Source organism: Lutra lutra, chromosome 9, assembly GCF_902655055.1.
Source record: "Lutra lutra chromosome 9, mLutLut1.2, whole genome shotgun sequence".
Classification (NCBI taxonomy): domain Eukaryota; kingdom Metazoa; phylum Chordata; class Mammalia; order Carnivora; family Mustelidae; genus Lutra; species Lutra lutra.
This window is the reverse complement of record NC_062286.1, coordinates 143,973,419-144,083,248: the sequence shown is the minus strand read 5'-3', so window position 1 is coordinate 144,083,248 and position 109,830 is coordinate 143,973,419. Positions and strand designations below refer to the sequence as shown.

Below are 109,830 nucleotides of genomic sequence, written 5' to 3'. Positions count from 1 at the left end.
AGCCGGAGCGGCGGCGGGAAGGGGGCGGCTCGGCGCCCGACAGACCCGCGGTGGAGACGCGCCCGCTCCCGCCCGGGGAGCCCGGTTCATCCCCCGCGGGAAGTCGCCGCCCCCGCCGCCCCCGCCTCTCTCCACGGACGCGCCCTCCCGGCAGCCCTCCCGGCTTCCCCCGCCTTGTCCAGACCCGCCGAGCCGGGGACAGGCCGGTCCTGCGACGCCGCGCGCCGCTGACGACGGACACGGAGGGGGACGCGCGGGTACAGGAGACGCTCGGGCTCCGGGACGAACCGCGCCTGGAAACACCCGCCGTCCCCGCCGCCCGCAGAGCCCGTGCTGTCGCTCCCGGACGCCCGGACTCGGGCCGGCCCCGCGGCGGGTGTGGACGCAGGAAGGACCTGCGGGGCCGGGGTGCGGCGGGGGAGCGCGAGCCCCGAGGGGGCGGCCGCGCCGGGACCGTCTGAGGAGCCGCAGGAGCCCCGTCCGCGGCGCACGGACACAGCCGCGACCCGGGGCACATCCGAGCCCGGACAGGGGGACCCGGCAGCCCCGAGCACAGCACCGCGGGACCCCCGCGCCGCACACAAAGCCGAGAAAGCCGCACCATCTACACAGCGCGCACTTCCTCCGCGGGGCCCTGCGAGGCCCGCACCCACTTCGGCAGTGCCCGCTCCGGCGGCTTCTGCTCACCTTCTCCCACGACGGGGCCTGAGGGGGCTCCTGTCGGCGTGGACGCAGCCCCACGTCCTCCACAGCGGGTCCTGTCAGCGTGGACGCGTCCCCCGCACCCTCCACAGCTGGCCCTGAAGAGGCAGGTGCAGGCGGAAAGGAGGGGGCTGACGGAGCCCGCCTCCCTTGGGTCGGGAAACCCCTGCGGGCGGTGGAGGAAAGTGTAAAACTCACGCGGCTTCTCCAGTCAGACTGAATCCATTCACTTTGGGAAATTCAAACCGAAATGGAGCCCAATATCCCCCGACTTCTCCAGAAATACTTAAGAACAACTCGTGGGAAACAGCATGCCACACAATGCAATGCAATGAAATCGAAGCCCGAATGTTACAGCTGACTCCCAAAATTCACTAAAAATTGCAGATAAATTTAAAGTGCAAAACTACTGAAATATCAAAAAGAAAACATAAAATCTACATGACCTTGCATGTGGTGAATAGTTTTGACACACAACACCAAAACCGATTCCCAAAAGAAAAATACTGGTAGCACGACCTTTATCAAATGTAAAGTGCTCTGTGAAGCACCGTGCTCAGAGAATCAGAAGACAAACCCGCAGCCTGAAGAAAATATGTGCAAAACATGCATCTGGTAATGGATCTGGATCCAAAGTATACAAAGAACTCTCAGAAAACTCTCAGAACTCAATGATCCGAAAACATACAATCTCAATGAAAACGGGTAGAAATCTAGACAGACACCTGGCCAGAGAAGAGGGTGCAGGATGGCAGCAGCTCTCCTTCGCTGGGGGTACGCAGGTACAGGCACTTGGGAAGTGAGGCTCGGTCGTGGGAAATCTCCCGAAAACGGAGTCTGGGAGGGTTCCATCGGGGAGATTCTCACGTACCAAGTCTACCCCAATCGCAGGCCCAACAGGAAGACGTAGACCTTGCCCAGTCTGTGCCGTGTTCTTACCCCAGAAGGAAGAAGAACGGCTCCCTCCTCCCAGGCAACAGCTCAGCCAGTGAGAAGCCACTACACCTGAGCCCCCCCCCCCCCCCCCCCCCCGTTACTCCAGTGGACTTCCAGTTAGGACAGCCCCTCCTAACGTCTGCTTTCCTCTGTAAAAGAGCACGATCTTCTGCTTTGCTCCGTGTACTTGTCTATGGTTTCACCTAAGCTTGCTTGTCCTGGATTGAAATTCTCAACTATTCCCAAATAAGTCCATTCTTGCTGGTAAAATATCAGGCAATTCCATTTTTAAGGGTTAGCGAAGGCAGTTTGGCATTTTTTTTCCCCAAAGCTAAACAAGTCTCACTTAGGATCCAACCATCATCACACTTCAGCTATTTAGGTAACTGCTTTGGAAAACTGTTTCCAAACAAAAACTCACATTCAGCTATGCACAGCAGCTCTATTCCTAATGGCTGAAATTTTAAAGAAATCAGGATGTCCTTCAGCAGATGAGTCCGTAATCAAACTGTGGCACATCCACGAGACAAAAGCAGAACACTCCCCCTCACGATATGCCTCTTTAGCACAAGGGTTAGGTGGGTCTGGTTAATTTTACGCAGCAGCAGACAGGAGCGCCCAAGGGACTCAGTCGGTGGAGCGGCTGCCTTCTGCTCAGGTCATGATTCCGGGGTTCTGGGATGGAGCCCCGCAACACATAGAGCTCCTTGCTCAGCGGGCAGCCTGCTTCTCTCTCTGCCTGCCCGCCCTGTGCTTGTGCTCTCGCACTCTCCACTCTCTCTGACAAAGAAGTAAATCACCTTTAAAAAAAAAAAAAAAGAGGGGCACCTGGGTGGCTCAGATGGTTAGGCATCTGCCTTCTGCTCAGGTCTTGATCTCCAGGTCCTGGGATCAAGCCCCATGTCAGGCTCCCAGGTCAGCAAGGAGCCTGCTTCTCTTTCTCCCTCTGCCTGCTGCTCCCCCTGCTTGTGCTCTGTCTCTCTCTCAAATGAATAAATTTAAAAATCTTTAAAAAAAAAAAAAAATGGCAGGACGCCTGGGTGGCTCAGTTGGTTGGACGACTGCCTTCGGCTCAGGTCATGATCCCGGAGTTCCGGGATCGAGTCCCGCATCGGGCTCCCAGCTCCATGGGGAGTCTGCTTCTCCCTCTGACCTTCTCCTCACTCATGCTCTCTCTCACTGCCTCTCTCTCAAATAAATAAATAAAATCTTTAAAAAAAAAAAATGGCAAAAGAGACTCTCTAAAAACCAAGGAGAAGCTTTCTATAGCGAGCAGAATTTAGTTATAAAGGAAATCCCCACCTGTAAGGATACTCCCTCTCTGCACCAGAAATGGAAGGGTGACCCAATCTCAAGAAACTCGTATCAGTGGAGAAGGCCTGAACGTAGCCCTGCACAGCATGCAACCTTACTCTTATGTGCTGTCCTCGGTCTGATAACCTCCCTTGACTGGCCTTCTCACCACCCAAAACCTTTGTCTTTAGCTGAAGATGGTATTTAAAGTGATTACTTGGGCCATTTCGGGGAGCTAGTCAGTTTTCCTGAGTAACTCCCATGTACACAAGATGTGTACACGTTATTAAACTTCTGTTTTCTCCTGTTCATCTTTTACTGCTAGAAGTGGTCTCAGCCAAGAACCTAGAAGAATAAAGGAAAAATTATTTTTAGTCACCTATACATGCACTACTATTCAGCAGTAGAAAGGAATGAACCATCGACCCCTAAAAGACATGGATGAACCTTGCACGCATTTTGCCAAGTGAAAGAATCAGTCTGAAAAGACTACACACTGCATGGCCCCATTTATAGGACATTCTAGAAAAGGCAAAACTACAGAGGTGACAAATGGATCATGGTTAGGGTTTGAGGTTCTCCATGCGATACTCCAGTGATGAACACCCACCACCATGCATTTGTCACAACTCACAGGTTCTTTATAGCCTAAGAGCACATCATAATTATTCAAACTGAATTATTTAGGGTGTGGAATGTCACAGGATAGAATACAGAATATGACTGATAATCTAACCATATTAGAAATGTATGGAGAAACTCACTGTAGTTGATGGGGCACAAGGTGCTGACCTAAGCAGCTCCGGAAACGGAAGGTGTAGACTGAAGTCACATAAACAGTGGGCCCTGTTTTATAAAGTCCCTTCCCATGATGGCGGTAGCCAACGATGCTGAAGCGCTTACATCTGTGCTACGGAATGGCGCAAGTGACAAATGATAAGAGCCCACTCCATCACTGCAAGAGTGCTAGCCACGTCACCGCTGAGCAAAGGGAGATTACAGTATTTGGGTTAGAGACACCTGTATAAACTCTTCAGCTTAATATGCATACAGACAGTTCCACATAAAAACTTTTAAGATTTTATTCATTCATTTGACAGAGAGACCACAAGTAGGCAGAGAGACAGGCAGAGAGAGAGGGGAAGCAGGTTCCCTGCTGAGCAGAGAGCCCGATGTGGGACTCGATCCCAGAACCCTGAGATCATGACCTGAGCCCAAGGCAGAGGCCCAACCCACTGAGCCACCCAGGCGCCCATAAAAACCCTTAATGTAAAGGTAAAATACCAGCTATGTTAGCAGTAAAATGAGTTTATTTGAGAATAGCAGAATTGCAGTCTGGGACGAGTGAGCTATGGTGAACCACAGGAACATTCGAAGAGACTAAGTGAAAGTCAGCTTTTACTAGGTTTTAGGAGGACGCTGGGGAGGGCTGTTCTAAGCTAAAGTTCATTGGGGATATCAACGGAAGCCATCTCCTAGCTTTGTCCTCAGTGCCCCCAAGCTGCAGCCCAGAAGCTGCAGGTGTATCTTCAAGCCCACTCACGTCCTCATCGAGGTGTGGGGCTGACTCCAAGACCAGGATACGCATGCTCTCCCTCAGGTTGGAGAGCCAGGGTAGGGGGCACCCTGCTGCCCACTGGGCTGCAGCACAGAACACATCCCACTCACAGTTTAGACCCTCGGGGAACATCCAATGAATCCCTGGAATTCAGGGTTCTGATTCTTCAGTGCCATAATTAGAAAGTTCCAATTGAAATAGAGCCCATCATTCCGGTACTTTGGGAAAATATAGGGATTTATTAAAAAGTAAAGGTTAATACAAAAAAGGTCCAGTGCTATGGTCTGAATGTCTGTTTCCCCCCCAAGTTCACATGTTCGAATCCCAATGCCAGACGTGATGATGCTGGAACAGGGTGCCTTTGGGAGCTGATTAGGTGGTAAGGGTGGAGTCCTCACAAAGGGGATTACTTCCCCCATAGACACCCTAAGCTATTCCCTACCTATGAACACATGAGGAGCACGCCACGACGAAGAGGGCCCTCGGCCAATCACGTCAGCACCCTCAGCTCAGACTTCCAGCCTCAGCAATTATGAGAAATGAATTTCTGCTCACAAGTCACCCAAAACGCAGCAGTTTTGCCTTAGCAGTCCGGATGGGCTGCAACCATCAGCAACCAGTCTGACCCCAAACACTAGCCCTAACTTTGTCCCTCAATCCTGGGCCCTTACTTCTGATCTCTGGCCCTCACCCTGACCCTGGGCCTAGGCCCCAATCCTAAAGCGTGGTCCTGGCGCCTGGTCCCTGACTGCCTGAACCCAACCTGAAACCTCTCATCCCTTGCTGCCACGAAAGACGTTACCGTTGCCCAATTATCTTCTAGTATTTTCACGAAACGGAAAAATTGTGCCCAAAAACTAACGACAGACACGTATTCTTTCCTGGAGCCTGAGCTACCACTTCTCTGTTTTGCCAAACCAGGTGTGTTTAGCTAAAAATAATGCCAACTGGGTGACGCCATCGGTTAAGCACCCAACTCTGGGTTTTGGCTGGGGTTGTGATCTTGTGGTTGTGGAATCGAGCCCCGCATCAGGCTCCGTGCTCAGCACACAGTCTGAGGGACTCTCTCCCTCTCCGTCTGCCTTTCCCCCGACCTGTGCACATGCCCGAGCTCTAACACATAAATCTTTAAAAAAAATAACGATGTCTTCCTGAAGTGTATTAGCATGGTACAGAATGAGGTAATAACACAGTGAGAGAAAACACTTGCTTGTAATAAAGAAAAAGTTTATTTTTGAAGATTTTTGGAAAATATGTACTCAAGAATTTCAATCCCACATAGGAAACACAAGCCATGCCAAGAGGCCCAAGTGCCGTAACTATATTTACTGACATCCTCTGTGTTCACCCAATGTACATCCACTCACTAAAATTGCTGTTAGAAGTTTCTGGCATCGATTCCCTGAAAGGTCCAGACTTGCGGAAGCGCCGTTACACACACAGTTGGTGTCTACATTACGTACTCGGTATTAGTACATTTGCGATTTCCTGTGCACATGTCTATGGCTTTCCTACTTTCAAGACGAAAATCACATACAGAAATACACATTCCTCAAAACACACAAGTCAAGTTGTCTAGAATGCGGGTTACAGTACAGAGGCTACAGGTAACGCACAATCCATCTGTCGGGAAGCAGACAGTAGGAGTGCGTCGTCGTGGGCTCTGGTGAGGAACACTTTAGCCCAGGAAAACCCATTTACAATTCTTCTCTAGGTGTGTAAGATAAACACCAAACTATCTCACATATATTATATCTACATATACTTTTAACCAAATTCTGGTTTAAACATCACAAACTGACAACATGTAAACACAAACACAAATGTTAAGAAAGGTTTGACATATGTAGGGAAAAACATGTCTTAGGCATTATGAAGTTTTTATAGTCTAGCATAAAGGAAAACGTGGTTTAAAAAGAAATAAAATCACATACAATTAAAAACCTTAGTCAAGCCACCTAGTGTAACAGATTTCACAAATACTGTGTATTTGACATTATGCTTCAAATGTCCATGCTTGCAGAGACTGCTACGTATCAATTAGAATGATGTCAGCAGAGATGTGCACGCTAGGAAGTGACCGCAAGTGAACGTAAACCACGCACCTCTGAGACGAGGATGCTTGACCTTCAGTTAAATGCCAGGTTAAAAACGACTATGAAGTAACTGTCTTTACAAAGGGTTACATTTTCAAATCTAGGGCAACAGACATGTATCCCCAGCTACGCATGCACACAGTATCCTGTGAAAAAAATGATACAGTTACCTAGAAAAGTTTAAAAAAAAAGAAGAAGAAGAAGAAGAAATTAAATAAAGAAACAAACTACCAGAACTCAGTTCAGCTGGTGAAACCACAAAGAGGTTTCTGACACCCAAGAAGCTCAGGGATAAAACTAGTCATTAACTCCAGACGACACATCCAACATCAGCACTCTTGAGTTCGGGTTTCTTGCTAACATTTTAGGCCATTCTTTTCTTTCAGAACAAAAATAAGTTTGAAAAGAACCGATGCTTTGGAATGACCAATAACTTGAAAGCCTTCTACCATCTGACAGGATGGCTTCTCTTCTAGACGCAGAGCCTGGTAACGACAGAAAGCGCTCAACCCAAAGGGCCCAGAGAAGGTAGACTTCACAAGTCACTGGTGCTCAGACCATTCCTTTAATGCAATGGAGCTACTAAAATACACGTATTTGTTATTAAGAAAAATTAGAAAACACGTCTTTTCCCCCAGAGTTATAAAAGACAAAACCTATATGATTACAGAAAAATAGCCAACTAATGTTAAAAAAAAAAAAAAAAAAAAAAGCAGAGGCTGTCGGTAACACTGTCCCCACTGTACTTCCTGCAGCTTAAACACGTCCCCCCGTTTTGAGGACTGAGCACATCCATGCCTTAGACACCCACTAGCGTACTCAAGGTTGGGTCAACGGTCATCCCTACCCTTGGGGTAAAAGTAATGGAGCTCATTATACACAATACTTGCTTCATTCTTGAGTATTCCCTAAGGGATTATCTGACACTCATTCTTCTGAAGGTAAGAAAAGGTGTCAGGAAAACATTCCAAATCACTTTGGGATTCCAGACAGACATCTAGCAGTTTGATACTTTTATTCTTCCTCCCCCATGACAATTTCCCTCCTTTAAAATTACAATCGACAACTCACATAAGATTTAATCACATTTACTTAAAATAAGGGAGAGTTTTTCAATAATGGTCCCCCTCCAGGAAACTAAAAGGGTCAGTGGAGATCAGCGCCAGTGCTCAAGAGGCTGGTACCATAAAGTTCTAAGTTGGACACAGGTGCCTCACATCTGGGAAAGAGGTTACACACTTACAAACTTGTGCTTTCTTTCACACCTTTAGGAGCAACGCGGGTTAATTTCAACTTCCCTGCTTCCCGGGCAATGCCGACGTGCGTCTCGGGTGGGTCTGTGCGCGCAGATGTCAGAGTCTCACCGGAGCAGAAAGCAAACACCCGTCTCCAGGAGATTCTCTCCCTTTGGAGAAAACATCCCCCTATGCACTTTGCTTGTCAAAAGACCACGTTTACGGAAATGATAGCGACGAATGGAATTCTAGAGGAAACCCAAGAACAGACTGAACACAGAAAGGTGGAGAGGACCGCACTCGCCTTCCCCACGGCTGTGCCGGCGACCCCGCGAGGGCCCGGGTGGGGTGGGAGGGCGGCCTCGGGCTGCACCTCGTCCGGTGCGCACAGACTTACTTCTCCCGGTAATAGAGCAGGTAGTACTTCAGGGGGTCTGGCAGAGGGAGGCTCAGGACCTTCTCGCGCAGGAAGTTCACCGGCGGGGCCGGCTTCGCCTCCGGGGCTCTGTCCTCCTCCCGACGCGGCTCCTCTTCCAAGTCCTCACAGCTGTTGTCGTCGGAGGGGCTGGAGATCCGACTGGCAAACACCTCCTTGTCCAAAAAGACGATCGTCTCCATGCGACGGCGCCGCACTCTGCGTCGCTTGGCCCGGGGAGTGCCCTTCAGTCCGAGGCCGCTGCCGCTCGCGGTCTCCTGACGGATGACCTTTTTAATGGCGCCGCGGATGGCGATTCGAGCCAGGTCCTGGAGGCTCCGCACGGCCAGCGGCGCTGCGGGCAAAGAAGGAGACGCGTCAGCCGGGGCTGCGAGGGACCCAGACGGCACAGAGCCCCACCTCTGGAAAACCGTCCCCTCGCGGTCATCCACGCCCGCTGCCGCCCGCGCCGGCCCTGACGCGCGCGCACGTGGCCCTTCTCAACGGTATTTCCTGGCGCGCCGCCCCGAACTCCTGTACGCGAAGGAAGCAAGGCCGTCGGTGTCACCGGTCAGAGGCAGGAGAAAACCCTGGGTGCGTGACTGTTTGCTGTACTCATTCCTGGGTTCTTTCTCATCCAGTGGAACACAGTGAACGTGGGGCTCCAGAATTCCTTTATCTATCTTTACATTTTCACGGTACTTTACAAATTGAGTGTCTGTTCCTTTTTTAATAGAGAAAAGCAAATCTAAGTAGGTACAGAAACGCCAGCGCACCCCGAGGTGACACAGAATGAGGTAACCGAAGTCCAGCTCCGGGTAATGCAGGCGGCACGCATATGGCTAGAGCTTTTCTCTCAAAGGGGGAGGGATTAAGGGTTGTGCGTTTAAATACAGTACACTGAAAGCCACCACCACTTCCTTCCCTCCAGGACCTAACTCTTCTTTTTCACGATTTTATTTATTTATTTGACAGAGAAAGAGATCACAGCAGGGGAGCAAGCGAGGAAGATGCGGGGTTCCAGCACCTAAATTCTTCCCCAAAAGGTGACGATCTACAATACAGGGAAGGTTCTTAGGTTGTCTGTAGTATTTATTACCCAAATCAGAGCGGCCTGCGCAGAATCCCGTGAATGCCCGTTCCACGGGACCCGGGGAAGCCCCTAGCCCCAGGCTCTCAGCACCTTCTTCCCTGTGTCCACACCAGGCCTCCTCTCCCACTCAACAGTCTCCTCCCTGTTGTCCAGGATGGGCTCCAGCATGCGCCCTGCTGCACAACATGTTTGCCGGGAGTGCTCCCCACACACGTAATCATGACTTTCTGCACAATACACCCACCTTGCCTTGCCTTTCCCTTCAGTCCGCTGAACGGACTCCTTCTCTGGCTCACCCCCAGGTCCCGCTTGAAGGGAACCAACTTAGCCCAAGTCTCTCCTGCCAGCCCCTTCTCCACCACAGCCAGCAGTGTTCCCTCAGGGGCTGATTTCTACCATTTCCCCCACTCTATGTGCCTATCAATCCCTGCTATGCTAACATCCATGCATGCTATGGTTCAAGGAACAAAGACTGGGCAGTGGCTCCCAGGGCTCTGCTCCACTCCTGACCGGGGTCCCGAGCACCCCCCAGACCCACATCCACAAGAGATGCTGGACACCTCAAGGCCCACGTCTTTCCTCAGAAACACCCTATGTACCTGCCCCCAAATCCCTTCAGCTTCAGAGGCCACCGTCTCCATGGAAACACCTTCGCTACTTTAGAAAACTCTGGCCCAGGAAGACAAAGTTGCAAATAACTGTTCATTCCGGAGCCCGAAACATCACCGGGCTATTTATCAGCCAGCGTTCGCTCCAAAGCTCTGGTCTCAAAACCAGCCTCTTGGGGTGCGCTCCATGCTGTCACAGTTCTTCCCCAGACCCGGTCAAGGCCTCACGCTACAAAATTTGTCTTCCACCAAACCTCTGAGAAGCCTTGCAGACGCATCGACAACACCTCACCTTCCGACACTCGGGCAGCGCTGCGGAAGGTCGTGCCCTAGCTGCCTGTGAGTAACGCCAGCATCTCCGGGGGAGATTCCCAGGGCGCACACACATGACAAACTCAGCCTTCACCGGGCCACCAGGGTCATTGAGAAGACAGAAGCACCCCATCTTTTAGTTCACACACACGGTGGCTCCCACGGCCTCCAGGACAAGTCTAACTCACGCAGTAGACTAGTTTCTCCCACTCGGACCATGCCGAGGGGCCTGTATGTAGAAAGTCCCCATCAGCCTCTGCTCATGCTTTTTCTCCCTTTCTCCTCTCCTCAGAAAATTCACTTTCACCCAAAATGTCCCATCCTCTGTCAAACCCTCCCCGGCCCCTCTCAGCCCCTTTCTGTATTGTACTGCTGCTCATTACCACATTTCAAGGACCATGTCTATGGCAGGTGACCTCCACTTAGCAGAGACCAAGGCAGTGCATGACTATCTGATAAATGATTCCTCACAAATTTAAGAAAAAAAAATTTCTGGAAGGAATTTGCTAACATGTATCATCTTTGGATTTGAGATTACGGTTATTTCTTCCCCTTTTTTTGTGCATTTTCCAAATTTTCTAAATGATCAGAATGCAGAATCCATGCTGAATGGTTTTATTTTAAATGAAATCACTAGGATTCTCATTGCTGTGTAAATTTGTTTAAATTATAAAACAGTATATGGATAATGCTGGCCCTAATGTCAGCACTTTCTGATTCCACATCCTGAAGGAGTTGAAGACAGAGGGCTAGCCAAATCAATCTCCATGGCAAGCCTCCCACCACCAGGCAGCAGACCGCCTGAAGCGTGTGCCCACGAGGCAGCCCCGAGGAGGGAGGGGTCCCGTGACTCTGCAAGAGCCCCTGGCCCAGCGGTGCTGGCAACACGCTGTCTCTGTGAGACTTCGCCACAGAGCAGAACTAACTCCTTCTCAAGAGAGCCTCCTGCCTTCAATGGCGTGGCCAGCAAGAATTCCCGGAGGTTTAAAAGAAGGCAAAAACAACCTAAAATGGGCTGAAAACAGATTATTACTTTTCTTAATGTCTAAAAATCATTTGTAACGTTTTAAGGTTTCAGTGGGTAGAAAAATGTTCCTAAATATTAAAAGGCTCCTTACAATTCGTCTCTCTCTTCAAATTCTAATGAGGTTTTTTTAAAGATCCAAAAGATAAGCAAGGGTTTTTGTACTTACGTAACTGGACAAGTCTTGATTTTCCAGACTCCGAATGACAGGGCTGAACCAGAGGAGCAAAAGAAACTGCCAGAATCTTTTTGGTCTCCCAAGCAGAAGGGCCAGTTCGCGTTATCTTAGTCAACTGCCCCAAAGAGAAAACGAGAATATTCACAAGATGTGGCTACTGTCAGTTTATATTTAATCATTCCTCCACATAAACTAAAAAAAAAAACCCGCAGAGATACTAATAAATAACCTGAGCACAGAGGTCCCTAACATGATGTGACATGAAGTACCCAGGAGGTATTAATATTGTCGCAAGGGTGTTTTGCCTGGGTATGTTCAAAGCCTCTAGACCTAATTCCTGTTTACGAGAAATACGTGTGTTAGAGAAAAGAAGTCAAAGAATACCAAGAAGAATCCATCAGACGAGACCACTTCCCTGGGCTCCCCACAAGAGCCAGGGCTGAGGGTGACGCTTAGTAAGGGGCAGGCAGGAGGCATGGACATTCTCAAGTCTGAGTCATTAAAGACATTCACGACCACCTGCAATGATGCTTCAGTCTAGCCAGGACCCCAGGCTGTTTTTTCCGGAGGACAGAAACCATGAAGAACTTGTGACCGTGACCTTCTTGTGTGACCGTGACCACACGCCAAAGAGCAGCTAGTGCTGCAGGCTGCTCAGGGCCACCTCTGTCCGAGCTTCTCCTCGCTCCAGCACTGAGTTTCTGAGTGACGTCACTGCCACGACACACAGACCTGCAGAAGAGCCTGATTAGACAACACAGCCCTCCTGTGTGTTCTGTGTGATGGTGCCCATTTCTGAAAGGCCTATTCAGGTCACAGTGCTATTTTCTGCTCAGCTCTGACATGCTGAGATTATATACTCTCTTCTCTAAAAATATCCAAGCCAGCAAATCCTCTTAAAAACTAAGATTCTATATCATGAACCTTGGAAGTGAAAGCATTAAGTAGCCACGTACTAGGTAAACATCAATAAGTCACTCACACTCTTATGTACGAGCAAAAACTTCTTTTTAAAAACATTTTCTTAAAGGAGAAGTTCTAGTTATAATGAACATCAAATATCTAAATACAATCGATAAATAATGTGTGAACCATTCAGGAAAACTATAAATCCATATTCCATGGTCCAGACACGGAGACGGATACTGAAAATCCGCTACAATCCTCAAATCAGTATACAGATAACACAATTCCAATAAAAGGACTGACGTATTTTTCTGATACAACAAAGATTACTAAAGTAATTTTAAATAAAGGGGAGCCTGGGGGGCTCAGCCGGTTAAGCAGCCGACTCTTGATTTCAGCTCAGGTTGTGGGATCGAGAGCCTGGGTCGGGTGTGCTCAGCAGAGTCTGCTCCAGCAGCCTCCCCCTCTCAGTCCCTCCTCCCACACCCCCCATTACCTGCACAAGCACTCTCTCTCTCTCAAATATTTTTAAGAAATAACAGCAATTTAAATAAAGATGTATATTTTGGGGCACCTGGGTGGCTCAGTGGGTTAAAGCCTCTGCCTTTGGCTCAGGTCATGTTCCCCGGGTCCTGGGATCGAGCCCCGCATCGGGCTCTCTGCTCAGCAGGGAGCCTCCTTCCCCCTCTCTCTCTGCCTGCTGCTCTGCCTACTTGGGATCTCTGTCTGTCAAATAAATAAATAAAATCTTTATAAATAAAAAATATTTAAAACAATATTCTGAGAAAGAAGAGCACAACTGGGGACACACCACCCCGCTATCCGCAACGATGACAGCAATAAGCCGGTGGGAGTCCGCAAGGGCCTGGGAGGCTCCTCTCCTGAAAGGCAGCTGGCAGAAGTTAAAATACGGAGTCTCGGATCCAACACTTCTGCTTTTGAGGCTACACCCGCAAGTATAATCGTGTAGACGAAGATCAAGGCAGAGACTACGCACAGATGCACCCGCACACCCTCTGCACAGCAGCAGCGCTTGCAGACAGCAAAAGGGTGGAAAGAACCCAAGTGCCCATCAGAAAAACACATTTTCATACACCAGGAAAGGATATTTTTAAATAAACGACATAGGGACAGAAAAGAATTTCCACTTACACCAAATACCAAACCCATAAAATGAACAATAAGTCACGTATAAAACCTAAAACCATCCGCTCCTACTTCTTATGTCTGGATGAATATACGGAATGGAAAAAATGTGCCTATCTTCACTGAAGTCAAGTCATGGAAAAAGTACGTTCGCTTGTATATTTTTTGAGTACACAGATAAACTAAGAACAAACAAAGTGGTTACCTACAGGTGAAGTGGAGAGGACATACATGGAAAAAAAATTCTGTGAGTATTCATTATTTAGATCTTAAAACCCCATAAATATTTTATAAAGTTATAAACCATAAAATGCAATCCCTAAAAACAAACAAATGAGCTCTAAGTCGGGCTAGCAGCACAACCACACAGGGAAGTGTTATCTCCAGGGACTTTGAAACACGTTTGTTTGTACATCCGCAGGAGAAGGGCAAACTCAGCCATCAGAGAGCCTCCAGCATGGGACACAGCACCGCGCAGAAGTCAGGAAAACCCTCTGGTCCTGACTTTGAGCAGGAAGCACCAGTATAAACCCATGGTGTGTTCTGGTGTCCAAAAGCCAAACCAACAGAAACATAAGTACGTATGGAGGGAAGGGGACTTCTTGGCTCCAGAATACCACTCAAGAAAACCAACCCGGTATCAAAGATTCCAACAAAGGCCCCACCTGTGTTCTCTAAACACCAATTCCCAATGAACTTAAAATTAACAGAGATCCTCAGAAACAGTTAAATCCAACTTTGTGGTAAAAAATACACAAAATGAGTGTGGAGTATCTTTTCTTACCAGAAAGTAACAAAACCATCAAAGACTACTGAGGGTGTATCAGAGCCCAAGAGCCAACCTGGAGAGGTGCCTATTGGCCAAGACGGGACATTTTAAGTTTCAATAAGAATCATACGATGATTAAAATTTTAAGTACATCTATATTCATGAATTCACAATGCCGTTAGAAACCAAATAAAATCTTACCAGTCACCACTTTCAACAAATGCTAGAGAACCAGATTACTGAGGAAACTGATAGACATAGCTTAAGAATCAGAATTTATCCAGCTTCTCCTTATAACGTGTACCTAGGGTAACCAAGTAACTGGTAGGAGTGTTTCTCTTCATGTAAGTATTCCAGGTACTATAAAGTCGCAAGATACGAAATCAATGTGCCAAAATCCACTGCATTTCTATACGCTAATGATGCAGCAGAAAGAGAAATTAAGAAAACAATCCCATTTATAACTGCTCCAAAAATAATGAAATATCTAGAAATAAACTTTAAAAAGAGGTGAAACATCTCTACTCTGAAATTTATAAAACACTGATTAAAGAAACTGAAGATGACACAAAGACACAAAATGGACTAAGGACCTGAATGTGACACCTAAATGCATAAAAGTCCGAAAAGAGTGCATAGGCAGTAATGTCTCCGACATTGGTCGTAGTGACATTTTTCTAGATGGGTCCCTTCAGGCAAGGGAGACAAAAGCAAAAATAAACTGCTGGGATTACATCAAAACAGAAAGCTTCTGCACAGCAAAGGAGACAACCGGCAAACTAAAAGAATGGGAGAAAATACTTGCAGTGACTCATCCCACAGAAGGTTAGTATCTAAATTACATAAAGAACTTACACAACTCAACACCCAAAACCCAAATAATCCAATTTAAAAGTGGGCAGAAGACATGAACAGATACTTCTCCGAAGAAGACATGCAAATGGCTACAGACACGGGAAGACGCTCCACGTCACTCATCATCAGGGAAAGCAGCTCACAAGCAGGATGAGGGGCGCCTGGGGGGCTCAGCTGGTTGGGCACCCAACTCTTGGTCTCCGCTCAGGTCACAGTCTCGGGATCGTGAGATCGAGCCCCACATCAGGCTCCACACCCAGCACAGAGTCTGCGTGAGATTCTCTCTTCCTCTCCTCTGTCCCTCCTACTCATGCTCTCTCTCTAAAATAAATAAATAAATAAATCTTTAAAAAAAAAAAAAAAAAACCATACCACAGTGAGACACCACCTCACCCCTGTCAGAAAGGTGAGAATCAACACAGGAAACAAGCGTGGGTGAGGACACGAGAAAAAAGAACCCTCCTTCTCCACTGGTGGGATGCAAACTGGTGCAGCCGCTCTGGAGAACAGTACGGCGGCTCCTCAGAAAGTTCAAAACAGAGCCGCCCTACAACCCAGCACTGCACTACTATTTCCCCAAAGAATATGAAAACCCTAATTCAAAGGGACATCGCACCCTCATGTTTACTGCAGCACAATCCGCAACGGCCAAGGTATGGAAGCAGCCCAGGTGTCCGCGGACAGGCGAACAGACAAAGATATGGCATAGACACACACAATGGACTATTACTTGGCATAAAGAAGAATGAAATCTGGCCATTTCCCATGACACGACTGGAACCAGAGCACATTATGCTAAGCAGAATAAGCCAGAGAAAGACCAATACCACAGAACTTCATTCATACGTGGGATTTAGGGAACACAGTAACTGACCAAAGGGAAAAAAGAGACAAACCAAAAAACACTCCTAAGGAACAAACAGGATCACCAGAGAGGATAGGGGACACAAGAGAAGGGGACAAAGAGTGTACATCCGGCGCTGAGCACTGGGCAGTGCACCGCACATCGGCCGCTAGCGGAACACCACACGCTAACTACACTGGAATCAAAGAGAAGACAAGGGTTAAAGGTACCAGCTGAAGAGATGTGACGGGATCAGCGTGCACTGTCCCGCAGCCCCTACGGAGATAATAGGTCCAGGCCATAGCCTCACTGCCCACCTTGGAGAACGAGACAGCAGGCGTGCCGGGCCTGCCCACGGGCGTGCTCTGTAACGCCGGTAAGGTCTCTCGCACCCTCAACTGGAAACTAAGCAAGTCTTTCGGTCCAACTAACAACTTATAATGAAATGAGGAGCAGAAAGAGATAGGTAGTCTCCAAATCTAGACTACAGGAAACTCTGTAAGACAAATCACTTGATTTCTTTTCTTCAACAAGTATATTACAAGGAAAAAGGAGCGGGGGGCGGGGAAGAAAAGAAAAAAAGAGGAGCTCTAGATAAAAACACTTGGGAGATGTATCAGCCGGGGGTGCCAGGCTGGCTCGATAGGTGAGGGGAGCAACTCTTGCTTTTGGGTCACGAGTTTAAGCCCCACGCTGGGTGCAGAGATTACTCAGAAATAAAATCTTCCAAAAAATAAAGAGAGGGAAAGAGAGAAAGATCAACCAAATATAAGATATAAATCTTAAATGGAGGGGCGCCTGGGGGTCTCAGCTGGTGGAGCGACTGCCTTCGGCTCAGGTCACGACCCTGGAGTCCCAGGGTCATGTCCCAGAATCGAGTCCTGCATGGGGCTCCCTGCTCAGCAGGGAGTCTACTCTCCCTCTGACCTCTCAACTCTCACTCTCTCTCTCTTTCTCTCTTTCTCTCTCAAATAAATATATAAAACTTTTAGGAAAATCTTAAATGGAGATCCATTCAAATAAACTATTCAAGCAAATTTTGAGATAATCAGAAAAATTCAGAAAAATCTGAACACTAGCTGGCAATTTTAAAATACTAAGAAATTACTGGTGATTTTTTAGGTTGATAACGGTTTTGTGATATCTTTAAAAACAGCCCTTATCGGGGCACCTGGGTGGCTCAGTGGGTTAAGCCTCTGCCTTCGGCTCAGGTCATGATCTCAGGGTCCTGGGATCGAGCCCCACATTGGGCTCTCTGCTTGGCAGGGAGCCTGCTTCCTCCTCTCTCTGCCTGCTGCTCTGCCTACTTGTGATCTCTCTCTCTCTCTCTCTCTGTTAAATAAATAAATTAAATCTTTAAAAAAAAAACAAAACAGCCCTTATCTTTGATAAATACACTTTGAAATATTTATGGATAAAAATTTTGTTTTACTTAGCAATAGTCACTGCAGTCTGTATATAATAGTAAATAACAGAATGTTATACAGACAGCCCCATGGGCAATTCCAGGAGCCAGAGGACACACTATGCTCAACAATTACACAGGCTACAATACAAGCACGCAACATGATGACATAGAATATTACATGGCTTAAAATTATCTCATCAATTAAGGAAAACATCATAACTTCTAAACAGTACGCGCAATGACTTCCTTAGAAAAGGGTACTAACTACAAGTATCATACACCAACAGTGCTTAAGGTAAGGGTTGTGAGCAATTTTTCTTCATTTTCGTATGTTCTGGATGTTCAGCAATGAATGAATCCTTTTTAAACAAAATAAATTAAATGCTAACATTTTTTAATTGCAGAAAATCCCACAAAAATGCACAATCTCCCAATTTTTATCATTTCCATTTTTCCTTAGTTCTTTGTAACTGAGACATTCTCCCTGATGACCAATTCAGTTTTGATTAATCTGCTTGTTGATGACAACTTGTTTTTCTCAAAGAAGCGCAACAGCTACGACAGACACATACATGACCAAACGCAGACAGAGACAAGATTCCTCTGAAGGAAGAGTCCTGTATAATACTCGCTGTCACAGACTCACAATTAGAACAGAATGACTCTAGTGACGTCTACACACAATTCTAACACTAGAATAAGCATACTGGAACAGCTGTGGGCGGGGTGGGGGGGCGGTGGGAAGGGAGAGGGGAGGACAGACAAAGGAGGTGAGGCTCACAGTGCAGGCTCCAGGGTGCCTACCTGAGTCAGGCCCTGGCCCAAGCTAGGTTGTCTTTATGACCTGTCCCTGCCTGTGCCCTAATTTGTGAAACGGAGGGAGCTGTCATGAGGCATACAGGGAAAAACACATGGAAACTTCTTGGAACAGACCTTGGCCAACAGTTAAGCGTGTCAGTTATGAGAGGGATCTGACCTTCTCTTCCAGTGGCATGACAAGGATGCCCCCTACTTTGAGAAGACTCTTCATGTACTCTTCATGCTCTTTCTGCACACCAGCCCCACAGTACACACGATCGTACTGAGAACAATCTGGAGAAATCTCCAGGCAATTGCCAGTAACAAAGGAAGGTTCACAGAAGTCAAATCTAAAAGCAAAAAATGTTTTCCGTAACTGAATATATCACATTGTAGCAAGTCTCTACAGTAAATCTATACTACCCACAGGTTACGTTTTCCTTGAACAACCCTAGAATCACATAATACCACTGACAGAGTTAGAAGCTGCAAGTCAGACCCCCAAAATAATTGTATCGTTAATAAACAGAAACCTAGAAATCCCAAACAAAATATTATGAAAGTGAATGCCACAAACATAACACAGACTTCTATCATCTAACTTCCAATCATCACTGTCTTTGCTCTGTTTTTATAAATCATTACCTTATTTAAGATCTACGAAAAACAAGCAAAATGAGGGGCACCCAGGTGGTTCAGTCGGTTAAGTGTCCGACTCTTGGTTTCAGCTCAAGTCACGATCTCAGGGTTGTGAGATGGAGCCCCATTCGCTTCGGGTTCCACACTCAGCCCCTCTCCCCCCCACACTTATGTGCATAAGTATGCGCTCACTCGCTCTCTCTTCCTCTCTCTCAGATAAATGAATCTTTAAAAAAATAAAACATAAAAACCAATAAAATGAAAGAAAACTACATTTGGTGTTTCTAAAAATGTTAAATCCTAAAATAAAAACTTTAATACCTTATTTAAAAATGGCAAGAGGTATTATATATACTGTTCAAATACAAATGCAATAATTCTGTTTAAGAATTAGGTGATAAATTATTATCTGTGTTGGAATGTGAAAATTGGGTAAAATGAACATTCTATTTCCCTCTCCTATTCACTGGTGAAAAATTACCTTTCCCTGGTGTCATAGTTAAAAAACCTAAAGCCCTCAAAAGCACAAAATATTTAAGAAAATAATTAGAGGGGCACCTGGGTGGCTCAGTGGGTTAAAGCCTCTGCCTTCAGCTCAGGTCATGATCCCAGGGTCCTGGGATCAAGTCCCACATCAGGCTCTCTGCTCAGCGGGAAGCCTGCTTCCCTTCCTCTCTCTCTGCCTGCCTCTCTGCCTACTTGTGATCTCTCTCTCTGTGTCAAATAAATAAATAAATAAAATCTTAAAAAAAAAAAAAAAAAAAGAATTAGAACAGCTTTGCATACACCCAATTCTCCTGCCAAAACTGAATCATGTTATATGAACACTAATAAGCTTTTGTCTCCCATCTAATCAAGTTTAAATTATAATTCACACAACCCAAGGGTAGTATTTGATCTTACTTGTCAAAGCTGTCGCTGGTTCTAATGAAGAAGTCCAGCTTCTGCTTTGCATATTCTATTACATCCGAATGGAGTTCAACCCCGTGGTTCACACCAAAAGGACCTAAAATGTTCCAGAATAAAAAAATTTTTAGAACTAGGGCAAGAACTCTTACTCTTTATTTCTGTTTTATCCACTGCAACACACCAGATTCGGCATGTATAATTACATGAAGAAATTCGCAAGGTTTAGAGGTCTTACCACATTACCAGGCCTAAATCACCCAAGCTAAATCTTTAAATATGCAGGGTAGACTATGCTCACCACACTGTAAATATTAATAACTGTAAATACTTGTTTCTTTGACATTACCGACACCACAGCTTTCCAAAGCCTGGGTTGTTCTGCTCTCAAACCTTTGAAGAATTACTTGAAGATGTAAAAAAGCCAAGATCTGCAACCAAGAATTCAAGATCTTACTAATGAATTAAAGAAGAAAAATGTTATTTCCAAATGACACTGGACTCAGGACTGTGTTCCAGTAGAGGTTGCCCCAACTACTCAGACATGGGCACAAACAGCTTTTGATCATCATTAAAATAAAACTATAACAGGGACACCTGAGTGGCTCAGTTGGTTGAATGTCCAACTCTTGATTTCAGCTCAGGTTATGATCTCAGGGTCATGGGATTGAGCCCCACGTCAGGCTCTGTGCTCAGCATGGAGTCTGCTGCAGATTCTCTCTCTCCCACTCCCCCTGCCCCTTCCCCCACTCGTGTACGTACACATTCTCACTCTCTTAAATGAATAAATAAAATCTTTTTTAAATAAACTATAACCAAGCCACAATGAAACATTTTTTATATCAAAGGAGATTTATCAGTAATGGGAAATAAAGCTGTGAGAAAGGTTATAAGCCCACTCAACAATAAAGGTATTATTTCCTCTGTATAAAACTGCCTCTAAGTGAGATCTACTGACACAGCTTGGGTGAGTCTCTTTGTTTTGGGAATTCTTTATATGAAGGTCAAAAACAGGCAACACTTATTTATGATGACGGAGGACAAAAGGGTCCTCTCCTCTCTGGATGGGGAGGGACAGCTTGAGAGCTTCTGGGGCGCTGGGTCTACTACGTACCTTGTTCTAGTTAGTACCTGCATGAAGTTGGATACGTACACCAAACATCACCAAGCTCCACACCTCACACGTGTTCATTTACTGTAGGTTAACTTACACAGCCATTTTTAAATATCTCCATGGGAAAATCAACAGGGCATGAAGAACTTTATTTACTGGACGGACATACCGAAGTCACAGTGCAGCACTTAACCCTACGGCCCAACAGAAATACTGAAAAATAAGCAACCATCTGTGCACCCGGATCTTGACATTTTGCCACTTGGGCTTCCCTGGTCCCCTGACAGCACAACACCCACCCCAAGCCAAGGCTTCCTTCTCCTCCACCGGGACAGCTCACCTGGGGCTCTCCTCTCCCAACATCTGTCAAATGCACAGCTGCTGCGAAAAGATTCTCATTGAAACACACCCTACCTGAGAAGCATTTTCAGTAATTACAACATCAAATTCAAATTGTCCAATCTCAAGCTCCTCTGCCAAATCACCGACTTCCCTCCCCACCACCCTCTGGCTAGGAGCACGCGCCAGAAACCAAGAAAACCTTTACTTTCCCACTCATCATAGTTTCATTAGCCCCTCATCCTTTATCAAAACCTATTAAGCACTTAATTCTCATAACAGATATAGGACATAGTTCCTAACCCCAAGGAGCTTAACACCAAACAGAGCAGTAACACAGAGCCCCCGACTCAGCCCAATAAAAAGCTGACTAAGGGGACGGAGGGCATGGGAGGAGTAAGGACTGAGACATCAAGGGCATGGCACTGAAGCCAGCCCAAAAGCCCTCCCACCCCTGCAGGAGGGCTTCCCACTCCCTCATCACACAGCACCTTCAGGTCCCCTGCACACAAGTGCAGCAGCAAAGGGATAAAGTTCAGGGCCAGGCAGGAAGGCAGCTGGATCTAGAGAAGAGTCGGATAAAAGACTCCAGACCTCATGGCTGCGGGCACTGGGAGGCCACCATGGTCTTCGGCCCTGAAGTGGTGTGCAACACTGAAGGCTGAGCTGACCGGAACCCACGGGGTCCAGACAGAGGCAACGGCCGTGCCAGCGCAAGGTGTCTACCCGGGAAAGCAAACGCTCCGGTCACCTCCTTCACATGCATCACAGCAGCACGGAGTACCCACTGCGACCCCCAAGAAGCCTCCATTCCTTTAGAGCTCTCCCCACCCAACATCTGATCACATTCCCAGCAAACGGGGGGCTCACAGAAGAGAAGCTGTTGAGAATTTCTGGGGCATGTCAAGTGCAGCAGGCCGCGTCAGGCTTACTACAAGAACCGAGCATTTCAGTTCCTTTCCAGAGCATTTCTAACCTAGTCAGTTTGATACCCCATCCCACTCTCCACCAAACACCATCTCACCCTTAGCTCCCCCAGTTTCTCAGCTGAACTGAATTACCTTTCACTAATTCCAGAATGATACATCACCTGGGCTCTTCACACAGCAGTCCTAATCCAAGACAAATTAAGTTCAAAAAGCATTTAGCTTTAAAAAACAAAACAAAAACAAACTTAAAAATTTGAGGATAGCAATCTGTGGCCTGAAGTCAAAGGTTCAGTCTCAAAACTTCATCAAATTCCAAAGTCTATGAACATATAAAGAATCCAAAATTTCATTCCATACCCACAAAATCAACTGTCCCTGCTGAGACATTCTGTAACGCGCTGTGGTGCAGACGCCGCGCTCCCTCGCCAGTGCAGCAGCAGCCCCAGCCCCGCTTCCTCCGCAGAGAAATCTTTCAAAGGGCAGGTCAGCCCCCATTACTCCTCTGGCAAAACCGTTCTATCTCAGAGTAAAAACAGACACCTAAACCCTCAATTATTGGACACTGTCGTTCAAGAACAAAAGTGCCCATCGCCACGTGCAGTCCTCCCCAAGTCTTACTTGGGGAAAGAGGCAAAACCTGTGAAATCCTTCCCATCCCTGGAATTTACTGACAAACAACACCTTACAGATACTAACTTTTTGAGCATTAAAACAAAACAAACCAAAACTTCTTGGAAGAACTTTAACTTCCAGGGAACTTTAAACTTCGTCTCGGTTTACAGAGTGTCAAAGCTGGGTGACTGTACCATAAACGAAAAATCACCATAAGGTCCTGATTTACACAATTCTCATGGTCCTCTGCTGTGCAGGAGGGTGCGCTGGACAGACAGTGGAGGCACAGGTGGCAGGGGTAGGGAACAGGAGGAGTCCCTCCTTTCACCAGCCCACCCCATGACTGTGTATAAACCAAAGCAGAGGACTGCTCAGAAGGCACTCCGACGAGGGCCCCACAGAGGAGACGCTGCCGGCGGACGCCCTTCCCCGGCACCAGGAGACAGACGGTGCTCTGCTGCACTCTGTCCGGACTCACCGAGAATGAGCCCCACCATGGAGCTGAGGTAGCCCGTGCCACTGCCCAGGTTCAGGAAGGAGAGCCCCGGCTGCAGGTCCAGGGCCTCCATCACTTCCGAATAGATGCACGGAGCCGAGAGGTGGATGTTGCCGTGCTTCCATGCCAAGTCTTTATAAGCGTTTTCTTTAAATTCTTCAAGATAATAGTCTGCGCGATCGATAGCCCGGAAAGCCTGCTCGACCGGCGCGGTCCGGATGTACTGTGCCTCTTTCAGGTTGTCCACCAGCTCATCGTTGTCCTCGCCGGCGCTCACCGCACCTCCCATCTTCCAGATCGCACTTGGGCCACGCTGCAAATACAAACGTTTCTGAAGGGCTATTTACATTAAAGGTCAGAGCACACCAGTTAGGGTTCTAATAACATGCCAGTCTCAAGTTCTGAATTCTGAAAATATCACAGATGGAATATATTTGATCAGCAACTGTCTAACCCACCCCACCCCCTCCAAATTCTGAAAGACAAAAAAGCCAAAGATGAAATTCCATTATAACCATCCAGAACCTTGTAATTTACAATTTCGAAGGCATGCAAATGAACTTGAGGTACCTAACACATATCCGACAGCTGCAAACAGCATTTAAGAAGGAACTCGATATTTTACGACAAGTAGTCAATCTACAAAGTCAGGTATTTAGGGTTAAAATTATCTTGAATATAGATCTGCCTTAAAAGGGATATATTCACATATGGCAAAGTCAACGGATATAAGCATAAAAAGAATATAGATATGTCTACAAAAATCACACTACTACCAACTTCTCTTTGAATACTTCAAGTGCTACAGATCACTTTTGATAAATAAATCTTTAAAAGCAAAAAAAGGAAATAAAGGTAAACAAATACTATAAAGTTATTCACTGTTTATCTGAAATTCAAATTTAACTGTTATCCTAAATTTTACCTGACAACTCTACACCCCCACATACACATCAAGTCAAGGAATCCACTCAATCTGTTCACTTGGATATTCGGATGTACAAATTTCAGGCAAAAATACTACAGGATGAATGGGGATATTTTATTGTAACAAATACAAAATCTGTTTTCAGGCTACAGCTGCTCCAAGGACTCCTACACCCCCTTTGGAAGTATATGTAATGCAACCTTTCTACCTCTTTAACAAAAGGTACATTGCTTATCTTCTTCCCAACTGCATTCAAGAAGAAAAAGCAACAGTGTGATCCCTTCTTAGCCACCTGCTAACATACAATGTGCCTCCATCTAACTCACAGGAGCCGTAACCATAAAAATATCTTCTCCAATTTTATAGGTAACCCATGTAACTCTTTCTGAAAGAATTATTTTACTTCACATAAAATGGTAACATTTTACAAAACACCTGATGTAAACTACTGGGGAAAACAGAAAACACCAGACTTCACAAAGACTGACACATTTTCTAATTCACTTCCATAATGACATACTATAATTTATTATTACAAAGTTTATCCTTGCTTTCCCCCTCACAATCCTCTGGATTTCTAACAGCAGAACAAGAAGCATAAACCCTGGGGGGAAGAGCTTCCATACACATACCCCATGCACACTACTGGCAATTGTGGTGGGAGAGGTTTTCCCAGGAATAAAAATAAACAAACTCATGATAAATCTTCAGCTTCTCACAACAAATACACAAAATATATGAAACCTAGGGCTTAGTATAAATGCTCTAACATTTCATGGTTGGAACAGTACATCTTCATCATCAAGATCTTAGACCTGAACATTATACTTTCCAAATCACCAGGATGGCCCAATTATTAGATTTTCACCCCATTTCAAGATGTTCTGGAGCCCTTGCTAGGTTATGGTCCATGGCCAGTTAACTTAGCCAATTGGACGAACTGCTAATGAGGTCGAGTTTAATCTTCGATAAGCTACTTACTTCTGAGGCTACAGTCTACATCCCTAGTCTAGGACAGTCATCTTAAAATATAGGTCACTGCTTAAAAGTGAAGTTGCGCTTGCTTCCCAAATGTCTATGTGGGAAAAGGCCTGGAAACCACACATCTTCCATGGTGGATCTAACTCTCTACGTAATGTCCTACCACCCTATCTCAGTGCCATCATTCTACCTTCAGAAAGCAAACACTAACTCTATATTGGACACACTTTATTTTCTACCATGTAATCTATCACTTACTTCCAACTTCACCTCACTTTAAAAGTTTACTCACATGCAAAAGCTAGCATTTTAGTAAAAAGAGCTACAATCTTACAGGCACCACCCACCAGTCCTAGGGGTCTGGTTAGCTTCACAACATACTGAGGCAAATTGGGACCGAGCAGTCATTTTACTCCTGATTACAGACCAGTGCATGAAGAGACTAGAATTCAAACCCACGACCGTCTAGCCGAAGGCCTACATTCTCAAATTCTCAAAGAAAAAAACATTAACACATAACATGTTGGTTATCTTTGCCACAAATGACAGACTCTGTGACGATACGGTAACCCTCTCTGTTGCTGCCAGGAGGAAGCGTGTGACCATCGGCAGGGTCTGAAAGTACGAACTCTGCCTGCTCATCTACCTCTCCTCACACTGCGTACAATCACCGCTTACTCCTGACCACCCCAAAACACCAACAACAGATTCAAAGATACCCTTGCCCAACCAAATAATGGCTCTACCATCTAGTCAAATCCAACTGTTGGAAGTAATGAGAAATAATTTCTGGATGCTGTACTTGATTATACTTTGCAATCCTCCGTATAATTTACTCCTCTGGGGTAACTGGCCAACAGGACAACCTTACTCTCACACTGCTCCTTCCAAAACCAACTGCCAAAGGGCAGTGAGGAAGACAGGTGAGCAGCAGCAGCCATGGGAAGGTCCCAGGACTGATAGCCAAGGAGGCTAAAGCTGGGTCAACCAGCCCGAAGCCACGATCATGGGGGTTTGCGGTTTCAGTCAACACTGGGTTTGTCAGAGTACACATGGAGGGCCACGGCCCAACCCGCGTATCACTCCTTCAGGGAAATACGGACAAGGTAATTTCATGTGGAAAATGAGCTGGGAGGGAGGGACCCTGTCCCGCAAGCCCTGAAAAGTTTGCCTTTTGTGTATGCAAGGGCCTGACTTAAGTTTTGATTGCTGAGGAATAAACACTTGTCCTCTGCCACTCCATGAAGAGCCAGGCCTCTGTCTGAAATCTGCTCTTAGTTGGTTTCCGTAACAGACCTTTTGGGCCACTTGTCTTTTCTCTTCTCATGCTTCACATTTCCTCTTTTGTCTTATATTCCCCAGTAAAAAGGAAGCCTGAGAAGCCCTAGGCTCCACCCTCAACCCCCGATGCAAGCAGAAACTAACCCTAACTCTCTTCACGGCCCCCACCTCACTGTGGGACCCCAGGTATGCTGTCAACTTTCCAGGTTCTGTAGGTAATAACCCGCTACTCTTCTCTCCGTTTCCTGCCGGCTGTTGCTGAAAGCTGTCTTGGATTAGAGTAACTGCAGGGGCCGGTGCAACCGCACCAGTGATTGAGACCGGCAGAAAACAGAACCAAAGCCACACCCCCTGCCGGCAGAAGAATTAAAAGAAACCGAGACTTGCCGTGAAAACTCGAACTCAGAGAGGGATGTTTTTCAAACACTTGAAAGGCTGCCTTGTATACACCATTCCTGGAGCTAACAGAAGCTGGATCCGTGGAACACGTTAGATGAAGATTATCTCTACTCGACACAGAAGAGCTTTCTAACAACTAGAATTCCAAATACTGAACTGTTCTTAGAACCTCCACAGCCTGTCTCCCCCAGGGATGGCCCTGGTTAGGTACAAGCTGAGGTGGGGGCCAGGAGGCCTAGGCTCAGACCCCATGCCCTCAGAGGTCCCCTCTCATTCCACCTCTAAAGCTCTACTTCACCCGAGCACAGCCCCAAGTTCTGAGCTGTCTGCAGGAACCTGACTTCACCAATTCTTGACTGTCTACTCGACACCCTTTTGGGTTAGGCAGCCGTTCACTTCGGCCACTGCCCTGCCGAAAAGAAAGAAAAAAACCACGACAGGCTAGTGATGAACAAAGGGGGCGGGCAGAGAGTTGGGTCACTTTTCCGAGGGGCAACGCTGGAGCACAAGTCAGCACGGAGAAATCCGAAGCGCCGACACCAAGCCCAGCCAAGCTCTCCTTCCCCAACCACCCACCTTCTCCAGGGGCCTGGAGTCCCGGGGTTCTGAGCCAATTCTCAGTCGGAAGGGCAACAACTGTCCCTACGGTTCTGCCCTGGAGAGTGAGTGTTCCGTCCTCCCTACACCCAAGACGGGCCCCGAACTCGCAACCCAAGACCGACAGGGGCAGCTTCCACCGGCTGCGCCCGCGGGTGCACCCAGACTGTCGCCTTCGGAAAAGGTCCGAGATCATCTGTTCCGAACGCGGACCCGCCTGCACTCGCCGCGCTACTCCCCGCAAACGTCTCCCGCTCGGCACGCCCGGCGCGGGCCGCGCGTCTCTCCAGCACGACCAGGGGCGCCAGCGACGGGCACCGGGAGAGGCCGCGGGGGCCCCGGGGAGCCGGAGGGCAAACCAGGACGCCCCCCAGCGACACACCCCCGGAGCGCTGTAGGGCACGGGGCCGCGCTCCAGAGAACACGCGCCCTGGGAGGGTTGGGGGACGTGGGGAGACGCAGAAGGGGGAACCCGGGGACGGGGAGGGCAGACGCGGGGGAGGGGGCTGGGGAACGCCGGTGGGGGGAAGGGAGCTAGACGCCCGGGAACTGGGCGGAGGCGGGGAGAGGCCGGAGGGGCGCCGGAACGGAGGGGACGGCCCCCGGAGGAGGGGTCCAGGCACTCGAGACCCGGGGAGGGGAGGAGGACAGAGGAGGGAGGGGTGGTGGGGGAGGCGACGCCGTCGCCCGCCACAGGCCGGGCCGAGGGCGGCGGCGGGGGCGGCTCTACCTCCGGGCTCGGCCGGCCCGCGAGATCCGGCTGCCTAGGCCGCGACCTGCAGCTCCTCCGGCGCCCCTCGCCCGTCCGCAGCCCGGCTGCGCCGCCCGACCGCCGCCGCCGTAAACATCCACCGCCCCACTGCGCCTGTGCGTGCAACGGCCCGACTGCGCGTGCGCCCGAGCCTGGCCCTTAAAGGGGCGACGGCGCGGCTGGTGGGCCCCGGCGCGGATGGTCCGCGAGGCGCGTGGGAGGCCCCGCCTGTTTCCCGGGTATTGGAGCGGGAGCGGTCCGAGAACAGCTGCCGGTCAGGGTTATGACTTCCACGTACCAGCAGAGCCGGGACCCAGGGAGGAAGGGCCAACAGGTGAGAAAGAAATGAAAAAACTGTGTGATGGACAGTAACTCTCGGCAGTGGCTCTCTGGCTTGGGTGACACGGAAGGGACGTTTGAGCCAAGGTGGTAGGACAAGAAGGATCCATCTGTGCCAAGAGAGGGTCCCATGGCTGCGGCCCCGCGAGAGGGGAAGCCGTGCACACACCTGAGAGGAGGCCACAGCAGCCCCCACCCCTCCTGGGCTTCAGCCTGCCTCTGCGCAAACCCTTCACCTCTTTTCTGGGCCTTAGCGGAGAAACACAGAGTTGGAATAGACCCCATCCAAGATCTGCCCCACAAAGTGAACTGTGAACCCGTACATCCCTCCCCATGTCGTGGAGCCGGTCTGCACAGCAGTCTCCGCAACAGACAGCCGCAGGCCCCTGCAGTGACACAAAGACCCGGAGCCTGGGTTCTCAAGGTTTCTATTCCTAGAGGATGGTGGTGTCTGGGCAAGGGGCAGGCTGGTACAATTCTTTGGGTCCTACAAGGCAAAGAGAACTGGTTTTGAAAATAGAAATAATATGAAATGGAACATTATGCAGATAAGAACTTCCCAAGTCCAGGGGAGGAAGGAGGAGAAGCCTGCCTCTAGGAGGAGTGCACTGCTGGGGGCCGTGGGTGACGTGCTGGGCAGCAAGAGGAAGGTCCTACAGACCTGGAGGAGTTGGGGTGTGTGTGCCCCCATGTATGTCCCACACAGTGCAGGGTTAGGACGTGTCTGCTCTGGTTGCCCTAGTGAAGCAGGCCAAGCGAAGCTTCGGTGGCCTGTGGGACACCACATAAGAGGCCAAGTCCCCAAGGGCTCACGTTAGACCTGATCCGCGGGCAGGGAAGTTGCGCTGACAGCATCAGGCTTGAGATGTTGACCAGGCACATGGCACCTGCACAGGCCGCCCTCCAGGGGCAGACAGTCTGAGAAACCTTGGCTGGACATCAGTCAAGGTCGTTCCGCATCTCAAAAGTGACCTTGTGGCTCTGTTACCAGGTCCTCAAGGCTGCCTCCCCTCACCACTCCCAGGCACCCTGGGACCCAGCTTCTGCGGCGCACATGCCGCGTATCCCTTTGTGAACCACCTGCACAGCCCACCTGGCAAGCTTGGTGAAATTCTACCCCACTCTTCCTTTCACTTCAGTCTGGCCTTACCTGTGGTTTTCCAAATGAGCTTTTAGTAGCAGAACCCTTTCTTTGAACATGGTGTCAGTAGCCGCCCTACCCCATCTCTACAACAGCTACAAGCCCTTCTGCTGGGGAGGATAGGGCTTGCCACCAATCTCATGACCTAGACACCGCCTCTCAGAGTCCTTCCTACCTGCGTACCTTTGGTTCTCTGTGACGGTTTCAAATTACAGAGGTCGTAGAACCATCCTTGACCCTCTCCCCACTGTCTACACCCTCTATATACTCTATTCTGTCTTGGCCCTGTACCCCTCACTTCTTGCCAGGATAATGCTCACTGACCTCCTGCACACCCTCTCACCAACCCTCCCTGGGCCCTGCCAAGTCATCTTCCTAAAGCGCAGTCTGATCACAGCAGTCCTCTAGACCTTCCCTTAGGGCCCATCGGCTCGCTCTCCATAGTTGTTTCCCCGCACCCTCAGGGTTATCTCTGTAGAGTGCCACAGTAAGCACTTTATGTGGGTTATTTCCATGACGTGGATACTAATGTGATCTCTGAGAATGTCTGAGAATGTCTCCCAGAGGTGTCTGACACTGGGAGCTAGCCTGGCCCTCACAGCAAGGCCATGGACTCCCCTGTTGGACGTGAACAGTCTTGCAGAGGCACCACATGGTGATACAGTGAGACAAGACGTCATAATTGTGCCCAAGCACAGACAAAAACAAGGTCCGTGAGTCACCCACAAACCCTCAGACATGCTCTCTCCCAGCTGACAGCAGTGAGCCCTGCTCCTTCTCCTTCATCAGTTACAGAGGAGCCCCCCTGGGGCAGAGCTCAGGGGCAGAGCATCTGACTGCAGAGGAGCCTCCCTCCACCCTGCCCGCCTAACAGAGACCACTCCCTGGGAGGTTCCTGCTTCCCAACAGCACCCAGTCCACTCAGAGGCTCCCTGTCTGTCAGATGGAAGTGTCAGTGCCCAGCCAAAGGCCAGCGGACACACCCAGCGCAGGATGAGCTCATTTGTCTCATCTGTGAGTAGCAAGCCCACCATGGAGGGCTGCAGCGCGTCTCTAACAGGAGTCGGGGGACTTGCTGAAGGGTATGGGCTTGGGTTGGGAGATGTGTGGGCCGCTCGTGGTTGGCATATCCGGAGGAGGAGAGCCCAGGCACGGGGGAGGTCGTGTAGACACCTGAGGTCAGGGTGTGCCTGGGTGCTTGTGGCTGGAGCTACCTGCAGTGGGTTGGGTCACTGTCTTCAGTGTGCTGCATGAAGACTTCTTCGGTTAAGGTGGCCCTTTAAAAATGGTTTTATTGTGGAAATAGAGAGATAACATAAAATTTACCATTTTAGCCATTTCTAAGTGTGCCATGCAATGGCATGAAGTACGTTTCTCACTGTTGTGCAAACATCACCACTATTCATCTCCAGAATTTTTTTCATCATCTCTAACTGAAATGTGCCAAGAAATTCTGAAACTCTGACCAAAATGGACTGGATTTGCTCTCATGCCTGAGACAACCAAGAAGTGGGCTACTATGTGAAGCAAGCATTCTCAGAACCTGGACATTGTGCAACAAAGCTCAGGGACTCCTGAGAGACGAGAAACCAAGGGGCTGAGCCCTCCCAGTTCCCTCATCTCACCACCACGGGTGTCTTCCTGCAGCAGGGCCAAGAGGGGGATCCCACACAGAGCCTAGAGGACTCCCTGAGGGGAGGAGGTAAAACCCAGAGGGCAGGGAGACCAAGGTGGCTGGAGGGCGCAGGGCAGGGGTCAGATGGGGAGAAAGTGACAGAGAGGACTTGGAAACCTGCAGCAGCTCTCCCTCAAGGGTTCAGTGGAGAACTAATGAGCATGTGTGTGTGCAGAAACAACCCAGGGCCAGGGAAAGAACCGTCCAAAAGGGTTAGAGGGCACACTGCCTGTGGTTGTGCGAGGCAGAGAGGGCATCAGGTACCAGCAGCCACCCTGGAAAGATTCTCGGTTCGTGGAACAATGGGAAGAGTGCACAGGAGGGTCTTGCCTCCGGAGTGAGTTACCAGCTCGCCACAGGATGATCCCTGCTCAGACCCCACCTAACATATCAGAGAAAGATCTAAAAGGATCAAAATGTTTCCTGGCCACTGTGTCCCAGACCAAAGCTCAAGAATATTTACAGGAATACAAAATACCCAACACTCAACAAGGTAAAATTCACAATGTCTAGCATCCAATCTAAGACTGTCAGGATTATAAAGGAGAAGGTGTAACAAAGACGTAAGTGCAGACACAGGTTGCATCAAGAGACCCCAAATAAAACTTCCAAAAATAGAAATTACAATGTCTGAGCTGAAAAATACCGTGGATGGTATCAGCAGCAGATTGGATGTTGCTAAAGAAAGGGTTGCAGACACGGCAGCACAAACTACCCCAAATGAAATGTGAAAAGAGAATAACAGCATCAGTGGCACCTGCGGGGGGGGCCAACCTCATGTGGCCTGACACACAGTAAAGACTCTCCCAGAAAAAAGGGGCACAAGCTGGAACAGAAGGAAAGAGTGGAGGAAATGCTGGAATCTTTCCCACTTTGATGAAAACTCTGACCTTCAATGAGCTCCAAGCACGGGAACATGAAGGAAAGTACCAAGGCACAATATTATCAAATTGCTCAGAACCAATGATAAAGAGAAGAAATTTGAAGCCCCCAGAGAACAAAGACTTGTCCCCAACAAAGGAATCAAGAGGGGGAGGCCGGCAGGTTACAAGACACCACATTGACCACCAGGCGTCGCCCCTGGGCCGCTGCTCGGGCGAGAGGCTGCAGCCCATCCCCCGGAAAGGGAAGGAAGAGTTCTTCTCCTCGCAAGCCCTGTGCAGCCCGCAGGCGGAGTTAGCCCTTCTCAGACGCGCCGAACGCTCGTCTGCTCTCCCTAGTCTGTGGGTGAGTGCAGCGTGATGTTACCTGAAAGCACAGGTGAACTCCAGGGCAGTCGTACCACAAATGACTGAGAAGAACAATTTCTCGTCTTAAAGCACTTTAGTAAGAAGTTAGTGATGTGTGGGCTCCGGGAAGAGGTCTGTGATGGTTCGTTTCTGTGTCGGCTTGGCTAGGCTCAGTGCCCAGCTGTTCCGTCAAACGCCGATCTAGATGCTACCGGGGGTATTTTTTAGCTGTGATAAGCATTTAAATGAGCAAGCACGGAGTAGATCAGATTGCCCTGTGTGATGTGGGTGGGTCTTAACCCAAGCACTTGAGACCCTCAGAGTGAAGCCTGACATCCCTCAGCCTCAGCCCTTCCCGGTCTCCAGCCGCCCCCCTGCCCTGCAAATTTCAGATTTAGCCTCCCCAGCTGAGTACGTCAATTCCACAGAATACAGCCCCTCCCCACCCCACTTCCTGTGCGTGTGTGTATTTTACATACATGGGACACAAAGAAGTAGCGGCAGACCAGGGTCCGGAGCCCTGCCCACACAGTACCTGGGGAGGAAGCACCCCAGGAGCTGACACCCCCCTTTCTTTAGAGATGGAGGGGCAGAGGGAGAGTCTGAAGCAGGCTTGACGTGGCGCTCGGTGTCACCACCCCAAGGTGATGACCAGAGCCAGAACCAAGTCAGACACGAACCCAACAGAGCCACCCGAGTGCCACCCCCACATTTCTTAAGCTGCGAGTCCTAGAGTTCAAGGTTCCCCTCGCCCTTGGCCAGCCCTTCAGACTTTCCTCCCTAGCTTGTAACTTACAAGAGGAAAGGCTTGAGGGGAGAACATGAGTGCGCAGCAGCCTTGGAGGAGGGAGGCAGTCTGGGGAGACCAATCTCCGGAACTCCAGACTGCAGCCTTGCTCACAGAGGTGGGAGCAGCAGAGGTACTCACCCCCACTGCCCAGACGTGGGGCTGCTAACAGGAGGGCCCTGGGTGGTGCCTACAAGCCCAGGCCTTACCTGGCAGCTGTGGTGGCACATCAGGATGCTAGGCAGCTCACCAGAAGTAGACCCTAGAGAGAGGAGTGGTGGCTGGTATAAGTGGGGAGATGCAGGGAAGGGGAGGTGAGTTCAAGGCTGTCCTCAGAGTGTCAGGGGAGGGTGTCTGCCCTGGGGCTTGGGCCAGCACTTTCCACTATGTGTTGTAGACCCCTTTACAGAGAGGGAAACCGAAGCACAGAGACTAGAAATGACCTGTCTCCAACTGTGAGATGGCCCCTGACAGACAGAAAGAGTGTCTGAAGCCAGGGGACCCCACGAAGGGGACTTGCCCAACACCCCTAACTCTCGTCCACGCAGACACATTTCCTGCCCCCCCCACCCCCGCAGAGAGCACACTTCCTGTGCTTGGCATTCTCCCCGAGTGCTCTCTGAGGCTCTGTACCGGGCTGGCGAGGGAGGCAGCTAGGCGGCCTGAGAGAACATCTGTCTGGGGCCGCCCAGACGTGCTGGGCATCTCCCTTCGGCCACACCAGTTCTGACCCTCAGCCTTGGCCAGAAGAGCACAGCGGCTCCGTGGGACTCTCCACGTAAAGGCTGGAAGAGCTTGAATGGTGTCAGAAGGTCCCCAGTCCTGACTGAGGGCCTGAACGTGCGGGGCAGCAGCCCTTCCCGTGTGGCGCTGGCTGCTCCGGCATCAGGACACTGCTGCAAGCTGCCCCGGGACACTTCCCCGTGGCTGGGGGAGGCGAGTGGTGAATGAGCCTTGGGGCCTGAAGCAGACCACCAAGGTGACAGGATCCTCTCACGGATGCCCCTGTGGCAGCTTCCCAGGGACCCCGAGCTAGTGGGGAGTGGGGGCATCCAAACACTTCAGCTGTTCCGGAATGACCCAGTCCCCACTCTGGGGAATACACAGGTCTCACTTCTCCTCATGCCCAGAGGGGATGAGAACAGATAGGGAAATGGCAGCAGAGACAGTCAACTTCTCATGGCCTAGCCCATGGCCATTATGAGTGTCCTATTCATAGGACGCTTTGGGACTGTGAGTCAGGCAGTTTCCTCACTGCTCAAGAACATGGGAGGGCTTCGGATCAGGAAACAGATCCCCTCTCCCCGGCACATACACACATAATTTCTCAAACAATGTCAGGGGATTCCAAACCCCAGAAAGGCCCCCCTGGATTCAGCACTGCAAGAAGGAAATGTGCTTGGGGGTCTCTCCCAGTGATCCCAGAGCTGCTTTCAGGCCCCACCTCAGACCTGAGCTTGGCAGAAATCCCACAGAGCGCCGGCACCTACCCTCTGGGACCAGCAGGAGGGTACAAGTATGCTGGAGGCTAGAGAATAATCAGGAATGTTCTGGAGACTGTGGCCCCAGTACAAGGACCATATCTTCGTCCTTTCTGTTACTGACAAAAATGTGTGCCGGGGAAGACACTGCCTTGAGGGGTCTAGAAAAGGGATCTTGCACAAGCCTAACTACCCTGTGGAAGAGCCCTGGCCAGCTCTAGTGACAGCGAATCAGGCCGGCAGCCCAACCCAGCTGATGGGGGCAAGGAGAGCCCCCTGCAGGGACATGCTCCACCCCACTCAGCCCTGCAGGCAGGATGAGCCACAGAACCAGGGAAGAACCTGCCTCTACCTGGAGGAGACTTCAGAGTCTGGATCTGGTCCCAGCGACCTCAGGGAACGGTCACAGCCTCCCAGAAGGCCGTGGTGTCCACCAGGCCGACTCTTCCAACACTAGGAGACCTGTCTGTCCACACTGCGCCTCGAGAGATTCTTCCTGGGGGCTCCTGCCTTCTCCTCCGGCTCCTCCGCACCCGCTAGGTCTGACTGCTCCATGGAGCTCAGCTGAGCTGACCCCGAGGAGGACAGACCCCAGGGCTCAGAGGCCTGATGTCAGTCCTGACTGCGTAGCCAATCCTCTGTGTGACCCTGGGCAGCCTCCTGGGCCTCAGTCTCCCGTTCTGTATGATGGAGGCAACCCTAACCCTCTGCCACGGTGTTGAGAAGGGGTTCGTCATTACTTCCCTCCTGTACCTGCTCAGGGCTGAGCCAGGCAGGGTTTTGTGTGGGGTGACTCAGCTGAGACTGACAGACCTTCCAGGTTTGGTGCCTGATGGGGTCTTGGATGATCAAGCCCTGCTTGGGTCCCAGGCAGTAGCCCAGGGGGCGTGGTGTAGGACTTGAACGCACTTCTGCTTGGTCTTCGCGATACAGCAGGTGGGCTTTGGGTGGATTCCTTACCGTCTCTCCATAAACAGCACCACATTTCTCCTTTGCTGTTTTGACAAGTTCTACAGAGAGAACTGCGACAGAATTAAATACAAGGAAAACACTTTTGACAGCGTGTGAAAGACACGGGCAGAAATGTGTCCAATTTGGCAGAGGTACCCTCTGAGCAGCGATGGGCAGGTCCGATGAGGGGTGTTCGCTGGCTGGGTGCCGGGAGGGAGCTGTACTTTCCTCCTCTACGGTCCCACGTGGGGAGCAGGGTGGGTCTATGGGCTTTCCTGCCCCTCCCCCTCCACCCCTCATCCTGGAAGTGGCTGAGACCTTACCAGCTCTTGCAGTCCTGTGGGGTTCCCGGGGTGCCCCAAAGACCTATACTGGCTCAAGATGTTGCTGTGGGGAGTGGCCAGCCCTCAGGAGCCAGAACCAGCCCAAGCAGACACCTCAGTTAGTAGGAGGGGCTCCCCTGGCTCTCAGCAGTCACCCTGTCTTCACTGTCCCCTATGAGAGACAGGGCATGGCTGGGGCCATAATCTTGCATCCCCGCTCAGCTAGACACATAACCCAAATCCCCACCTGTTCTCCCTGAAGTCACACGCTGCCCTCATTAGGGTAGGCCCCACGGGTGGCCCAGATCGGGGTTCCACGGTGACACTGACAGCCATGTGACGACAGCCCCTCTTGGTAGCTTGTATGTGGTCATGAGCTCTCCAGCTGGAGGTGGTTCGTATCTCGCCGGGCCCGGGGAGGGTCAGGGTGGGAGCCATCAGTGGGCTAATGTGGTCACCTGGGTACATGTACTCTGGCCTGTGGGACATCCAGTTGGAGTCCCAGAAAGTGCTACAACTGGGGAAAGCAGGCTTAGGAAACAGTGTGGGAGTTGTCTGCACGTGGCAGACACGAGCTGTGGGGATGTTGACTCAGGGAAGAAGGGAGGCCAGGATGTGGACTGGGGCAGCTTCTGAGGAGGACGCAGGGGGCCAGCATCCACAGGAGCAGGTGCACGCTGAGGCAGAAACCAGGAAGGGGCCACAGGCAGATGAGAAGGCGGCCCCATGGAGGAAGGGAGGATGGAGCCATAGAAGTTTCCAGAAGAGGCCAGGCTTCAGAGGCCTGCACATTGTAGACCCAAGAGGCAAGAGAGAAAGGCAAAGACAGTAAGGAGTAGGGGTGGAGAGGTGGGTCTGGGGAGCAGGGAAGGCCCACGGCATCTCTCCTAAGGATTAGCTGCCTTCCAAACACACCAGATATCCCCAGGTATCCTGGACCCTGTCTGACTCAGAAAGGGTTTGGAAATCAGGCTCAGAATGTCTAAGAATTGTCCTTTGTCAGGTCAGATGGGAGCTCCAGGTGGGCCTTCGGGGCCAGATTCCCAGGGAGGTCAAAGGGGTTGACAGATCAGGTTGAATATCCAAACCTAAGTCAGGTTAGAAGCTCCAAACCTGAGGCTCGCCCTGTGAGAGCCGGAGCCCCACCCAACACTAAAGCATGAAAACAGTGAGCTGCCACGCAAGGCCAAAAAGCCAAACACAAGAGTTTAAGCAACAAGGGAAAGAAGAAGGGGGGAGGGGAGGAAGAACAGGAGGAGGGGAGGAGGGGAAGGGGAAGTTCATTGCTCCACATAACTGCAAAGTTCAAGGGTGGGCAACCTTCAGTTATGGCTGGATCCAGGAACTGTGAAAGGATAAGCGTTCTCTCATCCTCCTTCCACCTCCACAGGAATCTCTCCATTTCTCAGCTCTGCTTCCCTCCAGAATGTCCAGACTCTCTCCTACTGCAGATAGCTTCTTTTTTGTGGCCAGAAGAGATGGCCTGTGGCAACCCCCATTCCACCCCAACCCCCAACCCAGCCTGACAGCCTCAATGGGGAGAATTCGCTCTGAGCCCAAGAGAAAGTGGTGCACTGCATGTGTTCAGTCACGTGGGAAGGGGCAGGGCACTGTGACTTAGACCTCTCAGAACCACACCTCAGGGGAAAGATGTTGGTGCCACATGTGGTAGCAAAAAGAGAACCGGATGGAAGAAGGAGACAGAGGCCGGCGTCATAGCACACACCGCTCCTGTGTACAGTCAGAGTGGACTTTTATTAGGAAATCACCCTGCAAACACGCCGAGAAGTGCTGTGCTGTGGGTTCCACGCATTTCCTGAGGAATGGGATCACAGTATAGGAGCTGCCAGAGGGGCAGGGGGCCCATGAGTGGGAGCTGCTCGGTGCCACATGCGGCCAGCACTCCTTCACAGCAGCACAACTCAGCCACGGAGAACCAGCACAGACGCCACACGAGGAGCACGCCGGAGCGCACACGCCTGCGCTACGCTGAAGTACATGAACAGTGCGGCGCGCCACGGGCTGCTGCCGTGCCTGAAACAAAAGGAACCAAAGGGACAAAGAAAACCAGAAAGTCTTTCTTTCCACTGGACCCAGGGAAAAATATCCCCAAATTATCAAAATTCCTCAGTTACAAAATACTTTTTTAAAAATTCCATTATTAAAAGAATAAATAACAAAATATATAAAAAATAAGTTGGTTGCATCAAAATTATAAGAAGACTTCTATATATAGAAGTTAGAGCAACACTTTTTTTGTGACCTTTCTTATAGTCCAATCATGGATTTTGCCTTGATTTCATTGATTTCCCTCTCGTGGTGTCCTGGCGTGGGGTCTAGTTGTAACAGTACAAAATTAATAAATAAAAAGGTTAAATAAATAGCAAATGTTAACATAAGAGGTTGTGAATATAAATACTTACATCTTGACAAAATTAAATAATTTACAGAATAATTAAACTAACTACTTTTTTATTTCTTCCAGGAAGTGCAATTCTCTACGTTTAAATACTAACTTGAATTGTAGTCACAACCGATCTGGACTCTATTTACATGTTAGGGACATTGCGTTTAACACTTTCTAGTACAATTTTTTTCTCATCTTGAATGAATGGATCTTAAAAGAAATGAATCTTGGTGGTCTCTAAATTAGGAATCTATCCCTGACCCTGCTGACGCCGTCCCCACCTCATTCGAGCTCAGCCATGACCTGGGTAATGCGGCAGTGACAGGTCACGGGCACGGTGGACACACAGAGAGCCGGAGACCCTGGCCCTGACCTAGCCCTGGATCCGAAGGCTGCAGCCCCGAGAGGGAGCGTGACCCCGAGCTGTACGTGTCTGTGCAGGTGCCACCCCCCAGATGTGTGAGGTGCTCTCCTGTGGAACATCCAGGCGCATCCCAGGTTAGAGCCCTCGCGTTGACCATGGGCTGCCAGTCTATTTCTAACCCACTGGAACGGTGCTTTACTCCGTCCTTAAGACAAAACTAAATTAAATGAAAACAGAAAACACACTTGCCACATAGACCTCATCGAGCAGACGCGCACCCTTGGCCGCGTGCTCCAGGCTGACGTGTCACCCACACCACCCGCCCCGTGCCCACGGCTACCCTCCCAGCCTCGACAGACAAAGGAATACTGTGGTTGCAAAGTCTGAAACTTCCCTGAGAACCTTGTCCATGAGCTTCCACTGGAGACTTGGAGCTGCCCTTCAGATCTCTTTCAAAAAACAAAAATAAATCGCTTTGTAATACGCCGTGCCTTGCCCTGCACTCGTGTGGGGAGGTCAAGGCCTCCAGCCTGGCAAGCACGGTGAGAAAGACACGGATTTCCAGGCACCCTTTGGATGAGCCCGCCCTGGGCTGCCGACTGGTCGCTGCAAGTTGGGCGTCTCCACCGCGGGGGCAGGGCAAGGGAGGTAATCGATGGAGCCAAGTCGGGGTGCCCCAGGTGTCCTGATTGGTGGGGTGGCTTCTGGATGATGAGCTCTAGACCTGGATGCCCCTCACAGCCCGTTTGATGCTCTCCAGGAGGTCCTTGTTCTCGGGGTTCTGGTAGCACTCCTGGTTAGAGTACATGTCAGTGAGGGTGTTCACGTAGGCATCGAAATTCTGCTCACATATTGGCTCCTGGAGAACAGAAATGGGTCAGAAAGCCCCATCCGTACAATGGGTCCGTGATTTTCAGAAGCCACAGCAATCTATGGGTGAACACAGCATGCCCCCTGAGACAAGCCCAGGCCTTCCAGGGGCACCACCAGCACCCTGAGGCTGAAACAAACATGAGTGTTCGGCTGCAGATGCCACAGCCCTCAGGAGATGGAGAGCCTCCACGGCCAGCAGCCTGGGGGGCCGAGCGCCTGGACTGGGGCCCTTCAGGCAGGACCCCAGACGCAGAGGGGTGCGCTGCCCTCCTCACCTCCCCCAGAGTCCTGGGGCTCAGCCACCAGTTCGGCAGTGTGCCCGCAGGGCCATGTCCTGCTCACCATGTGCGGAAGGCGGATGTCGGCGAGACTTTGGATAAGGGCCTGGCTCAGGCCCGACAGCTCCAGAAACAGCGCTTCGTTCTGCTCCTCGATGAGCTTGTTCTCTTCCTCAATGTTCTTGAGGCTCTTCTCCATGGAGGAGATCTGCACCAGAGCAAGATGGGAAATGCCTCCTGCTGTGGGAGTCCCATGGACCACGTCCCTCTCGTGGTCCCCGGACACACCCAGCATGCCATCTGTGTCACACTTCATGCCTCTCTGGGAGCGGGCAAAGAGGCCGAGCCCCTGGTCCCTGGATGCAGGAAGGGATGCGGTGACGGAGCCAGGGGCCGTGTGGAGCCACAGCCTTCTGAGCCACCTCTGTCCTGCAGGGTCAGGGAGGAGCACAGACTCCGAAGCACCCTGGGCTCATGTCCCAGCCCACCGCCCGCTGTGCTATTGAAGTTCACCATGTTTCTTCCTCCTTGTCTGTAATGGGAATACTGCATCCCACCAGTAATCTGGCCACCTTTGGGTCTTCCTCCCACCAGTAAGACCAACAAAATGCCTTCACAAAGCTGTGGAAGGCAAGCTTCTCTTTCTGCTAGTCCTAGCTGAGCAGAGCCCCTCAATGACCCCTCCAGCACACCCTCGAAGGGACGGCGACAACAGGGCTGACGGTCACAGCCAGTCCTGCCTGCCCTGGGGCATCTCAGGGTCAGTGCAACCCTAGGCAGAGGTTCACAGCTGGTATGGAGAAGGTGGGAAGCCTGCCTGGGGCCCGGTCTGGAGAAGACTTGCTTGGGAGGGCAGCTCCCAACCTGACTGCATCCCAAGGGAGCTCAGGCAGTGGCTGAGTGTGACTCACTGCACCATGCCCTAGGTGCAGGAAGGTGAGCTGACTTTTAGGGGACAATGCATGGAGTGGGGTGCTTTCTTCCAACCACACGGCTGGGAAACATTGTGCTCCATCGCCTGGTAACAAGTCCTTGGCTTAAAACAGTTTGAGTAGGAGTTAGGAGTCTGCCTTCTCTTTGCCTGAGCCTTTCTGCAGAGGATAGGAATGAAAACTCCCTCCAGAGGAAAGAGGGCTCTGAGTCAGTCCAAAAAATGCTAGGGAATAAAAAGGTGGAAATCAGCGAAAGACAAAAAAAGAAAAGGAAGGAAGGAGGGAGGGAGGGAAGAAGGGAAGGGAGGGGAAGGGAAGGGAAGGGAAGGAAAAAGAAAAAAGAAAAGAAGAGAAAAGGAAAGGAAAGGAAAGAAAGACAAAAGAAAAGAAAAGAAAGAAAAGAAAAGGAAAAGGAAAGGAAAAGAAAAGAAATCAGAGGAGCTGCCCCCAAGGTTTGGGGAAGAGAGAGAGCAGTGAGAGACAGAGGGTGACAGTTCCACAGTGATGTGTCGCAGCACCCAGAGACGCCCCAGTAACTCCTCTCCTTCTACTGCCCATGAGCCTGAGGGAAAATGATGCATGGCAGAATGAAAATCCTTCCTGATCTCTGTGGGCTGATGCTATTTTTATCTAGGCTTCCGAGTCCAGCATAAAAGCCTCTTGGCCAGTAGAAGGAACAGCATAACAAGACACGTGGGCCTCCAGTATGTCCCACTGCAGCCTCTGGGAAGGGGCCTCCCCACCTTCCCATCTGTCCTTTCTGCCCTCAGATCCTGCAGGGTCCGGTCACCTCCTTGTCCCTCTGTCACTGCCATAGGGGACAGAGCTATGTGGGGCCCCTCCTTCTGTGCCCCCAGCTCTGCTCTGGCCCCCTATTCAACAGCTAAGGATGGGGCTTCTTTCCAAAATAAGAACCTCATTGTTTTTTGTTTTTTGTTTTTTTCTGATGGCCAGTGTTCATTCTGGGGAAATCACAGAGATATGCTGCACATACTCGAAGTAATTTGTAACCTTATCGCACAGCAATAGTGACTCTTTCAGGGACAGACACATTCCCATAGAAACGCGTTTCTCTTCCAACAACCTCACAGAGTTGATTTCTATTATCACCTCCATTCTACCAGTAAGGACATCAAGGTACAGACTGATAACAGGTTTGCCAGGTCACTAGGCTGCTATATGGCAGTCTTGGGGTAGAATCAGGCTCCGGCCCAGCCCTCAGAACCCACCCCGTGATACTATTCCTTCTGACAGGGCCAGCAGCCAACCCTGATGGGACCACTAACCCTGACGGGACCCCCAGCATGGGCACCTCAGGACCCCTACTGCTGGAAGAGCTATCGAAGCTGGCAGGTGTGGCTTGTTCTGAGTGTCCCTGAGCCTAACAGTGACCTTGATGAGGAGCTCAGCTCTCTCATGGAAGAGGAGGCTGAGAGTACAAGGACCCCTTGGGTTGAGGGGGTGGCAGGTGGCAACACCACCCACCTGAGATTGCACCTGGGACTGTGCCTGGGGCAGCTGCTACGTCACCCACCTGGGACTGCACCTGGGATTGCACCTGGGATTGCAGGTGCATCACCCACCTGGGACTGCACCTGGGATTGTAGGTACATCACCCACCTGGGACTGCACCTGTACCTGCAGCTATGCCACCCACCTGGGACTGCAGCTGCACCATGGCGGCCTCCATCTCAGAGTTGGACTCATTCAGATCACGAATCTCCTGATTCAGCTGCTTGATCTCCTCATCATTCTCCAGTACTGCTCCAGAGAGAAACCTTGGTTGTGGCTCTTGGCTTTACACCCAGGCCAGCATGTGGGGGTACAGTGGAGGCCTGTTTTCTAGGTGGAACTGAGGACCCTCTCCAAGCAGAGACGACCAGCCTAGCATGCTGGGCAGCTCATATCCCACATGTTATGCTGGAAAAGTTGGTCTTGGAGACTAGTGGCCATGTGTCTACATTTGCCCCCAACCCTAGGTGATGGGTAGGAGAGTATAAATCTCTCTGTCAGGTATTAATCGCTAGGAAGAAGATGGAAGTCTTCCAGGTGGTGCTGAATTTCCTCAGCTTCCTTCTTCCTTGAAACTGAGTTCACAACTCCACAAACCCCAAGAACGTGGCTTCTGCTGCTGCCATCAGGGTTCTCTGATGCCAACATTTACCAATACTCAGGTGAGAGCAAGCATGCCACTTAAGGGTCAGGAGCCCAGACTCCAAGCAGTCAGGGGTTCAGAGCTGAAGCTGGGAGACCTGTCGCTCAGGTCAGGGGTCTGTCTCCACTCGTTCCAGGAGGGACTCCGCCTCCCTAGCCCTCCCACTAGCACTGCTCCTTGCCCAGGCCACGGAGGTCCCTCGGAGGAGCCGCAGGGACTTACCATCACTCGTCTTGAACTTGGTGCTGAGACCCTCATCCCCTGAGACCTTTCCCTTCTTTCCAGCAAAGGTCGCTCTGGGACAGCCAGACAAGCTGGAAGCAAAGGTCACACACCAAAAACCAGTGCAAAGTCACACACCAAGGTCCAGTCCAAGATGACACATCATAACGAAAGCCAAGTCCTTGCTGGCTGGCAGCCTTGGAACTTTCTCAGTTACTTCTTTTATTTCTCTGCTCCCTGGCTCTAGCCCCCAAGCTATACGCTCCTTATTCAGCATCCATGCCTTTCCCAGCTCTGGCCATAGCCCTAAAGGCTCGTCCCCAGATGGTGTGGGGCCAGCTCCTTATCCCTTCTCAGAGAGGCCTTCCACAGTCTTCCCAGTCACTATCCTCCCCACAGCACCTCCCCCTTCCGCCGTCCTCAGTACCTCACTCAATCCTTCGCTTAGAATCGTTGCCCCACCCGCCTGGCCCAAATCCACCCTTGTTCCCGGCTCTGTCTAGGGGCCTGGGCCTGGTATGGACCCCCAGTGAAGGCTTGCGGAACGAATGAGCTAATTAATCTTCTAGGTGGAGAGACAAGGGCAGAACAAAGAAAGACGAAGAAGGACTGTGTGGGAACCCCTTGCGCCTTGGTCAACACCTCAGCTGCCTGGCACCCAGAGGAGGAGAATGGGGGCTCTGAGGGCCCCCAGCCCTGGAGCAGGTATTGGGGGACAAGCGAGAGCCCAGGCAGGGAGATCTCTTGTCACCATGTCCCTTCCACAGCAGGCAGAGGCCTCAACCCAAAGTTCCAAGAAGAGGCCCCAGGGGGAGGGTCATGAGGTGTGACAGAGCCGCTCATGAGAAGCCAGTGGCCTGTTTCCAGAACGCGCACACCAGACTCAGGGCTCTGCTTGCTCTTGCTAAAGGGACACTACTGGGATGGGGCTGGGGGGACTCCTGACAGCAGCCTCATGGGGTGACATGTGTCACAAACACCATGGTCTGGTCCCAACACATCGTCCATGGCTTTCCCCAGTCGGCTACCAGGCTGGGCCTTGCTTTTCCCTGGAGAAACTGTAGGCCACAACTGAGCCTTAGTCTGGCCCATCCCAAGGAGCCTGCCCAACGAGACCCAGGATGTGTGGGGCCATTACCTCCTGTGGGTGAGGAAGCTACCGTTGGCGTGGCCAGAGCCGTCACAGCCCGGAGTGGGGCAGGTAGGCCCCTCGTTCTTCAGTGATTTCCAGGAAAAGGGGGAGCCATTAAGGGAACCCTCTTTCTGCCTCCGAGCAGCCAATGGGCAGCCTGACGCACTTCTGTGGGATGCGTATTTGCCACTGATGTGACCGAGCCCCACACAGCCGGGAACAGGGCACCTGGCACGAAAGGGTCAGAGGTGAGCACAGGGCACTGGAAAAGGAGGGGGGAAAGCCCAGAGACTCTCCCAAGCTGGACGCTGAGACTGCTGGGGGCTCCTGGATAAACTCCCACTGTCCGAGCGATTCCCAAAGCCATCCCAACCAGAGAGGAAAGCAGCAGGGACCATGTTCCCTCTCCAGCTGCAACCTCACATCCCTGCACCCCCGGAAGGTGACCAGCGACCCTCTCTCCCCAGCACCCAGGAGCCATGATGCCCCTGGGCCCTAGGCTAGCTCTCTGGAGCCTTTGGGTCTACACCTAGACCTTGCTGCCACATCAAGTCTACATCACCCCAGCAACGTGGAGGCCACTCCTGGGGGCTGCACCAGGCACAGCACCAGGGGATCCTGGGGGTCCCAGAAGGTCACAAGTGCACCTGCAGCCACGCAGTGTGGGGCCCCTCACCCCACAGCACCCCAGAATGAGACTTTTGTGGCATGATGTCCACAGATGTCCCAGCTTTGCTTTGCCACATCTGAAATGCGTGTTCTGGAAGGAAGAAGCCAGGCCACCAGGCTCATGCAAGAAAGACTCAGTTCAGACGTTCTGTCGTGACTCCTGCCCGAGGCCGGCTTGAAATGGCATTTTCTGTTGTTCAGGCTGTTCTGGGACAAGGAGAGAAGCCCTTGAGGAAATAACACAGGCCCCAGGAACCGGTGAGGTAACTGGAGAAGGTTCAGAGTGAACACCACCCCCCCCCACCCTGCCATGCTGCCGTCGGGATCCGTGCACCACAGAAAACGGGCTAATGTGGGGGGCTCCGTGCATCCGACCTAATGGCCTTCGGGAGGGACCTGGACCAGGAAGTCCCCGCCATACCTTCCAAGCACCAGCATTTCGGGATCATGGGCTCTGAGCTTGGGACCCCCAGGAACCCACAACTGGCCAAAGACGAGATCCTGCCCCTGCCAAGTTCTCGATTTTCTCCCTCCAGCAAACGAGGCCTGTGTAATTGGCCATTTGGTTTTACCCACTTCTTAGGGGCTGCAAGCCTGTCAAACACACAGGACCCTGAAAAGGGACATGTTCCCCCAGTTTAGATGGTGGTCCCTGGGGTGGGAAAGTCAAAGGCAGGAAGTCTTCTGCGGGGCGTGGGCCATCCCAGAGCTCCCGACACAGCAGGTGAGGGGACAGGGCCTTGCTGCCCAAAAGTGGCCCCTGCACTGTGGCCTTGCTCCCAAGGTGGCCACTGTAGACATTTTCCCAGCCTCCTTGGCCTGGATCTGTCCTTACTTGTCCCCTCTCTTGGTGCCCATCCCTCTCTCTTCTTCCTCCCAGCCACATGGGCCTCAGACAGGCGGGATGGCCACAGAGCCAGTCAGGGTCATCTCAGCAATCAGTCCAGAGTAGAGACACTGCCACGGGCCCAGTAAGGTGCTTAGGGAGGCTGCGCTCCATGTGTGCCCCCTCACACCTGGACACCGTCCAGCTGTGGGGGCCCAGAGGACCCTGACGCAGCTCTGAGCCCCCCAGAGCACAGCATCAAGAGACCAGATGAGAGGCCACTTTTCGAGGTTACAACACATGGTTTTCTTTGCAAAACCCTAACCCTCCTCATCAGGAGAGATTCTGGGAACGCCTTCACAGTGAGTGCTTCAGACATGTCGACAGTAACACTGCTTTGCTTTCCCTCCACATCCAGTGTCCAGACCTTCCGAGCTGCCAGGTGAGCTCACGTCAAGATGCGTGTGGGGCACCAGGTCAGGTGACTTCTGTGCCTCCCAGGTGAGCTGGCAGTGGGACCACCAGGACCCCTCTTTGTTAGCTGCAGATGTGGCTGGGGACGGTGGTGGGGGCGGGGGCTCTCTATCAGCCCCCGATGACAACCACACTCTGGCACACCCACAGACTTGTAAGGCCACTGATTTTGTTTTGGCCAAAGGGATTTACCTCCGTGTGCTGACAGGACGTATTCTCAAAGGATGCAGACACAGGTGTCCTAAAAGGGGACTCTTCCCCCACCAGCCCTCCACAGTGACAAAAGCAAGCCCATGCCCAGGAAAGCCGCCAGGCTGCAGGACCTGATTGAAGATGGCATTCAGTTGTAAGTACGGTGAGGGTTTGTGGCTGGGGAGGGGGCCCTCCCCCGCCTTGCCATGGAGCCATTCTCAACGTCCGGCCGTCCTGTAAATGCTGACCTGCTTCTAAGTCATATTCTCCACTTGGCTGCAAAAATCTTGTTATTTAAAAAGCAAAGTTGACAGCGCATTAGCAGGAGGAAAACCATTTTTTCCCGTTAACTTGAAAAATGCTGATTGTGATTTTCATCATTTGCAAATGCAGCACAATTCACTTACCACGACCCGCCAGCAGACCCTGTCTACCTCCAGAGCGGCTTGCGTTTACATGGCTTCCCAGAAAGACAGATGCTCTTCCTTCGTGCTAGCATTTTAGTGGCTGCATTCGTGACACCAATGTCCACATACTTAGCATTTTTGAGTTAGCATCCATTGTATTTTTATTGTAAACACTAAGTTAAAGAAACAAGCCACAGCTTTTCACACCTAACAGCTGGTGGGGCCAGCCCCTGGAAGGGTGTGCTAGTGGTCACTCGGGTCTATCCTCTGTGGCCAAGCAGATGTTTGGGTGCAGCTGGGCTGAGCTCCAAGGAGGAGCCACTGACTTGGTCCCGGTTGCTCCCCTCCACATACTCTCCTCCAAGAGCATCCAGCTACTCTTGGCCCAAAGTCAACACAACCAGGCAGCTGGGCTTTCTGTGCACCTGCCTGGCTATGTCCTGACCAAGCCAGCCCCAAGGTCTGCACCAGCCAGAACCCCTCCTTTCCACTCCTCAGCTGGCAAGGGGACTGAATGCTCTGTCCACTGTCAGCTCTGAAAGTCCTGGGAAATGTGAATGATGTGTCACTCTGTGTGTCCCTGTGGCCCAGCCTTACCCCTACCGGAAAGTGGGAGGCTCGGGGGCAAGTTCCCTTCTGCAAGCATAAACTTGCAGCAACACAAGCCCTGCCAATTGGGCTCTCACGGAGTCAGTGTCCACACACCAGCCCCTGATGACAAGGTAGGCACCCCCAGGGAGTGGCCAGGAGAGGGTATCAAGGACTTTGAGCATGTAAGGCCCAGGATGTCCTTGGTCCTCCTCTCAGGAGTGTTGAGGTCCCAGCTCAGGGTGACCCTCCTCGGATCCCTCTTTCCATACCAGCTCCGTGCGTTGGTGTGTGAGTGTGCAGACACATCCGGTCTGAAGACTGATCATCTTTCTAACCACCCTCTCCTCCCCGACTCCTGCACCTGTCGCTTCCCTGCACAGAAGACCACAGTGGGGCAGGTTTCAGTACCCACGAGCACCCTGTGGGGCTGCCCCATGCCCTGAGCCCGCGTCCAGGTGGCCCCCCAGGTCCACGGGCAGCAGGGCCCTTTGCCTCTCCTGGCCCCACCAGACCCCCCCAGATGTGAGGCGCACAGGCAGGAGCAGTGCCTGTGCGTGTCCTCGATACAACACGCATGGCTCCAGCTTCCCAGGTGCCCACACACACCGTAGGAGAGCTTCTGTAAGAACAGGCATGTCATTGGCCAGCCGTGTTCATGAAACAGGAGCCTAGAAGGAGCTTTTCACAATTAAAACAGACAGGAACCTCCCAATTCTGCAACCCCCCCCCCGCCACGGGAGTCAGTAAGACCCCAACTTACTTCATCAGCTCGGGGTCTTCCTTGTCGTCCTTCGTGGGCGTCACCCTGGCTCCACTTTTCTTGGCCCGAGGGCAGCCTGACAAGCTAGTTTTGAAAAAGGAAGGAAAGCCACGGTGGTCCCAGAACAGCAACCTCTCAGCCCGTCTGCCCCGCCCCTCTTGCTCTGGGACTGGCAGCAGGGAGCTTCTGTCCTGGAGCGCTCTCCGGGGCAGGGGCCAAGGCAGGCGGTGCCACCAGGAGCCCTCTAGGTCTGGCAGCACAGGGCGGCCTGAGCAGGCTTCAGGAGATCAGTTCTGATGACAGAGATGAACCAGGCTCCAGCTGCCAGCAATGTCACTGTCCCATTGGGAGCACGGCAGCTTTGTCTGCAGAAGAGACCCCCACCCCCGCGACTCCATCGGTCCTGGCGCCCCGGGGCACGGCTCACCTTCGGTGTGAGGCGTAGTTCCCTGTTATGTGGCCGGAGCCGTCACAGCCGGGGGTGGGGCACCTGCGGAGGACAGAGGAGCTGGAACCAGAGCCAGGGAGGATGCCTGACCAGAAAAGGGCCCCCTCTGTCCCCAGTCCCTGAGCGGGCCCACCACCTCCTCAGCACTGGTCTCGGAAATGGCATGCGTGTCTGGCCGGCCTGCTGCCATGACGCCCAGCCTTCAGAACGGTGCCACCCAGTCTCCCCAAGGGGTCCAAGGAAGCCAAGACAGGAGCTCATCTCCACTGCAGGAAAGATGGGCTCCCACTTTGGCCTTCTACAGGGTTCTAGGCTGGACTAGAAGGTTCCAGAACACATATGGGCCTTTAGACAGCATTCAGAATGGCAAACCTAACAGCTAAGATGGGCTCCCCTTCCTTGATGTGACCAGGAGGAGGAGGGGTTGTTTTCATGGAGGACGGCCACTGCCTGAGCCAATGAACTGCTGTCTGCTGGGCAGCCAGGACACACCACCCACGGCATCATCACCTAGAGTCACGCATCTCCCTGAGTCCAGATCCACAGGGCCAGAGGCTGATCCTCACTGGTCCGGGGTGAGGAAGGGGACACCCAACACAGAAGCCCAGCCTGATGCATCCAGAGTGTTTGACAAACGTATCTCGTGGAAAGTGAAAATTACACTTGAATACACAAGTATGAGTTTTCTTAAATTGCTTTTCCCTGGGGCACCTAGGTGGCTCAGTGGGTTAAAGCCTCTGCCTTCGGCTCAGGTCATGGTCTCAGGGTCCTGGGATGGAGCCCCGCATCGGGCTCTCTGCTCAGCAGGGAGCCTGCTTCCTCCTCTCTCTCTGCCTGCCTCTCTGCCTGCTTGTGATCTCTCTCTGTCAAATAAATAAAATCTTTTAAAAACAAAATTGCTTTTCCCTGAAAGTCCATGGTGGAAGAATGAGTGAATTTCTGCTGGTGCCAGAATGGGAAGGGCTGCCCGGTTCAGCGAGTGGGTCCACCAGAAACCTCTGGATCAGGTCTGCCACTCTGTACCTTGTTCAGTGGAAGGATGCGGCTCCAACCCTGTGGGACCGGGCGAGACCCTGGGGCTCACAACCGGAGTCTCACTGATCAGTCCTCATCCTCACACAGAGAAGAAACCATGGGAACTGAGGCCGTTTCCCAATATGAAAGTGGCCCCGAGAGGGCTATGGGGACTTGCGTCCACTGAAACAGTGCACAGATGTCTGCCTCTCAGTCAGCAGAGCTCTCTGGGCCTCAGGCCCCTGTGCTATGCCCACACCCTTCCTCAGGATCTTCCCGGCACAGTCAAAGGCCGCCCCCCACGGCTCTCCAGCTGCCTCCTAGAACCCAGCAGGACCACACTGCCTGTTCCCATCCGAAGACACACAGAGCTGGTGTAGCAACACGGAGGGGGGCCATGCCCATCCCACCAGCTCCTTCTCCAATCCCACTGTCTGTCTCGAGCCCTCCTCTTCCTCCCTGTCCTGTGGGCCACACGTGGGAGGCCCCCCGGCCTGCCAGCAGGCCAGCCAGTCCAATCGCCCTGTCATTGGATTCAGGGGTGACTCAAACCCCATGAGGTTATGGTGGCTCCTGGTCTGCTCAGGTGTGCTCACATCCCAACCCTCCCACATTACATCAATATGTTTGCATGATAGGAGACACCACCCAGCACCTCCATGCAGGTGGGCCTCAGCCCTTTCACACAAACCCCCAACCGGTACATGGGTCCTGCTGGGACACTCTGTGTCTCTGCATCCTCCAAGGTCCCAGGGAGCGAGCTACTGGGCTTGGCTCCTTGCTGCAGCCACGGAGTCCTTCAGACACATCAGGGTACACCTCACACAACTCTCCGCTGAGCCCAAGGCCCCGCCGCTGCCCTGCTGCCCCTCCTCACCCCAGAAGGCCCTGCCGACTACCCTCATGGCCCACGCTAGCAAGAGCCCTGTCCCTGCTCTCCGGAGGGCTAAGCGCTGAGACTGAGGAGCGGGCTTCTCCGTCCTGGGCTCGAAGGGGCTCTGGTGGCCTCCTGGGGCTCCATTCCTTTTCGGCTTCATGAAAACACGGCAGAACTCAGGTCCATGCTGCAGGTGGTGGGCAGGGTATCAGCACCCCCAGGCCTTGATGCCCTGTGTGCGGGTCCAGACTCTGGTGGAGCCCCCACGGCCCCTGTGAGTAAGGCTGGCAGAGGAGAGCATGCACATGGGGAGGGTCCCTGCCAGGTCCCAGCACAAGGGCGCCCACGGAGGCACACCTTCTCCAGGCAGGGGGCACCAGCTCTCCTTGCCAAGGCCCGGTTCAGTGGCTCTTCCCAAAAGGCGTGACCAGTAGAGGACGAGGTGTGGCGGAGAAGCGGGATGCCGGGCGCTGGCTGCGTCAGCCGCTCTTGTGCCCCTGAGGGCCCAGCGGGCCAGTTGCAGGAACCCTCCCGCCATCTGCTTCTGAGTGCATCGTCTGGGCAAGAGGACGGGTCCGGTGTCTAAGGGACACTCTGCATCTTGGTGGTGTGCAGCAGGCCTCGCCTTGGAGCCCCACCCTCTCCCATGGTGGGGAGGCCGCCCACACCCGCCAGGGCCCCCATCACAGCCTTGCGGGGGATGCACACTGCACCTCACATCCCCACACATAGACGGGGCTGAGCGGCCCACGGCAGCAATGTCCCCAGCCCTTGACCACACTGGGCACTTGGTAGGGAAGAGCAAATGCCCTTGGGATTCTATTAAAGCACAGAAAACACACGATCTAAGACTGTCTCTGCACCCATTGTCAAGAGGGAGGCCACCCAGGGAGCCGTTTGCAAGGCAGGGGCAGGTCATCTTCCCCCATCATGGCCACAAGACAGGTCAGGAACAGCCTCTACAAGATGCTCACTCGATGGGAGGAGGGAGAGGGAAACACTAGCGCGCCAGGACCACGTTGGAGGCCTGCCCACATCCACCCCAAGCCCTTGCTGTGTCCTGAGAGGACAGCGCTGACTCCCACAGAAAGACCTCTGGGTCCAGAAAAGAGCTTGGGGCCAGTCAGGACACCTTCCCAGACCTTGCCAAAGCTGATGAGTGACTTGTTTCCACACGAGGAAGACCTCCTGCTGCTATTTCTAAGCAAGTGTGGGTTAAGGTTCCTCACAGGCTCTTAGTCGTAAACGAGCACTAACCCTCCTGGAAGGCCATGTTTCCAGACCCAGACCAGGCCCTGAGCACCTGTTCTGCAGGAAGAAATTCTTAGAGCTCTCAAATCATTCAGGCCCTCAACCTGGAAAAACCATGAGAGCTAATTACTGTTCAACTGGAAAAGGAAACAGGAAAAAAAGAGCGTGGGAAGGACGTTAAGAGAAGAGAGGAAGGAAAGGGAGGGGAGGTTCAGGAAGAAGGTCCTGAGCCTACAGGACAGATGGTTTCAACTAGACATCTGGGGCTGGACATGGCAAGGCCATGAGTGTGAATGTGCCACGAGCTGAGCCTTGGAAAAGGTTCACGTTACAGCTGGTAACTCTTCAAAGGGCGATTCTGGTGGTGAACCTTGCCTAGAACAGAAGGCCCCATTGGTAACAACAGCCAACGCCATGCTTCTGGCTCCTGGGACCAGAACAGCCTCCCCAGAGTGACAAAGAGGAGGCTGGCAGAATGGGGACACTGCAGAGAGCTAAAGCTTCCTGAGCTCCACACTCAGTATGGAGGCCTGAGGGAGGGTCAAACACCCCTGGGGAGGGAGTGAGCTGAAAGCACAAGAGCAGGACCTCCTTCCTGAGCCTCTGCTCAGCCTGGGAGCTGGGATTGGCACTGCCTGGCTCAGGGCCACAGTGGCTGCAGGGCCACAGCTCACCTGAATGCACAAAAACCTAAGATGACAACAGCCCCCAAATCCAGCCCCAAGAGGATGCTGAAAACCTGGGAAACCTCTGGGTGCTTGCATTGCATTTGAGCAGTGTGGTCAAGCAGGCTAGTGGGTGCCCACAGGGCCTGGCCAGCCTGTGAGTAGGGACAGGGAGGAGAAGCAGAAAGTGGGGGTGCTCGGCAAAGAGAAGGGGTGAGCGTGGAGAGGCACCTCTGGGAGGATCCCCAGGTGCCAAGACAGAGGCAGCTGCCGCGGTCATAGGAACAGGGAAGGGCCAGGAGTTTTCTCTCTCATCATAGGCACCCAGATCCCTTCACAAGAGCTGCACAGCCTGAAGCCTGCAGAGCCGCAGCAAGACCTAGGAGCCAAGGCCGGCTCTGGGCTTCTCCCACACCTCAACGGCAGTGACAGAAGCAGGCCCGGACAACCCCATCCTGGGTCCTCAGGAGAGGGAGGATGGGCTGGGCCACTAGGGGCCAGAGACAGGTCCTGCTCATCTCAGGCCCTCTGGCCCTCCATGCTCACAGCAGCTGGCAGGGCCGAGGGCGGCACAGGAGTCCGCAGCAAGGGACAGGCAGACAGCAGCACTCAGAGAGAACAGGCGGCGGCAGCACTCAGAGAGACACAGGTGGCGGCAGCACCAGAGAGAACAGGCGGCGGCACTCAGAGAGACACAGGCGGCAGCATTCAGAGAGAACAGGCGGCGGCAGCACTCAGAGAGAACAGGCGGCAGCACTCAGAGAGAACAGGCGGCGGCAGCACTCAGAGAGACACAGGCGGCAGCACTCAGAGAGAACAGGCGGCGGCAGCACTCAGAGAGACACAGGCGGCGGCAGCACTCAGAGAGAACAGGCGGCGGCAGCACTCAGAGAGACACAGGCGGCGGCAGCACTCAGAGAGAACAGGCGGCGGCAGCACTCAGAGAGACACAGGCAGCGGCACTCAGAGAGACACAGGCGGCGGCAGCACTCAGAGAGACACAGGCGGCAGCGGCACTCAGAGAGACACAGGCAGACAGCAGCACTCAGAGAGAACAGGCGGCGGCAGCACTCAGAGAGACACAGGCGGCAGCGGCACTCAGAGAGACACAGGCAGACAGCAGCACTCAGAGAGAACAGGCGGCGGCAGCACTCAGAGAGACACAGGCGGCGGCACTCAGAGAGAACAGGCGGCGGCAGCACTCAGAGAGACACAGGCGGCAGCGGCACTCAGAGAGACACAGGCGGCAGCAGCACTCAGAGAGACACAGGCGGCGGCAGCACTCAGAGAGACACAGGCGGCGGCAGCACTCAGAGAGAACAGGCGGCAGCAGCACTCAGAGAGACACAGGCGGCGGCACTCAGAGAGACACAGGCGGCGGCAGCACTCAGAGAGACACAGGCGGCAGCGGCACTCAGAGAGACACAGGCAGACAGCAGCACTCAGAGAGAATAGGCAGCGGCAGCACTCAGAGAGAACAGGCGGCGGCAGCACTCAGAGAGACACAGGCGGCGGCACTCAGAGAGAACAGGCGGCGGCAGCACTCAGAGAGACACAGGCGGCAGCGGCACTCAGAGAGACACAGGCGGCAGCAGCACTCAGAGAGACACAGGCGGCGGCAGCACTCAGAGAGACACAGGCGGTGGCAGCACTCAGAGAGACACAGGCGGCGGCAGCACTCAGAGAGACACAGGCGGCGGCAGCACTCAGAGAGACACAGGCGGCGGCAGCACTCAGAGAGACACAGGCGGCGGCAGCACTCAGAGAGACACAGGCGGCGGCAGCACTCAGAGAGACACAGGCGGCGGCAGCACTCAGAGAGACACAGGCGGTGGCAGCACTCAGAGAGACACAGGCGGCATCACTCAGAGAGAACAGGCGGCGGCAGCACTCAGAGAGACACAGGCGGCGGCAGCACTCAGAGAGACACAGGCGGCATCACTCAGAGAGAACAGGCGGCGGCAGCACTCAGAGAGACACAGGCGGCAGCACTCAGAGAGACACAGGCGGCAGCGGCACTCAGAGAGACACAGGCAGACAGCAGCACTCAGAGAGAATAGGCAGCGGCAGCACTCAGAGAGAACAGGCGGCGGCAGCACTCAGAGAGACACAGGCGGCGGCACTCAGAGAGAACAGGCGGCGGCAGCACTCAGAGAGACACAGGCGGCAGCGGCACTCAGAGAGACACAGGCGGCAGCGGCACTCAGAGAGACACAGGCGGCGGCAGCACTCAGAGAGACACAGGCGGCGGCAGCACTCAGAGAGACACAGGCGGCGGCAGCACTCAGAGAGACACAGGCGGCGGCAGCACTCAGAGAGACACAGGCGGCGGCAGCACTCAGAGAGACACAGGCGGCGGCAGCACTCAGAGAGACACAGGCGGCGGCAGCACTCAGAGAGACACAGGCGGTGGCAGCACTCAGAGAGACACAGGCGGCATCACTCAGAGAGAACAGGCGGCGGCGGCACTCAGAGAGACACAGGCGGCATCACTCAGAGAGAACAGGCAGCGGCAGCACTCAGAGAGAACAGGCGGCGGCAGCACTCAGAAAGACACAGGCGGCATCACTCAGAGAGAACAGGCGGCGGCAGCACTCAGAGAGACACAGGCGGCAGCAGCACTCAGAGAGACACAGGCGGCGGCAGCACTCAGAGAGACACAGGCGGCAGCAGCACTCAGAGAGACACAGGCGGCAGCAGCACTCAGAGAGACACAGGCGGCAGCACTCAGAGAGAACAGGCGGCGGTAGCACTCAGAGAGAACAGGCGGCAGCACTCAGAGAGACACAGGCGGCGGCACTCAGAGAGACACAGGCAGCGGCAGGACTCAGAGAGACACAGGCGGCGGCAGCACTCAGAGAGACACAGGCGGCAGCACTCAGAACAGGCAGACAGCAGCACTCAGAGAGAACAGGCGGCGGCACTCAGACACAGGCGGTGGCAGCACTCAGAGAGACACAGGCGGCGGCAGCACTCAGAGAGAACAGGCGGCGGCAGCACTCAGAGAGACACAGGCGGCGGCAGCACTCAGAGAGAACAGGCAGCGGCACTCAGACACAGGCGGTGGCAGCACTCAGAGAGACACAGGCAGTGGCAGCACTCAGAGAGACACAGGCGGCGGCACTCAGAGAGAAACAGGCGGTGGCAGCACTCAGAGAGACACAGGCGGTGGCAGCACTCAGAGAGACATAGGCGGCGGCAGCATTCAGAGAGACACAGGCGGCGGCGGCACTCAGAGAGACACAGGCGGCAGCATCACTCAGAGAGACACAGGCGGTGGCAGCACTCAGAGAGACACAGGCAGACAGCAGCACTCAGAGAACAGGCGGCGGCACTCAGAGAGAACAGACGGCGGCGGCAGAAGCCCCAGGCAAGCAAGTCGGCCCCTCCGTGGCCTGTCTCTCTGCCCCATGCTGCTGGGAGGGGCTTCCCTAGGGCTGGAGCCCTGGAGAAGGCCGACTTTGGCTGGAGCCTCATGGAAGGAGCGAGCAGAGCAAGGGAGCCACCCAAGAGATGGGAGGCCAGGAGGGCAGACATACTTGAGGTCAGCAGAATGGGCAGCCATGAGGTTTCTGAGGCTCTTGTCAGCAAGAGGGCAACCAGAGAGGCTGAAAGAGAAGAGATGGGATATTGGAGTGAGCCAGAGGGGAGCAGAGGAGGAGAGGGGAAGACCCACCACACAATACCCAGGCCAGCCTGGACCCGAGCAGGGACGAACCTGCGGTGAGAGGCATAGTTCCCGGTGATGTGGCCGCTGCCGTCACAGCCAGGGGTGGGGCAGCTGAACAAAGGAAAAAGAGTGTCAGAACAGAGAGCAAGGCACACCTGTCAGGCCTGCCCCCTGGGCAAGCCTCCTGGGGGAGAGGGGCTGACACTTGTCCTCGACTCACCCACGAGCCAAGGGGAGACTCCTCCCCCCACGGGCCTCAGACAGCAAGCTTCTCCCACACAACTAAACTCAGGGAGGAAAAAGGAACCAAATTCCAGCTCAGTGTGAAGCGGGGACATCTCGGTACGCACACGGGTGCGCCCGCGAACGTGCAGGCAGGCAGTCCCTTCCTACAGCGGCGTGACCCTCTCTGAGGACAAGGTCCCAGACCAAAGCCCGGGAAGAGCAGTTGCAGGTCTGGTTCATAGACAGCAGAAGAGGAAACCCAGGGACAAACCAAGCACAGGGGAGGGCTGGGTCCCCGGCGGCACAGCCACCAGCCACAGCCTCCCACAGTCCTGCAAGAGAAGCGGGGCTCAAGGAGGGTTGACCAGAGGCTGTGCGATGGCATCCAGCTGTGGGAAGACTCCCTATCTACCGGCAGCTTCCCCTGTCTGCAGCAGCGTCTGCTAGAAGCCTGTGAGGACCAGCTCCAAGGGGCTGGCTGGGCTGGCAGAGCCAAGGGCACTGAGTCCTGAAGCACAGGGCACGCCAGTGGGCTCTGTGAGCCAGGGCAGATGGCTGTGGCTTGGGAGAGGGTCTGCTTCCCTCAGCCCTCACGCTGCTCTGTGGGCCCAAACAGGGGCTCTCCCTTGCTCTTACTAGAAGGTTGTGTTAGATCCCAGTGCAGCGCAGAGATAACGGGAAACCTGTCACCCACTTCCGGGTTCAAGATGGCCGTCACGCAGGTCGCCCAACCTCTCTGGCCAACAGGACGGTCGGCGCTAAGCTGGGGCAGGGACAAGGCCTGGGGCTGAGCACATCTGGTCTTAGGGACTCAGACCAGGGCACGCTTTCTTCCAGAGTACGAAGGCTCTCAAGGAGACCTCTTGGCCCAGGTGGGGACTTACGTGAGCAGCTCCTTCTTTATGTCCTTGGAGAGAAACTTCATCTTAAAGTTGGTCAGGGTAACTTCCCCGGGGTACTTCCGCTCCTCAAAACTCTCTTCTGACACTTCCTGGTCATCTGCTTCAGAAGAAGCAAAAGAATGGGCTGCTGGCTCTGACTGCAAAAGACCAGCAGGGAGACGTTTTAACCGGCTGGCGGGGGCCGGGTGCCCGACCCGGGGCGGAGGGAGAGGGGCCCTTCAGAATAGGGCTAGCAGAGACAGTTCCCCAAGGCTCCTGCCTTCTGGATGAGGGAGGAAGACCTACCTACCTCCCCGGAAAACACAGAAGACAGCAGCCCTGAGGGGCTAGAGTGCTGCACACTTTGGCCAGAGGAGCCCGGCCACCCCGGGAACAAGGCCTGGGTACCGCCCAAGGCGGGCAGCCCGCCGCCCCCCCCGGGCCTCGGGCCTGTGTGTCCCTCCACCTGACCGCTGCTGGGCCACCTTCCAGACACAAGAACCTACACGCGGCTTCTCGGGGCTCAATGCGCGCTACCACCGGACAGTGCTTGTTGAGATGTAGGCCGGTGAGAGCATGGCGCGAGCAATAACTTACAGGCTGCGGCCTTGAGACCCCCGTGCCCCCCCAGCCACAGCAGGCCCCTCCCGAGCCCAAGGTCTAGGTCTAGAGGGGTTAGGAGCCAACCGAGGGCAGGACACGGCGGACACAGGGCCGAGCAGGATGAAGGAAGGGAAGGCCAACACCCTACAGTGGGTCAGTGCGGTCCAAGTCCCGGGGCTGGCACATGTGCGTCTCAGGCAAAGGCTCACCCTCTCGGGGCCCAGGTGATACATGCACAAACCCGAGACAGTAGCAGCCCCTTTCAGGATTTCTGGGGACTCGGAGCGCAGAGCCCAGAGCAGCAGAGGCTCTCCGGGACGGACAGTGAGGCTTCTCCATGCCAGGGGCGGGGGGGGTTGTGATTCCTGCTGCAGAGACTGTGACTGCACAAGGCACGGGGCTAGTATTCCCTCCCCTGAGCAAGCTGAACTTAAGCCAGGTCTCCAGGATAAACGGCAGCTTCCCAGAAGCCCAGGGAGGAGGCCATTCCACAGCAAGGGAGGTGTCCCCAAGGCACACTGACACTGTCCTGGCCACTGCCAGAGGCCAGGGAGGGAGGTGAAGCTAAGAGTGGGGGTGTGGGATGAATCGAGGAGCCTCGTGCAGAGCTGGGGAGTCGAGTTGGGGGTCCTGGGCCGTGGAAGAAGGGCCCAGAAGGCCTGGATGAGGGAGGCATTTCTGGGGGTGACCCACCCATGCCCAGAAGGGAGCTGAAGGAAAGGGAGGGACTGGGAGTGAGCTGAGGCTCTAGGGGGAGAACGACTATGGGGACAGGCTTCTGTGGGCAAGGACCTCAGGACCTCTGAGACTGATGACATGAGTCTTGGGGGGCTCAGAGGGTATGGAAGGGAGAAGGGGAGGAGCCAGGGATGTCAGCCTGAGCCAGGAGTCATGGAAAGGTGCGGGGAGGAGTCAAGCGAAGGGCTACATTCACCAGGAAGGGGGCTTAGACCTTGGAGCAGGACTGGAACAGGTAAGGGCAGACTGCTGGGGGGTTCCCCCTGTGGGGGCCACATCTGGCCTCAGACTGGGCTCCCACTGGCCAAGGAGAAAACCAAACACACAGTCCCAGAGGGCTTGCCCAGGCCAGCCCGTCCCACTCAGGGCTCAGTCTGAGAGGCGCCCCACTCCCAGAGCCTAACACCAAGTTAGAGCCATGGGACTGTGCCAAGTGACCTCAGCCAGGGGCCCAGTCTCCCCCTCTGTGACGCAGACACATGGGAGAGGCGTAGAGGGTGCGGGGGGTGGGAGGACTGAACTACAGGCTGGTTGTCTCCCAGAGAGGTCTCCTCCACAGGGACCGGCCCCCTGCCCTTCTGGGGTCAGTGGGAGGGGGTGCTGGCAGGGACAGGGAGGGAGAATGAGGGGACCTGCTGGCCTGCCCACACTGTGGAGGCCCCTGGGAGTCTATGCCACCCCCGCAGCTGGGCTCTGCTACTCAGGACGCACACATCTGTGGGGAAGAGCTTTCAACCAGTCCCACTCTGAGGAGGGTAGAGTGGCTAGAAAGGGCGGTTCCCTTGTCCCCAGACTGCAGCTCCGACAAAGACACCTGTCTTGCTGCTCTTTAACAGGTGGTACTGGTCTCAGGACTCAGGCCACTGCCCACCCTACAGCCTCCTCTGTCCAAGGAGCCGGGTGGCTGGTATGTCGTGCAGATGGTCAGGAGGGACTGCTGCAAAATTCGGGGTTGGGGAGGCCACAAAACCCAGGAATTTGGAGCTGTTCCCGAGTACGTCCCATGGGATGTGAAAGAAGCCCTCCTTCTCCCCATGCTTTCCGGGGGCCCACGATGGTGCTGATCACCAAGTCCGTGGAAGCGGGAGAATGACCTCTCTCTCAGGTAGGACAATACCACAGCATGGCCCCAGGCTGAAAAGCCCTCCAGGATGGCAGGCCGGGTTCTCTCTTGCCAGAGGTGGCCAGGCCCCCTGCGTGCAGGGACAGGTCCCCAGTAGCTCTCCCCAGAGACGTGAGAGCCTGTAGGCCCCACACTCACCTCCTCGGGCTCCTCTTCTCGCGGGCGGCTAGGCTTGGTGTAGTCCAACGGTCGGTCCCACTCGTCCTGGCGGGAGGCCTGGCTGCACTGGGGTGAGGCCATGGAGCTGCTGGGGGCGGCGCTGACGCTGCTCTGGCGCTGGGAGGCGTCGGGGGCCTTCACGCCGGGGCCGCCTCCCGGGAAGGCACCATCACGCTTGCGGTGTCTGTGCATGCTCAGGTCCAGGGTCCCGTTTTCATCCACCTCGATGTCCGCAGCCTGCAACCACAAAGGCAGAATCCGTGCTAGGGACTTCACCCCATGGGTGACTTCTGGTCCACGAATCAGCGTCACAGACAGCCCAGGACAGTGTTTCCCTCGGAAAGAAGCAGGCCCAAACCAGAACACGAGAGCCTCTGAGAAGCAGGCTTTTGACTCGCCAACTCCTGAGATCGAGGCGGAGGGGCCGCCACTCTCTCCCAGGTCCTGCTAACGTCACCAGACCTTGAGACACGCTGACCATGATCACACAAGGACATGTGCTCAACCGTCAGCTTCAGGAGAACATGAGGTCACATATACGTGCATGACCCTCAGACTCAGGGGAACACGGAGGAACATGCGTGTGCACAGCCATTCAGTCCCACTTAGGCACAGCACACAGAGCTCTCAGAGGGGACTCACGCAGCCCCCCCGGTCACAGGAGCCACGAGCCGGAGGAAGAGAAGGTAAGAATGATGATTGTCCAGCGGACACTGAGTGTCCTAAGCACATGTCACGTGGGGGCTCGTTGTCCAGACTGTAAACCCCCCAGCCTGTGGCTGCCTCAGAGGGGTTCCTCGGAGGGATTCCTTGGAGGGGTTCCTCAGAGGGGCCGCACCCACCTTGCTGGGCAGGTCCTGTGGCTTTGTGCTGAGGTTCTCGGGCATCTCCCAGCAGCGCGTGGAGAGGTTCAGGATGGCCGTGGCAGCCATGTGCGCAGCCTCAGCATCATGCGTGTAGTCGAAGCCTGCAGAAGGGGGTGAAGTGCGGGGGCTGTGCCTGGGGGGAGAGGCCTTTGGGAAAGGTTGGGCTGCAAAAAGGGAACAACAGCAGCTGGTATGAGACTGGAACGGGAGGCGGCCGCCCGGACGCAGTGGGGAGCTCTGGCTGGCTGGGAGGGCACGGCGCGCAGCTCTAAGGAGGCTGGCCCGGGGCAGGGTCACTCATCCCCGTCACGGGGCCACAGCACACCCTGCTCGTCCCCTCAGAAGGTGTCCAGGAGGCCATTTCCAGCTCGTTTAACATTTGGGCAGAGAGGACAAACGCCTCCAAAGTCATCCCAGCCTCTCTGAAGCGTCTAGCGAACATACACCGTCAGCTGGGGACGCTGATGGAGGGCACAGACCTCTGTGAGCAGGAGTGGCCGGAACATGACTCAAGTAGGAAAGTCCTTGTCCCAGCATCTCAAAAGGCTACTTTTGGTGTCCCCATAATACCACTTCAGTAAAGTCATGTTATCTTTCAAATAAACATGGCCAATGAAGGCATAAAATGTTGTCTTTTCTAGTGATTATATTACAGCCCTAAACCAGCTGTCAGGTGTTACACTTCCAACGTCATGGCAGCACCAGTAAGTTCCCAGACCTCCGGAGAGATCCCTGTGCATGCTAGGTCCTCCGTGGGCGTCATGGCACTGAGCAGATGGGACAAAGGTCCACACTGGTGCTGGCGGCTGTGTCAGCCCCTGGTGTTTCCATTATTAATGTGACAGAAAGTCCTCACAGCTGCATCGGAGGGCCAGACACCCCTGGGGAGACACCAGCTCCCGTCTCACGGGCTCAGTGGGCTGCTTTTCCATTTCATATGTGTTTCTCAGGCTAATGGGCTTGCAACCCACAGATTGGTATATTCAGTGACCAAAACAGACAGAAAGGGTTGTTCTCCAAAGTTCAGAGGAACACATTTTGTTAGTACAAGTACCCAGAAAACCTGTGGCTAACACCGCAACACACTGTCCAGTGAGACGGTCCTCATGCAGGAAGGCTAACAGATTCTGTCTGCCCAGGCTCAGCGTGGCGGCTCTCTGAGCCCCCACAGGACGGACCACATCAGGGAACTTATTCTCAAAACTTTGGACACCACACCATGAAGGACCTGGGTGTTGTTTCACGAACAGTGAAGAGATACATCGAGCGTGATGGGGAACATGGTGGCAGTAACATAAGGAAGACACGGACTCTGGGAAAGCCACCGTGGTAGACACGGGACACCCAGGGCAGAGAGACCCTACATGCTGCTGGTGAGGGGTCCCTCCTCCCCCCTCTCAAACCCTAACCTCCCAGGAGTGGGTCTCCCCAACTTACATTTAAAGGCTTTAGGTGAGGTTTCGCTGGTCTGAATCTTTGGGGCAAGCATGCGTTTGCCAAAAACCTGAGCGTCAAAACTTGCGTAGTCAAAGGTGACCTTGGAGAACTTCTCCAGCTCCTTGGCCAGGTTAGCCCTGGGGGTGGCAGGGGCCACATTAGGCCGGTAGCTTCCATACGGAGGGACTTCAAGCTGCTTCACGAAGCACATAGGCCTGAGGTGTAGGACAGAGGTGTAGCACCGTGAGGACAGGACCAGGGACCCCAAGCCCCACCCTACAGCCCACTCAGGAACCCCTCAGAGCCCCATGTACACAGAGACCCTCCCCCACATCTCCCCACGAAAGGGTGCCTGGGGCCTGTTCTGGATGAGGAGAGCCGGGAGCAAACGATGAGCCTTGAAGGGATGACAGCATGTGTCCCCACAGACCAGGGGGGGAGGGCAGGCCTCAGACGTCCCCCCAGAGCTTAGGAGGTCCGCTTTCAAAGAGCTTGGCTACCAGTAGTGGGAGCCTTTGGCAGGCAAGTCCACAGGAACGTCCTTCGGACAGTGGCCAGCCACCCCTAGACGGAATTCTCCTGCTGCAGTAACAGAGCTGCCCAGTGAGAAGGGAGATGGGACGTCCAGACATAACGTGGGTGCTTCTGAGAACCGGGCTCAGGGAGGGCCCGACTCAGCTCTCGACTGGCCAGGGCCTCAGCCCTGCACTATTCTCTGCCTGACGTCCGTGGAGAAGAGCCGCAGAGGGGCTGAGCAGGCTGACAGCAGGGAGCCCCTGCGGGCCTTCGCTCACGGTCACGAGACTGCACAACGTTGCACATACAGGACAGTGGGGCGTGAAGATAGGAGCGGAGACAGCACGGCGCTGGGGCAGGAAGACCAGCCAGGCGGGGAGTGGCCCCCACACAGTATGTGGACAGGCTTCTGCGCTGATCAGCTCAGAGAGAAGGGAAGGAAGAGGAGAGGCACGGCAGCTCTCTCTGCTCCGACTCTGAGCCAAGCAACGGCTGCGGCCGGGGTTCAAGAAGGGGAGGTGGGACGATGAAATAGGAGCCCGGGGACAGACCCCGCAGCCCTGAGGAGATCAGATCTGAGCCTGGACTTTGGAAAAGCAGCTGTCCCAAGCATAGGCCCATTCCCCTTCCGCAAGGAGGGCAGAGGGCCAGGCAGCCCCCCGAGGAGTCCCCGGAGAGTGCTCAGGCACCACCCAGTGGAGAAAAGAACCCTGAGCTTGGAGCTGGCGCACGGGTTGCTGGGCTCCTTGGCCGGGGCCCCATCCCGTAGCAGATGGGAGTGTCTGGGACGCCAGCACACGTCTGCACAGCCTCGCCCCACCCCCCGGGGACGACCCCCAGAAACATGGCCACGCCGCAGAAGCAGAGCCTGAACACCGGCCTCCATTGCTACCGTCCGAAGCTCGGCACCAAGGGCCTGGGGAGGCGAAATGTCACGACCTCGTTCAGGCCTCACGAGGTATTTGCGAAGTCCGCGAAGGGGGGTCCGATTCCTGGGAGCACAGCCACCGTGTGGGAGGCTCTTGGCCCCCGACTCTGAGCTCCCAGGACCTCGCCTGCCTGCTGGTTTGACGTTTTACCCTTGACTTAGATCAAGGCAGGAAAAAACTGGATTAGTAGCACGGCAAGCTGGAAGGAACAGTTACAGGATAGAAGCAAGAAGCAGCTTCCAAGCATCTTCAGAGTCAGCCAGCAGGTGGAAAGGAGCCCACTGGACACGCAGGGCTGAAGGCCCCGTGGATGGAAGTGCAGAGGGGTGAGGCCCTGGCTCTGGCCCCCCCGCCCGGAGACCCCTCACAGAGGACCCACAGAGCAAGTCAAGGGGGGTGGCCAGGTTCTCTGGCTGAGACCTTGGCAGGCACACACCAGGGAAGGGACAGGGGGCTGCGTGGGCCCTGGAAGGAGGCGGGCCTCTCTCCAGACCAGGGTCTGCGCTATTGCCCAGGTTCGTGCCCGCTCAACATTCTCCTCTGAGGGGCAGACACGGGACTGGGATCTTCAGAACTGGGGAAGGGAAAGGCTTCTGAAGTCCCGGTCCCTCAGAGACACGGGGAGCAGAGTATCCACAGAGTGAGGGCACTTGGTGGGGAGCCACCTCGCTGGCCAAAAGCAAGAATCTGAGGCCAGGCTGGCCAGGGGCCAGGGCCAGCTCCCTCCACGCCCCCCTCGCCAATAATTGCTGTCTTGGGCAAGCTCCCGACACTGTGGCTCCTGCCTTCACAGGCACAGGGGTGGCGGGATGCCAAGCACATGCATTCTTAATGGCCTTTGGGGAGCCCCTGATCGCTGACATCTGTCTATACACACGCTTGCCTATGGCTGCCTCAGAACCTCTGGGGTCACATGCAGGCCGTGCTCTGAAGGGCACCACAGGCCTCCGTCCTCGCCCTCGGTTCAGGGTCCTTCCCTGAGGTGAGGGAGGTGCAGGCAGGACAGCCAGGAAGGAGCAGCTCCTGGAGTGTTTGGACGCTAATGGCCGCCAGCTGGGGTAGTCTGGTCTCTGGAGACAGGACCAGCATCTCCACAAACAGCCCCTGAGCACTCCCCAGAGGGGAGAGCTGATGCCTTCGGGGAGAGCAAGGCAGGGCGGCCTCGCAGGTTTGTGCCACAGCGGAAACACGGGTGAGTGCGCAGCTGTCAGACTCTGTCCTATGTGCCCCAGAATCTAGCCTCCAGCTCCCCCTGGGAGGCCCCCAGGGCAACTCAGGCCCTCAGCACACGCACACGCACGTGCGCGTGGGCCACCCAGAGATGCTGGGAAGACCCCTGTGGGACCCTGGAGGGCAGGTGCTTTCCGCTCTGGGGCTCATCTCACTCACCTGAGGATCCGATCGGAGCTGGAGCTACTCTTGGAAGGGTCTCCCGTTTGAGGCTGTTGCTTCTCATGAGACTTGGCCAATTTTTCAGCAGCAGCAATGGGACATCCAGACAAACTGGAGAAAAGGTAGAGGTCAGCTAAGGACTGTCTTCCAGACCCAGACCCAGCCTGTCCATGCCAGGAGCTTGCAAACACCACCCAGAGCCCAGGGAAGTCTCCTGTCTCTCTTGCTCTGTCCTCGAGCCCTCAGGGTAGCTGTGCACGTCGCTTTCTGTTTGGGGAAACCCTCAGCAATGACAGCGGAAGACAGAGCCGACCCTAAATGCTTTCACAGCTCGAGGCAGGTCTGGGCAGTGGGCCTGCCGTTCACCTCCCTGCCCTCCTCTCACTGCCGACCAGAGAGTAGCCCTCGGGACCTGTCTCTGGCTCATGCTCCATCAGCCAACCCGGGGAGTCCCAAGGCCATGCAGCCACACACCCCAGGTGCTGACCCTGGAGGCCAGGCCCCTCCCCGGCAAGTACCTGATCTAAGACACCGTGGGAGCAACCTCAGCTGTCAGCATTGGGCTGACCGGCTGCTGGCCAAGGGACAACCACAGCCCCACTCAGGAGTGTGGCCTCTTCTCAGAGAAGTGCAGCCGCCTTTGCAAGGACACAGCCCGTCACAGCCACACTACCCAAGGCGCTCCGGGTGGGGAGTACGGTCACCTCTCGCTGTGCAGGATGGCAGACAGCGAAATCCCAAGGGAACCCCAGGAATATCAGGTCTGCCTGGGCCGCGGCCCCCACACTCTAGCCTGGATCTCGGTCCTGGCGGGTGGAGGCCTCCCAGGAGAGCCTCACCTGGCTCTCCCCAAGGGCAAGAGGCCTCTCTGGGGGGCACACACCCATCCCTCCAGCACCCTCGTGTCTCAGGACCACTCCCATAGGGACCACACCTCGGGGCACCATTCCGACACCCCACCAAGAGGCCTGCCCTGACCGTGCACCCATCCCAGGCCGGGGCACACACACAAGGCCCAGCCCGTCCCACCACCGCCCCCGCCACGCCCAGTTCTACCTAAGTACCTTCTGTGAGTGTTGCGGTTGCTGTTCACGTGGCCTTGGCCGGTGCAGCCGGGGGTGGGGCACTTGAGCACGTTCTCGTGCATGGCCAAGACTGCGAGAGAGCCAGAGGGAGGGACACGCTGAGCACGGCCAAGGAAGACGGAGGGGCCCCATGTGAGGTCTGCAACCTTGTGGGAGGATGGCAGCTGAGAGCAGCAGCCGGGAGGGCCCGCCGGCCTCAGCCCAGTCCAGCTGTGCTCCCGCCCACCGTGGCCCCGGCCTCCCTGGGGCAGAAGCCAACTTGCCCTCAAACCCCCCGGTGGTTCTGTGATTTGCCTTTGAGACTCCTGTTCGCAGTTACTGCCTCTAGGCTGGAAGTGAGGACAGGCCCTCTCCTGTGCCCGTCAGAGCACAGGCGACTGGCTGTCCCCTCACAGGCCTCCTGGGGCCCTGGCATGGGGCTGCAGTCTCAAGGCAGGTGACAGGGTATGCCGCACATCCCCAGCCTCGTAGGGCTCAAGTTGGGGCATCTGGACAGAGCCGGTCCAAAGAGATAGGGCCCTGGGTGACCCCTCCTCCACAGGAATGCCATCCAAGCAACAGAGATGGTCTGAGTGGTGCACAGCTACTCACTCTCTGGGGGGATCCTGTCCTTGTGGGGGCAACCAGACAGGCTTCGGTGGTGAGGATACAGCCCTGTGACGTGGCCGGTGCCATCACAGCCTGGAGTCGGACACTTGATCTCACGTTTCTCAGCTCTTGAGGGATCTAAACACACAAGATGCATCAGTCCGTGCAGTGAGAAAACCGTGTGGTGGGTGGCGAGTGGGGAGGGGGCTGGGACAGCCATGCTCCTTCATTCACAGCGTCCGGAGCAGAGTGGCCAGACTGCCCAGGTGCCTGGGAGGCACCGGGGCTGGATCATTCTGGGGACACTGGCCCACATTGGCCATCCTCATGGAAAACCCTCCCATGTAACAGGGTGGGCGGCGTATTCAGGAGGAGGACACAGGTGGCAGCTGGTGCCCTCCGTCCCCACTCCTGCTGACATTGTGGGAGCCTGTTGGCTTCAGCGTTGGGGCCATGCCTCCAGAGCCCCCGAGCCTAGAGCTCCAGCCTCTGCACAGAGAGGTGAAAAATGGGACCAGGTCCTTGCCGGGACCTGTCCTTTGGTTTTGACAAAACGAGGACAAAGACGTTAACTTGCCAAAAGCTGCATGACTAATAAAGGCATGGGCAGAAATTTCAACTCAAATCTCAGTTGCTGAACTCAAGTCTAGGCTCTGTGGGCCAGGGGATGTCCCTATAGGAGGTAGGGCCAGAAGGGAACACTTGTCAGGACACAATGATCCCCAGAGCATAGCTGATGTCCCAGAGAAATTTCTGGGTGCAGCCATTCCCTCCAGGAGAAGCAGAGGTCACACAGCCACACTCAGAATGCCTCCCCCAGGCAAGGCAGAAACCCGGGGGGGCTCTGAAGTGCAGGGCCCCAGGCTCTGCATCTCCATGTTCAAATGAGCAGGAAGCTGGACATCCACCAACCCAGCAGGCAGGGTTGTCCCCAACCCGTCCCCCATGCCTGCTTCCAGAACACGGGCTCTATCTGGGGCTCGGGCTACATCCGACCCTTGGCGTGAGCCCTGTCTCTCCCCTGCCCGGTGCTTCCAGCTCGGCCATCTTCCTCACCCTGAGGCTCCGTCCCCTGGGTCCATGCCCTCAACTCTATCCCTGGAGGCAGGTCCCCCAGTGTCCATTCTCACAGGTCTGAGTCACCCTAACACCCGGGCTTGTGGCCATCACTCAGCCAGTGTCCCCCAGCCATACACATCTCTGCCCTGATCCGTGAGCCTCAAGCCCACTGCCCGCAGACTGACACTCTATGCAGCTCCGACTCCCTAAATTTGGGTCACCTTCATCTGGGTCTCCTTGCACCTACGTCCCCTGAAGACCTTGCCAGTCTGAATCCAAGCTCTCGAGCAGCTATCCCCACATCTGTGCCACCCTGAAAGGTGACAGGTCTCCTCCAGGTTGAAACAACATCCTCATCTGTGTCCCCTCAGCTGTGTCCCTCAGCGTCTGCCCCAAGCTCATCTCATCGAGGTTCCCTAGGAAATCTGTGCCGTGTCCCCACTTACCTACCAACGGGTGTTCCCCAGAGCTCACTCAATGTCTCTATGACCCAGCTGTGTCCGCCCAGGGTCTGCCTGTGTCTCTCCATGACCACGGCCAGCCCCCAAGCTGCGGCTGAGCTGCTGGAGCTAGCTGACTGTCCCTCCTAACCTTTCCCCCTCAGGAGCTCTGCTGCTCTCTCTGGACCGCCCCACAAGGGCAGAGTGAGCCCATTCCCTGCATCCGTGGCCAGTCTGTAGTTATGTGTATGTGTGCCCTTTGTCTGCACCTGTCAGCCCTGCCTCCAGCCGGTAAGGTCCTCCGTTCTGGACACACCTGTACCTCAGCCTGCCTCTCCATACCCAGTGGGGACGGTGGGGGGACGAGCGCTACCCAGCCCTGGTGGGGGGGGGGGGGGGGGGGGAGGGTGGGAGGGAGGGAGGACGGGAGGGCATGTGGGCCCGGCCGCCAGCCCTACCTTTGTTGCAGTAGTTCTTCCGGGCATCCAGGGGCCTCACTGCCTTCCCGGGTTCCCCAGGGCCCAGCTGGCCCTGCTCGGTGGGCGGGCAGCCGGGCTCACAGACGGCTTGTACCTGCTCAGCCTTTAGGGCAATAGCCTGCTCCAGAAGACCCAGGTTCCCACGTGTCATCACATCGTACATCTCCGACACGTCAGTGACCTCGGACTTCTGGGAGCGCGCGTCTTCGTCCCGGCCGTCGTCAGAGCGCTCCTCCCCCAGGACAGAGTACTCAGGCTTGGGGCTGGGCGAGGCCAGTGGCCGGGCTTCAGGGGCCTTCTGGCTGGGGGGAAGGGGGGCATCCTCTTGGCAGATGACCTCAGGAGCGGCCACCTCCTCCTCCTCTTCCTCCTCCTCCTCCTCCTCGTCCTCCTCTTCCTCCTCCTCTTCTTCCTCCTCCTCCTCCTCCTCCTCCTCTTCCTCGTCCTCTTCCTCCTCCTCCTCCTCCTCCTCTTCCTCCTCCTCTTCATCCTCCTCCTCCTCTTCGTCCTCCTCCTCTTCCTCTTCCTCGTTACCCAGAGCAACTTTCCTCTTGCTGGACTCCTCACTGGCCACACCCTCCACGGCCTGGGGACCGAGCTCCTGGGGGCGCTCCCTGGTGACTCCCACCACCTGCTCTGTAGCCTCTGGCCGGAGGAACACGTCCTTCTCCCCCTCGTCACTGGTGGCCCCTTCCTCAGCCTCCTCCTGAACCAGGTGCACAACACCAGGGCCCGGCTTAGCCACCTGGCCCAAGTCCTCCCCAACTAGAGTCTCTACAGTGATTTGGCCCAGGTTGAGGAGAGAAGTGGCAATGATCTCCTGGTAGCTGCTGTAGCTGCCCTTGGCGGGGCCCGTAGAGCTGCCGACAGGCTTGGATCCGAAGTGGGACTTGACAGGGCTCCTTCCTGCACAGAATTAGAAACATGTGGGAAAAGCCCAAGGAGCGCCCTGCCCCAACCGCCCAGGGAGCACGACACCCCCGGAGAGGGGAAGGTGGTCAGGCATGCCGGCTGGGCCGCAGACACGCGGTGAACTTATTTGAGGAGGAGAAGGGGTCACTACTTCTTCTGAAGCTGGGAGACTCTCTGATACTTGTTACTAACAGCCCCTCCCTTTAAGGCTACTTTCTCAAATTGGGTAAACCTGCATTTCATAAAATGGCACTTAATACAACAGATTCTAAAATTTGCTTCATAAACACAAAGCAGAAAAGGAATTTATGTTTTTAAAAGACCCTTGTGTACACATCTTAAGTGCCATGACCTTGCTGTGGTGAAGGCTCCCCACACACCGGCCTATGGGGTGGGCGCAAGGACGCCCCAGGTGTGGGCGCCTATTCCAGGGGGGCCAGCCGGGGCTGCTGCCCGAATCCTCTGTAAGAAAGTGGGCAGGCTAGTGCTTTCTGCCTAGAGCCCATTGGGCCACACACCACTGCAAAGACAACCAGAGACCCCCCAGGAGGATGCTCGCTGAGAATCGGCTCCACAATAAAGTAGAAACCCCTCTCGGACCGTGCAAGGCCAGAAGACTCAAGCACCTTGCTGTTCTGGGGGTTCGGGACCTCAGGTCTCAGTCCCACTCCCAGGACTGAAGTCTGCCAGGCTGGGGGGGCACATGGACACTTCCCTCTGGGACCCAGGGCCACTTTCACACCAGCATTTGCCGATGTCTGGGCCTCCCCCCACCCGCCGGGAAGAATGCTCGGAGCAGAAAGCCCACCCCAGACTTCCCTGGACATCCCCACAGTCTCACCTGATGTCAAGCAGACCCCCGCCCCACCCCCAGCTGCCCTTCCCTGGAGCTGGGTGGAGGGGGTCTGTCTGAGCCCCCTCCCCCCCTTCCCCCACGACCCGAGGCACAGCCCACACCCATCTGTCCATCCATCTCTCTCACACACGCACACACACACACATACACACACACACCCACAGCGTTCCCAGAGAATGTGCCCACAGGCCCCTCCAACGCCCTGCTCCGGCCCCTCTCCAGGAAACCCCAACGAATGTCAGGACAAGACCCCACTTGTTCTCAGGAAGGGCTTCCTCAGCAGCGCTTTCACTGCCTCGGAGTGGGGCCCCTCCCCACTCGCAGGCTGTGATTCTCCAGGGCCACACTAAGCTCCCTTTATTTCGGGGGAGAAAGAGCCACAAAGCACCTTCAGCTGGCTCGGGACGATGAATCTCCTCCTGTCCTGGCAGTTCAGCCTCATCCTCCTCCGGAGTTCCTTCCGATTCATCCGAGACAGAGGCGTCCTTCACCTCGGCGTCCTCGCTGCCGTCGGTGTCCGCGCCACAGCCCTCGTCCAGCGCCAGCTTCAGGGACCGGGACTTCCGTGTGGACGCCAGGTGCTCGGCCGTGGCACCCTCCAGCTTCCTCTTCTTGGCCAGCGGGCAGCTCTGCGAACTGGGAGGAAGGGGACCAGGGCCGCCCTGTCGAGGCTCTCTGGGACCCTCCCGCCCACACTCCACCCTTGGCAGCCGTGTTCCCTGTGGTGGAAGCTGGCCCTCAGCTAAAAGCCCCACATTCAGGACAGGCAGGTTGAGGTACTTAAATTTTCTCTGAATTAAAAACTCACATGCTTTAAACTGTGCATTGTTCTTCTCTCATAAGCCCTAACCTCAGCGGCCCCGTCCACGCCACGCCCCCTGCGGGGCTGAGGCGGGCACTGGCCCTCTGTCGGTCCCAGCCCACTTCCTCCCACCTGGCAGGCCATCGGGTGCCCCGGGGCCTTTCCTCTCCACCTCCAGACCCCGCACACCTTCCCCCACTGCAGTCAAGCTGACCACAGCGACAACCAGGTGGCAGCTCACCGAGGCCACCCTCGTGGATAGCAGGTCCGCTCTGAACTCCCTCCCAACGCCCTCCTCTGGCCTTGTGCCCCCAGCAGAGAGGCCGCGGCATGACACGCCACGGCCGTGTTGGCCTCTGCAGCTACAGGCACAGATGGAAGGTTCTAGATCTACAAAAGGGCCCAGAGAGGGCGAGGGGCTCCAGCAGCCCGCAGTCCCACTGCTCTCCAGGAGCCCCCTTACCTGCGGTGTCTGGAGTACTTGCCCCGGATGTGTCCTGAGCCAGTGCATCCTGGGGTGGGGCAGCTGGTGGGAGAGAAGCAGGGTGGTCAGGTGGGGAAAGACCTGCCCGCCCCAGACCCTTCCCCGGGAGCAGGAGACTGTCTCCAAACAGTGCATCTCAGAACGGCTGCTTGCAGTTCACTAAAAATTAATGAAATAACTCACCCCATTTAAGGAAATGAATGACTCATTACAATTTTATGAGTGTGTTTAATTAAAGATCTGCATGTATGAGATCAAGACTTCCAATGTCGGTGTCTCCTAGACGGCTTCTTTTTTCTGTGCGTGAGTCTTTCCCACTGCCAGCAAACTGCGGCCGCTTCCCAGCAGCCAAGAAACAGGACGCTCTGTGGAGCCCCCAGAACCAGCACCTGAGGCTGGCCCAAGGGCAAAGCCGGCCATCACTGTGCTCTGAGGCCCGCAGCCTGGTGCAGAGAGGTGAGGCCAGGAGGGCCTATGACCCGGGGGCGACCCATAGACGTGTGGGGGGGCTGGGGGGAAGGGGGCTGCTGGGCCTTATGCACCCTGGGGCCAGCAAGTGCACGGGGAGGAAGGCGAGGCACCCAGGAGTCCCTCCCCCGCCACTGTCATCTGTCGCCCTATGGAACCAAACCACGGAAAGCTCTGGAAACGTCAGATCATGGGCATGGGGCCTACCACCCAGCCCAGTTTGCCTGGAGTCAGCCCTGTGCAAGGCCGGGATCCCATGGGCTGCTGGGCACATCCACAGACCGCAGACAGCAAGAAGCAGACATTCCCTCCTGTTCCGGAGTGGCAAACAACGTCCCGAGAAATGGGAGAAGGCATGGGAGGTCACCCCGGGGAGGCTGAGCCCGAGCTCCTCCGGGGAGGGGCTGTCCCAAGATGGGAAGCCCTTGTTTTTAACAGGCGTGGCATCAGGGGGTCTGATCAGGCTCTCCCAGATCCTGGGAGGGAAGAACAGGGTGGGCCCCGGAAGGGACACGGCCCGCGACCTCAGTCTAGACACGCCTGATGGTTTCTAATTTGACTGATCACAGCCTAACGGCAATGCACTGTGGGGTCCCCAGGCCACACAGGTCACCCTCGTGGGCGGGTCAGGGAGAACAAGACAGTGGATGGAGGCAAGCCCCACCCCACCTACGAGCTCAACAGTGCCGTCTCCCTGCTGCCCTCCAGGCTGAGGCCACCTCGGCTGATTCTCAGTTTAAAAGGAAGAAAGGAAAGGAGGAAGGGGAGAGAGGGGAAAGGGATGGAGGAAGGGGGGGAGAGGACAGGGGAGAGGGAGGGAAGACGTGCCACGTTTTATTGTGGATTTCCTTTCCAGACAGCCAGGACTTGCTGCCCCTGGCCGTCTATTCTAAAAATCTATGCCCCACGCTTGCTTTCTCTCTCTCAAGAGCTAGCTTTGAGACTTTTCACAAAAGGTCCTTGTTACTAGGGATTTGAAGCTGAGGTCCCAATTAGCCGATTAATCACTGAGTTAATCAGGCAATTATGTGGCAGCTGCTGTGGAGTCCTGAAGGCCGCTGGCCCTGCCCCCGGATGCATCACCAGCTCTGAGCCACACCTCCAGCCACCAGCTCACCAGTGTCCTGGCCTCTAGCCCAGGGGGCAGCAGGGTGGGCAGGGAGCCCACATGTCTGGGGCAGGTGAGGACCGCTGTGGGATCAGAAGCCGGGGCCCCTGCACTCTGGCTCCCCACGCAGTGGCCACGGGAGACCCAGTCAAAGCCCAGCGGCTGCCTACCCACTGCCTGGGCTGCACGGTTCAAGCCATTTCCCTTACAAGCGCCCCCAGGGTGCTTGGGGCCCAGGCGAAGAAGCAGCACCAGCTTCCCCCGTCTTGGGGGGAGGAGGCCGATGCAGCCAGGGCTCCTTCCTGAGCTCCCCGCTGTGGCTCCCGGAGGGTGGCAGGGACAGGAAGATAGACAGGAGGCTTGCAGACAGCCTGCTCATGGTCCCAACTGAGCAGGATCCTGGTGACAGCTTTGCACATCCAACCATAAGCTACAGGTGTCAAGGAAAGTCAAGGCTGAGGCCAGGAAGATCCAAACCCCAGCCGGAGCCCTGCACTCAGCTACCAGCCCTGGACAGGACTGACTTCCCTCCAGCCCCCTGTAGGCAGGTGGGGCACCCCTCCATTCTCATCTGTCTCCTGGGCAGGAGCTGGCCACTGGCTCCGAGGAGGCCCTCCAGTGAGGTCACATGGCTGGGAGAGAACCCAGATGCAGGTGTGACAGATGGGTGGCTCTCCTCAAACGTGCTCTGGAGGGGGCCCAGCAGGCATCTGCAGGGGGAAGCAGGTGCCCCACCTTCCCACCAGCCAACCCCTCCAACAGCCCCTCCCAGGCTGTGCAGCTGCAGGCGGGCCCAGACCAGGACACAGACCAAAGTGTCCCACAGTTCTTCCCACTCCTCACAGATGCAAAGGAAAAGCCACCAGGTCCATTTGCTTCCTCTTGGGTGCTCAACGTTAAACCCAGGGCACAGAGAAGCAACGTGGGCTCCAGAGGCAGGAGAAGGCACTCAGAGCCCTGGCGGCTCCCGGTCAGCCTCCTGTTCAACTCAGCTCCTAACAACAGCCGTGCCACTCCCCTGAGAGCAAGCAGCCTCCTGGGAGCCTGCTCGAGCTGGGAAAAAACAAACTGGGACAGGGGATGCGGGCCGAATTCTGGGACAGGGAGGCCTCTATCCCTCATGCGTGGAGCGAGTACCACCATAGAGCTTCCCCCTAACTCGGCTGTCCCTTCCAGTGACTTGTGCATGAGCTTATCTAATACGGTGATGTCCTGTTCCAGGTCACAGTCTCCCTGCTCTGGCACCCAGAGCATAAGCCTCCCCAGGACCGGGCAGAGCCACTGGTGGGCTGGGCAGAGGTGCGGCTTGCAGTGTCTGTCCATTCTCACAGCATAAAGGTGCCCGTGCGGTTGGTGTGCACAGCTAAGGAGCGAGAGCCACGATCCCACCACAGATCACAGCCCCAGGTGTAGCTCACGGCCAGCGAGCGCTCAGGGGCACAGGAGTGACCCGCACCTCCCAGGCAGGACATAGGCGTCTCTTTGGCACAGAGGACTCCACTCAGCTCCAAGCAGCCCCAAACCTTGAGGATTGTTGCTAAAACATTAGATATCAATGCGTTCGTCCCTAGTTTCTCCATTAACACGGGCAACAGTCTCGCCCTTCTGCGTGGGCAAAGCGCCCCACCAACATGGCCAGGGGCCTGGGGGCTGGGGGCTGGGGGCTCTGTGGGAAGGAGGGTGGGCCTGGAGCCCTTCTGTCCCCCAAGGACAAGCCTCTGGCAGGTTAGCACAGCTGCAGTCCAAACCCAGCTCCGTCTCATGGGGAATTTGTGGCCATTAAAGGGGGCCCCTGACACCCCTTGACATTCTGGGACCATCCATGAGCACCACTTCCCTTTCCCCTTTCCTGTCAGAGCCAGGACACCTGGCACTGCCCCTCCTCAGGAAACAGCGGGGTCTGAGGGCCGGTTTTCCTTGTTGGTTACTGAACATCACCAGCCCTAAGTAAAACAGCACTGAGGGCCCAGGCCCACTGAGTTTGAAGTTCCAAGGTCGTGTGGGTGGTTCTGGGACAGCCCTGACACAAAGGACTAGGGGGGCTTCCTCTCTGGCCATCCCAGGGGCCAATCCCAGGGCAGAAGCCAGCAGGTGGGGGCAAGTCGACCTGGCCCCTCCTGCTTGGACCTGGCAAATCCCTGCTGTGGGCTGTCCTCCCTTCCTCCTCAGGATGCCCCTCCCGGTGAGAACTGACCTAGATTCTGGAAATTCACAGAGCTCAGCCAGCGCAAGATCACCAGCTCACCAACCACGGTCGGCACCTAGAGTCTGTGGACGACTGGGGACCTCGCAGCCCTTTCCCTCATCTCTGCCCAAATGGGGCCTCCGGCCAGCAGATGCACAACCCTTCCTGAGAGCCCCCTAATGAGCACCTTGCTGCTGGCTGGGGGCCACGGGGACAGGCAGGCCTGGTGGTGACCACAGGTCAGCACATCTCTGCCCCGTCCCAAGGCTGACTGCGTGGTGGGGCCAGGACAGAGGTGGGAGAGAGCAGAGGCAAGGTGAAGATAGGGGGACTCATGGCAAGGAGGAAAGGGGTCCCGGGGGTGGTTGAGCCATCCAAAGTGCCCCATATGGGACAGTGGGGTGTTCGGGGTCATGGGCATGGGCAATGCTGGGTGCTAGCAGAAAGCCTTTCTTACCTGAGGTCGGCACCTGTGGGTTCTGGGGGCACTGGGTGAGAGAAAGAGAGAAACAGGGAAACACATATGGCAGTCCGAACTAAAAAGGCACAAACGGAAAAGAAGCGGAGACAATCCCAGCGAGAAGGGAACCCCATCCCTCCCTGACCTCCTGGAATGTACTGTGGGACCAGGGGGGCGAGCTGCCACCCCCGCCCATGCTTTCCCCAGATCTCCCCGCGAGAGGTTGCTGGCCTTACAGAGGGATCAGGCGTCCCAACCAGTCCCCGCTCTCCAAGCCTTCAGGACCAGGACAGTGTCTCTTTCTCAAATTGCCATGGGAAGTCAGCTTCCAACAGGAAACTTGACCCAGCAGAGAAGCCTGGGCAGAGAGAACCAAGCAGCTGGTCCCTGGTGAGGGGCCACGCTGGGCAAAAGCACATCGGGGTCCAGCTGAGCAGCTCACACGGGAAGCTCAGCGCTCTGGCCCCTCCCCACACCAGACGTGCAGCCCTGGCCCGGTGTGTACTTAGGGAGTCAGGGAGGTGAGCCAGCCAAAGGCCCCCCCCCCCCCCGCCCCCTGCCAGCTCCATCTGACAAGCCCCCCCACCCCCTGCCGTGTCCTCCTGCACTAGGACTGACCTCCCAGGAGGGCAGGAGGCTGTCACAGAAGCCTGGCAGCATTCCAGCTCCAAACGGAAAGGTCTCCTGAGGGACCTTTGCCTTCCCCACCCTGTGGGGCCATCTACCTGCTCACCCACACCCCAGGCAGGTTGGTCCGGACCCCACCGCAGGCCTCAAGGCTCCAGACACCATGCACGACCCCAAGTGCTCAGACTCAGGAGAGGAGCCTCCCAGGGCCTGGTCACCAATGTGGGCTTCTGCTTTCCTGAGCAGCGTGGGGTCTGTTACTTTAGGACCTGGAATTCACAGCCACACTGGGCTGGGGCGGGGCGGCACTCACCTCGGAGGGCCTTGGAGCGCGTGCGAGCCCGTTTGTCCTCAGTTTCTAAGCTCATCTGCAAGGAAAAACAACTGGGATGTTACTGAAGGCCCAGCCCAGGACCACCCGGGAGGGCTGTGCAGGGCCTCTGGTTGCGGTCAGGCCCCAGCTCTTCCGGTCGCGGAGAGCCTGTGACACAGACAGGCCAAGGGGTAGGCTCGCAGGAAGAGAAGACCTGAGACCCAGGCCAGCAAGCGTGGGGCAGGGGTTTCAGTGGGGAGACCCCAGCTCCCGGCCCAGCAATCAGCCCACCCACTGCCCCCACCTTCCCACTCCCACAGGAACCTCCGGCAGGAGCCCTTGCCCCATCTGCCGGATGCTTATGGACAGACAGTAGGGCTCCCAGCACACGGGCTCCTGGCCAGCCTGGGGAGCTCCACCACTGCTCACTTGGGCATCACAACCGGTCCCCCACTGGGCCCCAGAGCCCAACTTCCCACGGGCGTGAGGGCCCCAACACACTGGGGTCACCCTCTTAGAAACAGATGGAGGGGACTGGAACAGGTCTCCACAAAGCGTCCAGAAAATGAATTACTTCAATTTCTACCGCATGCCGTCCTGGAGGGAGCCCAGGGACCAGTGGCCTGAGCCCAGGGACAGGACGTGCTCACTGAGGGTGTGTCCCCAGAAGTGGGGCACCAGGACCCAGTGGGGACAGAGAGCACGTCAGGCACAGTGACATGATAGCAGCCATACTACAAATGTAAAAGGACACGTGACACGGATTTTAATATACGAAACCTTACCTGACCCGACCTACCCAGACCATTGTCACTTCAACAGTAATCCGTAGAAAAGTCTCTGAGTGGGAGGCTGTTTTGTGCTAACTCACAGAGACCCTGCATGTCTCCTGGACTCACAGCACATCTGAGCCGGGCCCGTGGCCCCCATGCTGGAGACTGTGGCTCTAGACGTGGGAAGCAGTCTCAGGTGGGAGCCAGCTTCAGGCAAGAACACAGGCCGAGGGGCCACGTGATCAGGACCCACAGGCCACCCTCCCAGGGATGTCCCTTCTCCCAGGAGTGGGTGAGTGGGTCCTCCTGAGGGGGCAGGGCACCCCGCACAGTGCAGACCCCTCACACACTCTGACTGCCCCATCTGAGCCCATCAGTGCACCCCCACTTTCCCCGACCCTGCCTAATCCCCATGGGGAACATGGTCCACATGGTCCTGTGGGGGAGTCGAGGAAGAGCCCTCAGGTGGGTTAAGCCAGGGGATAAGCATCATGGAGAAGCCCAAGGAGGGGACCCTCCCGGAGCCATAGGTCCTCACGTAGAATCTTGGACCGATGTCACCCATGACACATCTAGCCAGACAGGTTGTGACGAGGTAGGAGGTGGGTGGGACAGTGGAAGCACCCCTTGTCTCTGAGGTCCGGGGGGAGGGGCCTCTGTCTGGCAGGAGGTGTCTCATGAGCCCCACCGGGCTCACCACCTGTCCCTGTGGTCGGGAAGGGGATGGAGCGATGCCACCTGTCCCAGGCCACAACCAAGGCTTGTCAAAGGCAAGGCCAGACAGCAGAAGGAAGAAAGGAAGGACGACAGACTCAGGCTTCAGAGCCTGGAGGCCCTCGAGAGAAAAGCCTGAGCTCTGAGGTACAGAGGCCCCTGGCAGGAGGGAAGGAATCCCCCCAGTTAGGAAGATGAAATCTGCAAAGTGAGCCTCCCCACAGGCAGCGGTCACACACAACATTTTATGTGATTTGTTAAGGACCAGAACTCAAACCCAGGGGTGATCCACGCAGCCTGCGGGCCCAGGCGGCAGAGCCAGCGTCCGGAGCCCCCGGGCCCATGACAGCTCTCGGGCAGCATGGAACGGAATCACTATAATCTCTATTTTTAAAGCAGAGGTTCCCCACGGACCAATGACTCACATTTAAAGTGAAGAGAGGAGCAGGTGTCAAAGGGACTTCATTACGTTTACGAGCCTTCAAATGTCATCTGCGCTGAGCCCGAGCGCGTGCCTTCCGATATCGGCCGCACAATGAAGCTAATGCGTCTGATTGCCGGGCGCCAGCTTTCAGCTGAAATGCAACCGGCAACCTCCTTTTTATTTTTTTATTTATTTATTTTTTTTTTTGGTCAGTTTTCCCAGGGAAATTGGCAATCATTCTGCTAGGTTAAAGCATGCCTTGGCAATTTGGATTTCCTGCAGATAAATTATTCAAAGAGCAGAGAACAGAAAGGGTTGCAGGGATGCGTACTGGGCGCTGCTTGCGAACTGCGAGCTCCTATTGATAAAGCTCACAGCCGGGACATTCATTTTGCCGAGCATCTTTCCATTTGCAATTTATCTGCATCAAATGGCCAGTAAGTGAGAAGTTCTCTTCAGTGCATGTAGCTTTGATTCTAAAAGGGGGAAAGAAGGAGCCCAGCCACAGGAGGAAACACGGGTTAGCTCCTTAACACGAGATGAGTATGTGAGAGGGTGACATGGGACATCAACGACGGAGCAGGGAGACTCTGATTTCTGGGCTGTTGGGAAGGAGCAGCGGTGGCTCCCTCAGAGCCTCTGGGCAAACACACGATGAAACCAGCTCCGCTCCTGCCAAGGTGAGCTCTCCGCTGGCTTCCCTCCCCATGTTGTAGATAGAGACCAAGGCCCCTGCGTGAGCACCCTGGGGGGCTGCCTGGCTTCCTGGCAGCCCCCCAGGGCCTTCTGTCCCTCACCACACCAAGACGGGCCCCTCATCGGCGCAAAGACGAGACACATTCCAACGTTTTACGGATTTACTTTTAAGAACCCTTCGCTTTTTCCGAACACAACCCAATCACTTCTCTGTTTTTGCACGACCCAGAGATGACTGAATGACCTTCCACCTGGAGGGGGAAAAGGCCCCTTGTCACAGCCAGGCTGGCCTCGATGCCCATGTTCTCTGTGGGGCAGAGGAACGTCCTCTGTGCTGTCTCTGTGAGCCACCTCCGTTCTGCCGCCACGATCCCGTCTTACAGCTTCCCTGTGCCCCTCACAGCGTCACTGCACTCTAATTAATATTTCACTAGTTCTGTCTTCAGCAGGAAAACTATGGGGAGGGGAGTCATTTACGAATGCAAACACTTCCTGTTTTGCCACAGCCATTAACCAGAGAGCTGTCTCTTCACCCTTCCTTTTAACTGGCTTTGTTAGTACCGTGTGACGGGTCTCACTCAAGGAGCTGTTACTATTTTGTTCTGTTTTGCGTTTTTTTATAAAGTCAAGATTCATCACAGAAGCTCTTTTTAAATACAAACGGTTCCCACAACAACACCCACGACCAGCTCCTTTTCAAACCCATCTGCAGAGCACCCTTGCCAAAACTGGGTTCCCTAAGTTGGACATTTACAAACTCGGGGACCAAAAAAGAATTATGCAGCCTTGAAACCCATAGATTTGTCTGAATTCTCAGAAACACAGTCAGAAGCCAGACACACAGCCAGGAAGAAAGCAGAGAGGACAGATTCTCGACGTCCGACAACCTCCAGTCTGAGATTTTTCACGAGGTGTTCAATGAGGCCCAACAGACTTTATGCCAATCTTTGCCTTTACCCTCAAAGGCCGGGTCTGCCCCTGACCCCCCCACCCTCCCCAAGTTCAGGAACGTCCGTGGTGGTGTCTGGAGGGGTCCCCCTTCCCCCTGTCTCATGCACTCTCCCTCTCTCCTTCTCACAAGTCTTCTGGGCTCTTCCCAGGCCCTCACAGCTCCTCTCCACCCTGTGCCATGTCCCCGCTCTTCTGCATGGACAGCTAAGGGTGAGACATAGAACAGAATTCATGCTGAGGTTGTCCTGGCCTCAGCAGCAGGACAGCAAGGTCCGCACCCCAGGGGAGAGCTCAGGAGGGAGGGAACAGTTCAGACTGGGTGGGAGTGAGGAGGCTCAGGGAGTCAGTGAGGGCCTGAGGGTCTTAGGGCTGATGGCCTCCAAGTGGGAGGTGCTCCAGCCCTGGGAAGCAGGAAGCATCCCTGGGTGGCCTGGGCCTCCCGTTTCCCACCCTCTCCCACTCAGTCTCCATTCTGTGCCTATTCGTCTCCTGCGTGGGCCTCATCTCAGTGTGAAACAAGCTCATCCGTCATGTTTTCAAGGTCACCGCCTCTCCTACAGAGTTCCAAGGTCACCGCCTCTCCTACAGAGTTCCAAGGTCACCGCCTCTCCTACAGAGTTCCAAGGTCACCGCCTCTCCTACAGAGTTCCAAGGTCACTGCCTCTCCTACAGAGTTTCATTCACTGCTCAGTGCGTGTCATGTAAGGGTGGACAGACAGATGAGTAGACAGATGGTGATACTTGGGAATGTCTCTGAGGTCCTGGAACTGGGGAACACGGCCAGGAGCAGTCAGAAGGGGCTGAACAAGTACCAGAGCCTGAAGCTGGGTGAGGGTTCCAGACCCCTGACCATGGGGGACATTCATCCCAGCCCTAGGCTGGAGGAGGAAACAGGTTAGGGTTCCATTTTATTTAGAATGTGTCCCAGGGGTGCCTGGGTGGCTCAGTGGTTAAGCGTCTGGCTTCCGCTCAGGTCATGATCCCAGGGTCTTGGGATCGAGCCCGGCATCAAACTCCCTGCTCAACGGGGAGCCTGCTTCTCCCTCTCCCATCCCTCTGCCTGTGTTCCCTCTCTCACTGTGTGTGTGTCTCTCTCTGAGTCAAATAAATAAAGAAAAGGGAAAAAAGAAAAATCTTAAAAAAGAGTGTGTTCCAACAGCTAGCAGAGCTGGAAAATTAGAATGAACCTAGGACATTTTTTTTAAATCCATAGGAGTCTATGGATTGTAGAGTTCCTGTGGGCAAGTTTCAGTGTTTTCCCTCCTGGAAGACCTAGACAAAGAGAGGGGGGCATCCACTGACTCCCAGGAGACCACACGCAAACCTGCCTAGAAGGAAGGGTGACATGGGACGAGGAGGGCAGATGAACATAACAGGAGTGGCAGGGACTGGCTATGACCCACCGTGTTGGCTGCAACAGCATCGGCCAGTGTCCATTTTCTCCGAGAGAGGGAAGGGGTGAGGGAGAAGCAGCAATCTGGGTTTGTTTGATTCTCCGAAGTGTGAGCAGCCAGGAGCAATGCCCACTCGCACAGCACCACTAGGAAGCCCTTCTATAGACCCGTGTTCCCACCACTGAAGGATTTAGGCTCGGCCTTCAAGGGTGCCCCTTGCTGCCTCTTCCCACCGAGCATTCCGGTGGAACCCTTCAGAGCCCCCATCCCCAGTCCCATATACTGTCTACTTACACAACCTCCCTGGTTCCCGTTTTTTGAACACGCACCTGCAAACCTGGTCAAGGTCAGCCTGAAGGGCAGCCTTCTTCTTCAAAGACATACAAGTTCTACCACCTCAGGAACCCTCCGCACACATTCCGCTTTCCATTCCCTGCTCCATGAGGCTAAACCACATGCCCACACACCTGACCCCCGACTGCGGCCGCCACAGCACCCCTGGCTCCTTGAAATGATAGTTATGTCCCCCTCTGGGGGGAGGCCCACTGTGTCTCTGAAGTTCTGCTGACATTCCACCCACTGCTCGGCCCACTGGCAACAGAATAGAGCTTCTCCCTGATTTGTAGAAAGGACACCCCAGGGGGTATTATTTAACATGTGTCTTGGGAGAGGTTCTCCTAACATCTCTGACAGGGGATTAGGGCTCACTCCAACCCCCAAATTGAAAATGATCGTTCTATCGAGACAAACAAACAAACAAAAAAAACCCAGACTCTTAACTGTAGAGAACAAACTGGTTGTTGCCAGAGGAAACGCAGCTGGGAGCACAGGTGGGATCGGTCATGAGGGTGAAGAGCACTGAGTAATGCATAGAACTGTTGAATCACTCTATTGTACACCTGAAACTAATATCACACTGTGTTAATTGTATTGGAAATTGAAACCTAATTAATAAATTTTTATTTTTTTAAAGATTTTATTTACTTATTTGACAGAGAGAGAGAGGTCACAAGTAGGCAGAGGCAGGCACAGAGAGAGAGGGGGAAGCAGGCTCCCCACTGAGCAGAGAGCCTGATGCGGGCTCGATCCCAGGACCCTGACATCACGACCCGAGCCTAATGCAGAGGCTCAACCCACTGAGCCACCCAGGCGCCCCTAATTAATTAATTTTTTTAATTATAGCTGTAGGGACACCTGGGTGGCTCAGTTGGTTGAACATCTGACCCTTGGCTTTGGCTCAAGTCATGGTCTCAGGGTCTTGAGTTAGAGCCCTGAGTCGAGCCCCATGCTCATCAGGGGATCTGCTTGAGGTGCTCTCTCTCTCTCTCTCTCTCTGCCTCTGCCCCTCCCCCGCTCACATGCACTCTCCCCTTCGCTCTTACTCCCTCAAATAAATAAATAAATCTTTCTTTTGAAATTGCAGCTATGTGGTAGACACCGTGATACAACATCTCTATGTCGGGTCCCTCTGTTTGAAACTCCAACATAAATGGGATTTCTACCCGAGGATAGGAGTGTAGTCACACCCAGTGAAGCAGGCCAGAAAGGTCATGCACAGTGGCACCCCCTCCCTTGTCAGGAAGAAGGACTGCTAAACCTCCATGCAGTCAGCCTTCTCCTGGATTCGTATCTGGACTTCTCCTTGAATATTACATGATTGGAGCCCAAATGTTTCATTCTTAAGGTCAAGAAGTGATTTAAGGACCTACCATCAATGCCTACTTCTTTTCTCCTTAAGTTAAAAAATAAAAATAAACAGTTCAATGCCCAGCACTTTCCCCAAACCCACAACCATCTCGGAACAGCCCTTCTCAACCCATCTCTGAGCTGTCCGCATGCCTGGTGCTGAACCCAAAGCAGACAGCTGGCCGTGAGTACTATACTCCCACCACCCTCCAGACACAGAGGTCCACATCAACCACCCTCCAGACACAGAGGTCCACATCAACCACCCCCCATAGAAAGTCAGCCCACCCTGCTATGTGATGTTCTGCTCTCCCGTGGCCACCACTACCTCCTGCTTCCGACTCCCCTAGCTTGCTCAGTGAGCTCATACCACTGGGGCCAGCCCTGCAGTCCTTCTGGAAACCCACCCTGTCAAAGGCACATCCTCCCTCCTTCTCCAGCCTCTTAGTGTCTCTGCTCAGAACAGTAACTCAGGCCCTATCTGCCCAAACTAGAAGGAAGACTGTAACAGAGCAGTTGTTGCCAGGAAAGCCTGATCATGGACCACCAGGCTGCTCACAGCGGGCGCTGTACATCACACACCTCCAACAATGGTCAAGACATGTCATCCAGAGGCCCTAACCTCTGTCTGAATGCTCAACACTGGGAAGAGATGAGTGAGGCATTTGCACCCAGGTGCAAATTTAAGGTGGAAAACAAAAACTTAGTCATCAAGATAAACAGTTTAATGACTATTACAAAATATCAAAATTAATGCCAAAAATCCATGATGAACAAAATACCCAAAGTTTAAATAAAGATAGGATCGTTACTACCGACTTTTCCTTTTGCCTCAGGCTCCAACATGGTAGAACGCCGACAAGCCTACAGGAATAAAATTGGGAGTGGAGGGCGCCTGGGTGGCTCAGTGGATTAAAGCCTCTGCCTTCAGCTCAGGTCATGATCTCAGGGTCCTGGGATCGAGCCCCGCATAGGCTCTCTGCTCAGCGGGAAGCCTGCTTCCTCCTCTCTCTGCCTGTCTCTCTGCCTACTTGTGATCTCTCTCTGTCAAATAAATAAATAAAATCTTTAAAAAAAAAAAAAAGTGGGAGTGAAGGTGCTTAACAAGGTGCCAGGAGAAGCCCATTAGAAAGTATATTCTAGTCACCAGGTTCAAAGGGAACTACAAACATCCTCAAATAATCTTGCTGCCTCAAACTTTCTAGCCCTTCCTGTCCACACCCAGGGCCATCACATCCGGATGGCCATGCCCTGCATCAGGGCTAGGATCCTTGATGAGGACCATCTCCATGTGAAGAAAATGGAGACAGGACTCTGAGGTCTGGAAAGGAATGCCCAAAAGCCTATTGTCACCTCTCCCCCCACCTCTGAGGGTCACCAGACCCTGGGAAGCCAGTCTCACCCAGAGTGCATCCTGGGAGGTTCTAGAATTGGAGGCTTGGTGTGGCTGTAAGCACATGGCATACCCTGGGTTTGGAGCATCTCTGGCGAGGCAAGGAGCCTGAGTCACCTCCATCAGTGAGACCCAGGCAGGTTTGAGCAGGTGTGTGTCATTTGCCTCCACTTGGGAAGATGGAAATAAACAAGGCCGACAGACCTTAGGAGCTCCTGCAACAAAGTCTCCCAATGATCCTCGGTCTGTCCGGCAGGGAACAGCTCCGGGGGCAGCCCAGGTGTCACCAGACCCAGAGCAGGGACTTGGCCTGAGGTCTTCTTTGAAGTTTGCCATGACCAGATCGCCGATGGTCTACCCCCCAATTAACCTTCTATCTGCTCAAGAGTAATGGCAGCCAGACCAAAAGTCACCTCCATGCCCCATGCCTAGAAGAGAGAAGGACCCCTGCCCAGACCCTGGTGGGGGTGCCGGTGGCAGGAAAGCGGCTGCCTTCCAAGCGCCTCACCTTGCCGTGTCTGCCCAGGAGGAGCCTCGAGGTCCTGCAGTTGCTGGCTTTGTCTCCTTGTGTCCACCTCTGACTCAGCAGCTCACCCCGGAACTCATTTTCTGAGGGGTCAGAAAAAGAAAACTTAATGAAGGCAGCTCAATGGGGTGGAAGGGAGATGGGAAACTTGGACCGCTGTTTTCCACAGCATTTATGCAATCCCCTTTTTCTGGAATCACCGGAAGGATGTGCAAGGTCGTGGTCCCATGGCAGTTTCAGGGACAAGGACCAGGAGCTTTCTGAGGAAAACTGGTCTCTGATTGGGATGCTCCTCAGAGGCCCCCAGCACCCCGTGCCCCTGCTCTGTCTCTCCAGAACCTGCCTCAGAGTGGGTGTGGTTTCCACTAACAGCTGCCGCAGCAGGTGTGGGGGGGTGGACACACTTGGCCTCCCCTCTGCCCCAGGCCCCGCCATCTTTCCTTTCCCTGTTTCTGTCTCTCTCCAGGGCAATGTCTCCAGTTAATATTTAATTCCGCACATAAATTCACATGTCTGAGCAGAGGCTGAAGGCATCAGCTGGACATGACAAAGAAATGCCTATTCCCTGCATGGCACTCCCTGTTTCCATGACAACTAGCCTTCTACCACGGCAGTGGCAGCGTTTCAAGGAAGGTCATTAAGTACCAACAATAAAAACAGGAAATGAGTGTTCCTGCACCATGCTCTCTGCCTCTCTTTAGAAGTGAGTTTGGGTCCTGCTGCAGGTAGGTCAGCACTGGGCTGTCATACCCATTATCTTTCTTTCCCTCATGCTTCTGACACGCACTCCAAATGCAGTTTTCCTAAAATTCCACCACTCCTGCCCCAGGCAGCCCTGTGGCTCTGGCCAGAGCATCCTCTCGTCTGAAAATGTCTCCATCCCATTAAAGGGCCTCCTGTGACCTCAAGGAGCACAAACACAGAGGGAAACAGATTGGTTGTCAAGGAGATGGCCTAATGCAAGGTCTTCAAATGAATGAGTAAAAACACCAGGATTTGACACCTACTGTGTGCACCTACTGTGTGCCTCCCTCTCACTGAGCTTTGGGTCCCCTGCAGGGGACCCTGCAAAGACTGGCCTCCTCCAGGGAAGTGTGAGCGTGGGTCTTCCTGGGTGGGTGCTCAGCAGTCAATGGCACGCTCCAAATGGGACTAGGCCACCCACTGGGTGTTCCCATTCCCAAGCCTCTGCTGGAAACGTGGGGCGTCGCCCTGAACTCCCCAGGAAGATGCCACAGGTGCGAGGAAGAGGGGGTGCCCCACGGTGGGGGAGGAAGGAAATTCAGTAGGCGAGACACAGGAGTCACCCATCACACTTACAAGGGGACGAGAGTTTCCCTTGTCAGCTCTGGAGAAGGCAGAAGCTGGGAGACCCCAGGCTGCAGAGCGCAGGGGGCTGACCTTCCACACGGGCCTCCCAGGAAGAACCTGCCCCTGGGGCTGAGCTGCAAGGTGCGGGCGGAATTCTCGGTCACCGTCACACGTATAAATGCATGAGGTAACCGCAGCTCGTCTCCCCAGCAGCTACAGGAGAGGAAGTAGACCCTAAGATCTTGGAAGGAGCGGGATGGTTCCCTCCTCCTCGCACCCCAGCAGGGCACCCTAGAAGCTGAGGGGGACAAGCTCTTTCTGCCCTCGGTCTCGCCTGCTTCCCAGGGGAGCCCAGCCAAGGTGAACTGCAAGTGTCTGTGACGGGACGTCTGGTTGTCTGTGTGCCCCTCTCACCTGCCCCGGGGGGTCAGCAGGTAGAGCCCAGTGCTCTGGAGCCTCACAGCAGCTCGGGCAACCTGCTCACGTCTGCTCCAGCACAACCACCTCCAAACAGAGCTCCTGCCTCCGAACAGAGGGTCTAACGGCCTCAGACGCCCTCATGATGCACTTAGTGCCCTGCCCCGGGATGGAGACGGAAAACAAGACACACACCCCCAAGGCCAGAACCTCACTTATGAGCTCCCAGATTTACCTTGATGCAATTTCCTTCTTTTCCTGGGAAATGTTTGGCAACAAACTCTTGTCATTATGAGAAGCCCAGTAAAAGACAGCTGTGCTTCTTGCTGCTGGGAACCACCCCCAGGACCCTCTTTGTCCCCACTGGGAAGTGCGTGTGGCCAGGCTCCACCACAGGCAAGACCCCTCCTGCCGGCATGTCCTGAGCAACTAGCACCCCAGCTTGCACAGAGGAAACCCCCACACCCCCGAGACAACTACAGAGCCCCCAGGCCAGAAACACGGGGGTCCCATCAAGATGCCACTTCTAGAAGTCCTATAGCCGGCTGATACAACAAGGGCGGCAGAGAGGCAGGGGTAATACAGATCTGGCTCCTGGCCCCACGTCGGACTGGCAAGTCACCTTCTCGACCCACACACAAAGTGGGAGAAAAGAACTGTCTGGGGATTTAGAGCAGGTGTGCAAAGTGAGAGTTCCATGTCCAGTGCACAGGGAATGCAGGGGAGTATCACTTCCTCTATCATCAGGAGTTGCAAGCGAAAAGCACGTTTCCTCGAGACAGGTTCCGTTTTCAGGTCTCCAGTGGGTTCTTCTGAAGCCCTGCCTATAGACACAAACAGCCAATACGCCGCTTGGAACAGGTGGCAAGGACAGGGACGCTGGCCATGACTTGTCCCTGCACATTCTGCCTGCTCCATGCTGCCCAGCCTCTGTCTCTACAGAGGCCCCAAACTCACTTTGACAGGGCTCTAGTGGACGGATAAGCTCTGGAAAGCAACCAGGACCTCTTAGCAGATACACGAGGGTCCCTCCTGAGGACACCCTCCTGAGACCCTCCTGAGAGTTCACTTGGCATCTCCCTCCACTGGGTCAGAGCCATGACCCAGGCTAGACCCAGGTCTGTCTGCTAATGACACCCACCCACCCCAACTCAGAACACTGCAGGCCTGTAAGCAGCCCAGCCAGGCTTGAAAAGGTAGGCTTGGGGTGCAGGCAAAGTGCGGGAGCCCCCGCCTGCACCCCTTCATGCTACCTGAAAAGGTAGCATGAAGCCCTCCTTCCCATATCTGGGGAGACCCCCAGGCATCCCATCTGGGAAACTTTGGGCACCCATTTCTCCTTCCAGACACGGTGTTTTGTGCCCACTCCCAACCCCAAAGACTCTTGGAGGACCCCACACAGAATGATAAGTCCTCCTAGTGGGCTCCTGGACCACTCTCCCTCTAGCCCTGCCCAGCACTGACAGCCCAGTACCTTCTTCAGTTCAAAACCTCCCTGAACCTCCCCAAGGTAAGAGCAGAAGACAAGAAACCTGAGCAAGGGTTCAGGGGGTTGTTGCAAAAAGTCAAAATCTTTTTATAGTCTTTACTAGGTTTTGTGTCTCTGGTGACTGTGGGCTGCCTTTGGAACCAGAGGGTATCACCACTCACCCTTCAGCAAGCATGCAAAGGGGGAATGGTCTTCACGCAGAGAGCCCACGTCTGGGCTCTCCTACGCTCCCGCAGCACCAACACACACTTATCAGAAGTTCTCACCACTTAATAGGAAATGCCAGTTCCTCAGTCCCAGCCCTTCTCTGTCCCTGCTCTGTCCCCAGCACAGGGAGGGAGGTCTTGCATGCTAGTTGAGCTAACGTCTCCATCTGGGCTTGATATCCCCTCCTTCCCACTACTGATTAAAGGGTACCTAGAGTATCAGCCATATTCTTCTCGAATATCTGATCACTGCCTCTAAACTGAACCCTTCCTGGGGCTTTTCAACTCTTCAACAGGCTTGAGGCATCCACGTTTCAAGAACACTATCCTGGACTCCACACGCCAGCCCGGCTACCATGCCACCTCCACCCCTGCACAGCCATGTTTCTTAAGGGACTGAAGTCTGCTAACTTCACTCCTCACTCCCCACTCCAACTGGCCTCCGCCTATCACCCTCCGCCACAACAGTGGGTGGACGATCACCACCAATGTCTACACCACAGCCCCATTGTGCGCCACTACACTGACTCCCTCCTTGTCTGGTGGGGGCTCCCGCACTTCGCCTGCACCCCAAGCCTCCCCTCCATCACCGTGCACGCTCCCTCTGCCCCACCCGCTCTCCCTCTGCCATCCCACAGACGCCTCTTCCCACTCCATCCCTGCTCACAGCATCAGCTTCTCACAGGACTCAAGCTTTTCCTCCCCCAAGCGCAGCCGTCAGCTTCTCCAGCATGAACACAGGGCTTGTCCCAGGTCCCAAATCCTGCCTTTGCCTTTGGCTGCATCTCTCCAGAATCTCCAGAAACCACTTCTGACCTCTCCAACTATTGTCTTGTTTTCAGAGACCGACACACTGATTCTACAATTCATATGGCAATTCAAGGAACATAGGATAACCAAGACGATGAAGTCAGACCCCTCTCACACCATACACAAAAATTAACACACAATGAATCACAGGGATAAATGTAAAAGTTAGAACTCTTATGTAACATTGGAGTAACTCTTTCTGACTCTGGGTTAGGCAGTGGTTTCATACATGCAACACCAAAAGCATAAGCAATAAAAGAAAAAAATAGATAAATTGGATTTCATCAAAGTTTAAAAGTTTTGCATGACAAAAAACACCATCAATAGGGTGAAAATACAAGCCATAGTCTGGGAGAAAATATTTACAAATCATGTATCTAATCATATATCTAATTCGTTTACAAATGAATAGTTAATTCATTCAGAATACATTAAAAAATCTTGAAAGTTCATAATAAAACAAATAACCCACTTTAAAAATGGGCAAAATATTTGAATAGACATTTCTTCAAAGACAACACATAAACGACCAACATGAAAAGATGCTCATGACGCCTGGATGGCTCAGTTGGTTAAGCTTCTGTCTTCTGGCTCAGGTCATGATCCCAGCGTCCTGGGATCGACCCTGGGTCAGGCTCCCTGTTGGGTGGGGAACCTGCTTCTCCATCTCCCACTCCCCCTGCTTGTGCTCCTGCTATCTCTCTCTCTCTCTCTCTCTGGCAAACAAATAAAAAAAAAAAGAAAGAAGGAAAGAAAGAAGAAAGAAAGAAAGAAAAGAAAGAAAGAAAGAAAGAAAGAAAGAAGAAAGAAAGAAAGGAGGAAGAAAGGAAGGGAGAAAAGAAAGAAGGAAAGAGAGGAAGGAGGGAGGGAGGGAGAGAAGGAAGGAAGAAAAATGCTCAACATCTAGTCATTAGGGAAATGTTAAGGAAAACCACAACGAGACACCACTTCACGAAACCCACTGAAATAGCTATAATTTTAAAAAACAGACAACAAGTGCTGGAGAGAATATGGAGAAACTGAAACCCTCATACATTCCCAATGGGAACACAAAATAGCGCAACTACTTTGGGAAACAGCCCGGCAATTCTTCAAAATATTAAACAGAAAAACATATGACCCAGCAGCTCCTCTCCTAGATACAGACCCGAGAGAAGAGGAAACAATCGTCCACGCCAAGTTTTGTGCATAATAACTTATTTCACTGTATTCCAACTAGTCGGAAGATGGAGAAAGCCCAAGGTGCGCCTAGCTGCTGCACGGAGGCACAAAGCACTGCTGGCTGCTGTCAGGCAGCGAGTGTGCACGTGCTCACACACGGTCCGAGGTGGCGAAACTCAAAGTCAGACACGAGGACCACAGATTGTACAACTTCATATTTATGGAACGGAATTTACAGAATCCCCATTACAGAAATGGGAAGTCCACAGACACTGAGAGTAGGTTTGGAGACTGGCTGCCAGGAGGGCCGGGCGGGGGCAAGTGGGGGACCGTGGTTCGTGGACCCAGGATTTCGTTCAGAAGGGAGACGTGGTGACAGATGCACAGCCCTCGATATGCTGAGACCCCTGGGCTGTGTGCTTCTAATGGGTGAATTATATGATTATATGATACAATATGTAGATTATATTCCCGTAATGCTGTCCTCTAGCAGCCCGTGGCACACACAGAGAGGCCCCGGAGTGAGTCCCCAGACCCACTGGAGCGCTCACTCACCAGGGCTCCCCACCAGGGCTACGATGGCCAGCTCAATGGAGGAGAGAGGCCTGCACAGGTCAGATGCCCTCTGCAGCGTCCAGCTCAGCCCAGGGCCGTGAACCTTGACGGTGGCAAGGGGAGCAGGTGCCCCCGCCAAGCACCGGGTCCCGGAGGAAAGCAGAGCTAGGGGTGGGTGAGGACAACTTCACGTGTCAGGGGCCCTGTCCAGAGGATTTCGTGCGTTCTGGGTAACTTTAGGGGGACGATCGTGCCCAGATCGAAAGCACTTTTCTGACCACAAGGGCTGCCCTGCCTCCCACCGTGACGTGTGAGCCCCTGGCCAGGAGGCACGTGGCTCTTAGCAAAACCAGCTCAGTGAAACCACGTGGCTCTCAGCTCTGAAAGTTGGAGTGGGTTGCCTTTGGTTCTCCCAGCCTGGGCCTGGGTTTTGAGCCCATGTCTTGGTAGGGCCCGGGCTACCCAGCCCCTCTCTCCTGGAGGCCACGAAGGGCAGGGCAAGGACCAGAGACGCAGCCCCCAGCCACCTGGCGAGCAGGACCGGAGCTTCTGTGCAGCACACGGGGGCGGATGCGGCACAGACACCCTCGGCCCTCAGGATGCTACACTGCCGGCTCGGTCCGTCTCTCCCCAACCTGGGCCCCATCCCACCTCTGCCTGCATGTCACTGGGGCCTCCAAGCCCCAGGCCAGCAAGCTCCAGCCACCCCAGCCCAGGGCCCTGCTGCCACCCTCGGCTTCCTGGCCCTCAGGCAGATCGAAACCCTGGCAATGCCCTAACCATCCCCCATCTCTCCCACATCCCCTCAAAGCCATGAACAGAATCTACCCACTGAAAAGCTGGGCCATGGAATTGTAAGAACACGTTTTGCCATTTAAAAGGAAAAACGTGGGGTGCCTGGGGCCTCAGTGGGTTGAGTCTCTGCCTTCGGCTCAGGTCACAATCCCAGGATCCTGGGATCGAGCCCCACATCGGGCTCTCTCCTCAGCACGGAGCCTGCTTCCCCCTCTCTCTGCCTACTTGTGATCTCTGTCAAATAAATAAATAAATAAAATCTTTAAAAAACAGAAAAAATTAAAAATAAATAAATAAATAAATGGAATGAAAATAAATAAGTAATATAAATAATAAATAGACAAATAAAATAAATTTTTTCTGTTTTTCATCTTGATCTTCCTCCATCCCCTCAGCTCCTAGGCCTTCCCGCCTGCCACTTAGACTCAAGGCAAAGCCCAGGAAGTCAAGAAGAAATGGGTTAGAATAAAAATGTAGACATAGTTTAAGGCCCACACAAAATCAACCAAATGTCACAGGAGACACCTGGGGGGACCGCAGCCCAGAATCCCACCCTCTAGACCCAGAGACTTTCCAAACCCAAAACTGTGAGGTCCAGACGGTCCCTCCAGAGGCAGGAAGACAAGGCCCTCAGAGGGTACAGACGCCCAGGTCCCATGGCTCCCTGGAGATGCAGGAGGCAGTCTAGCCCCTCTCCCAGCTCAGAGCAAGATCCCCATCCCAGATCCCTGCTCCCAAGACCTTCCCACGCCTGTGCATCAGAACCCTGGGTTGGGGGGTTGGGGGAGTGCATCTAGGAACCTGTGCCAGAGAGACACGTCCATGTCTTAGGAAGCTCCATCCTCCACAGGGTGGACGGTGGAACAGGAGCTAGGCCAGAGCCCAGGATGGCCAGACGAGCAGACGTGGCCTGGCCTAGCCAGGGGTGGGAGCTGGAGACTGATATGAGTTACTTGGAAAGGCTTCACACCACTGTGTCTCTCTTTCCCAATTTGGAAATAAAATGTAAAACGCACATAAAGAATCCAGTACAAGACCTGGCAGGCAGAGATGAAGATAGGCACTAGAAAAGTTAATAAGGAGAGAAACAAGGTGAGACCTAACACCTGCTCCAGAGTTCCAAAAAAGAAGAATCAAAAAAAGGGAGGGAAGAGTATGAATTAACTAATAAAGAATAATTTGCCAGAACTAAAGGGAATTATAGTTTTAGATTAAAGGACCCATTAAGTACCCAGCAGTTAACGAAACAAAGATCCGCTCCAGCCAAGCTGAGCACAATAAAATTCTGAAATACCGGGAATACCAAGAGGATCCTAGAAGATCCATGGGGGAAAGGTCACAAACGAAAGATATCATCGGAATGGCATCCGGTTTCTCAACAGGGAAGCAAGACCTTCAAAACTATAAGGTTGAAAATCAACCTTGGGGGCGCCTGGGTGGCTCCGTGGGTTAAGCCTCTGCCTTCGGCTCAGGTCATGATCCCAGGGTCCTGGGATAGAGCCCCACATCGGGCTCTCTGCTCAGCGGGGAGCCTGCTTCCTCCTCTCTCTCTCTTGCCTGCCTCTCTGCCTACTTGTGATCTCTCTCTGTCAAATAAATAAATAAAATCTTTTAAAAAAGAAGAAGAAGAAGAAGAAGAAGAAGAAAATCAACCAGGGTGCTGTCTCTGCTCAGACAAAACACAGGCAAGGCAGAGAGAATAAAAATACTTCAGGAGACACATAGGCACCAAAACATGCCACTGGACACTGAGTAAGCCGGGGGACAGGGTTGTGTGTGATTATGTACAAGAAAAACAAAAACTTGGATAGGAATTAATCCTGGCACATAGGACTTGGCCCAGCGGTGAAAATAAAAGAACAAAGACGCTGTTCGACGTAAGAACTTAAGGAATCCAGTCGTGAGGCAATCCCTTGCGTGGGGTCTGTCCTGGAGCACAGCCTGCAAACCTGCAGGCCTGGGCAAACTAGGCCTGAGTCCCCCTAATGTCAGATCCCAAGCAGGAGGAGAAGACAACCCCAGGGAAGGCCTGGCCTGAAGTGGAGGGCGGGTGAGGAGGGAACTGGGATTGATGAAATCAGTGCTTATTTTAAGGATGATGGAAACCAGGTTTCTCACTGTTGGGGGAAGAAGTTACACTCAGAGAAAGGCAGAAACCTCAAATGTACCCTGTGGGGGAACAGTGTTGGAGTATCTGTGCGGACTTGCGGTATTTGATACTGAGAGAAAATGGAGACTTCAGTTCAGACGCAGGTGCACCCATGCGCATAACTGTGAGCGCATGTGTGTGTGTGCGTGTGTGTGTGCACACGGGTCCACTCAGAGGCTGGGGGCCCGCCCAGCACCAGGTCCTCCCACGGAAACGTGCCGTTGGGGGAGGACTCGAGGCTCCGGCCAGGAAGGCAGCCCAGGAGCCTGGGCTGAGCGAGAGTCCAGGCAAAGCCTTAGGGAGGCAGGGGGACGCACGGCCAGTTGGGGTGACCTCACTGGCCCATAGGAACAAGCATCGAAATAACAGTTACAACCCTTTGGATGAAAAAAATCATGAGTCAATACAGGTTTCAATAAAAACAAGTAAAATGGTAGTTGATGGGGAATGAGGTATTTCCATGGCTTCAGATTCCCTTCCCGAATACTTACTAATAGCAAAGGAGCAGCAGGGCCCTTGCAGCAGGAGAGTGGACAGCGCCGTCCGGCCCGGTGAGCAAAGTCACCGCACAGCACAGGGGGACGGCCTGACTCCTACTGCCCCCACATACACCAAGTCCAGTCACGGGGCACAGCCAACAAACCCAAACTGAGGGGCGCACTACAAAACAGACAAGCATCCTTCCAGAAGGCGAAGGTCGTGATCATGACCAGACAGCAGGGTTCTGAGCCTGTCCTTCGAGACAGCTGGAGGCGTCTGAACACCATCCGAGGACGAGGCGTCCACGCCATGACGGTGACTGGAGGAGAAGCCCTTTGTTGTCGGAAACACCCAAACGAGCGCTCTGGGCGACGGACCTAGACATGCAAACGTACTCTCAAGAGGCTGGGAAAATGGGTTTGTCCTGTATCTATAACGCATCCATGAGCTGGAGGTCCTTTCAAAGTATATTTTCAAAATAACAGGGAGTGGGGTGCGGTCTCCGTAACAGGTGGTCAGTGGAGGCTCCTGTGAGGGTGGGTCGGAGCCAGAACCCAGAAGGGGGACCTCAGGCCCCCAACTGCACGTCTCCACCTTCCACAGTCCCGAGTGCTGCTCCTAGAAGCCCACAAGGGCAAAAAAGTTTCGGGGCCAAAGCCAGCTCCAACTCAGCCCTGCCCCAGCAGGGCCTGGCGTCCCCTTGGAGAGCCCAGGGACAGTGGGGCAGGGTGGACCCTTGGGGAGTCGAACAACCTTGAAAATCCAAAAGGAAGAGGCACCTGTGCCCTGAACATTTCAAGGAGGGGCTGCAGGGAAGGCGGGGCACCCGGGAGACCCCTCCAGCAGCCGAGTGACCTCTCCTCAGCACCCACCCCTCAGGGGCGACACCTGCAGCTCGGGGCTGGGGAAGACAGCACGACTGTAGTGGGGCCTCTGCCCTGGGTTTGGGGAGTCTGGAAGCCGCGTGAGCACCCCACCCACTGAACCACCTTCTTGCAAGAAACACAATCGGGGCCCAGGGGGAAACGAGGGCAAGTTTTCCTCTCTCTCTCTCTTTCCTATTTTTTTTTCTTTTTTTTTAGCTGGAATTCAGAGGGAAGTAAAATGGAGACTTGCTGAGTGGAGCAAAGCAGACCTGCTTTTGCTGAGTTTAGGTGAAAATGAGAGAAGGGGGAGGTGGGGCAGGGAAGTTGGCAATCCCATAGCCTTGCACATTTTTCTCATTATTCTGCTTCTAAATCAGCCTCGCTGGTACTTTATTCTATAAAAGCCACATCCAAGCCATGTCCCTTACTCTCTCCAACAGCAGCTCACTGCTGAGAAAATAATACAGATGTAACTTTCAGCTTCATACACTTTCTCTTCCATTTATATGCAAATAGTGACCTTTCACCCAGGCTGTCTCAAAGAAGTGTTTCCTTAAAAATGCAAATAGCATGTTGCAGGGCTGAGTCTTTCTTATATTATTATTATTATTATTTCTTTTAACCTTACCAACACTAAAAACAACAGCCACACTGCCTGGCGGTAATAATGACTTTCCAAACCAAATCACAGGACAGCTCTCCGGGAGGCCTGTCAGGGAGCTGCAGGGAGGGGAGGGAGGAGCTCCCGATGGAGTGGGGGGGAGCCCTGCCCCAGGGTGCCCAGTGTCCCTGGAGAGGCACAGAGGGTGGTGGCCGGCCTCGAAAACCCAGGCCCCAGACAGGAATGAAGGCAGCAGGAGGAAACCCCTCAGCTCAACGCCCTGCTCCACGCAGGTGTTCACAGGATTTCCACGAGAACCGCCCCACCCAAGTCGGGTTCGATAGTGACCCCAATCCCCATCTCCACCCAGGCTGGCAGGACGGGCAACAAATTCGGAGCCAGAGCCTCAGTGCACGTGCTCTGTCCCCACACAAGGAGCCAGGCAGTTTCCAGGAGACCCGCGTTTCCCTCTCCCCGCACCAGGAGGACAGGCCAACAGGAAAAACAGAAAAACAGAGAACAGGAGACTAGCCCGAAGGGAATGGGTGCAGCTACTGTGTCCACAAAGGCATTGAGGTGAGGGGCTCCATCCTACTCACCTTGACCCACCCCACTGACCCAGCCAGGCTACAGGCCAGAGGAGGTGCTGGGGAAAGGGTCCCCTTACCTACCTGCACCCACTCACAGCTCCCAGGCCCCCAAAATCTCCCCACAGGACCCAACCACTCATCAGGTGTCCATGTAACTGCTCTCCAAGGCCCAGAGCCTGGGCCACACCAAGGGCTCAGGAAAGGAGAGTTTGGATGGGGAGGCTGACCCATGGTCCTGGCTCCCTGAGCGGAAATCACAGACACCTTTCAGACCACATACAGCTAGAGTGTCCTGTCTCAGTCTTGCGGCACACATGGGGGTCCTCAGTACAGCTAGGGTGTCCTGTCTCAGTCCTGGGGTGCCCAAGGGGATCCCGGTACAGCTAGAGTGGCCTGTCTCAGCCCTAGGGAGCACAAAGAGGTCCACAGAGGGAACCAAAAGCAGTGGGAAGGGACAGCTCTGGCCTTATCCAACAGGCTGGGAACCAGGAGGGCTAGTTTCTGGGCATCTTCCTTGGAGGTCTCCTGGGTCTTCAGAGTACACACTGGCCTCCCAGGATCAGGAGGGCCCTTCTCTGGAATTCTGCTCCTGTGCCTCTCGTCCTGAGTCCCAGAAACCCCTTCCTTAGTCAGAACTGTCCAGCCCTGGGACAGGAGAAAGTGCCACTTCCATCTTCCTGGAAACCACGCTTTATTTAGGCCCTTGAAAGTGACCCAACTAGTAGGGGCTCTCCCTCGCACAAACAGAATGACATCTGCTCAGCCCTCCCTTTAGGGTCTATCCGTACCCTTGCTCATGTCCGGCTCAGCAAGAAGGCTCTCAGGCAGCCAACCTGGGGATCCAGGCACCGTCCAGCCAGGCGCCGGCAGCCCTGTGGTGGGAGAGATGGCTTGACAGCAGTGTCCTTTCCCTTCTCCCACCCCAGTCCCTCTGCAAGAAATGGAAGCATTCCTGTTCAGGGGGAGAAGGGCGAGCCGCAGGCGGCTGGCAGGAGGCAGCTGCTCCCCAGCGAGTTTAATTGCAGCCCCTGCTCCAGGGCTCAGAGCCCCCCCAGTTTTCGGGTGGGAGAGGGGGAACCCACCCATCATCCTCCTAGCAGTGCCCAGCAATAGCCCACCCTCCTGCCTTTAAGGCTTGGAAATACTGGGTGATGCTAATTTCCCCAGTCTGGATCGACAGTGCCCAGCACGCCGAGAACCAGCACGCAACAGAATTTGGAGAAACAGGAACACTTCACACAGACCACTTCACACAGACCACTTCACACAGACTTCACACAGACCCGTGGCGTCCGAGGGGCTTGGGGCAGGAAGGGGGCCCTCACTGGGAGGGCGCAGAGCCGAACAGGCCTGGGAAGAACCGGACCCCTGTGCACACACGTGCTCGGGAGTGTGCCTTCCAGGAGTGCACCCTGATCACAGGAACGACTCTGGAGTCCATGAGGGTCCTCGGAGGCTGGCAGGTCAGCCCACACGCTGAGAGCGTGAGGGGACACCGCACCTAGCAGCAGGCTCTCAGCTTGGGGGCTGACCGTGGGCTTTGCAGCCAGGAGAGCCAAGCCGCCCTCGTGACCTGCTCCAGCGGCCTTCCAGGGCGACAGAGCTTCACCAGATGCAGTTCCGATAACAGACCCACCTCTCTCCTCCCTCGGGGGGGGGGGGGGGCGGGGATGTGCCCAGCACTTAGACCCCCGATGACTTCAGCACTTGGGGGCCTCTGTGAGCTTTTCCGATGGCCCCAGTGGCCTTCCCTAGGGAGCATCAGAACAGTGGGATGAGAGAAGGCCACAGACCCATGGCCCTTCCCGGTCGGCAGAAACTGCTGGTTTCTGTGTGTCATGGGGAGGACAGCGTTAACCTGCATCAACCCGTCCCTCCCCCGTTAACCTGCTTCGGGGCCAAGGGGGCATCAAGAAGCCCCTGAGGCTGGGGTTGGAGCCTGGGCCACATGGACACAAAACAGATCACACGAAAACCTGAACCGTCTGGCCAGAACAACGTCAGACCATCAGAAAGTACTAACAAGGACCGCTGGGGGGGGTCCATCAGTGACGCGTCTGCATTCAGCTCAGGTCGTGGTTCTGGGGTCCTGGGATCAAGTCCCAAGTCGGGCTCCCTGCTCAGCGGGGTGTCTGCTTCTCCCTCCCCCCTGCTCGTGTGCTCTCTCTCTCTCACGCTCTCTGTCTCTCAAATACATAAATAAAATCTTTGGGGGGAAAAATATTAACAAGAGGCACTCTTTACTTTGGAAAACCAGAGTTTTCCATGCACAAAACAATGATTAAGGAACCAATTAATTGTTCACTTAGCAGTCCATGACTGAGCAGGTCACTTTGAACCACCAAGTGTGGGGAACCCTAGGACAGTCACTGCCCCAGGAAACCCAGGGCCAAGGGGACCCTCGTCCCAACGCTCCTTATTTATGTGTCAGGCGATGCTCTGGGTCTACGAAAACCCTCTGGGAGAACAGGCTTCCTTTCCCATTGGGAACCCCTCGGCACACAGAGCTTGACTGCAGAAGCTGTCTGAAGTCAGGACCCCACAGGCCTATGGATGGAGAGATTGAAGTGCTTTGGACTCAGGGTGTCCCTCGGGCCCTCAGAGCTGTGGGTCTGCTGTCCTGTGACCCGGGGCCTCACACCTGACATCTGAGCTCTCCTAAAGCAGGCACCAGAGGCCTAAGGAGGCTCTAAGCTCTGGCCCAGCAGAGAGAACCTCAGATCCTCTCCCTCCAAGGCAGAGGCCAAGCAGCCCTGGAGCTCCAGGACCCTCTTCCTTCTGCTACACCTCTGATGTGTAGTTTTTAGGCAACAAAATGGGAAACAACAAGAGGACCCAGATGGCTTCTGCCAGCAACCTCGGACTGATGTCGAACATGATCAAGGTGTGAAGCCAGGCGTGAGGGTGAGGTGGGAGCCCGGCAGGCTAATCTGTCAGCAACTCAGACCATATGGTGCGTCCGCTCGTCCTCCCAATGTCTGCATCACATGCACGCACACAGGCATGCACGCACACACACACGTGCACACACACGAAGGTGCGGGCACACGCACGTGCAGGCACACAAATGTGCACGCACATGCACGCACGAGCACACATGCACGCGTACACATGCACACAGGCGTGTGCGCACACACGCATACATACGCACTTGCGAGGACACGCATACACACGCATGCGCATCGGCACACACGCACATACGCGCACGCGCATGAGAGCACACACGTACACACGTGCATGAGCGCATGCAGGCACACATACATAGGCACACGCATGAGTTCGCACACGTGTACACATGCACGTGCACACACACACGTTCACACCTTGCCCACCACCGTGAGCGACGCGGGGAAACCCAGCTAGCCAGTCCTTCAAGGACCTGTCCAATGAGCAGCCCCCCAGCAGCCCCTTGCTCCCGGGTCACAGCCCCCTGGCACACAGCCCCTTCCAGCTTCCAGGGCTCATCTGAAGGCAACCACAGGTCTGGGACACTCGTTCCTGCTCGCCGACCCTCCAACGGCTGAACTAACCCCACAGACGCAGGGGTACTCAGTCAGGCTGGGGCAGATTGGAACAGCCCTCTGAGTTATTTTCATTCTGCTTGATTGAAATAACACTGCATTAATTTAAGTGCAAATTTAAAATGAAAGGGGGATGAAACAGGGGCAAAGCCCCCATTCTCCCAAGAAAAGTGCCTTTGCTCCCAACTGCCTGGGCCCACGAGGGGAAAGGTGTACGAGAGGCACAAGGCCAGCCTCGGCAATGCGGACAATGAAAAGGACACTGATTGCAAGTGTTATTCTCTCCTCTGTGAAGCTTGATACAAGCCTGAGAGCAAAAACATTTTAAGTCAAGGGGGAAAATTCTCCCTCATCTCGTTTTGAGGGTTTTCTTAAGTGACACTCGGGGAAGACAGAAAGTACCTGAGAACCTGAGACCGAAGCCTCCAACAAGAGCTGGACAGTGGGCGGCCCCTGGTCAGGGGCTCCCAGGGAGGACAGGTCCTGGGGTCTTCAGGGAGCACAGAGCCCACCGGGGGGGACAGGACCTGGGGGGACAGGACCTGCGACAGCCATGCTCCATCCTTCTGGGAAACACAGCATCTTTCGGGCTGACTAATCTCCAAATGTTGCTGGCTCCAAAGACCATTTTCCTGTAAACTCACACCACAAAATTCCTGTTAAAATTACATCGATAGACAACCCAATTCTGGTTTATTCGTGAGTGAGTCCACAAGGCCAGAGCAGAGGGTTGGCTCTAGAAGTCGGGGGGGGTGGGGGGTTGGAGGAAGGGGCCCTACCCCTCTGAAGCCAACAAAAAACAAGGTCTGGGATGGGTCTTCCAGGGCCAGGACAGGAGCTGGGTTTACCTTTCCCGTATGCCTGAGTAACATGCAAGTCTGCCTGGCTGCCTGCCCCAGGGTCAGGTGACCACTGACAGTCCCCACTGGCCTGGCAGATGTGGCTCGGCCCAGCGGGCCAGGCCAGCTTCCTGCCTCCCGGTCTGCTCCAGGCCCAGGCTGACCACAGTGTTCTGGTCACTCTGGGTCCCACCGTCCCCAGGCAGGCGGGGGTTGGGCAGCCCTAACCCTTGCCCACTCTTCACCCAGCAGACATGCCTCTTCGCGGAGTCCATCCAGGAGCCGCTCAGCCCCACCAGCCTGCCCACTGCCATCCGGGCTGTGGAGGGAGGCCCAGGGGGCACTTCTTGGCTACAGTGCTGGTCCATGCAAACCATCGCGCAGGTGTGGGCACCATCAGGAGCGTGGTTGGCCCTGCTCTGCGTTACACACTCTCGCCTCCCCAACAAGAGTTAGCACAGATCCTCCCTGCCCCACCCCACACACTCACACAGAGGCCCCCCGGGGGTCCTTATGGACCCATTCAGCGACCCCAGCCCAGAGGAGGATAATGGAGCCCAGAGGGGAGGGTCTGAGCCCTGGGCAGCACCAGGGAGAGTGCCGTCCGCAGCAAGGATCCAAACGCCAGCCAAACCTGAGCTGCCCAGGGAGGGTCTGAGTGCCCAGAGAGGGCCCCCAAGGCAGCACACACTCTGCCAGCCTCTCCCTGATGCCTCCAGGCACTGACTGGTCTTCCCCAGAAACGCTGCTGTGACCTGCTGCCCCACCTCGCGAACCCAGCAGCTCACAGTCCTGAAGTCTCTGCCCACAGGCTCCCCGCCTTGGGCTCCAGCAGCACTCAGGGCGATGGGCAACAGCTGCCTTGCCCAGAATCTTCCAAGAGCACCCAGAGCATTGGCTCTGAATATTTGGGGCTGCCTCCAGACCTGCGGCCAATGCCTGAGGGTCCCCCAGGCCTCCTGGGTTATAGCCAGAAGCAGCTCCCCCGCCCTGGTGAGTTCCCAGGCCCACATTGGGGCCTATGATCCAAGGAAGTCAGAGCTCAGGTGTTTCCAGGATGGACAGGCCCCCCCATGTCACTCACAGTCCCCGCTGAGCTCCCTCCATCCTTCAACACCCAGCGTGTGAGATCAGGGGTCACCCAGCTGCGGGGCCTCCGTCTCCAGCTCCAGGGCACAGACGAGGTCACAGAGCTGCCACCTCCTCTTTGCAAACAAAGTACCCTCTAACCCTGACCAACCCCGTCTGCACAGTGAGCAGCTCTGGGAAGACAGGCAGAGTCCTGCCCTATGGGTGACCCCTCCCCACCAGCACCACGAAACTCCAATCTCGGCTCCCCCACTCTTTTGTTTACCATTAATTAACGGGGCCATATGGAAGGACGTGATAATCACGGCCAAGGACCAATGGGAAGGGAGCCCTGGTGGCCAGGAACCTGGGCCTCTCCCCAGCGCCTGCTCAGCCCCAGGCAAGGACACCCACCCCCCCCCACACACACACCAGGCTGGAGGGAGGGCTGGGCAAGCTCCCTCACCATCACAAGGCGCAGGGTCCAAGCCTCTTACCCAGACTGAGGCTCACCTCCTCCAGGTCTGTCCCAACACTCCTTCTGTCTATTGTTCACTCAACCACTACCCTCAGAGACGTCCTCGGCTGTGTCTGATCTCTGGCTGTTGTAGTTGTTGCAATTTACACGCTTGGGGCAAAATCTCTCACTTCCCTCTCCCAAAAGGATAATAGTGATAATCACTATCACTAGCACCATCGAGGGACGCAGTGTGATGGCCACAACCAGACACACCTCTCGGAGGTTTTGTTTCAGAAATTACATACCCCACTGGGCCAGGATGAGGTCCCACGGATGCAAAGGTAGCAGTGGGACCAGAATAGCCCTCTGTGACTCAACACAGTGAACAGGATCCTCGTGGTGGGGACCCCCACACACCAGAACCACTGGAGGCATATTTACTTCCTGATTCACAAAGAAGGAAGTGAATCAGGACAGAACAAAGTCCCCAGCCCCAGAACACATCATCCCACAGGCAACAACATTATGTTGTCCGAAGCTCCTGCCATCATCCTGGCCAAGCCTGATCTCTAGCTTTAAATACACAAATCCAGTCACACTAAGATTGTAAACAGCCACACCAGTGACCCCCATCACCGCAGGAAAATCAGCCGAGATGAGCAGCCGGCATTTAGCTCTGTGCGCCTATCCCACAGACACATGCACCCTAAACGCTGTTCCTTAAGTTTAGAAATACGTGACACGCAAAGACAAAATGCTCACATGACCATCTCTCCTCCGTGTCTTGGATGGGGGGCTCACGCGAGGTAGCAGCTCTGAGTCCCCGCTCCAGAGAGGTCTTCTATTTAAGGAGGCAACATTTTCCCCCACCACATAGCGTCTGGGTCCCACAGCTGCCGATATATCTGTGTTCCTCGTCCAGAAATGCACATAAAGTTTCCTGTCTCGGCACACGGTCCCCCCAGTGTCTTTTCTGTCAGACGCACTACATGTCCACGAGACTCTCGGAGAGGCCGAGCCCGTGAAGCAGCCAGGGAGGGACAGAAAAAGAGAAGGAAAACAGCCACGGGCAGACCCAGTAGAAGAAGAAAGCCTCAGTCCAACAGAGCAGCTTTAAAAAGCCATCCCCAGACCTGCTTTTCCTGCAAAGAACGCCTTCATCTTAGAAATTAACTCTGCTCGCGCGCCCTCTCCCTGTCTCGGTCCAAGGGGAAAAGCCAAGCACTTGGATGTCTGCCTTTGTCAGCGAAAGAGCATAACACGGACTTACCTTTCCCCACAGCTATTGTCTGTCCTCCTTCAAAATGACATCACGGAAAGCAATCATGAAATTTACATGGGGGGTGCAGGGTGGACGGGGGAGGAGAGGGGAGGCAGCTGCCTCCCTTACAGCGGTCACATGTGGGGAAGCCTGTGTGCGGGTTTCAATTAAATATCTTCTCCCCTTAGTGTGCGACTTCTAAGCCAGCTAAAGGCGACGTCTCATTTACTTAATGACCGCTCTCATTAGCAGCGGTGGCACGGGCTGGCGGAGAGGCTCCTTTGTAAATACGCTACCCATGAACCCTTGGGGCTCCAATATATCTGTTTACTCTCCGAGGTGAAATAAATTTACAGTATAGCATCAGAAAGATGGGTCTGCTGACTTGGAAAGTGAGAGGTGCCCCGGCCAGCAGAGCCCCTGTCTCCTGCTCTGAGCTTCAGCCCACAGAAGGTGGCTGTGTTTGCCCACACCGAATCATAATTAATATGCAGCATGATTGGGGTTTTTTTATGCCAGACGCACAGAAGGGCAGAGAGCGTCACCACCGCCATACTCACCCCCCCGTGCTGTCTCCACCAGTGGTTCAGTCCAATAATTCCTAATAGCAGCAACCGGAATGACAGATGCCCTGGGTTAGCACGGCTGCAGCGAAAGTACTTTACAATATTTATCGGTGGTTAGGAACATGACCCACCATCATAAAGAACAGACTGCAGAATTTATTACTCAGGTGAACGGGAGGGTGCTCCGTGGCTCATCTGCGTGTTCAAGAATCACTGACTTCAAAGGACAAGCGCGTATTTTTTACAATTCGTAAAAGATGCTCATGGCCACAGACCCAAAGCTGAAGTCATACACACGGAGAAGAGACCAGGAAAAAGATCTTTCATCACACACTCTCTCTTTGGCTTAAGATTTAAAATAATAAAACCCTCTCAATGAGGACCTGGACACAAGTCCTCTCTGTCCAAAACCTCTAAGTTAGTATATCCCAGCCAGAGGGAAACACAGGGCTCAGAATCTCGGCTCTGGCTTTTCAGTCTTTCTAAACTGCCTGTGAGGGGCCACCCAATGAAAATCGAGAGGAGGAGAAGGCATCACGCACACAATCGAACTGCCCACCTAAACTTCAAGCAGCCGGATTGTTTTCCATCTCAGGGATAAATGTAGGACCGTCCGGCAAGAGTACCTAGGAACCAGGGAATTCTTACTCTCTCTCCAAACTTCCTTTCTTCCTGATAGGTCAGGCAAACGAGTGTCTGTGATCGTCTTCAGGCTGTCAGAAACTGTACCGTGAGACAGAACACAGGCTGGGTTTTTGGACGCCCGTGATGAGCGGCTGTCTGGGACCAGCGCAGAAAAAAGGCCAGCACCGCAAACTCAGGGCAGAGATTTCAACACAGTAAATATCCCTTCCTGTCATGTTATCCAGGCACACGAGCCCCCCAACTGAATCAGCCAAACGGCTCAGGCCACCAGAAGCATGAATTAGGCTTAAAATATATAGCTTCCTCTAAGAAAACATGTTTTGGAAAAATCAGCTGAAAAGCTGAAACTCTTCCACAAGCAACAATTTCCAACATGCAGTACTGCAGCCCACATTTGATGTAACCCACGAGCTTCGTTCCAGGGCCAAATATGCTCAGCTCTTTACATACACACACATTCTTCTCAACACACGAATGCACAATGTGCTCAGGCAATGTTGTAGATTGAGTAAAAGGAAATAAACACAGGCGTTCACTGGTCAAACTGAGGATGAAATATTAATTAGCCAAATGAGAACTGTTTGAGGCTCCTACAATGACTGCCTACTGTTGTTTTTATTCTTTTGTGAGCTCATATCCATTAGCATAGAAGGACATATTCAGTTGAGAGCTCTCCTGAAAAGCCCTTTTCTGTCTCCTCTGGACACACTGTGAGTGCTGGGATATTTTACATCCCAAACCTTTGGCATTCAGAAATTCTATTAAACTCTTATCGGCAGGCTGCAGGCTGAGGCAGCCTTGCACGCCATTGTTCCGCGAGGAAGATAGAATCAAAGGGAGGGCCCATGCTGAATCAGCCGTATTCCCCAACAATGCCCAGTGTTTCATGAAAGTATTTAATTCAGTTACGTGACAGTCAAACTTAGGGGACAACTAGCAGGAGTGACAGCAGGGAGAGATCAGTATATGGACAACACACAGCCCTGCTCCACATAATTCGTTTTCCAGGTAACATAAATCCTATTTGTGCAAACCTCTGCCTCTCAGCCTTGCACACCTCCCCCACGGAGCAAGCAGAGCGTCCTGGGGAGTGTCGCTCCAGTGGTCGGGGTCGGGCACCTGAGGCTCCTTGGGTGAGCATTTCTAAGTGTGCTTGGAAATTTCAAATAGGTCCCTGTTCTAAGAACCTGGAAAGAAGTCCCAGGAACTCCCACGGGGAGGTTGCAGTTGAATGAGCCGTTTCAGAAGATGGGTTTTGATGAGTAAAGGTTCAAGATCTTTAGCCGACTCCATCTAGAGAACAAAGAGGGGTCCTAAGTGCGGAGCAGGGAAGGAACTGTGCCGGCAGCTCCCTGGGGTCTGGCTGCTGGCTCCAGCCGGAGTGGTGGGTGCGGACGCGCCTCCGTCTGATCAGCACTTTGGACAGCGCTCCCTCCCCCGGAGCCCGGCCCTTTGTTCTCCGCACACTGACGGCTTGTCAGGACTCCGGGCTGGGAGAAGCAGTTTCCGACCCCGGCTCCCACCCACGCCGGCGAGGAACAACTACAAGGTGTGCCCGAAAACTTTCTGATACAGGGTGAAAAGCTGTCGGGATTTTTTCAGTCATAAAATGTTTTCTTTTCCGTAACTGAGGAGTACACTGTTCCTTTAAGCTTTATTTCATAAAAATCTGTGGGCAAGTTGCATGTGACTTTTACGTTTGGGAGACACACAGGGAAACAACCTCAGTCTGACTGGAGGGTCCCCTGAGCCCTGTACAGGGAGAGAAGAGGGAGATTTGCAAAGCCAGACTTGTGGCTGCCGCACTTGCTGAGGAAGTGCTTTGTGGGACTTGGGCGAGGCGGGCTCAATGATTGCTTTGCTGGTAAGGTCATTCCAAGCAAAATGTAATTACTTGTGCAAATCTGCACACAGACATTCCAAGTGTCAGTTCATTTGCTTCATAAAAACTCTTTCAAGTAATTTTGGTCTAAACTTTCTGCATCTGTAATTGGCGCCTTCTCCGGTGACCAGCTGGGGGTGAGAGTTTTCTTGTTTCCTTCTGAAAGCTTCCCTGCAGATGGGCGCCCGCCTTAAAGCTGCAGCGACAATTAGGGCCGTTGTGTGTGGAGCCGAGATGGTCAGCATTAATATTGTATAGAAACAGCTGAGGGCGGGGGCCGCCGCCCCAGGCAGGCTCTGGCAGATGGAGCAAACAAAACTGAGAGCCCCTCTTACCGACACCCTGGGCTGACTCTGTGCCTGTCTCACACTCGCTGGGCTGTGAGCCTCTCTCTCTCTCACACACACACACACACACACACACGCACACTCTCTGGGCCATATTGAGGGGTGGTTTTATGCTGCGACATCAAACATTCCGACCCTCTGACACTGTGTGAACATGCAGACTCAGACGCGCATGTTTGGGAGTGTGCTGTGGGGCTCGCACACTGACTGCTGCCCTTAGTGCTGCAAACACGGACGCACACGCACGGCAGCTCTGCGTGTGCGGGGAACACAAACAGCGGTAGTCCCTGTCACAGCCTCTTTGTGACAGCAAGTCTCAGGTGGACCTGGTCCCACACAAGCCTCCTTCCCGCCCCTCCTTCCCTGGGAACTCAAGGCCTCAGGGCACATACAGCCCCACCCACTGTCCTCACCTTCGACCTTTGAAGGCAAGCCCACAAACAGGGCAGCCCTGACGGCTCTGCCCACACTCCATCAGCTGGGAGGAGAGGCGTCGGGCCAGAGACCCTGGCCTCGCTCCGAAGGGGGCACTGTCTATCACCTCCTCAGCTGCCAGAAAAGAACACTGAGCGCTGACGGCCACCCAGCTAATTAGTCCCCTCGGTGTCCTGGCAGAAATGTGTGAGCAGGCCCAGGGAGGGGTGTGCAGGGCTGGGGAAAAGTACGCACCCAGGAAGGTTCCGCAGAGCGTCATCCTGGCTGGGCGGGCACACCTTCGCTCCGAAGCCTGGACACACAGTCACACCATGCTGGGAAAAGTTGCTCCACAAACTTCTGTGTCCCTGGGCCCTGGGGAGCCTCCTTCGCATCCAACCAATGAGGGCCGCGGAGCAGATACTCACAAACGCGAGCCCTGCCAATGAGGCTCCCTTCCACACACAATGGCCTGGAGACCCCCGGACAATGAGCCCCTCCTGCAGGTGGGGGAAGGCGTAGCCTCCTCTCGCTGGGGCCCAAACCAGTGACGGGGAGGGGCTCTCCCCAAAGATGCTTCCTCCTCCCCCTCCCACTTTCCCCCACCCCCTGGATTCTTTCTCCCTCCTCCTACCTCCCCTTCCCCCTCCCACTTTCCCTTCTCTTTGCTGCTCTCCAGACAAAGTCAGGCCAGTCTGACTGGCGGGCGACCGGTCTAGATGGGGTGGGGTGGGGTGGGGTCAGCTCTGGGGAGTTCCTGCCTCTCCCTAACGCTAAGGCTGCCGAGGGGACGGACCCCGTGTTCCTGAACTATGGACGACCCGTCACCCAGGCCCGGAGGCTTGGGGCAGGGGTGGGGGAAGGTGAAGGGAGGTGCTGGGACTAAGTGCCTCGAACTTGGAAGGTGAAGAGGTATAGGACTTGCAGAGACAGGGGAAGAATCTGGCTTCAGACCTCCAGCTGCTCCCCAGGAGGACAGGGGTGGAGGGTCGGGGGGAGGCGGGGAGGGGAGGGTGGGGGTGGGGGGTAGAGGAGGCCTCTCTTGCCTCATTCCACGTCCATGACTCTTCACTGCTCAGCAGTGCCCTTCGGGAAGATGAGCGGACCTGGCTGGACACTCCCGGCTTCGAGCCTGGCCATCCCCTGCACCAGGCTTCCCTGATGCTGGGAGGAAGCTCCCTTCACCCCCAGAAGAGGCCCCCATCCCACCCTCGGCTCTGGGTGCTGGCCTGCTCCTGGCCGGTGTCCACCCCCCACAGGGAGAGGCCTGGGTGCTGTGTGGGGCAGCGGAGGCCCATCCCAGGAGTCCCACATTCACTGACTCTAGGGCAGGCCTGGAAGCTAGGGCCAAGTGGGGCACTCCATGCCCTGAAGGGCCCCAGGCATGGACCCCTTTGCAAGGAGAGAGGGTCAGATGGAGCCCCAGGCCTGCCAGAGCATTCATCTAGAGCAGAAGGCCTCAAAGCTGGGCTCTCAGGTGATGGGGTTGAGTCTCTATCCTCACAGACTCCCATTTAAGCAAAGGTTGTTGGTGGTGAAGACCATCTATGTGCTCAGGCCAGCACGGGACCTGAGCACTCGGGGGCTGCCTCCGGCTGGAGGAAGAGATGGTCTGGTTAGAGTTTGCTGTCCTGGAGCCAGGTAGACCCCCTAGCCCCTCACAGCCCCGTGACTGGTTGAATGTCGGCACACCTCCAGGGAAGCCCCCAGTCAGCACAACCGGTGAGCAAGGGACAGCCCGACGGTCCAAGGGGAAGAGTGTCCAGGTCAGGCTGCTGAGGGTCGGGACATGGGCAGGACTCCAGGGTGCAGCCTGAGCCACCG

At 54.5% G+C, this 109,830-nt stretch overlaps 2 protein-coding genes across 15 annotated transcripts; both read right to left on the bottom strand.

Moving 5' to 3' along the window:
* Window positions 1-5,699: 5,699 nt before the first annotated feature.
* Window positions 5,700-28,282, bottom strand: PCMTD2 (protein-L-isoaspartate (D-aspartate) O-methyltransferase domain containing 2). Of its 12 annotated transcripts, XM_047744260.1 has the most exons (8): window positions 28,128-28,251; window positions 26,958-27,209; window positions 26,570-26,752; window positions 23,194-23,619; window positions 19,719-19,821; window positions 18,355-18,526; window positions 11,442-11,565; window positions 5,700-8,590 (listed from the first exon to the last, which is right to left on the bottom strand). In XM_047744260.1, the coding sequence occupies exons 4-8, from the start codon at window positions 23,498-23,500 to the stop codon at window positions 8,214-8,216; spliced, it is 1,083 nt and encodes a 360-aa protein (XP_047600216.1). In that variant the 5' UTR covers window positions 23,501-23,619; window positions 26,570-26,752; window positions 26,958-27,209; window positions 28,128-28,251; the 3' UTR covers window positions 5,700-8,213. The 12 variants fall into 12 exon arrangements, with proteins under 12 accessions (XP_047600216.1, XP_047600224.1, XP_047600219.1 ...); XM_047744268.1 differs by lacking the exon at window positions 26,958-27,209 and having other exon boundaries at window positions 23,194-23,524; window positions 26,546-26,755; window positions 28,128-28,261; XM_047744263.1 differs by lacking the exon at window positions 26,958-27,209 and having other exon boundaries at window positions 23,194-23,524; window positions 26,546-26,752; window positions 28,128-28,259.
* A 9,475-nt stretch (window positions 28,283-37,757) lies between these two features.
* Window positions 37,758-108,295, bottom strand: MYT1 (myelin transcription factor 1). 3 transcript variants are annotated; one of them, XM_047744252.1, is made up of 23 exons: window positions 108,262-108,295; window positions 85,556-85,656; window positions 77,017-77,071; window positions 76,074-76,104; window positions 71,835-71,897; window positions 70,958-71,205; window positions 68,781-69,707; window positions 66,827-66,961; window positions 66,215-66,305; window positions 65,148-65,261; window positions 62,314-62,528; window positions 60,853-60,977; window positions 59,990-60,247; window positions 57,391-57,545; window positions 56,330-56,392; window positions 56,151-56,219; window positions 48,784-48,846; window positions 48,357-48,440; window positions 44,444-44,665; window positions 43,306-43,397; window positions 42,586-42,689; window positions 40,061-40,204; window positions 37,758-39,704 (listed from the first exon to the last, which is right to left on the bottom strand). In XM_047744252.1, exons 1-23 carry the CDS (start codon window positions 108,284-108,286, stop codon window positions 39,564-39,566), a joined length of 3,525 nt encoding a protein of 1,174 aa, XP_047600208.1. In that variant the 5' UTR covers window positions 108,287-108,295; the 3' UTR covers window positions 37,758-39,563. The 3 variants fall into 3 exon arrangements, with proteins under 3 accessions (XP_047600208.1, XP_047600209.1, XP_047600210.1); XM_047744253.1 differs by lacking the exon at window positions 108,262-108,295 and adding an exon at window positions 104,162-104,405; XM_047744254.1 differs by lacking the exon at window positions 108,262-108,295 and adding an exon at window positions 103,654-103,904.
* Between the last annotated feature and the right edge of the window lie 1,535 nt (window positions 108,296-109,830).

Coding starts and splice junctions, on each gene's coding strand:
- PCMTD2 (XM_047744255.1), bottom strand. CDS start 23,500: ATGGGAGGTGCGGTGAGCGCCGGCGAGGACAACGATGAGCTGGTGGAC. Junction 18,527..19,718: donor ACCAGCGACAGCTTTGACAA/GTAAGATCAAAT, acceptor TTTTGCTTTTAG/ATTTGACTTCTGTGAACCTT. Junction 8,591..11,441: donor ATCAAGACTTGTCCAGTTAC/GTAAGTACAAAA, acceptor CTTTGCCCGCAG/CGCCGCTGGCCGTGCGGAGC.
- MYT1 (XM_047744252.1), bottom strand. CDS start 108,286: ATGACGCTCTGCGGAACCTTCCTGG. Junction 69,708..70,957: donor TCGTCCCGAGCCAGCTGAAG/GTGCTTTGTGGC, acceptor AATTCTGTGCAG/GAAGGAGCCCTGTCAAGTCC. Junction 42,690..43,305: donor CAAGTTCAAGACGAGTGATG/GTAAGTCCCTGC, acceptor TCTCTGGAGCAG/TACTGGAGAATGATGAGGAG.